Genomic DNA, 144179 nt, shown 5'->3' with positions numbered 1-144179 from the left:
ATTGCTCTTGGTAACTGTTCATAGAGCCAGAGGTTGCCTTTGGGATTAACATCAACATGTTTTAAAGATGTTTTTGCGGTGTGGAGGACAATCAAAGCATCTTCCGTGGAAAAACAGCTGCCTGTTCCTGCTGAAAACAGAGCTAATGAGATCGCTCAGCTCGAACCACTTAGTAAATGTGGCAGAAAACTATTTCTGGACTTGAAGATTAGAATTTAGGGCTGCAACAATTTCCACCTTAACAACATTTGGTTTGGCGTTAAAAACATAAATTAAAACTGAGAGTTGAAGTTGGATACTCGGAGCGTTCAGTTCAAGGCGACGAGACTGCTGAAATGAATTGCTGTCACAGCTGGATTCATCAAGAGCGTCCAGACAGCTGCTTATTCAGTGGTGAAATTTCATCTGTCACAAATGACAGAAGCTTAGATTCACTGAGCTTCACAGACGTGGCTGTTGGATTTTGAAAGGACTATAAACACAGAGATTCAGTCAGTTAATCATCAGAAAAGTTTATTAGATGTGCTTTGGTTTGTTGTTTAAGGAGTCTAATGAGAAAACTATTTAGAGATGCAACGATGTATCAGGCAAACATATCAGCTTTGATTGTTGTAGAAAATCCTGAGACCAGGCTTCAACTCGTACAGAAATACTAACTCAAGAGAGCCAGTTATCAAAGCAGAGACCAGAGTTCTGAGATTTATCTGGTTTTTTTAAATAAATAATATAATTTGTGTAATATAATGACATAAACTGGAGACACATGCAGCACCGCTCCAGCAGTAGATAGCATCAACAAGTTTGAACATAAAAGTCACCTGTTTCTTAGAAGAACAATATGCTTTAAAAAAAAAAAAGAAAGAAGAAGAAACAAAGAATTTCCAAATTAAAAGTTGGATCATTTCCACTCTTACTTATATACTATACTATTTATTGTATGTCATCAAGGTGCTCTAACGATGGGAGATTTTTCAAATAAAGGCCTTAACAGTTAACTGTTAAAAAAAAAAAAAAACAACAAAAACCCACCAGTGTCAGATATATCTCTGATATTCAAAATAAAAATCCCGAGTTTATAAGAATAATAAAGGAATTTAATTGACACTCACTTTTTTCAAAGATGAAACCCTCTAAATACTTATTGAAGATCAATATAATTTAACACTGAAATTTTCTAAATAAAACCCCATAGGTCATTTTAGAACATTAGCATGATGCTCAGAAATATCGCCATTTTGAGAATAAAAACCTATTTACCACCAAATTTTTAGCAGCAAGCCACAGACCAAAATCCTGTAACAACAACAGTCCCACAGCAATTTCTCCAGAAACTGCATAGCTTATTTTAATGCTGCAAGTGGATATGTGGCAACAGTCAACAAAGTTCTTGATTTGGAGAAACAACACATTCAGAAAGAAATTCTCTTTTAAAACCACCAGACAAAACTGACAAAAGCAGTCATTTTTACCTCACAGAAAACAGGACCAGCTCCTTGTTCATCCACTTTGTGTGTTTAAGTTCTGAATTAATGTATTATAACACTGAGAAGTGGTAGACAAACAACTCCTGTGTTTTAAGGGGTAAAATCACTGCTTTTATCAGTGGAGCTTGGTAGAGTGTAACTGCTTCACTTCCTCAGCAGGAAGAGCTGTCGGGCAACAGGTAAACCGGTAACAATGTTCCAAATATAGGGTGCACTTAAACTGATATTGATTTGTTATTGGTGGCCAAAAATCTGCTTTGCCACTGACTGTGCTCACAGACATAAACACAGGTCAAATGGCTTCCAGGTCATCCACAGAATCTATTTATCATACAGAAAAAGGGCCCTGCTGTGCATGATCTCTTGGGACTTCACCAAATAAGCAGAAGCCACATCTAAAAATTCCCCTCTTATTGATGACTGCCATTGGTTAGGAGGATGGCATTTTCCGATGGCAGTGTTTGATGTTTATCTTTTGTTTCCCATCAATTTTGTGCCAAATAAATGTTCAAAAACATTGTGATGGAAGGATAAAAGACTTTAAAACTGTTGATAATGAGAATGTATTTGTTTCTCTTGTTGAAAAGGAGGATAGATGACATCAAAGACAACAAAAACAAGAACACGCGCGCGCGCGCACACACACACACACACACACACACACACACACACACACACTTCAAGGTGCATCCCTAAAATTACAAATTAAGCTTTAGGGTGTACAAACAAGAAGTGATGCAGCACAAGATTAAAAACAATGTCGCCCAGCATCTTGACCTGAATATAAACTATATTTTACAATGTTTGGTTGCACAACATGAGTTTGTATTGATGGACTTTCAAGTGGGCTTGGAGTTTAAAAGGTTAAATTGATTACAGTTCTAAAAGCCTTTAATAAAATTTAGTCCAAACTGAGAAGGCATAAAAATAACTGAACTCAAGCATTAATGACCTCCAGGGGGACTTTATCTTAGACAAGGCTCCTCTCCTGCTGGCTGGATGCCTGCACTTTGCAGCTAATAACAGCACTAGGGCATGCAGCAGTGGTAACTAGTAGCAGTCACAGGTATAGACATGCTATCATCAATATGGAGCAGCTGAATTCTGATGACAGGAATTAAGGGATGAGAATGCTCCACCTCTTTATTTACAATAGCAATGATGAACGGCATTTTTTCCACAGATAAGAGACAACTTGAAATGATTGAGAAATAAAAAAAATAAAAAAAACTAAGACATGCCATTAGTATTCCAGCCAATGCATAAATGAGGCACAGTCACAGTCTCCTGCAGTTTTGTGAAAGACTGTAGTCAGCAGATTTAAGAGAATGTATTATTAAGACAAAAATAGGACAATGAATGCTTCACTTCAACGCACTAAAAGGTTATGAAAGTATATGTCCTATGTGTCTCCCTTATGGGCAGATCAAATGAACAAAGCTACAATAAGAAACGATACAGAATACACCAGGAATGAAGAGGCGATAACAGAGGGCCCATAAACAAAAGGAGGTTAAATATTATGTGTCAGGGACCTTGACCCCGTAAAGCCCAAAACTTGCCCTAAAGCAACCATGGGGAAGGAAAAGAGGCATAAAATGTTCTCATGTCTAAGCATTAGCCAAAAGCCTAAAGGTGCAGTTTTTTGGATTAAACGCAGATGGGGGATTGCCATGTGGCTGAGCCCTGAATAAAGTGAATTACAAAAACCCAGACGAGACCAGACAGAGCCTGGATGACTTTTTGAAGACCAGTGAAGGTTAGAAAGGACTCAATCTGAGCTATAATCCATGGTTGCTGGAGGGAACATAACAGTGACCTTTCAACTACAGATAACCACCATTTTAAAAAGCAGCTTACAGATACCTGGCACTTTTGGTCGCTACTTTTCTTTAGCTCGTCGACTTTAACAGAGAACTTTCTACCCTTTGAGTGCAAAAGATCCATGTGCTGAAACCATGGTTCTCAACGTGTGGCCCACGGGCCAAAGACAGCACATGGCAATGTAGAAAGAGTGAACACATTTCATTCATCCGCATTTTATGTCATAGGATACCAAGTGAACATTTCTCATTATCTTTAATTGCCATTGTAACTAACTAAATCTTGTTAACTAATACTTCCAACCTGTGTCAGAAAAATAAATCTTATGGACACTAAAAGTGTTTGACGAGCTCCCTTTTCCATGTGCCGGCTCCATAAACCGATATTCTAAACTCTGACAAGAGGTTTCTCTGAAATGAAATCTCTTTTCCATGAGACACCAGACCAACAACACATAATGATTACGACACACCAGCAAAATGCCCCAGTACTGAACTCCACAGCCTACCTGACTATTATTGCTGACCATGTCCATCCCTTTATGACCACAGTGTACCCATTTTCTGATGGCTGTTTCCATCAGGACAATGCACCATGTCACAAAGCTCAAATCAGCTCAAACTGGGAACATTACAATAACTTTACTGTACTCAAATGGCCTCCACAGTCACAGATCCCAACCCAACAGGGCACCTTTGGAAAGTGGTGGAATGGGAGATTAGCATGGAGGGTGTGCAGCTGATAAATCTGCAGCAACTGTTTAATGCTATCCATGTCAATATGGAACCACATCTCTGAGGAGGGTTCTTAGTTCTAAAGGAAAAAGAAGGTCCAATTTGGTACAAGCATACTAAAAATAGCTGGTGAGTGTATATTTACATATTCAGTGTAATTATGCATTAAGAAAGTGAGTTTCTGAATCTCTTAACAACATAAAACAATTAAAGTGAGATGCAACTTTACAACCCTGCTAAAACTGACTTGCGCTTTTGAACTGTGATTGCTTGAGCTGTGAGTACAACCTTGGTGTCAATGAGTGCAATCACAACAAAAATCCCTATGGGGGTAAGAACTGAGCCAAAGGGGAAAAGTCAGGATGAAGAGGTAAAAGAGTTAAGAGGACTCTTCAGCACCATGGACAGTTCACAAGGCTCATAAAACCAAGTCCTCAATAGAATTCCTCCTAAATCAATCTGCCCTGCACACTTATTCGCACATGCTCTTTTATCACCTCATTTACTAATAGGTGTCCTTTGCGCTCAATGTCATTAACAGTAGTGCTCGGGGATAAAGTCATCTTTATTCTAAGTTATAGCGTTAAATTAATGACCTCATTACACACACACACACACACACACACACACACACACACACACACACACACACACACACACACACACACACACACACACACACACACTTCTATGATTACCAGCTGCTTTGAAGGTGTCTGGTTACATACGAGCTTCCTAGAAGTAATAGTTTAAAGCTGACACTCCAGTGTTGCTACAGCACATGCGTAGTGATATTACAAAGCTGCTTTCAGTGGACAAAATTAATTCCCCTGAACACATCGGAGCTTGTTAGTGCCAAGAGGTCAATTTCAGACACAGAGGCCAAACACGTAATTAATACGAGACGGGGGATAATCATACACGGGATAGCGAGGTCTAGAGCAGAAGTAGTTCCCAGGAGTTCGTGCCAGTTCAATGTTGCTGGGATCTAACATATATTAACAACACATCTATTGTTTATTATAAAGAGAATTTTGCTTCGGCTGTGTAAGAAAAATAAGAAAAATGCAACGCTTACCTTCACTGCTTCAGCATGGGTGACTTTATCGAAGACTTTGTCGTTGACTTTCATGATCTGGTCACCGACCCGGAGACCCTCTTTCTCCGCCAAGCTCCCGGGCTCCACCAGGGACACGTAGATCCCGACTCCGTGCTCCGAACCGCCGCGAATACTGAAGCCCAGGCCCTCGTTGCTCTTGTGCCGCTTCATGGTGACCTGGCGCAGCTCACCGGGCGGCTCGTGGATAAAGTTCCTCCCGAGAAGAGGTACCAGGGGAGCTGTCCCGTCGCTACTGGTGCTGAAGCTGTCCGGAGAGCCCCGCAGCGCCACTTGAAACTCGGGGGGGTTGTTTGGAGAGAAATGCCCCGGGGGCGTCGGGCTAGCGCTGAGGAATTCGCCCGGGGACGGCTCGGCGTGTCCGTTGCTTGCAACTAAATCCGACTTTAAGTAAAGGCCCTCCGAGGTGTACTGCTCGAAAAGGAGCTGATCGGAGCGGGGGATCACCAGCCGAAGCATGGGCAGAAGTTGCCGTTTGCTGGGAGCGTTGAGGATGACATTGAGGGTCTGCACCAGGTCGTACACGTTGCGTTTGGAGTGGTAGACATTCAGGCAGTGGATGAACTGCTCCCTTTCGAAATCGTTGAGCAGGAGATTGAGCGCGTTGTGCAGCTTCCTCACGTTAGCTGACAGCGTCCGTGCGCTGGACGCCACAGAGTTTGCCGAAGAGCTGAGCGACATGCGCTCCAGGTCGGTGCTGCTCATCCTGGCGGTGTGACCGGGACACGGCACCACACTTCTGCGGGGTTAGAGAGCGCACATAACGGGATGGACGCGCGGGATCAGACCGGCGCTTGGCATCACGACCACTGGAGCACTTGCAGCGCGGTTATACCCATGGTCTCCGGTACCGACAGATGAACCACTTCAGGCTGTTATTCTCGCAGACACGAAAGAAGTTCAGAGAATTATGCCCAACTCAATGTCAGCGTTCACCCAAATTATCTCGCTAATATTGATTAGATATCGCTAACAGTATTCCGCAAACTTCACGCGCAAACGGTGCGTCACGGCTGGGAATGCAACAGCCGCGTGGAAAACTCGTCCCACTCCGTCAGTGAGCTTACTAATGTGCCACGTAAAGCTCTCAGCCTGCGTGTCATCAGCTGCCGTCTTATTTTCCAGGAGGTCAGGTGGCTACCGAGCTGCCGCTTCTCTGGTGTCCGCCTCGCCGTCAACAGCCCCACTCCAGTTCAGAATAAACACCGGAACTGAAAATTACACGCATTCAGTCCAACAAATTCGGCAAAAAGGAATAACAATTCCTTCGATGAAGAAAACAGAAAAGGATGAAAACTTATTTTTGGGCTCCTGCCCCGCGTCTCGAGGAGTTCAATATCCCGCTGTGGTCACCGTTTTACTTCCAAACGACTTCAAGCTCGCAAAAAATATCTATCTATGCACATCCGCACGGAACAAGAGAGCTTTGTTGGTTTTTGCTTTTATTATCCGTTTGCTTGAAGTGCGACGGTGACCTGCAGCTCAGAGTCCGCTTCCCAAACGTTACTACAGCGACTGAGCAAAGACTGGCGGATCTCTCGCTTCTGACCGTCCCCTGTCAGGAAATGACGCAACCTCATGCAGCCAATTAGTAGGTGGGAATTAGCAACAAGCACTCGTGTCACAACTGACGCCAATAAGTTAGTAAATGGATCTTTAATTAGACACAACAATAAACTGCTCTTTACTCAGGGTCGTTTGAAGGATTTTATAAATGGGGTGGCACAAGAGGAACCAAGAACAAAGTGCCGACAAACACGTGAATGTCTGATTGGAAATATATATATATATATATATATATATATATATATATATATATATATATATATATATATATATATATATATTTGTTTATTTATTTTTTTAACGTGGAAAACTGGTTTAGAAAAAAATTGGTTTTATTTATTTGTGCAGCTCTGTGCCCTGATGCATATGGTATTATATGAAAAGTGGCTCTATACAAGAGTCTGATCTTTTACATGTATCTGTCTTGCATAATGGTGAAACCTTGGGCTGTGAAAAATAAATAAATAAAGACAGAAACAGCTAGAAATTACCACATATGATTAAAACAGCGCAGTGCAAAGTTATCAGCTCACACCAGTTTGTTTGGTTAGCAAGCTGCTGTACAGGTGAAGCACACACACGACTACACATGATCTGGCGTGGAGCTTCATATCTGCTTGAAATAATAAATGTATTACTATTACTATTATTTTGCCGAGTGCAAAAACAGTCTTTATAACTACCGTACTATAAGATATTTTTTGTGTGTAATTTACCATTTTAAGGCTTTAGGGCTGAGACAAACTAGGGCAGGGGTAGGGAAGGTTAGTCCTCGAGAGGTTCCTGCAGGTTTTAGATCTCACCCTGGGTCACCACACCTCAGTCTAATCATTCAACGAAGGATTTCAAACACATGACCACTAAACACATAAATGTATGTGTGATCTTTGATGTGTGATAATGTGGGGTTAAATGAATAAGGCCCCACTCACACGGGCCACTTTCAAAGTCAAAATACACAACTTTTACTTACTTACTTTTATTTCTGATTTTTCAAGTTTTACTACTGCTGGGTTAGTAGTTAGAGAATATTTGCAGAAAAATATGAAAAACTACAGGAAACCGTGGAAATCTGCTAGCAACAAAAGCAATGCCTACGAGGTTTTTGTTGCAATACTTCAACCAGTGACAGATTCAGCAGTTCTTCTTGTAACCACAGGGACTGCCCCCTATTGGCCAATAAATACAAGCACTTCTACAGTGGCTTGACTTTTCAGACTTGGGATCTATTAATACAGTCTGATCAGGGCCTGTGTTGGTATTACTAGGTCTGGGTAATCAAAGCCACTTAGTGCAATGCTTTGTTATCAAATCACCATTTATTATGATGTTTATTCAGTGATTTCAGGAACCAGATTAACATATGAAATAATTTGTGGGTCTCAGAGTCATCTTATGACATGACAAAGGAGAGAAAATATATTTTTGTCACAATAAAAAGTTTCAGTTGCAACTTTTTATTACTGGTCTTGTCAGCTCTAACCTAAAAGTTTCACTGTACTGACATAAAACACTTTAAAGGTCTTTTTTTGTATCTTAAATCTCACTTTGCAAAAGGAAAACACCACACAGCATCAACTCAGTGTATCTGTCTCTGATTTTTTTTCCCCTGTAATCCACCTTTTCTGAATAGGAATTGATCTTTGTCTGCAGGTCTCTCTCTGGAGTTTAACTAGCAATCCTTGATCCATGAAGCCTCAAGCTATAGCCAAAAGGAGTAAAGTGGACTTGAGCTCGGCTCCCAGAGTGATCGATCACAAGAGCAAAACTGTGACGATATCAACTGCAAAATGAAACCCTGTGTTCCAAGGCCATTGTGTTGACAAATGGCGGTGTGCAGTTTTGGCAGAGCTTCAGAGCTGAGTCTTCCTTTAAAACTGAAGCCAGTGCAGATATTCATTCCACTTTATTAACCAGTAACTGAAGCGGTGGTAAGGCTGACTGCTCTCAGAAAAAGAACCATTGTGACATTTTAATTTGAAATTATGATCCTGGGTGTGCTGGGTGACAAAATTACTAATGTCAAAGTAATTAGTGAGGTTTAAAATGGACCAACAGACTTGGAAAATGAAACTAACTCGGAAACTAAAAATGGTCTTTGGAAATGAATCAATAAGACAGAGAATGCACTGACCATTAAAGGAGCAAATGAGGTTAAGGCAGAGCCGATTGAAATCACAGATGCAGCAGAACTGTCAGCAGGCGGCAACCCAGGGAGCTGAGATAAAAACAAAAGCATTTCAGACGATGCGCATAGTTTCACAGGAGGAGGTTTATCATTTAATGACTCGCTTCCCAGAGTCAATCTTCTTCCTCCAAATAAGCTTGTTGGAATATTAATGGTTTGTTTCCATGGAAAAATTACTTCATATTGTGTCTACAACTGTCTCCCTATTAGAGATTAATCAGAAAATTATTTCTAACAGCAATTTTACAAAGTAATCGTCCTTAATTGTTTTTTCTTTAGACAGCAGCTTAAAAACAACAACAACAACAACAACAACAACAACAACGACAACAAAAGTTGATAGAAAACAGAAAAAGGCAACAATCAAATATGTGAGAAAGTCAAACCAGAGAGTATTTCACAGTTTTTGACAGATTAAACAAGTTACTAATAATCAAAACAGTCACAGTAATACTGGTAACAGGGATAAACTGTTCTGGCACTTGTCACAGACTCATTTAGTAAATACTGTTAAATCTTGTTGTTCCAGATCACCACAGGAATGTGCGGGCTTGCATCTCTGCCCATAAAACTTAAAAACTCATGCCTGTTCTGCCCTTTATGTGTGGTGGCCCGGGCAACGTGCAGGTTTTTGTGTTTTACTTTACTTTCTTTCTCTCTCTGGTCTCAGGTGGAGTTATGGGATGGCTGTTCCAGCTGGGCCCACCTGCTCTGTTTCCCAGGGTTCAGCCGTCACTTCTGTCTCTCATCATCTCATCAGTGAGAAGCATTTAAAGACTGGCTTGTGCCTTCATTCTCCAGATTGTTGTCATTTCGATGGTGGTAATTGGCTCCCTCATGCTCAGAGCTCATTTTTACTTCAACCTGTGATCACAAGCTGGCTACCAGCTACCTAAGGAATACTTACCTGTAACGTACGTCTCTGCCCCCCTCCTCCCTGGACTCTTCCAGCCAGTCAGTGTCTGCTGACCAAGACAACTGGCTCCACTTCATTCTGAAATGAATATTGACTTTGAAACACTTACCTCTCACTGAGTCTAAGTCCTGCTTTTGTTTTGTTTATTTCTGGCAGTGATTTCCTGCCATGTTCCTGTTATCAGACTCTTACCTGCACAATTTCCTGCTGCTATTTCCAGCATCGTTAAATTCCAAACACCTGTAAATAAAGCGTTTTGAATGGTTGCTTTCGGAGTCAACTTGTCCATTTGCACCTCTCAACTGCTCCAAATATTCCTGCTACTGTACCTTTGGATTGCTCACTACCGTCACTTGTCCAATTAGTCTGAAATATCCATCATCCATTGCATTTAATTGGGGGGGGGCAGAAGTGGCACGGAGTATGACCAGTAAAGTGTTTGGTAAAGATTGGGTTGGTGTGGCCCCACTTTTCAGTGGGTGCTACTGGTAGAGGCAGACTATTTCTACAGGGCTGGCCAGGGTAAGCTGCTGGTGTGGTATACAACTCATGTCTTCATTTATTTTTGGGTTGGACACCCAACCCACCCATCCATCCATTCTCTTCTGCTTATCCTTGTCAGGGTCATTTGGAGGGGCCTCTAGCCCCAGCTACCATGGGGCTAGAGGTTTATGTTGTCTTAATGATTTAATATTTAACATTTCTGAAAGTATTTTTTATTTGTTGCCAGTTTTTTATTGTTAAGCTTCACAAGGCAGTTACTATATAAATGGTTGTTCATGCTGTTAAAATGGATGTTAACAGCAGTCATAAGTAAATAACTCTGAAGGTACTCCGTGTCTTCGCGCTCACTGCCCTCTTATTCTTGCACTCCTGCTGGAAAATCCACAGAGGCAGCCGTTAACATACACCTAAATAGCGACAGACTAACACTCACTGAATTTGCTGAGAACACTGACGGGTAGTCACACAACGATCCACCGTCGAAGAGAGCTCAGCCGCACTGCTAAGTAGCTCCCCGGAGAGGCTGATCAGCTACAGGTGTGTGTCATCGTTGGGTGTGGCCAGCCACCTGGCCTGTGTTAGATTATAATATTATTTTATGCCATGTTATACCCCTAACTAAAGATTGTGAATTATTATGTAGTTTTAGTTTGCATTATTCTCCTGAATTAGAAGAAGCTGATAACTATTGCATTCGTTAAGCTGATTTGCATTACATTAGACTGCTGATTTATTGTGGATGAATGATATTGTTTTATGATGTTATAAGAAATACTGTTTGCAGAAAGTCATCGTCTTATTTGTCTGATTAGAAGAGAACAGAACATACTGGAGTTTTCTGCCCCAACTCAGCAGGAGCAGATAAACAGGGAGCCAAGGTCGTAGCTTAGGCGCCGTGTGAGAGAAAAGCATGTGAATGTTTAGGCTTTTATGATAAGGTGGGGGCACCAGAGGCTATAAGAGTTTGAGCAATGCTCCACCATTTTGAGATCTGAGGTTGTCTGCATACGGTGTCCATCTCCCACGTGTGTGATCATTAAAATCATCGTTTGACTTGACCCGGCCGGACCAGTGTTGTTATTGTGGTTTTTCCTCTTGTCTCCATCCCCAATATTTTGAACCTTAACACCTGGCAGGGCACACTCACCAGGCCTGATGGTGGTGCCTGTAAACCAGCCTACCAGATACACCCGCACGCACACACACACACACACGCAGGAAAACAGGGACAGCAGCACAATACACACACACACACACATGCCATCAAAAATATAAACAAGTCCAAAGACTTCTCGTGAACCCTGGGTCCCTCAGACCCAGGTCTTTGACACCATCCAGCTTTTGGATTGACCAAATGCTTCTGCAAACCTGGCCCAATCACCCAACATCAAGGGCAAAACTTAGTAATCCAAAAAACAGCAGCTACTAGTGGTTTGGTCCTGTTTTGGATGTTGTTTGTTTTACCAAGAAACTAGGCAAGTGGCTTTCTGGAGTGAAAAAATGCAGACTAGATACAAAGGAATAAAGAGCAGTTTCATAACTGAAAAATCTAGAGTGTAATCTGGTGTATTCTGTAGAAAGTGTAAGAAAATTGCACGAGTCTTGGATTTATTAAAAATTAAATCCATGTCTAACTCATCACAATCTAAGAAATGGTTTTCCCAAGTGCTTCGTGTAAGACAGGGGCTGGTTGTAGAAGTCAGCCCGGTCAGACATAAATCACCAGCACGGCTGCAAAATGTCTTTGGACAATAATCCTGCCTCGTTGAGATGACATGTTGTGGCCTACAATAACGAAAATGTTTCCAATTACAGCTTTCAATGTGACAAACAATAAAAGGTGAGTGCGCAGTTGGTTTCACAGTAAAATTAGAATGAGAGTGAACACTTGCAAAGTAGTGATTTTAGGGTTTGAGGAAAAATCGTGACTGTTTATCTATATTATCCAAATTTGGACAAATGTTCTTTTTTAAGACCGCTGGAAATGACACAATGACATTTCATTACTTCAAATTTTGCAGTTTCTATAGTTGGCCATTACTATTGACCAAAAATGGGTGGTAAGATTATATTGTGATGACGTGAAAGGAGTTGCTCATTGTAATGAGCTTTGGGCTCCGCAGTGAGTCTGTGGCCAGCAGCAGTGGAGTTGGGCAAACTATGTCAAGCAAAATAGATTACGTTTGTCCAGCAAATAGTAGATTTTAAATACACCCCATTATGCACAATTTAAAAAGAGTCTTCACATTGGATTCATATGACAAAATAGAGTTTGGTGTGGGTTTGCAAATTTGACTTTCAGTGATTATGAAACAAGTAAATTGAGCCAAAATCATAGTTTTTAGCTATTTTGTTTTACAGCGATATTCTTATCTGGTCTTTCAGTGCACACTTTGTTCTGCAAGCAGCCTTAAAACTATGGCATGTTTAGTTCAGTTTGCACGTATTTCAGGTTGTTAGAACTTTTCCAGAACTTCACAGTAAGAAGGCTGGGGGGGGGGGGATATATATATATATATATTCCTTCTTTAGGCTGGCCATGCTTAGCTCAGGGGAGCTCAGACTTGCAGAGAGAGCTCGGAGCTGCTTTTTCTTCATGTTGAAAGGGGCCAGTTGGGGCATAAAATGAGGATCTCTTCAAGGCGTGCCCAAACTAAGAGGGAACCAGGGGTCGATCCAGAATTTGCTGAAAGATTATATGTGTCACCTGGCCTGGAAATGCCTCTTTCAAGGCCAAAGTCTGGTGGGGAAAAGGTTAATTTGGGTTATTTACAGAAGTTTTTGTACAGGAATAAATGAAAACCACAGGAGGCTTGTTGCAGAGATCTGATAGATGAGCTTGAAGGAGGTGCACTGGCTTGTCCTCGTGAAAGGAGTCCATTAAGAGTAGCAGAGTGGGCTGGAACGTGAGGCTAGATGGTGAGCCTCCAAACAGAATCCTTAATGGGGAGTATACATTTCAGGTAGGTTTTAAGGTCTCTTTCTTTGGCAGTTACATGGGAACACAGATATAGGACCACAAGTAAGTAATGATAAGTGTAACTCAGAGTGAGCCAATTCACTGTCTCAGTGAGTTACACTGGCTCACTCTGATGACTTGGTGTTGAGCTGCTCCTTAAATATCAGATGCTGATGAGCTCAGTGAACCATAGGTGCTAGGGAGAAGAACATCTGTAATACCCTGCTTAGTCTGCTGCTAATGGATGGATGCAGCACAGTGGTTCATGGCCAGAGGGTTCTGGGATGGAAAGTAATGGCCCGGATTGGGCCCTTCTGAGTGGCTTTTCACTGTAAAGCCAAAACACTGCAAAGCCAAACCGCAATTTAATGGAAGAACACCCACAGCACAACAAACAGAGCAGATACAGAGCTCAGTGTGTGACACAGACACTGAATGACAGAGAGAGAGAGGAGGACAGACAGAAAGACAAAAGAAGAGCCAATGAACACAATGAGCTGTAGAGGACACCCACAGACCTAATGATTTTGGCTCTTATCACAGTTTTCAATTTTCACTGCATAAACTCTTAGCTAAACGCCCAGCAATGCAATCCCAGTGATAGATAAAGACAGATTCTCTCATAGCAGCAGAACAATTAATGTGCTAATGAAGAGATGTCTGTCAAGTAATGTCGGACAAAAAATAAAGGCTGCATGTTGTTCACTGTAGCTGATCAGTAGGAACAGGGTATGGGAATTTCCCAAAATAAAAAAGGCTACCTATTCCCAATTAAATTTCATGGTTAAGTGTAATCATTCTGAAGGCTCAACAAGGCTTAAATACTTTGCTTAATAGGCTTAACTACTTATGATTAAAAGCTTAACAGAGTCATCAGTTTTCATGAAATGGGAGATAAATGGGCTTTTTAAAAAGTGTGTTTTAAACAAAAGGGTGTTATGATTAAAACTGAAGAAATCAATATCATTATATAGGAACAGGTCAAAGGACTGTGAGTGATTTGAAAGGACGCACTTAGTGATGAAGCCATAAAGAATTATAAGCTACCTCTGCAGTTCTTTTGGCACAATGTTTGCACTTAAAGGGCCTAAAATGAGGGTTTGTTCTTAACCAGACAAAACAGATACGGGTTCTTAATCAAGAGTAGGTGAAGGTTGCCTCACAGCCTTCAACAAAAATTACATTAAATTCAGTTTTACTTATTTTGCCCCAAATCACAACAACAGTTGCCTCCAGGTGCTTTAAATTGTACGGTAAAGACACTTCAGTAATACAGTGAAAACCCAAACAATAACAAGAGCGCCTATAAGCAAGCACTTGGCGACAGTGGGAAGGGAAAACTCCCTTTTAATGGGAAGAAACCATTGACAGAACCAGGCTCAGGTCAGGGTAGCCATCTGCCAAGTCCAGTTTAGGATGAGGGGAGGGAGGCAGGATAAAAGACCACATCCATGTCTTTTACTGCTGTGTATTCCCTCCGTTCATCCTCTTTCTCAACCAAGCTGTTTTAGCTTCCTTCTGACTGGCTCCCCCTCATAAGCAGGATTCTTTCACAGCAGGTGGTGGTGTTTATATGTGTACAGCCAGAGCTGTGTGCCTTAAATGACCACAGTAGGGATATCCACCGTCTTTAACATCATGTAGACCCAAGTGTGTAAAATATCCAGGCTGGCTTATACAGGGAGTGCAGAATTATTAGGCAAGTTGTATTTTTGAGGGATAATTTTATTATTGAACAACAACCATGTTCTCAATGAACCCAAAAAACTCATTAATATCAAAGCTGAATGTTTTTGGAAGTAGTTTTTAGTTTGATTTTAGTTTTAGCTATTTTAGGGGGATATCTGTGTGTGCAGGTGACTATTACTGTGCATAATTATTAGGCAACTTAACAAAAAACAAATATATACCCATTTCAATTATTTATTTTTACCAGTGAAACCAATATAACATCTCCACATTCACAAATATACATTTCTGACCTTTCTTTGCAAGGACACTCAAAAGCCTGCCATCCATGGATTCTGTCAGTGTTTTGATCTGTTCACCATCAACATTGCGTGCAGCAGCAACCACAGCCTCCCAGACACTGTTCAGAGAGGTGTACTGTTTTCCCTCCTTGGAAATCTCACATTTGATGATGGACCACAGGTTCTCAATGGGGTTCAGATCAGGTGAACAAGGAGGCCATGTCATTAGTTTTTCTTCTTTTATACCCTTTCTTGCCAGCCACGCTGTGGAGTACTTGGACGCGTGTGATGGAGCATTGTCCTGCATGAAAATCATGTTTTTCTTGAAGGATGCAGACTTCTTCCTGTACCACTGCTTGAAGAAGGTGTCTTCCAGAAACTGGCAGTAGGACTGGGAGCTGAGCTTGACTCCATCCTCAACCCGAAAAGGCCCACAAGCACATCTTTGATGATACCAGTCCAAACCAGTACTCCACCTCCACCTTGCTGGCGTCTGAGTCGGACTGGAGCTCTCTGCCCTTTACCAATCCAGCCACGGGCCCATCCATCTGGCCCATCAAGACTCACTCTCATTTCATCAGTCCATAAAACCTTAGAAAAACCAGTCTTGAGATATTTCTTGGCCCAGTCTTGACGTTTCAGCTTGTGTGTCTTGTTCAGTGGTGGTCGTCTTTCAGCCTTTCTTACCTTGGCCATGTCTCTGAGTATTGCACACCTTGTGCTTTTGGGCACTCCAGTGATGTTGCAGCTCTGAAATATGGCCAAACTGGTGGCAAGTGGCATCTTGGCAGCTGCACGCTTGACTTTTCTCAGTTCATGGGCAGTTATTTTGCGCCTTGGTTTTTCCACACGCTTCTTGCGACCCTGTTGACTATTTTGAATGAAACGCTTGATTGTTCGATGATCACGCTTCAGAAGCTTTGCAATTTTGAGACTGCTGCATCCCTCTGCAAGATATCTCACTATTTTTGACTTTTCTGAGCCTGTCAAGTCCTTCTTTTGACCCATTTTGCCAAAGGAAAGGACGTTGCCTAATAATTATGCACACCTGATATAGGGTGTTGATGTCATTAGGCCACACCCCTTCTCATTACAGAGATGCACATCACCTAATATGCTTAATTGGTAGTAGGCTTTCGAGCCTATACAGCTTGGAGTAAGACAACATGCATGAAGAGGATGATGTGGACAAAATACTCATTTGCCTAATAATTCTGCACTCCCTGTAGATTCAAACCTGAGACTTTCTTATTGTAAGGCAGCAGTGCAAAATATATATATATATATATCTACATGCAAACATTTCTGTAGGGCTTTACTTTAGTCTAGTATGGCAGGCTGTGAGTGATGTCTTTGTAAATTAGCAGCTCTGGCAACCTCTCTCATGATGTGACTCTAACTGTATCCAGCACAGTGCTTTCTGGTACAAAGTACATTAAACAGCAGCTTGCAACTCTCAGCAATTTTCACACTTTCCAAAGTGGGCTTGATTTGACCATCTGCAAGGCTGGTTGTTCAATTGAAATAATGTCATTGCACTCATGTTACTACAAAACACCTAATGGGACACTTAATCCTGAGAAAAAAAATCTCGATCAGCATCGTGCACCTTCTCTAAACGTACAAATCGAATACACAAGAAATTCAAGTAGAAAAGTGCGACCTGTATGCGTAAGACAACAGCTTAACAGTGTGTAGGAGGAAACCGACTGCAGGTAAGATGAACTGAGAGTGCGGAAACATTAATACTCTCAGACTGGAGTCATTAATGAGTCATGCAACATTGATCTTGTCCCAACGATTAACTTTCAAATACAGCTGTGACTGTTCAGCTGAGAGGAGGTTTAATTTGGTTTTAAGTAGAAGACTCACTGCAACCTTACAGGATTTAACTGGAAGAAGGCGCAAATGAAAAGAAGGTGCTCCGTATGATGTATACAAATTAAAGGGACACTACAGGAAGAAAGTAAAACTTTGAATTAATCAATGTTGCCATGAAGATTTCTTCTTATATAAAATACTAATATTTGAACTACTTGAAATACAATTACCAATGTAAATCTGCACTGAGTTGCTTTATGGAGCAGAGATCTGAACTTTGGATAGACTGTGAAACACACAATCTGTAACATGATGCAAATATATTGCTACAATAGTCCCAACAGAACTGTGTTCTCTGTGTTTAACAGATAATATCTTTGCCATAATAAGCACCTTTGTCATGTTAGCATGATAATTGTTGCTATGGACAACACATAACAAAAATCAGGCTGTTTAGTAGAGAAATGTCATGGTTGGTTTTAAGTTTGTGGGAGATTTGGGGTTTCTTTTAAAAGTTTTGCTAATGTATTATTATCATTATTATTATTATTATTAGACTCATATACATTTATTGCTGTAAACATCCTGTAAAGCACAACTCCAATGAATCAATTCTTGAACTTTTTCATGTATTTCTTGTTTTCAAAAGAAGGAAGCACGGTCTTACTGTGTGAGGATGTTAATGACCATCCTCCCGAGTATGCTGAAATAAAACAACCTTCTTGACCTGAAAAGAGACATCTAAATGACACACACACCGCACATCTCACTGCTTAAACGGGGCGTAAATCAAATAAAATCAGTGCAGCACTTTTGTGAATTTGCATTCTAGTTTATCCAATTTTCTACATGAGTAGCTCCCTGTGGTGAAGCTTTCATGGTGTTTAAAAGGGAGTCTCAACAGGGTGTGACAAGAACCAAAGACAGTCAACATGCGCTAAGAAATTGGGTTTCTATTCAGTCTTTTCTGTTTTTTGATGAAGGTGGCTCACAGTATGAAATTGATCTGTAACCCACCTACAAAGCAATTTTTTTAAACAGAAAAACATACAATCCAAAGATAAGTTAATAAAGAGAGAGTGCATTAAAATATATCTGGTATTGAGCAACTGTTTCTATCATTATATATTATTTAATCAAATTGTTTTCTTATTTACTGCCAGATTAAACAGATTTGGGACAACATCAAAGATACCAAAGCTTTACAAAAGCATTTGTGTTAATCAGCCATTATGTGTTCTGAGGCCAAACTATTATGATTACAAGCAGAAATGATTTGCAATCACAGAGGACATCTGGCTAAAGCAATTAATTTCTGCTGAGGTTAACATAATAATAAACACTCCAGATTGTGGCAATTTTACAGGTCTGTTCACTCACTTCAGCACACAGCATTGATCCAAACCTAAAAATACCCATGCTGCGTTAGTTGTGATTGATTATTTTATCAGGGGCCGCTGCTGCGGGAATGTCAGCAGAGGATGGACAGCTGACACAGTTTCAGACAATTTATAGGAACAAACAGGCCCACACACACTGCACACAGACACACACACACACAGGCAGCATGCAGGCCTGTGATTTAGCTCGCTGCTAGTGTCTAGTCAGATAATCTGCAGAGATAAGCTTGACATCAATCAAGAACCAGCATGTGCCTTAGATCTGCACATTCAGATCACCGCTGGTCTCCCTGCACACCGTGGAGCAGATAGAGCCAATCTGCTTAGTCTGGCTCTGTAAACACAAAGCTGGCAGCCAGAGCTCTGCGGCACCAGCAAGAACCCGAAGTCTGCATTTCAAAGCAAGAGTCAGAGGTTCAGGTTTAATCACAGATTCTGATTAAAGCTTGACAATTCATCGTCCCATACGAGTCCACTGATAAATATGTAAAACGAAACAGACGTTTTAAGCTACAGCTTGAAAGGACGTGAAAGGACTCTTCAAACACTGGCATATGTAGCTGTACAGTAAGATGGAAAAAGGATATTGCATTTGAAGAAAAATAGATTTAAGTGGGTATAAAACCAGAAAAGAATGCTGTACAGTTTGTGAGCTGATGCTGGGGGAGCAGACTCCAGACAGCTGTGTTGAAGGAAGTATTGAGAGAAAACCTACTGATGCACAGGGAGAACATGCAAACTCAACACAGAACGGTCCCAGCCTTTCCAGGAAGAAAAAGTCAATCTTATTGTGCGTTCAGTGATCACCGTTGTCCTTATATTTATGCAGACTGTACAGGATGGGAGTGTTCAGAGAATCCTGGTCTGAGCCTTGATTCTCTGAGGTATAAGGTTCCTTTTGGCAATCTTTGTGGAACTTACAGTAACTAAGATATTTTTGGCATGCAGCCACTCGAACTGCGTTCATCTCTTGCTCCGTTCCTTCCTTTTAATTTCTCATCTGAGAGAACATTGTGGTTGACATTTTGCTGATAGATGACAGCTCCCAGCAGAGCCTGGTGCCAAGGGCTCGGGCTGCTCAGATGAGTTCACCTCTCAGTGATGAGAGGAGTTGTACTGCTGCGTGAGTCTGCACCACCCATGGATCATCTTACACTGAGGTGGAGACATGGGGAGACCTGAAGGAGTGAAGCTAGAGAGGAAAGATAATCAACTTTTTGGACAGTCTTAAGATTATTGTCATTAAATCTACTGCCTCATTTGTATCTCAAAGTAAACGCACAATAATAATAACAACACTGATTCAGTGTGTCTCATCAAATGCCTTTGTCTGTTTCCTGGAAGTCTGACCTTGCAAAGAGGTTTATTTTATTTTTTTATTTTAAAGTATGCGGTGTTTGCATCCATGTCCAGTCTTTTTCTTTATTGTCATTGCAGCTGCATTTCTATATTTACTCGCACAAATTTGGAATAAATGAAATAATGTGAAACACTATACAACCGCATGTTTTAAGACATTTTGTTTAAGGCTTCAAGTTTTTTCTGCTGCTGATTAAACCCAGGAAATCGTACTGCAACAAGGTTAAACAACCGAGGGACATAAAAATAAAAAAACTAAAAAACTAAATCACGAGTCGTTTCTTTTACACTTGGGAAGGATCTAAAGACACTGATGTTTAGAACTCAGCTGTAATACACTCAGGATGAGAATTACTGTTCCAGTCTGGGACTTTTTGCACAGATCTCCTTCACCACTGACTCCAGTACTTCAGGTGATGCTGAGTTGTTCAAAAGCCAACAGAGAGACGTTAACTGTCTCACGTATGCTAGCATTGTTAATGTTGAGCATGCCTAAACCACTTGCAAGGCACCTTAGATATTTCTTACCCACCTCTACTGGGTGCGTTAGAGATACTCATTTTGCACAATCCCAAAACCTCCAACTTTCCAGGAGCATTCCAGAGGAGTTGTGGCTATAGTAAGATATCGTCTCACATTCTTAGGCCTTTATGTTGGATTTCAGATCACTGGTTAACCCTGTACTTTGGGGTCAAAGTCATCATAGGTGGTAACCCTAACCTAACCTCAACCCACTTCACCCATGGTGTCAGTCAATTTGGTGGACAGTAATCAGCCCCATAGCAAGCCAGTAGCGGGAGTTCATGTTTTGATGTTTCAGTCTTTTCTGAACAGTCAGTCTTATGTTTGACCTGTATGATGCAGAGGCGTATTCTTAATGTGATCAATTTAAGGTACACAACTTTGCCTGTGACCATCTTCCTGCTGTTTAAACCTTATGTTTACATGTGATGGCCATTAAGAGGTACGCTGACTCAAAAACAAAACAAAGTGAGCCATAATACTTTGTTTTAGATAGAGGGTTTTTTTTTTGTTAAATTGTTAATCATGAAAAGTCAGCAGGACAGTCAAATAATAAAAATGTCTTTTATTGACAATCACCTAAATCGCAGTCATCAAACGCAGAATCGCCCACATTTGTTGTATAAAGGATGTTTTTATCTGAAAATATGTACTATTAATATTAAGACAGAGGAAGTCGGATGCTTTATACACATACAGTAAACAGTGTGTAAAAAGCTAAATTGCTAAGTTAATGTTCACTATAACTGTTTGAATACCTTGCAGGAAAAGTGAAGCAATTATACGTTTTTTTGAAGCCTATTAGTTGGCAAGAAGCTTAATGTTCTAGGTGAAAAACCTTCTAAATCCTCCCTCTGGCAACAATTATTTTCATAAAATGTATTCAGTTAAGGGAAGAGATGCAGCTTTAAGCCTCAGGATAACTTTCGGAGCCAAACCACAGACTAATACAGTAATTCTGCAAAGTATCCGTCAAGTCAGCAACAGCAGACCTGAGAAACACCCAAATCTAATTATGCATACAAGTTAAAGATGCTGGATTACACTTGGCTTCTAAAACATCTGTCTGTAGCATTAAACCCCACGCTAGTTACTGCAAAAAATAAATAAATAAATAAAATAAACTGTAGAGGGATCAGTTTGAAATCATTCCATGTGGGTGTGCAGTTGCTAAGATTCAGGGGGTGTATTGACAAGTATGTTGGTAGGTGTAATTTTCATCTGCCAGTGGATTTTACTACTCGCATTATTTCTTAAGATAAAAATAGCCACATCAATATTTATCAAAAGCATAACTGTCCCCCCCAAATATACAAACCACAAGATACAAGATTTAATATTTCTCCTCCAGCACTGGAAGTATTATCGAAGCCGATGTATCAGATTAAGTTCCTGTTGTCTCTTTTAAATGTCATACAGTGCTTGCCAAAATGTGACACCTACAGTATTCTGCACCCAGAATCACCATTCATGTCTTTATATTTTACTATATAGACAAAATTGGAACAGCAATTTATTGAAATTTTGAAATGTACATGAAAAACGATCCAAACAGGCTTGAAAGTCAGTATTTGGCATGGCCATTTCAATTCTTCAACACAGCCTGAACTCTCTTAGGCAGGCTTTCTTGTAATTGCTTTAAGCAGTCTTCACGGATAGTTCTCCAGGCTTCTTCTTTGTTATTTTTTAGTTACATTACACTTCTTCTGTTCCCTTCTCTGCCAAGATCCTCAATAATGTTGAGGTCCGGGCTCTGGGGAAGCTTCTTCTTTTGTCTTACACTTGCCCAGTTTCCTCATTTATTTATTTATTTCATGCTGAGACATCCCAAGTGGGAGAACCAGATGACTCATTAATTATTGAAAAGAGAACTCACTGTAATGGAGCCATTACACAACTTTGGCTAATAGCTTCTTTGGGAATCATCTTGTTGGTTCAAAAATACACCAAATATCAGTGTCAGTATCCTTCTTGCAAACCCTGTATGGGTCATGTGCCACTAAATAATACGGCATACTAGACTTGCATGGAGTGTTTGATTATTTTTTTTTCTTTAGTTCACCTTTTGTGAGTGACAGAAAAAGTTCCGCCTGATTAAAAAAAAGATATTGGGATCATTTAATGTGATATAAAACTTTTGACATCTTCAGATAAGAACTGTCATTTTTATTTTTTATGTGACTGAAATGAAAATTGGGGGAAAAACATTTGTGTCAGTATTATTAAGAATTACGTCTCTGTACTGTATCTGACAATTTAGAGATTACACCTGTGCTTCCTTGTGTAAACTACAAAGGAGAGAACAGACTGCAATCATTTACACTTCATTCAATACTTTTTTTTTAAACAGAGCAAAGACAATACATGGAAAATAACAATGAACATACAAGTGATTATACTAATTAGCAACACGACTGCTTTTTGGAATAGCATTCCACAGATCATGAGCCTTTCCAATGTGAAGATGGAGATGGATTCATCACTCATTCAGACTAAAAGATTAATTATAATGCTTTTCAATGTAAAATGACCAATGATTCTGACATTTATTCACCCAGCAAGCATGCTCAAGTGGGCAGATGTGGGTAAGTTGTGGGGCTCTGTGGCAGGGCATACCCACATTTATCTGATGTGGGCCGCACGTGGGTGTACCCACACAGAGCTCACAGCAGTTTTCTATGGGAAAGCCCACAGTTGGCTTGGCCACAGAAAACCAATGCAGGACCCAGAACAGTTTTGCTCTTCTGGCCCCCCAGTCCTCCTGAGCTGCCTGTTCCCGGATTTGTTTTTCTCCCTGTCTCTCTCTCATCTGTGTATGTGTGCCTGTCTATGGTCAGGACCCACTGTGGGTTCCTGCCTCTGGCTGAACACACCTCCAGTTATCAACCACCTGCACCGCCAGATCATCTCATCAGGAGGCCACTACATAAGCTGACGTGTGAGACTCATTTTTATAGATTGTTAAACTATGCAATTTTCGTTGCAACTAACCTCATCATCCTTCTTTTCATGTATAGACCTTCCCTGGAGTATTTGGAGAGACTGCCTGAGCTGAGTGAGTGAAGAGTTTTGGATTGTCTGGGTTCCCCTTTTCGCCTGGATTCCTGGAGCCCCTGTTTCAACACCGTTACCTATATATATCACTCTGATGTTTTCTTGTCACTGTAAACAAACACACTAAACCTAAACTCTGCCCAGTGTTCTTGACATGTGTACAGACACCCAACAGTAAGCTTGATCACAGAGAACCCATGCGGGTCACACAACAGTTTTGGGAATTCTGTGGGCAGCCCCCTGTGGGCCACTCTGTGCTTAATGTGGGCAGCCCACAGTCAGCACATGCCATGTGCTGCCCAACTGAGGCCCAGATGTGCCCAACATTTCAGGCCAATACTGGACTCCACAGCGGGAGCACTGTGAGCTATGTTGGTAAATGGACTGTTTCATATATAGCACCCTATGTGAGCACTCGAAGCACTTTGTACAACTTACCTCATTCACCCATTCACACTTTTTCCTTTGCTTTTTGTACTGAAGTGCTTTCTATCTAACATTCAGACACATGCATGCTCTGATGGATGCATTGGATAACAACTTGGGGTTAGTATCTTGCCCAAGGATACCTTATATGCAGCCAGGGATGAAACCTCCAACCTTCTTATTAGTGGATGACCTGCTCTACCCCCTGAGCTACAGCCACCCAATGTAGGGGCATGTTTGCTCGACATCCACATTTCCTGTGAGTTTTAGTAGACCTTTGGGCCCAAGCTCATTTAAGGCAGAAACAGGCAAAGTGGATCCAATTAAAATCTTAGATATGCATAAAACCTCATAAAAACCTGGACAAGAGTCCTTGAATCTGTGACAGTGTAGGGAGACATCATCATGTTATCGGTAAAATGCACATTTGGGCAATCTGTACACTGTATGCTGGTTCTGCTGAATTACATGGCTCTATGTGGGCAGCATTTTTTGCAGTGCAATGTAAATTACATAGGACTTCTAGTCACAGAAAATTTGGAGTCATTGGCCCTGCTTAGGCTTTTAAGACACAGCTGGCCTGCCTACAGTCCAGACCTGTGGCCCAGTAATAACATTGCCTGCATTACTGAACAACAAATATAACACACTAGGTCCCAAACTTTCTTTGAAATTCAAAATTTATCAAATTATTAATAAAGCTTTAACACTGGGTACTGTATGTTGTCTCTATACTATTTCAATCTAAGCATTCCTGTTCACATTTTGCAATGTGTTCCAACTTTTGTGGATGCAGGGCTCCAGAAGTGTCACACATGCTGCACGTTGCTGTAGCAGCTGTCATGAGAATGAGCAATAAAGGTGTCAGGAGGTTGAAAATTACCCGTGTGTTATTTTAGACTGCGCAAGTGGGATCCGGGGAGAAACACTGTCACACACATCACCACCAGCCTTGACCATTATTGTGGCTGCCTGTGTTATTATCTGGATTTCTGTGTCAGTTTTTATTTTCATTTCACTTCGCCACCACCTTTGCAGGGAGCTAAACAAATGGTAAGTGAATCTTTTATATACAAATCTTCACTTATTTATTGCCCGAGTTAATGATTAAAAACACCATATGAAAGCCGCTCTTTCTGAAGGTTTGTGAGTCAGACAGGAGTCTTCGAGGTTGAAACATCATGAATTGAGTGTTGTTTGTTGTCCTTACACACACAGAAAACAGAATAGGAAGCGTGTAAAGAAATATAAAAAGGAGACAAAATGAGGCAGCATGGAGTCTTCTCCTTTTGTAATTTATCACACTTCTTTTTTACCTTCTACAGTGACTATGTGAGCAAGCATGATGTCTTCTGTTGCCTGTTTTAAGATGAAAAACATTTCCTGGTAGAACACAGCTTTAATAGAAAACTGTAAGCTTTTGCATTCATTAGGGTAATTAGGAAGTGCTTCTAGTCTAGGCAGAGATGGATGGTTTCTTCTGCCCCCTGGTGTTTTAATTAGACAACGGCAGCTGGAGTTGGATGTTTAGAATGTGAACACTTAACATGCCATTCCAAAACCATGGGCATTAATTTGCAACTATTAGCATCTGCTCTTCTAGGAAAACTCTCCAGTAGACTTTCTGACAATTTCTGTGACTTTCCAGAGTAATTACAGCTACTGTGTGCAGATGTGATCCAGCCACAGCCTCTTCCTGCCTCCATACCATTGTATGCAAGCAGGTAGAAATTTTGTGTGTATATGAATCAGTGAAACATTATACAATACTATACTAATTTACTAAAATGTGCAAACACATATAGGAATATGGTATGTAAGGCAAAATTAGTTTATACAATGCTAGAGGCTTGAAAGTCAATATTTGTATCACCACCTTTAATCAGCACAGCCTGAAATCTCTCAGGAAGCTTTATTTTTTCAGGACGTTTTCTAGGCTTCTTTTGAATAACATGGATAGCATGTTAACTGCTTTAGTTCTGTTGGTTGTCAAGATGATTCCAACATACAGGAGTGTTGCAGTGTTGTTAAACACATGGCTCTAGACAGTGATTGTTGTGCATCTCTCATGACTGCCTCTGCATACTGAATATGGTTGAACTAAAAATTTCACACGTTTCATTTCACCATAACACTTTTTGCTATTGATTTTCAGTGCAGCTCTTGTAGCATACATCAACCTTTTCCCCCAGTTTCCCTTCGTTAAAAATGCCTTTCTAAAAGCGACCCTCATATCTAACGAGGCTTCAGTGAACAGGAAATGGATCAACTGAACGGCCAAATGCATCTCTCTAGTTATGTGTCAGGCCTTTGCCTCGTTTTTAAGGACATGACTTTCAGACATTGTTTAAAAAAAAAAAAAAATCTCGTTAAAGGTCTGGTACAAAGACTGGACTTAAAAAAAAGGGGGGGGGGGGGGGGCAATAGGCAAAGACAAACTTCGAAAGATCTTCAGAAAGCATGGACAACTACTGCTTAAATCTGCTTTTCAGAATTACAAGAACGTCTGGTTCCTTCCATTCTCTTCCTCTTATCCTTTTCAAAAGTTTCCAGCTATCATAGTCGTGATAGGCGGGGTGCAGGTCACCAGTCTGCAGCAGGGCATGTCTGGTTCTTTGGAAACAAAATATTAAGACTGGCTCAAGACTTGCATAATGCGGCAAATGGTCATGACAAGGCGGCATGCACCAGCACCCAGCCATTCATATCTGCAAAGACATCCATAGAGTTCAATAGGGAGAGACGGGAAGGGAAAAGATATCTATAACACAGAAAACCAGCTTTTCTAAAGTTTGAATTATTGGATGCAGAACGAGAAAACGTTGCACTGAAAAGCTTTATTGGAAAATTCAGTGGGCATGAAAAAAGTCTGACTTCAGCGAACATTTCAATAAGCCACAATTTGAGTTACAAAGTGCTAAATCAGTCACCTGTGGAGATTTGAGAAAAAGAAAAATGCTCTAGGAAAAGCAAAGAACAAACCAAGAAAGTGTCAAAACATTATAAGCTTTGAAAAATAATCATTTCTGTAAGACATGCAGATGAGTTATCGACTTGTGGGCTCTGTCACAGTGAAGTAAAGTGACGGCCATGTGAAGCTGTGTGTTGTTTTTTTTCCTCAAGTGGCTCAATCAGTCGACTGAAGCAGCATAAACAAAATTGATCCACGTCTTAGGTCCCCGACAAGGTGACAGTCGGAGCAGGAGCCTGTGCAGGCAGGAACCGACAGACAGTGCTCACGTTTTATTGCCCAGATTTCATGAAAAATATAGCAGACATAATCACAAGTGGTATATTCTGCCAATCAGCAATTAAAATAGTTTTTACAAATACTGTACATTAAATTGTACAATCGCTTCTCAAAAAGAAAAAAAAAAGACAAGATTTTGAAATATAACATTTGTCGAATCCATTTCACTTCATGTACACGTTTATTTAAGAAAGAAAAAACACTTTACCAAAGACTTTTTGTACAATTGGGGACAAAAAATAATTACAATATGATAAAGCTGTGTTACACCATCCATACACTGTATGAAAGATGAATGAATTACCAGTCATTAGCCATTGAGCATTTCATGGAGTATCATCTTTTCTGAATTTTAGAATGACCAAAACGTGCAAAACAGACTTAACGTTTAACTCTGCATCATTCCAATTGAGTGACTGAGAATAAACTCATAAGAGTTTGTGTCCGTTTTCACCATAGACTTCAACAGGAAGAGAGCTCTTTATCCAATCACACATTTTGCCCTCTAGTGTCCATTAAAAATAATGGAGGCATAAACCAACTCCATTTGGGGTTCACTTTCTGACACACAAGCCGTGTTTGACTTTTACACTGTCATGGTGCCACCATAATAAGTGCAGTTGAAGCGTGGCACAATTAACACGCAAGGTTAAATACATATCTTAAGACACGTTAACACGGCTCATCTTTCATTTCTTATACAGCAGGAATTAAAAATTGAATTATAAACCATAGAAAACTGTAAATGAGACGGTGTAGAACAGATGCTAGGAGATTTAATTATCCCCTTGCTACTGTGCAGTGAGGGAGGAAAGAAAAACTCAGTCAACAGACATCAGTCTCAGTAAATGTTAAACTTCCCTTAAAGCCAGCTGCTTACAGGATTCAGCTTCTGCAAAACTCTTTGTAAATTATATGTGGGAAAAATAGAGATTATACAGGAGACAAAAGAGAGAGAGGCTATGGCAATGTTTGTCTGCCAGTCGGTCAAACAGTTTGGTTCATACTGAATCTCTCAACTCTTTGACGAGCTGGTGTGACAATGGTTATGCCTTGAAAAACAACAACAAAAACAACAAAAACGGGAAAAAAGCCAACATAGCAAAACAAAAATAGCATCTTTCAATTACATTTTTTCAACATGACGTTACACAATATTAAGACGAGAAAAGGCTCAGAAAACAGGACACAGATTTAATTCTGTAGGAAACAATTTACATTAAAAATATTTACACCACTTTTTGTCATCCACCCACCCTGATTAAAAATACAAGCCCGACTTTTAATTTTTCTGTGCTCAAACTTCCACTCCAGCAGCAGTAATTACACAAAAGAGGAAACAAAACCACCAAAGCACAATATACATCCAAACAGGCACAGCAGAACAGTGGCAACAGTAGTGTACATTCAAATATGTGGGTCAGTATGGCTCTCTGGTGGATGAAGCTTATTAACATGATGTTTGAGCGGACCCATTATGCTAATTTCTAGCTCCATATCTTTACTCTTGGACTCTACTGGAGTCCCTTTGTTGTTCACAGTTAAAAATAATGTTCATTTATCTTTTGCTTCGCACTCTAAAACAACTTGTTTTGATTCCTTTCCTTCTCCTTTTAAATAACCTTCCTTGATTGTTTTATTTGCATGTAACAACCAAAGTCTGAAAGGCAGGTATGCAGGGCTTCTGTGGTCATAACGATAGATGGAGATAATTAGCCTCAGCCTAAGCGCATTATTTGAAAATTTGGCCATATTTAATGTGATTAAAGACATTAAATTGATTTTCCTAACACTTGTTGCGCATAGTTTTGTTTTTTGTTTTTTTAAATCCTTACCAAAGTCCTTTAGTCCTTACTAAGATAATTTAGTCCTGTATGTGCTGAAGAAGGTTGCCCAGGGAGAGGGAGGTCCAGGCTTTTCTGCTTAGGCTGCTGACCAGGTGACCCCGATTTGGGTAAGAGGCAGAAAATGGATGGATTTTAAAAATAATTTTGTTTTGCCGTCAGATGTGGAATACTCATTTCTGCTCTGCCCAGATCAACTTTGCAAAACCCATAACATTGCTGAAGGGTGTTTCTTCCAACTCTGCTTTTAAATTTTCATTTGTGGCCATTTTAAATGTCAAAATCAACATATCGATAAATGGCTAATATTGGCCATCAGTCAAGACTGATGATTTCGTTGGGACCGATATATATTGATCAAAGTCTAACTGTAACAGTATATGTCAAAACATAAAGAAAAGCAACATAGGACCACTTTACAAGTGGGCCTTGACATTTCATCTAGTTCAAAAACAGATACAAATCAGAAGTAGTCTGTGATCAACTATCTTTAAAGCAGTGCTTACAGTGCACTGGATCAGTCTATGAAATAGATTTTTTCCTATCATTACCATAAGGAAAACAGGCATCCCATATGGCCCAATATAGGCATATGATAGATCTGACATCTCATGATCAATAAACAAAAACTGAATCAATCATCATAAATTAGAATAAATCACATATTTAAAAAAAACTGTTAAACAAAAATCACAAATCATAATTTATTTTAATGTTCAGAGTACAGAATAAAAACTACATTGCACAAACTTTTGAGAAATTAAAAGGTCAAGGAAACTGGCAAACAATCATACCCAGGACAAATTAATATACTTTCACTAAAATCTGACCAATACTCTAGAAGGAGTAGTGATTCGTGTAAAAATTTAAAAGTGGTCATTAAATGACCAATATGCCCTCAGTCTGGTTTCATGGTGTGCAAGTTTCACTAAAATATGACCAATATTCTTGGAGTAGTGATTCTTGTGAATTGTGGACAGATGGACGGAAGACACGTTGCCATCAGTACCTTGGATAGACGAGTTTTAAAAAATACAAATCTTAAACATGTCATTAGAACATTAGAATGGCCAGCTATTTGTTGTATTAGCCCAGTAAAAGGAAACCATAATGACCGATCACATTTACCACATATTTTTAACATTTGTTTTTGACGAATAGGCCATTTTACACTCCTGTTGGCAAAGAGTCCCTGAGCCATGTCAAACCCACGTGTATATGGACTATCCCTCATAGCTTCAGTCTCTTCACTGTCAAGCATTAAACAGATTTTTTTTTCCTGCAAGCTTTTTGTCAGACTAGTATCTCCGTCTATTTCCACCATAAAACTTGAGTATTTGACAGAGTCCCAGGGAAGATGTCAGGAGATAGTAGGAAGTCATTTGCATTCATAAAGAATGTATTTCGGTGGCAATGCAGCATGGGCTTCAGAAACTCTTAAAGACTTTCTATAAATACATCATTGCTAATTTACATGGGTCTTGCAAGAATCTCCACGACTGCTGTGGTACCAAAACGGAACAAATTTAAAGTGACCATGAAAGCAGATTGATTTGAGTCAGTTTCAGCCAGTTTTGCCTCTGACGGAAGTCTGCAAAATCTGGCTGTGACATTTGGCTTTGTGAACAAATATCCTGAATGAAAGACTTTTGAATCCTCTCCACAGTCAGAGTTGAGGGAGATACGCTGTCGCCTATTGAACCCAGCACAAATTTGTTAATTAAACTCTCAAACCCATAAGCCACAATTTCAGCCTACACAGTACTAAACTAGGGGAAGGTGGTCCAAATACAAGTAGAGTAATGCCTTTGTTTTCTGGCCCACATGAAGCTCAGAATGGCACTGAAAAATACAGATTTACAAAATGTTTAGTCAAGGGAAATAAAGCATATCTGATGGAGTGGCTTTTACTTTAGCTGATAACAGAACAGAACTAAAAAGGAACACATTTCTAGATAAAAACAACCAAACAATGAGCTCCTGATCATCTGATACAGAGCTGTTTGCAGAGGTTGCAGGTGAGCGCCACCGCTGTAATGAAGAGAATACCTGCTTCCTCTTATAACGAGAATTTGTCGCATTAGAAACTCACCAGCCAAAACACTGCAGTACAAGAATGTGTTGTACTGGTACTCCATACAGAAACAGTATGATGTTTTATTGAATCCAAGTGCTCTAGCCCTTGAATATAACATGACCTCCTTGTTTCCAAATCTAATTTACAGAGAAAAATGATATCAGGGCCAAATACTGGATACTGGAATGATAATGTTAGTAGGTTTGTTTGCATCTAAACTTAAAGTGACTACCAGCTTAAAACTGTATGGCAACCATAGAAATTTCCCTTTATGGAATATATTGTGCTTAACAAGTCTATTAAACAATCACTGAGTGTTTATTCCACAGCTTCCCTAAATTACCCACATTGGTAATTAGTCATTTTTATGCCTTTTAACCAATATGTTTTTAATGCTGCAAATGCAAATATATACGTATATATTTATATATATTAATTTAAGAAGCCAAATTCCATTTATTTGCATTACTGAACACAAAAAATAGATTATGTGATTGAACATTATGCTTAAATTCTGACTTCCTTCAAGTCCAGTTTGCCAGCTCAGATTTGGGTATAAAAATAAGAATTTTGTTCAAGCTTTTCAACGATTTCTTAAATATTTGTGTTTTCTTCTTTTTGTGACAGGCTAATAAATTTGTTAAGCACTGCAAGTGCAAATATATTCAATATCACAATAATATATCTATAATAATAATAATAATAAATGACTGCATCTCCCTAAGCCCGCTTGTGTCCATCTCCCCTTCTCAAAAAAAGTGAGTTCTTCCTTCCCCCTGTGGCCAAGGGCTTACTAATAGGGGTTCTCTATCAAACAGTTTAGCATCTTCACTTTGAAACATAAAGTGCCTAAATATACAGTAAGCATTAAACTTCCTGCCAAATACTGGCTGATCTGCTAACATAGCTTCAAGGGGGGGCAATTGACACTTTGTGTATTTATTTATTAATGGGGGGGGGGGGGGGGGGGGGGTTATATTCCAGGCCATGACTCCATGATCTAATTGCAGGTCATTGATGACACCTTTTTTTTGTAAAGTACACAAGAAGCTCAAATGAGTGGTGGTTACAGTATTGCATTTTAGTAAGTGCATTCAACCAAAGTTTGATCAAACACGTACTCTGAAAGAACAAAGACTGCAAAGCTTCTTGTGCCAAGATTATTATTCAAGACTTATTACATCGTTATTACATCTGTAGAGCCAGTTTACTGGCACACAGGTAACACCTAAAGAACCACGACTGCTTTAATGCTACACAAAAAAGGTAAAGATCGTAAACAACAGCCACATTTTTCTTTACAAACACAGATATGGCTGTTCAGGAATTTAATTCATTTAACTCTTTATTTTGCAGAATCATGTAAATCACAGCTAAAAAGTGTAAAAGTGATATAGAAGAAGACAAAAAACAAAAAAGAGCAATGAAAAGTAACAGAGGTCAACAGCTGGAAGCTGCACAGCATGAGGGTGTAAAAATCGGTATTTGTCCTATTATTTTACTTGAAGACTTTTTTTTTAAATCAAAGACATAAATGTTCAGTATTAGGAAAGCTCTGATTTCCTCTGCAGCTAGGCACTGACTTGTGACCTGGAACTGATCCCCTGTGTGCTGCAGTAGCCCATAGCTCCCACACACAGGGGTATAGGGCCACACGGAGTAACAAAATCCTGAGGGGTTTTTGACTTGTGTCATTTTTATATGTGAATAAGTGCCAGTGTAAAGATAACTATGCGTCACACCACACTCACACACTAGAGCCAAACGTTTAAATATAAAATTCAGCTGAACGTGCTCAAAACATTTCAATCACTGCCCTTCAAGCATGAGAGTCAACAGACACCTAAACAGCCAGGACTCCTCAACATGTAGGACTAATGAGAGTTTTTGAACTCACATAGCAAAAATGAACAAACAAGAAGATTCTCAGTCACCCAAGTACTAAATAAAAGTGTTCCCGGTAGCTTGATCTGAGTTTTAAAAAGTTGTTGTTGTTTTTTTTACATTAGAGACCAGCTCTGTCACTAACCTTTTCCTTAGGAAAAATTAACAAAACCCCCCAAAACAAATTAAACTCCTTTACATATCAGGCAGACAGCACAGATCTGCTTTCACACAGCAGTTCAGCTTGGACGGAGACTTAGAGATGCACCTGACTCCACGGGCCTGATTTTCACTGATGTCTCCAGTGTATTCACTTAGGTGGAGAGGGCCATATGGGGAGAGGATGAGCTTCTGTGTTAAAGACATACTTGTCTAGACTGAGAAGCTCCATGTCATCAGAGAAGAGCAGATAGAAGTACTTCAATGTCTCTCCCAAGAAGAAACTCTCCATCTTGTCCCGGGGCCCGGTGCTAAGTGGGTCGCGGACGTTGTTAATGGATGTGTAGCCACCACCAGAGACCTGCAACAATAGAGGCACCTAATCAGAAAGTTAATTTCCCCATTGGGAAGCAGAAAATATATCATAATGCAAATTAAACTTTTCCAATGCTGCCCAAAGTTTTACACATGAAAAACAATCAGCTTTCCGTGCATGCACTGTGAAGCCACAAGAGAGGGAGACATTGAACTGTGGTCTTTTCTTTTCTCCATCAGTAATCAGTCTGCACTGCTTTACTTTTTATTTTTGTAAGTTGAAATAAGTGTGTGAACCTAATCATTTTCTTTTATGATCAAAAACTTAAGAAAACTGCAACTGGACTGGACTTTTAAATGATTAAAGCCAATGTTCAAAGTACAAATTTACCCCCCCCAAAAAATCAGATTCATTTACTGGCTAGTAATGAAAACGCATAATATGATCCATATTCAGCTGTCTGTACCTTTGTGTACTTATTGAAACTCTGCAGCATGTCCCATCCCCAGTCTCTGTACTTGGCATCTTTGGTGAATCTGTACATGTAGAAGAGACTTTCCACAGTTTCTGGTCTCAGCAGGTTGTGTCTGTCTGCAGGCTGAAGTGTACAGGAGAAGTTGTCAGAACATTGTACAATAAAAACAACAACAAAAAAGATGACATAAAGATCAGTGTTTCAGCTTGACCCTTAATACAACCAGTCAGTCCCACAGAAAATGAAAAATACCATTTTGATGACATCTTATAAGAGCAGCAAGGCTACAGTTAAGATTAAATACAAGCTAAGAGCAGGGAGGATCAAAACTCAGTGACTGCACAACAGACATCTGGACAGCAATGAAGTCCGACTCTGTAAACCCCAAGCTTCTCTGTATTATTATACTACTTTCTACCTTATAGTACCTACACAAAATACCTAGACTGAGCGTGTTTAATGTCAAAATCATGTCTAAAAGCAACTTGTGTCCAGAAACGTCAGGTGCACACTCACAAGTGGCAGAGCAGAGAACAGTAACCATATAAACCTACAAGCTGTTAATGAAAAATGAAATGAGCTTTGAGGAGGGTTAAGGAGGGTACAGTCATGACTTTGACAACAAACATAAACTCACTGATTAAAATTTCCCTCAAAAGGGTCAAGAACTCTCAGTGGGTGTGCTTTACTCTCGGTTATTGCAGCTCGTTAAATATTGTGCTTTTAATACAAAGAAATAACAAAGACTGTTTCGCAATGCAGATCTATAAATTCAAATAAATAAAGACGTTTAAATCAGCGGTCCCCAACCTTTTTTGCGCCACCGACCGGTTTATGCCCGACAATATTTTCACGGACCGGCCTTCAAGGTGTTGCAGATAAATACAACAAAATAAAACTAGTACGTGTACCGAAAAAAGATTTATTCATAACACACGTGAAAAGACTCAGGAAAACCGAGTTAACGATAAAAACGATAACAAAATAACGCTGAAAACCGATAAAACCCCTGAAAACCATACATTTCACACCTGAGCCTCAACTCTCACGGCCCGGTACCAAATGACTCACGGACCGGTACGAGGCCCGGGGGTTGGGGGCCGCTGGTTTAAATCATATGTGGTTGTAGAGAGTTCTAAAATGTTCACCAAGCAAAACCTTTGTGCTGGTCAACATCACTTTTTCCCAGCTGCACGATCACAGGGGGTGAAGGGGAGGTCAAAATCTACACTCACTAGCAGCCGCTTCTTAGCTGCTTGTGTCTGTGCTGGACTACAAGAGAGTAAATACAGCTGTTCTCTGAGTATCCAGCCTACATAAACTACAAGATTAACATGAAAAATAATGCTTGGAGGAAGTGTTTGATTGCTTTTGGTCTACTAGGTAAACATCAGTCAGCGAGATCCAGCAACCAGATATCATAGCATAGTGCCCTACATCTCCATACCACATTTAAGCATTCCCACTCTGGTGGGACACACCTCCATACAGTAACAGTAAGTAATAATTACATACAAGCCACACTGAAAATTAGGGAATACAAAAACCAAAAGACACTTCTACATGTGATTAATGTAATAATACATTTAACAATAATAGTAAAATAAGACATAAGATGATCAATAAGAAGGGAGAAGGGAGCCGGAGATCGACAGACGGATTGGGGCTGCAGCTGCAGTGATGCGGACGCTGCACCGGTCCGTCGTGGTGAAGAGGGAGCTGAGTGTAAAAGCGAAGCTCTCAATTTACCGGTCGATCTACGTCCCTCCCTCACCTATGGCCACGAGCTGTGGGTAGTGACCGAAAGAACGAGATCGCGGATACAAGCGGCAGAAATGAGCTTCCTCCGAAGGGTGGCTGGCCTCTCCCTTAGAGATAGGGTGAGAAGTTCAGCCATCCGGGAGGGGCTCAGAGTAGAGCCGCTGCTGCTCCACATCGAAAGGAGCCAGCTGAGGTGGTTCGGGCATCTGACAAGGATGCCCCCTGGGCGCCTCCTGGGTGAGGTGTTCCAGGCATGTCCCACTGGGAGGAGGCCCTGGGGCAGACCCAGGACACGCTGGAGAGATTATATCTCTCGGCTGGCCTGGGAACGCCTTGTTGTTCCCCCGGATAAGCTGGAGGAGGTGGCTGGGGAGAGGGAGGTCTGGGCCTCTTTACTTAGGCTGCTGCCCCCGCGACCCGGCCTCGGATAAAGCGGATGAAGATGGATGGATGGATGGATGATCAATAAGTTGAGCCTCACCTTCACAATAACATCACTCCCATCACTGGCCTGCAGGCTGAAGTGTGCGATCTCTGGGCTCAGTCCAGTCTCCATCTGCTTGTACATCTGGTGACAGGTCTCCATCAGCTGCACAGCCAGATCCATATGATCCCCTGGGAGGCCGTTGTGGGCCCCAAGAGCAAGAGTCCCTGGCAGGAAACATACCAGGTGATCCTGCAGAGTGAGAGATACAGTCCACAAAGAAGAGGCTGAGAAACAATGATAGATTAATGATAGCCAAAAAGCGACCAGCTAATCAGTGTCATGGGACTTTTTATTGATACAGATTTAGCTCAAGCACAACGGGTGATTGATTTAACAAGGCAGTTTGTCTATGGTTGACTGACGATGGCATTATAAAAAATAACCCCGAACAAACAAGCGCATTGGATTCAAGACCACCTTATCTTGTCAATGACTCTGAATAAGTATCTCTACCATCTTAGGATTGAAGCGGTTGTGGGACAACTCTCCGACAAAGGTCAACTTGCTGGGTCCCGTCTGTCTCACCAGGTGTTTTTTCACTCCCTCTATGGCCTCAAGGTAGTCCTCCAACAGACTGAACAAAGCATACACATAAAGAGGAAAATTAGCAACATACATAACTAGAGATGGACCGATCCGATATTACGTATCGGTCCGATATTGACGTAAATTACTGGATCGGATATCGGAGAGAAATAAAAAAAAAATGTAATCCGATACATTAAATATATAAAAAAAAAAAAAAGCACCTCACAAAACTTGCGACACGGCGTAACTCTGCTCATAACCGTAGCACGTCGGAGCAGTGTGCTCACGTGATAGAGCGGCTGTGTGTTTTTGAAGCCTGCTACCAAACCAGCATTTCATCTCTGAGAAAGTTATCCCAGAGAGAAGTAAAGCAAGTGTGTAAGTTCATCTCTGAATGTTTGTAAAGCATTCCCGCGTTAAGCTTAACAACCAATACCTGGAGCGACTGCCTCTTCTTGCTGCTACTTCAATCTGAAACTGGTTAATGATCAGCTGATCGGCTTTTCTGTCGCGACTCGCGAGTCCGTCTCTCTTGTTTGTTTATTGCCCACTTTGCGCCAGAAAGAGGAAACCAGCGGCTGAACAACAGCAGCACGTTTAAGCTTGATAAGCTGTTGTTAGAATTTATTTAGTATTACTTTCTACACCAGGATCCTTTTCTATGCAGCTGACGGCTGGTAACTGTGCAGGGGCGGATCTAGCAAAGTTTAGCCAGGGGGGCCGATAGGGCATGAACGGGGAAAAGGGGGCACAAAGAAATACTTTTCTTTCTTATTCTCATTTAAAATGTCTAGCTTTTAATCAATAATTATCTGAATCTTACAACCAAAGTCCATTACTGTATATAGTAACTGTTAAGTCTAATATGCCCTAGTAAGCTATAGTACTTTTTCCTTTGGGAAGGTACCATCTGTGCAGTCTGCAGTTCTGTTGAAGGAAGATGTTGAATCTATTTAATTATTTAAAAAAATATTTTATTTCTGTGCATTTTTTTCCCACACTGCATCAAATTAAATGGCCTGTATTTGTATAGCGCTTTACTAGTCCCTAAGGACCCCAAAGCGCTTTACACTACAATCAGTCATTCACACATTCACACACTGGTGAAGGCAAGCTACATTGTAGCCACAGCTGCCCTGGGGCGCACTGACAGAGGCAAGGCTGCCGGACACTTGCGCCACCGGGCCCTCTGACCACCACCAGTAGGCAAACATGGGGTATCTTGCCCAAGGATATTTGGCATGCAGCCAGGAGGCATCCTGGGATCGAACCACCGACCTTCTGATTAGTGGCTGACCTGCTCTGCCACCTGAGCTACAGGTGGCAGAGCAGTTGATTACAAAGTTGATTACGTCGATTAAGCATCATGAGGTGGAGGTTGGGGGTGGTTCCCTTTTTTTTTTTTTTTTGCTGGGAGTTGGAACCCTATTAGTTAGGTTGCTTAAGATTTCTGCTAAGTACTCTTTAAAATACCAGAATAGGAAGGATGGAGTAGGTTTAAGTTTATTAGATTGATCAGTATTGCTGAACTATGAAATATTTTGGGTGCAGTGTATTTTTTACATACAGGTATAACAGAATAGCTTTAGTGTTGTTGTTTATTTAAATTTGAGTATGAACTTATACAAAATGCAGCAAGATATTAAAAAAACATTTTATTGATTAAAAAAACCCACTATATTGGATTCATATCGGTATCAGCACATATCCAAATTTATGATATCGTATCGGTCATAACAAAGTGGTATCGTGCCATCTCTATACATAACAGACATTATCATATGATTAGTCAGTCTGCAGTAATGTGGTTTGGGACACTGTAATACTCACTTGATAAAGTGCACTAACTTTTGTTGCCAACATAAAACACAGTTCAAAAATCTCAACTGATCATGACAAAACCAAAATATAAAGCCAGAGTCACAAAGGCGAGAAGAACAAGAAGTTCAGCAACAGACTGTCTGCTGCCACCCAAGAGCTTTGATCTTGACATCACAAATCTATTCAGAGCATGTGGTATCCATTCACAAATGAGTTAAAGTCAAACTGTACTTTAAAAGCTCAGCAAGATTTCTGCATGTGTTCAAAATATTTTGCTCTTCAAAACATGTTGTGGAAATTTGTGTTTCTTGATGTTTTTGTTTTTTGATGGGTTTTTTTAGGAATCTTGTATATCCTAGCTATGAGTCTGACTGAAAACGAGGACAATCAACATCTTTCTAAGATTAGTTAGCAAACTGCTTGTAAATCTCAAGTTTATTACATTGCAACACTTCCTGTTCATCTGTTAGACACACCCTTTTGATCTTTAAGGCCCTTATACCTTTTAAATACTACACGGAAAACAAAAGGATCGAGTACAGTTCATCTTAGGTGAGACACACATAGACTGATGAAGGTTTATTACATTTTTTAGTTCTGCAGTTGAAGCTTTAGCAGTCTGGCACTTTCCCACAGAATCATGGAAAAACAATGGCAAACTGAAAAGCTGTACTCACTTGTCTTCTGTTTTGCCTCCCTGAATCCACTGTTTGAGCAGGTATTCATAGTAGCTGTCTGCCCGGGCACCAAGTGTGAAGACTCCTTTGTGGGTGAACTGGCCGTTGTTGGTATTGATGAACATGGGCACCAGTCCGTCATGTTTGCCGGGCAGTTTGTGGACCAGCGTCATTACCTCATTCACAGCCTCCTGGAGAGACAAAAGCGAGGAATGGGACTAATGAGATGACATGAAACCAACAGCCTCTGTTCACTTACTGCTCATGTTTTGGTTCATGTTTCATTTTTTGCACTTTAAGGCTCATCAAAAGCTGGCACACATGTCTGTCTCTGGATGTGACAGAAACTATTTAAGTTCATGTCAGACCGGGCTGAACTTCTTTAGGCATAAATTTATGCTTGTCACTTCAATCCCCAGAGAACGAGTGATGGGTACACAACGTCAGATTTTAACTGAACTGAAACACATCACATTAATTGTTTATTTGTCACTCCATCTCAAAAATACAGATTACAATACATTTTACTGTAGTGCAGAGCTTTGTGGTGTCCTAACCTGATACTGTGGGTCCTGAGTGAGGCGGCTCAGCTCTCTGAATTCCAGCTGAATGCTTGTGACTTCAGCGAGCGTACTGTCTGATGTCCATCTGGGAGGATGTGCTGTTCCCTTTCCAATGTTGACATCTGAGAAGGGAATCTTTGAAGGTGTTTTGAAGGCAGGCATCAATCTGGAGCCAATGTCTTTCTTTAAGTGTAGAGAAGAGACTGAATTAAAGAGGAAGTCACCACATACGTGTTCTAAGATTAAAGCATTATTGAATTTATTTGAAAAAAATGAAGCTGATGAATTCTAAGTACAGCAAACCATTGTGATGATCAATTTTACTAGATAAACATAAATTATAAATATAGAAAAAAATAAGATTAACCTTATAAACACTATACTCTAGTTTATAGAAATGGTACATGCATGTTCTAATGGGTTCAATTTATTTCACAGCCCTAATTCACGTAACAAGCGAGACGATTTTTGTTATAGGACAACTTACAGCTTTTTCCAAGAAAAGCTGGTCTCCTGTTAGATGGTAAGTGCTCAGCAGCCCCCCCAGGATACGTATGGTTGTTTCAAATAAATTCACATCCACATTCTTGTTAAAGGACAGATCTTTCTCCACCCAGGTCTTTGCTTCTGCAAATTCTGTGCCAAGAAAGGTAAATTACAACAGTGTGATAAAGAGATACAGGACACAAAAAAAAAAAAGTCTGTACATCTGTATGGCCGAGTTTTACTTCAAGTAACACAATCGAGTGGTGTAGTTACAGAGCACACCCAACCCTGTCAGACGAGACTTAGCTGGTCTGACAGGGTGAAGATTACTCCGTGAAAAAAGTCAGTTTTCAAAATTTGTTTTATTGTTATTATTATTATTATTATTATTATAGATCATACTCCTCCTGCCACATTACTATTCATGGACCATGGATGGGTGATGCAAGCAACAAGTAATGTCTCTAATTATGCTTGAAGGCTAGCAGCTGCTACAACGATGGACCTCTACATCTCCTTGGTGGATTTTTTTTCTTGCATAGAGAAATTTTTGGTTAGTCAAAGTAAAATCAGCAGCACTATAACACAATTATTTTATTTCAAACTAGTCTTGTTAATTGGGGGGGGGGGGGGGGGGGGGTGTCATATGTTCAAGTATAAGCACAATTTCATGGTTTTAGCATAAATAACAAATAACAATAATTTTGTGCAATATCCTACACGGATATCGCGTTTGGTATCAGTTTAGAGACAATTTCAATGATGTCAAGCCCCCCCAAAAACGTCAAACCCAAAAGCCAAAACAAACAAACAAAAAAAAAAAAACCTAAAACAAGTAATAATATAAATAATACCTTCTTTTAGGCCCATAATCCACATGGTGTCCAAAGCATCAATCAGCGTCAGACCCAGTCCAAACCATTCACCAAAAGATTTGGAGATGGGCTTGAGTTCATCGTGACCCCAGGCGTAGTCCTTGTAGCCTTTCCAAGCATGTCTGAAGGCATCGCACACTGCCTCCAGTCGCACTCTAGTTTCAGGTGAAACTACAAGCAAAGGAATAACAATGAATAATTAAAGTGTAAACTTACATCTGTGTCTCCTGCTGGAAGCTCTTTGAACAGCATACTTCTTATTCTTATTATTTGGAGTAGAAAGAGTAGAAATGAAGTAGAAATTCTGTGTCATGTGTTGATGCTTTGAGCACAGCAGGTCTTCATGGTGTGAGTTGGAAACATTCAACTTTAAGTCAAAAAGAAATGCTGAGCTATAAAGAGCATATAATAGTAGAACTGGCCAAAGCTATGTTAAAGAATCTGTTTGAGGGGAAATTTTTAAACCTTCTCAGTGCACCCTGAAAGCAAGAAAGGTTTGCTTAGAATTACAGCAAGCAGTGCTGACCTTCTAGTGGGACAGTGCCAGCTGGGTTGGCAGGTGCTGGGGGCACTGCTGCCTCTTTCTCATTGGCTGAGGGTGGAGGTTCTGTAGCCTGGTCAGCTTCAATCATTGCTCCTCTCCAGCTGTGTATTAAAAGTAAACATCTTATACCTGAATTATTTATATCGGTCTCTCTGATATATCTACTGAAGCATGTGTCACTGCCTCCATCCAGCAAAAAAAAAATGTTTGACTACAATCTTTTATCACCTGACAATCTTCTTTTGTTTTTCCTCCTCTTCACCTTCGTCCTCTTGAACCACCTGCTCTTGCTTCTCCCTGCCGACCGTGTCTGAAACATTTGCATCTCTCTGTAGGCTTGGTGGACCTCTTTTGTTTGCAAATATCTTTTTCTGTGAAAACACACATTGCTAGAGCTAAAAACACAAAGGAAAATATAAAAATATCATGGAAAAGGTCTGATGTGGGTCACAGGTTGTACAGGTCCTTCTCAAAAAAATTAGCATATTGTGATAAAGTTCATTATTTTCTGTAATGTACTGATAAACATTAGACTTTCGTATATTTTAGATTCATTACACACAACTGAAGTAGTTCAAGCCTTTTATTGTTTTAATATTGATGATTTTGGTATACAGCTCATGAAAACCCAAAATTCCCATCTCAAAAAATTAGCATATTTCATCCAACCAATAAAAGAAAAGTGTTTTTAATACAAAAAAAGTCAACCTTCAAATAATTATGTTCAGTTATGCACTCACTACTTGGTATTGAGTGCATAACTGTGCATATATCTGTGCACTGTGCATATATCGGTACTTGGGAATCCTTTTGCAGAAAATGACTGTTTCAATGCGGCGTGGCATGGAGGCAATCAGCCTGTGGCACTGCTGAGGTGTTATGGAGGCCCAGGATGCTTCGATAGCGGCCTTAAGCTCATCCAGAGTATTGGGTCTTGCGTCTCTTAACTTTCTCTTCACAATATTCCACAGATTCTCAATGGGGTTCAGGTCAGGAGAGTGGGCAGGCCAATTGAGCACAGTAATACCATGGTCAGTAAACCATTTACCAGTGGTTTTGGCACTGTGAGCAGGTGCCAGGTCGTGCTGAAAAATGAAATCTTCATCTCCATAAAGCTTTTCAGCAGATGGAAGCATGAAGTGCTCCAAAATCTCCTGATAGCTAGCTGCATTGACCCTGCCCTTGATAAAACACAGTGACCAACACCAGCAGCTGACATGGCACCCCAGACCATCACTGACTGTGGGTACTTGACACTGGACTTCAGGCATTTTGGCATTTCCCTCTCCCCAATCTTCCTCCACACTCTGGCACCTTGATTTCCGAATGACATGCAGAAGTTGCTTTCATCTGAAAAAAGTACTTTGGACGACTGAGCAACAGTCCAGTGCTGCTTCTCTGTAGCCCAGGTCACGTGCTTTTGCTGCTGTTTCTGGTTCAAAAGTGGCTTGACCTGGGGAATGCGGCCCCTGTAGCCCATTTCCCAGGTCACGCCTGTACACGGTGGCTCTGGATGTTTCTACTCCAGACTCAGTCCACTGCTTCCGCAGGTCCCCCAAGGTCTGGAATCGGTCCTTCTCCACAATCTTCCTCAGGGTCTGGTCACCTCTTCTAGTTGTGCAGCGTTTTCTGCCACACTTTTTCCTTCCCACAGACTTCCCACTGAGGTGCCTTGATACAGCACTCTGGGAACAGCCTATTCGTTCAGAAATTTCTTTCTGTGTCTTACCCTCTTGCTTGAGGGTGTCAATGATGGCCTTCTGGGCAGCAGTCAGGTAGGCAGTCTTACCCATGATTGCGGTTTTGAGTAATGAATAGGGATGGGTATCGTTTAGGTTTTATCCGATACCGGTGCCAAATCGGTACTTTTGAAACGGTGCCGATGCTTAAACGGTGCTCAAACCGGTGCTTAAAGAATGGAGAACACAAAATTGGTCCAAAAACCTCTCATGTTCAGCTGTTTTTTGTAAAAAGATAACAATGTTAGCCTTTTCTGCAGCTATGGGGCATATATGGTATCACTCTTGGCTGGAAGCAGTGCTTAAACAATGGAAAAAACACAAACTTTGTCCTAAACCTCTCATGTTTAACTGTTTTCCACTTTTTCTTTGGTCATTTTAGCCTTTTTAGCCAGGGTGAAGGGAGTATCTGCCATCAAACAAGAAGACAGCCGCATGTAGCTATGATGATGTTTGCTAGTTCACCTTACTTGCCTTAATGTAATAACGTGGTTAGCTTACTCAACGTAAATTACACATGAACAACATTAAGCTTCACACGCAGAGAAGAACAGCTGCTGCTGCCATCATCACCCGTCATCATTTCTGCTACACTGGCAGGGCTAGGGGCCAGGACTCTCCTCGTCGTGTTTTTGGGGGATGTTGCATAACAGGCAACTCACCCGCAGTAGATGTGCTTGGTGTGAGGTCTCGCAACAAGCTATCAAATACGGCGCATTTCTGGGCTTTTAAAAGAAACGCTATACATCGCCAGGTGTTTCATCGGATTTGAGGTGTTACCTCCTTTGACAGTATCACAGTATCAGCTTAAAGCACTTGTTGCAGGCTGCTGAGTTTGCATATTTTGCTATGAAGTACAGCCAGACTTTGACCGCTTCGCCTTGGACATTTTTAATCTGTAGCTCTGCTCTAAAAGAACGTACGTACCTGGACCCGCCTACTATCCTCGGAAACGTAAAATGATTGGCTAGAAGTGTATCACAGCTCAGGAAAAAAACAGCACCGAAATAAAGCACCGAAATGTGCGCTGCTTTTCGGTCTGGTTACTACCGTTTATGTCAGAACCGGTGCCATCATGGCACCGGACACCGGTACCCATCCCTAGTAATGAACCAGGCTGGGAGTTTTTAAAAGCCTCGGGAATCTTTTGCAGGTGTTTATTCGTTGATTCAGATGATTAGGTTAATAGCTTGTTTAGAGAACTTTTTCATGATATGCTAATTTTTTGAGATAGGAATTTTGGGTTTTCATGAGCAAGGCTTGAACTACTTCAGTTGTGTGTAATGAATCTAAAATATATGAAAGTCTAATGTTTATCAGTACATTACAGAAAATAATGAACTTTATCACAATATGCAAATTTTTTGAGAAGGACCTGTATAATACACAACAGATGTATATAGCCAAACCCTAATTTTGAAGAGGAGCATTTTGGTGTTTTGATACGGAATGAGAAAAGGATCTGAGAAACTAAGCACATTGCATGCTCATAGAATAGCAACAAGAACACCCTGCTTTATAGTCCATTTAACTATAAAAAAAGCACCACAATTTTCAAATTAAACATCACATTGCATTAAATATTTACTGAAACAGAAAATTGGGATTATGAAATCAGCGAGAAAGGGCTTATAGAGGTCATAAATGAGTAAGCACAATAAACAATAATTACACAGAAAAAAAATAATTCTACAAAGAAAAAAAAAAATATTACAAGTGTTAAAGCTGGGTAAGGTTCAAACGCCAAGTTTCAAAAGCTGAAAGCCAGCACTGAATACCTCAGGCATGAAGACCTGTTTTGTTTTTTTTAATTTCCCCATATTCTTTTCAGGTTTTTTTTGTTGTTTTGTTTGTTTGTTTTATTTATTTATTTATTTTTACCTACCGCAGTTTTAACTGATGCTTCCAAAATAAAGAAGTACAAATACAACTCTAACCTTAACTGGAGGCTTAACCAATATGGGGATATTTGGTCCTCTGGCTTCTCCTGCAGCATCTGGAACAACAGTTAGCTGCAAATGAGGTCCCCCCACCGGATCTGGAGCTTTACCTGCAGCCTGACCCAACACTGGCTTCACACCTGGAGGAATGGCCTTTAATTCTCTGTCATTCAACTCCAGCCAGTCCTCCTGGTCAGACAAACCTACACAAGCACATGCACACATAAGAAAAGAAGGCCGTCATGATGGTAGCCCAGTAAACTACATTGTAGAGCTATTGCTAAATATTTTAATTATAAACTATGATCACTGTGTCCTGGAGTTGTAATTTTTTAAATCACTGTAAACATGGCAAACACCCAATCCAAATAACCATTTAGCTACATAAAAAGTAAGACCATTAAAATTAATAACAGACTTTTGTCTCTGTGTATGTGATGTTAGCTTAGCATGGAGAGGGAAGTGTTTACCTCTCCAATGTTCTGTGATGCTGCTGTAGGAGAGCAGTCCCAATATGAGCAGCAGAGCCAGCAGGAACAGGATGAGGCTTCGCTGGAGCCGAGACAGCTGCTTCCATTTCTGTGGGCAGATAAACAGTGCTAGCTAAACTGGAACACGTCTAACAGCTCTGAATTTCAATCACAGATGTCTCAAAGGAGGTTGTAATTTCTCCCCAACAAATCTGTTTAGGCTCCTTTTCCAAAAAAAAAAAAAAAAAAAAAAAAGTAGGAGCGTAAAAGAAGGAGGCATGATAGTCTTCTTACCCTGTATAAACTCCACATCTCTTTCCGCTTGGTGCAAGTACATTTTCAAATTTCTCATCTAACCAGCTAAACCCTGCAAAGCAGAGGGAGTGAGAAAACCAGCGTCTCTGAGGAGAGAAGGCAACAGGCACCCTGGCACCACTCTGCTCTAATTAACACCTGTGCAACATCATGAAAGCATTGAACCATTGTATGAGCCATGGCCTCAGGAGGCATTTTCATTTCAACATAATGAGGACATTCTGTTCAGCCTAACAGTCCAAAAATTGTGCACTGAAAGCAGTGTTTGAAATCACCAGGAGACTCATGATTCAGTTTTATACTTTTTGGCCAAACTGTGACGTTCAGATCTGCAGTCAGAGAACAGACCGTACATAAAATATGGCTGATACTTCCATGACATCACAAATTGGTTACTTAAGTTTAGTTGTGAAGCCTCAAGTTGAACATTTCTGATGGCAACATGTTGTTGTGTTGAAACTCGATGTGATAAGCAAGGGTAGGGGAAAACTGAGAAACCAAGGCTCACTGCTACTTGTCGATAACATGGTAAATCCCTGTGCATCCTCCCCCTTTGAACTGTAATGGAAACCAAAATTTACAAAAACACCATGTTGCATTAACCTACAACTAGCGACTAAGGCCATAAACTCACCCAGAAAGTGTTTACTAAGCTCACAGACAAGAGCCTTCAACTGTTACTGTCATTTTCCTTTTAATTTCCATCCAACTAGAGATCTTTTTGAAAAGAGACGCCCCCTACTGGTCATCAGGAAGAATGCAGATTCAAGGCACTTCACTTTTCAAACACAGAATAAGTTGCACTTCTATAGTGCTGGAGTCAAATGCTCCAAACCTATGGGATAAAAACATTCATAGAAATGGAATCCTATTGTGGCAACACTGGAAGAGAGGCAGGATTCATCCTGAGCAGATCAATCGTTCATCATATGGAGACAGACAACCATTATGCTCATTTACACACCTATAGTGCCATGACTTGTTCCCTACCAGATTTCTTAGTCTCTTACATATTTGTCACACACAACCAGTTCTCAAAGGAGACCTATCATTTTCCCTTATTTTCTCTTACCATGACAAACTGTCATCTTAAATACAGCCAGAGTTTCACATAAGGTCTACAGCACAGACCCACGTGCCATTTAAAACTTCTATTTACGAGGGGCAACCAATCAGAAGAAAACTGGCTAAAAGGAAGGGAGCTAAAACGGCTCTTTTCAATTAGAGGATGAACCAGTTTAACATACATTAAAAAAGAAAGCATTATTAAGCATGAATTAACACCTTTACATAACATAGCTTAAATGGATGGATTGACCAATTCCAAATTCATGTACAACTATAAAATCAGCGCAAAATCCGTTCCTGACAGTCTGCAATGAGATACCCCTCCAGCAAACCGGGGAATAAATTTAAGACCTCTGTAAATGCAATTTATGGCTTTTTGTACCCTCTTAAGCTTTTTTCTCCTCTAATAGCAGGAGATTGATGTTAAACTACCCTACCCTTCTCAAAGTTCATATAACACAATGAACAAAAGCCAGTCATTCAATGACCTCATCTGCAGAGAGAGAGGAGGAAAAGTATGAAATTCACTGCTTCCCACCTGTTACGTGTGCTTTTAGAAATGTAGGAAAAACACCCACTATGATTGAAACAAGGGCAGAGCACTTATTGAAGTCCCTTGTGCAGTGTGAGAAGCAAGCATTGAGCTCCTCAGAGGAACATGATTTGCAGAGAACGGTTTTCTCAGGAACCATAAACTGTCATTAAATTTGACGATCCACAGGTACAAGTCGACAGTCCCTGCTTCTTTAAGAACAGGTTTTATAGAAGAAATGTCAGATGACATACTGCTGAACTAAAACATTACAGATTAGTCGATAAGAGCAGTCATTTGCCTTTCCAGTTCAGAGGACAAAATTAATTCCATTTACAAGAGCCAACCGTGCAGTTAAAAAGTGAAGGAAAGTAATCACACAGCGTTTATTACAGAAGCATTTTTGCTTATGATCTGGGCATCTGTAGAATTTCTTTTACCAGATTATCACAATCCTTTTTATAGCATTCAATAACAGCAACTAAGGCTGTTAAAAACTGAATGCAAAATTGATTCTGTGCATTATGGCAAAATAAAAGCGGACATTGATTGGAGAACTGAATGTTGAGGCCAAGTCGAACACTGTTTAAAATGAAGCAGATATGTTGGGAAAAATCATTTGCATTTGCAGATTCCTATAAGTGTATATGGATCTCAAGGGTTCAATTTGTCAGCAGTCATCTTGAAATGCTTCTGGATAGTTATTTTGAAGTCTTATTTAAATTAAAAATTTTCTTCCAGAGCTATTTTACTTTTAATTCTGTGAAGCTGTTTTTGTATTATTTTTGTATTATATCCAGTTTTGTTTTTGTTGCAATTTTAATAGAGAGTGTGTGTGTGTGTGTGTGTGTGTGTGTGTGTGTTCCTTTCTTTTGCATAGTTTTTAAATGACTGAGATATATTTGGGGGGTTTTTCATATTGAAATTATATACAGCAAAAAATTGAAGGAACACTTTAAACACATCAGATCTTCTTCAGGTTCCAGGTTTCGCCTCATGTGACACAAAACCTAGCTAAATGGAAAACTAGTGGGAAAACACACAAAACAAACAAAAAAACAGGAGGAAACAGTGTCAATGGCTGTGTCAGGGACAATTTTTCAGTAATGCATTTTATTGAGTCATTCTATTTTATTTCATTAATTTTCCTTTATTTATCCAGGTAAAAGTCTAATTGAGTTTAAAATCTCTTTTCAAAGAGCGACCAGGCCAAAGTGCAGCAGAAGTTACAACAAATAACAATATAAAAATATTATATTTATTTATATATTTATACAGTTTGGCTACTGTAACAGTAATTTCCAACTTTTAAGACAAATGAAGCATAGCTTATCTTATAGCTTATTTTATATCGAATCAATGGTGACAATTTGATTATTATTCATTTCTTTATTTATTTTGAAGTGTGACACATTTGTTGGCATTGCCCCCAAATTTTGTTTTAAAATACAGTTTCTTGATTTCCTCTGGAAGTGATACTTCTACCACCATCTTTGGTGTTTTGGTGTAAATTTGACAATTTAAATTAGGACTTGTCTCTGTGCCTCAGGAGAGCAACAGTGCAGAGTGCGAGGGAAATGGGTTAGAAACCTTCTGTTGCTTTTAACTCTGTCTTTGAGCGAGTGTTTTATATGCAAATGCAGCACCGATTATGCCACAACCATTGTGTTTAAAAGTGATTTGATGGTAATTATGCCCCGATTATGTCAAGAGGAGAAGCTCCAACTGTAGGCAACAGCTACACTTATGTGCTGTTAGAGTAATCAGAAAATTCACATGAACACAACCTTCAAGTCAAAACAACAACTCAAACAGTCAGAGAAAATTTTGGCATTCTTGTTAGCAAACCATGAAACCACGTCATTTGAATGTAAATATTTTGCTGACGGCAAGAAATTTAATTACAGCCATTTTTCTGCAGAGATTTAAACAGTGAAATATCTTGAATTCAAGTTGAAATCCTGCACTTCAGCTGTTTGAATTAAAATAAACTGCGATGTGTCATTGTCTAAAAACTTATGGACCCAACTACAAAGCAGCTACATACTGAAAACCGTTATCATTGTTTATCTGCACAATTCAGCCTCTCTCGACTGGCGTGTACTGTTGCTTCCACCTTACAACTTAAAAGAACATGAAGACACTGAAGCTGGAAGAACAAATTTGCTACTTGGGAAATGGAGCCATCTGAGGAGCATGAGGACTACAATTTCTTAGCAGCAAATGACTTTACCTCTTTAAAAAGAAAAAGCACCACTTTCCACCCAGGACACCATGTCCTAGCTACTGTTCTGGTCTCCTGTTCTGCCTGCATGGTTTGTTTGTCCTATGAGTGTGAGATAAAATACATCACAAACAGGATGTGATATTCCTGAGCTTGTATCAACCTGCAGAGGAAACAAAGTAGTGCTTAACGAACAACATCTGATTCACAGCTTTTCTATTTAAAGCTGAGAAATGGATGTCATCCATTAATTCACTAAGAACCAAGGCAGTCTCATTGTGAGAAGGTTGTAGGACAAGTTGTACAAGGATGAAAGAAACCTTTTAGCAAAGCAGCACTGTGACTGTCAACCCCCCTGAGGAAGAGCAAAGAAGAGTATTGAGACACTGAATATGCACAGCATAATATCCTTGCGAGTACTAAACTTGACAAAGAAGATGAGGACCCTCACAGATTAAACGCACAAGGATGAGAGCAAAAGTAAAGAAAACAAGATTAAAGAAATTGAATGTAAAGAAAACAAGATTAAAGAAAATGTTCTGGGAGACAAAAGAGACAAAGTGATGGGACCAATATCTATTTGATCTCGCTGGAGTGATCGGACACATTATGTGCTCAGGGGATGCTTTTATCTGAAGAGGTTTAAAGTTCAGGCTGCTCCACAACAAAGGAGGCGTAAGAAAGGAAAACTGAAGCCCTGGGAATCGATTTGTTACAAAAACAGGTCATAAAAACAGAGATAATCAATCCAGTCAGACTTGTAACCAAATAGTCTAATGCTTACAGCTGAAGAACAGAGCAACTCATTACCACCTCTGGTTGTATTATATATATCACAGCATCACAGAAAATGCTCCAAGTGAATGAACACAACTGCTTTATGTCAATATTTGATACAAGTTTGTTAATGGTGTTTCGCTCACTCAGTTTATCAAACACGTTCCCACCCAGTAACAGGAACACAAATAACAAAACACATATCTACATCCGTTCAACTTCAAATTTAAAAGCTGTTTACCAGAGTAAGTGCGGTGTAGCATTCAAGTTAATTTGGATGAGCATTTCTCATACTTTGGTTCAAAGCTGATGTCAGCTACCAGTGTTTTCCCTCCACTGGCTGCTGCTTGCTCCACTAGTGGGACTGTGTATTTGTTGTCTTTTAATCGCCGTTTGTATTTTACTAACATTCATTCTTGTGTTTCCACGTTCATATTTTCCCAGTATTCCAATTGTTTCCTTGTTGTCATCTCCCTCTGGTTTGCCTAAATGTTAGTTCCCTGTCCTTCCTTGTTTCTAACGCCCCTTTTATTTTAATAACTGGGCTTTGTGTATTGCCTGCGACTTTTTGTCTTCATCTTTTCTCCTTATTCCACCCGTGTCTCATTTCCTAGCTTTGTGATTATCTGCGTGCAATAGGCTCAGCATTTGTGGTTCCTACAAAGCAAGATTAACGACTTGGCAATCTATCTGGATCTTAAAGTCTGAGTTTTATGCATCACACAAGTGGTTCTCTTTCTTTTTACCAGGCTAAATTATTGGGGCAACTTATGATGAACATAACCTGGTCGGAGCAAGTTATGTTCAGAATTTTGGTTTAAGAATTATCTGGCCGCCTTTTAGCCAAATCATTTATTTACATGTTTTAAGTGCAGTAGGTTTACAGATTATCTGCAGGGCAAATACATTTTGTGTTTGCCAATCTGTTAAGCCATCTACCTTGCTAATATGATGAATGAACCTGCAAAGTTGCAGCGGTGTAAACTGTGCATCAGATTCCCACACTGGAAGCGATTCACTCACTGCACATTGTTTTGAAGTTCACTCCAAATGTCCAAATGTTCCAGGTGCCGGTTGCCTCGGTAACCCCCTAAAGTTTTTACTACTACCATACATCAACCAGCTTAATCCTGCATGCACACTGGTAGTTCAGTGATTCACCAGAAACTAATCTCATGCCCTGCCCACTTCATATAGCTAGTGGTTATTTGCCTGTAGTCACCAAATGCCATTCACTAGAACATAGAACGCACGCTATGAATATCTGTTCAGTCAGTAAAGTCAGTTTCACTTTGATCTGCCAACAAGCTAAACCACGTCTCCTTTATTAAGCTATGAGACAGTAACCTTTAAACCGTTAAAGTCTGAGAACTTACAGCCATCAACTTGTAAGTAAGCAGCAGTGCCAAGAGCATATTCAGAAATAAAACCATTAACTTGAATTAAAATGTTTTTTTAATTGCTGTCAAATCACAAGAAGCTCCAGAAAATACTATTAATCTAAGTTTATTGTTTACTGTTATGTTCTCTGTAGATTGTGATGCATTTTATCATCATCATTCGTTAACGTCTGTGATTGGAGGAGGCGGCATTTGCAGGGATCTTTTTGTGCGTCAGAAGTGTCACATGATGTATGACAGATTGACTTTTATGTGTGCACACACAGACCCTGAAGCTGAAAACCCAAATTAACGGAGCAAATTATCGAATGGGGTTTTAGGTTTTGTTAAATCAGTTAAAGCAAGGAAAGCCCAGATCTGTTAAACTTCCTTTGTAGTACACCCCACAGGCCAAGAAAACACATCAATACTTTTGGTTTATGTTTCTATTTATATTCTTTATTTAAATTATTTTTTAGGTTACCATTATTATTTTCTTTATCTTGAGTCTGTAGTTTTCTGGGAGATCATTACTTATGTTGTTTAGATAAGTGATTCTGCACAATATCACACATACACAAAACAGCACACAGCCATCAAGTATCATTACATCTGCCCTCTTTACAAAATGACTGCCTGCGTTTGATGCATTTAGGAGAAAATTGAGGCTACAAAAAACAACATGGCCTGAACTCAACTCTACCTGAAAGGGCACTGCACTAGTTCACATAAAAGGTTTACTTGTTTGGAGTTTTGATGATGATGACGGTGTGTACTGCTGTCTAACACACTAGTCCTAAAACTCTAAAGTGCTTTGAACTATTAAAAGCTGGTATTGTAACTCTAGTCACAAAACATGATTCACAAACACTTAAAAGGATTACTGAACACTTTGGTTATCAAAGCACAAATAAATTATTTCCATATACTGATATTTCTTTTAAGCGTGTGGCCTGACGTGTTGTTGCCAGCACAACCAACTAACCTGTGTAGCTTCTTTAACTCGATGTATATTTAACAATTTCCAATCTGTTCCTGATTGACAAATCACTGTACATGTCTCAGCTTCATCATTTTAGTTTGAAAGTCAAGTCATCTTTATTTATATAGCACATTTAAAAGACATCAAGTGTCGGCCAAAGTGCTGAACAGAGGGATAATATAATAAAAGAATTTAAATAGAAAGAAAACATTTTAAAAAGAATTGTAAGACATGTAAGAGTATATAGCATATAATGTACATGCAAATATGCACATACATCTACAAAACTGTACACATTCACACAAGCACACATATGTGAACATAACGTATATACACATACAACATCATCCAATAAGATAAGAGACCAAATAGACAGAATAAAAAAAAAAGATATCAAAGAGATCCGAAAGCCTTGGAAAATAAGTAGGTCTTGAGATTCGATTTAAAGACTTCAAGGATGAAGAGGATTTTATGAAGAGGGGAAGACTATTCCAGAGTCTCGGGGCAGCAATGGAGAAAGCCCTGTCACCTCTAGATTTGAGCTGGGAGCGTGGAACTGATAAAACCATCTGACTGGAGGAGCGCAGAGATCGAGTGGGTAAGTGCAGGCTAAGAAGATCTGAAATTGTTCACTTCCTGCCACCATCGACTCACTTCAGTTTGCTTACCGGACTAATCGTTCCACAGACGATGCCATATCTCACCTGCTCCACACATCCCTGAGTCACCTGGACACTGGCAGAGGGAATTATGTTAGGATGCTGTTCGTGGACTACAGTTCAGCATTCAACACAATAATTCCCTCTAAGCTTTTCACCAAGTTGACGGATCTAGGACTCAGCTCATCACTGTGTCAGTGGATCCTCAACTTCCTCACAGACAGACCCCAATCAGTGAGGGTGGGAAAACAAGTCTCCCCCTCCATCTCACTCAGCACTGGAGTGCCTCAGGGCTGTGTTTTAAGCCCCCTGCTGTACTCACTGTACACTTATGACTGTGTAGCCACATCCGACACCACCTCCATTGTCAAGTTTGCTGACGACACTGCTGTTGTGGGCCTGATCTCCGACAACATCGAGACGGCCTACCTGGAGGAGATTAGGAACCTGGAGACCTGGTGCCAGGAGAATAACCTCCTCCTAAACATCAGCAAGACTAAGGAGCTGATCGTGGACTTCACTACAAAGCAGGCGAGGAATTACAAACCCCTCATCATCAGTGGCACGCCAGTGGAGAGAGTGGACAGTTTCCGATACCTGGGTGTCCACATCACTCAGGACCTGTTATGGTCCTGTCACATCAACACCCTGGTTAAGAAAGCCCGTCAGTGTCTCTTCTTCCTCAGAAGACTTAGAGACTTCCATCTGCTACTGAAGGTGCTCAAGAACTTCTACTCCTCACCATCGAGAGCGTCCTGACGGCAAACATCTGCATCTGGTTTGGGAACAGCACCAAGCAGGACAGACAAGATCTGCAAAGAGTGGTGCGCTCAGCCGAACGCAGAGCTCCCTGACCTGCTGTCCATCTACACCAAGCGGTGCAAGTCCAAAGCTAGGAAGATTATGATGGACCTCTCCCATCCCAACAATGGACTCTTCTCACTGTTGAGGTCTGGGAAGCGCTTCCGCTCCCTTAAGGCCAAAACAGAGAGAATGAAGAGGAGCTTCTTCCCCCAGGCTATTCGGGGCCTGAACCAGGTGTAGCACTGGACTCTCCCACACACATCACTATAAGACTGGACACACATCACATCACCACACGCACCACCACACATTTCCTATTATTTATAATCTTTATAATCTCTTTCTGCTATTTGCACATTTTTTACTGTAAATTTCTAAGTTAACTTCATTTAATGGTCGGGCATTGCACAGCTACAAGCATTTCACCCCCATGTCATACTGTGTATGGTTGTGTGTGTGTGACAAATAAAATTTGAATTTGAAATGTAACCTGGAGCCAAAACATGGAGAGCTTTAAAAACAAATAGTAAAACCTTAAAATCGATTCTATGTTTAACTGGTAGTCAACGTAGAGATGCGAGTACTGGGGTAATATTCTCTCTCTTTCTAGTACCCGTCAGGAGCCTTGTGGCTGCATTTTGAACAAGTTGCAGGCTTGAGTGACAAATGCCTAAATAGAGAGAGTTACAATAGTCAAGACGTGACGATATGAAAGCATGGATAACAGTTTCCAGGTCTTTAGATGACAGGATATTTTTGAGTTTAGAAATGCTCCTGAGTTGGAAAAAACTGCCACAAACAACTGAATTCATTTGCTTGTCCAGCTTGAGAGTGGAATCAAAAATGAAACCAAGATTTTTTACATGGGGATGTACATTAGCTGATAATGGGCCCAAATTGTTTCTTATGAGACTAATAGAGTCCTGCTTACCGAAGATTAATTAATGTCGGTTTTGTCATGATTTAGTTTGAGAAAGTTCAGAGACATCCAGCAATGTATGTCGCTAAGACAGTCTGAGACTTTCTGCAGTGTACTATCAGCACCTGGTTCTCCTTTTCCCTTTGGATATGTGTGTGCGTGTGTGTGTGTGTGTTTTTAAGCCTAGTTCAACCACTTTGACATTTTTAGCTATTTGCCTTTACTATCTTTTCTAACCCTCTCATTCCAGTTTTTAGTGCCGACTCCAGCCTCCAAGTCACTCCTAGTCCTATGCCCTAAAAATCCTCTTTAGGTGGCACCGTTTTAGATAATTATACGTGCATTCCTGTTTCATGTTTCTAAAATCTTTAAGAAACTTCACGTTCATTCGTCAGCTGAGCTCTGTATATCAAATTACAGGACTACTCACTCTCCAGCAGGACTGCCTTCGGTGTTTGCCATTGTTGTAGTTCTGACTGTGTGGGTCACTGAGTGTCAGAGAGATGAAGTCCTTTCTGGAAGGCGGGTACATCCTCTGATCGGGGTTGATGGTCGTATGTCATAGAACCTGCCCTAAGAAATGAAGAACACACGAAGTTAGGACTATTCCCTGAAATAAAGTGGAATGTAAATGTAAAATCCATCAATTTCAGCATTTTTTCCCTTACACATTCTTTCACATTGCAATTGTAAGAACTGTAAGCATGCTGGCTTACATTAGATTAGTCAGCTTCATGACAGCTTTTGTACACCTGACATGCAAGCCTTTTACTATGCTGCTTCTTCTGATGGACTCATAAACAATAAAATAAGTTCTATTTGTGCTGACAGTGTCAGCACAAATACACCCCCACATAAGAGATGTAGTGTGTGCATGCTCCTTGGTGATGTTTTGGGAAGCAGTATAAAAACTCTGGATTTTAAAAACCCAAACTTTAACATGCTCTGTAATTCTTTTAAGGACAATCATCAAGATGCAAGTAAGCGTGTGTACGGCAGTACGAGTCATCTTTTTCCTTTTAACACCATGCTAGCTAAAGCGTAAAAGACTCGACGTTAATTCAGTTTTTCTCACATCGCTGTCACGCTGTGCAAATAACACCACAGAGTCCAAGTCAGAAGTCAAACACTCAGCTGCTTCCCTCTCACCTTTGTGCCTGGTTGGCTGCCTCACAGCGACGCTATTATCCCCAAAACTGAACAGCTGCTAGCGTGCTACCAGAGGCTAGCTGTGGCTCTTCGGGTCGTTTCTGAATGGAGCGAAATTTTATTCAAGACGCAGGTTAACAAACATGCAGCGCAGTCCTGTGTTCGAGCAACACACAATAAGACCCGCTGCCACATGAAATGTCAAGCAAAATAAACTGGAGGAAATACGGTTGAAGTTAAGAGATAGGAAAGCAGAGGGAGATACGGAAAAGACCTGACAAGCTCTGACGAGGTAGGTCATGTGATGTGCGCACGTGATCTGAGAGTGTTTGAATTAACCCGTAACAACCCGGTGTCTTAACGAATTTGGCTTTATGCTTCAGGTCATCATTTAACTTTATTTTAGCTTTTTTTTTTCCATTGAACACATTCTGTAGTATTTTTAGTAACATCGTTTTAGAAATGTATTTAGTTTAAACAGTACAACCCTGAAGTTTGTTTATTTAGTAATTCAGTGGCGGAAACAAACTTCCGTTTTAGTTACGTTTGATTTACATTCGAAAAATGTCAGCGTCATAATTAGATCTTCTAAAAAATGACTCCAAATCTAATCATTTATTAAGAAATAAATAAAGCAGGGGAACTTCAGTACCACATTATATGAACGCATCCACTATATACATTCTAAAATAATAAAAAGAAATTATTTCACATGCCACTGCTCATCTGTTACTGTCAGTTTTATGAGCAGTTTTCATGATAGAGACCTTGATTTTGAGATATTTATAATATCTTTTTCTTTATTTTTTGTGAACTTGTTTTGTATATTTAATTTTCTGTGACTTAAAGTGCAATGCCTTATCCAGTATGATCTTTCTCTGAATTTTTCAATTTATTAACTTGAAATTTCAAGTTATTGTCTCACTTTGGAGTTTGAGTTACAAGGCCATAACTTGAAATTTTAACCCTTTAAGGTCCACACTAAGAAAAGAGCAATGGAACAATTTTTTTTGTTTACATTTCTTATTGACTTGGGTGAGTAATAACCACAATCAAATTTTTTTTCAATAGACCCTATAGTTTTTAAAGTATTCATTCCATCAAAGGAAAGTATTATATCAAACAACAAAATACATTTTTTATTTTAAATCTGCAACTGTGAAAAATGTGCAGCAGCACAAAATACTCACATTCAGGCTACTTCTGATTGAATGCTACTGTGCAAAATAATTTTTGTTTTTAAAAAACAAAACAAAAACTGTGCAAATCAAGAACATCTACTGGTTTTGGTCGTTGGGGTCTTAGGGTGTAGCATTTATTCTGTGGTCATGGAGAGCTGAATCATGGTTGTCCAACTGTAGATGCTGGCTTGTTAACTTGGTTCAGACACAGCCAGGCACAAACCTTTTGAGAGCCATCGGTTTCTGGTCCACTAGGGCACAGTCCCTCTTGTAGACCAGGAATTCAAGTCAAGGATGTATCCGAACAGTGGCATATGCCATCTCCTTAACTTGTGACTTATAACTTGTCTTATACAGGTGTTATAGCATATCAGAAAGCTCAGTTCCTCCCATATGCTAATTATATACAGGGATGAGTGATGGGCATCAAATGGTGAGCTTTGCATTGGACTCTTTGCTCCACCGTTTGACCAATGAAAGAGGCATTTTACTGCAATCAGACCTTCATCAGACCTGTAATCACAGGCTCCATGGCCCTTCTTCATCAGGTCTTTGTCTGCCATCAGGGGAGCTCCACCGGTGCAGTTTGGTCATACAGTACCAATGCACCTGACACCCAAGGACATGTGCAAGTTCTGGACCAAGCTGAAACTTGTGAAGACCTCAGTTTCTTTTATGGGTTTGCATAGTGATTTCTACAACTTTGGCCCCTTAGAGGTAGCTTCTGTTCCTTTTCACTGAGGGGAGCATTGAAGAATGTAGATCCCCCTTGATACAGCAGCAAGTCGTGGATGATGCCAGATGAACTTGCTTGGCAGAACAATTTAAAGCCCCACTCATCTAGTTTGTTAGCAATATACTGGTGGAGAGTGCCAGCCCCGTTGGCTTCATATGAAACCATGACCTCAAACACACTGTGGTTGAAGGTGGATGATATCATGAGACTCCGCTCACAAATCTGCCACAGGAGCATGTGACTTTTAACTGCTTAGCGTCCATATAGTACTAGTTAAACATGAAATTATAATTTTGACAGCTTAATAATATTAATTTACCAGCTACTATAATTTGGTCAAACGGTAATTAGTTGTGATATTTTTGATTTCCACATGTTACTCTTGATTTTTACCATATTTACTAATATTAACTCGGAAAGTTACAAAAATTACTTACTGAGGAAATTATTTCAGCATATTCTTGCTGTGCTAACATGTAATTTATCAACAGCAATGGATAAATAAAATGGGTCCAGTGGGCTGATTTTATGGCAAATAATCAATTTTAATAACATTTAGGTTATGTTAGGATTAGCACCACAAAGTGACAAATCAACTGTTTGGTTGAGCACAAAAATTATTAAACATTTAATTTCACTTTTTTAATGCTGTCAAGTCAGATACGTTTGTTTAGTAAGTCCTCTAACACTCTCATATATCAAAGAATTATAGCTTCCTACCTTAGTTTCATCAAAAACACTCAAAATATGTTGGATGGTTTTCACTGACCAAATAATTCCAAAACTTACAATAATAAAATTGAACTGAGACAATATTTGGTTATGTATATGTATTTTTTTAATTCAGCTGACACACTTTGAACAAGTTGATGGAGGGATCACACAAGTTAGATGCCCAGCATTTTGTTTCATATTTTTAAGAGTGATAATTTTACAAAACAAGCAAAGTAAGAATGATCAGTCTCAGCCAGCTAAGGCAATCATATAAAATGCTATTATAAAATCTAAATACAAAAAAGAAAATATTACATATTTAACACAAAGCCAGAATGAAACAAATGTGACTGAGATGTTTAATTGTAATTCATCTGGTTGACTTCTGGCTCTCTGGTTCCCGGCAGACTTTGGTTTGAGAATGATGTTTTTTTTTAGTTCTCCAGTTGGACTGATGTTGTTTGGGCTCTCACCACCAACTCCCTGACATCTTACTCTCCGTGCACACTTTGCAGCACACTGCTCATCACTCACAGCTGACCGACTCTGGGACACAAGCACAAATTCTGTAGAGTAGCTATGAGATTTTCCTCCTGCCACTGGACCCAAGCACTTTTCAGACTGAATAAGGAATAAATTCAGGTAAACAGAAATTTCTCAAAGCTAAGTGGGTAATTTTGTTTAACAGTGAGTCAAAGAATCTTAGCAGGGTCAGGGTACTACTCTACTACTGGTTATATGTGTTTAGTCTCACTTTTTGGTTTGCATAACACTTCTCACATTGTTGAATGTCACATTTCCCATGTTAAAAGGGTAAAAACTCTGATGTAGGACTACATGTGTGGGGGAGAAGGCTATGAAACATTTATTTAAAATGTGACAGATTGTCAGATTCCAGCAGTTTTTTGTCCAAGACATTAAAGAAAATGGAGGAAAACAGTGTTGTGATATTTTGATACCATGGTAGCATTTACAGGATATTGTTTTATAGTGATATTATACAGGAAAACTGTTACTCAATAAGGCCCATTTACTAGTTGTTTTTCTCTTTGTCTGTGACCCAAGAATTAATGTGTAAGAATCACAGGCTGGTACCTCAAGGTCGAAAATACCACAGAGATCACTTCCTTACTCCCATCCTCCCTTCTTTATCTCTTAGAAAAAGGCTTGTTAAAGGCCAGGTGGTTTGTTTCAGAATTCACTAATGAAAGAACTCTGTATTCTATGTCTAGGAGTGTATTTTGCTGGGATAATCATAAATTGTAGCTGAACTGATAAACTATACAAAGGATACTTCTTTGCTCAGAGGGCAGGAAGACGCTTCCTTATTTGGTCTGTACCGGTTTGAACTGAGAATCTGCTGACACACGAACCTTTTTTTCCTCTATATAAACTGTTGTATGATGAATAAACCTTTGAGTTGGTTTGGGAAGGCAACCTGAAGCAGTCTGTGTTTCCTTGTTCTCCCAAGCTACTCCCGACGTCGTAACTAACCTGCTGAACGGCATACCTGAGTGTTACTTTGAATAATTTTGAATCTTATAGGGTAAAGACAAAACTCTGCTTATAGGTGCCCACGCCTCGGAGGAAAACCCGATCCACGGATGACCCGGGACGGAGATTTCTTTCAAACAGTAAGTTAGATAATCAGGATATTTCTAGACCTAGTGTGGATTAAATTTTTTTAAATTAAATGGTAATTTCTTAAAAAAAAAAAAGGAAAAAAGGTCTACGTGTTAGAGAGAGCTGTAAATGCTTAGATTACGTTTTGTTTTGTTTTTCTTTTACTTATACTGGATCTGTGATGTCAAAGACAGAATAAATATTAATATGGTCATTTTTGAGTCAAAGCTCTGGATGTGAGCACTGAAGACCCACCCACTTGCTGTCAGAACATTCTGTTTGCAAGGGACAGCCAATCACAACAAAGCTGGCTTAAAGGGAAAGGAATCAAAACAGTCTGTTTGAGGCTGCACAAAGGATCAGTGTCAGGTAAATAAGGATTTTTTTCCAACTGTGAATCATGCAAAGCTGCTGTCGTAAAGCACATGAATTACAAATATGGAGCTGGAAACCAGTATTAACTTTAATACGGCTGGTAATCTCTATATGAATATATAGAATGTACCAAGGGATTGGTACTGAAAGCTCTGGTTTCCACTTGTAGTTGCATTGACCAGTCATATCTTTGCAGGCTTTCATTGCATGCAGTCTATGTGATGGTAAACTGTATTGGATTATTACCCACTTTTGTCTGACAATTTAGTTTTTTTTTTTCCTGTATGGTTTCCAAGGTGTAACCCAATTCAAAATGTACTACTAATTTGTTTATTTACTTAATTATCTACTTAGTTATTGGATGCGGAAACATCTTCTCAAAATTTAATGGTCGTGGTAGTGAAACCTATGATGCATGGTTTGGAGATGGTGGCACTGACAGAAAGACAGATGACAGAAGGCAGATTTCAGGATTTGAGGATGTTAAGATTTTTGCCGGGATGGACGTGATTAGAAATGAGTACATCAGAAAGATAGCTCAGGTTGAGCGGTTTGGAGACAAAGTTAGAGAGGTGAGGCTGAGATGATTTGGACATGTGAAAAGGAGGGACACTGGACAAAGGATGTTGAAGATGCTCCTGAAGGCAGGAGGAAAATAAGTTGACCTCAGTGGAGGTTCATGGATATAGTGGAGGAGGACATGCAGAGGGTTGCTGTGACAGGAGAGCTAGAGATGGAGGAAGATGATCCACTGGGGTGACACCTAAGCAGCCAAAAGAAGAACTGTCATTACACCAATCATGCTTTTCTCTAAACTGAAGTGGAATTCTGTTAGAAAAAAAACTTTGAGGAATTACCTGAGACATACGGGCGCTACAATTTTTATGCCACCATGATACTATGCACAACCACAAATGAATCTGGAGTTAATAATTACTTTTTTTCCAGCTATTTTCAGCTGTGGAGAAATACACATTTGTCCAAGATTTTTAAGGTTTTGGTTTCCTAAAATTTAAAAACTTCTATATTAGCGTCCAAAAACATTTATCTATCTTTATTTTCTATTTGAAATTGTATCCGTTCTGTAAATTATTCTACTTCAGTAATGATGCAAATAGATTAACAGTCACTTGTAGCGACTGCCAATGGATCACAAGCCACACAGCGTTGCCGCCACAAGTCAGAAAAGCCACCAGCATCGCTAAAGGGCCACATTTGAGATGAGATGAGATGAGATAGCCTTTATTTGTCAGTTGCAGGTCTTTTGCCCACAACAGAGATGACATTTCACTGGCTGGCTGGCCAACTCACCCCATACGGCTGTGCTGAGTGAGGATTTCCCCCTTGTAGCCGAGAGCTTTGCTGGATGAGCATGTGGACCAAAACTGTGTGTTGCTTATATGCAAAGTTATGCATATTAAACTCTTGAATAAAATGCATTTCACAGATATTGTTTTGAGAGATATTTGCAGGCAGTGATCATAAACATGGGAAATATTAGAAAGTCTGGTTGTTTCTTGGCTGTTTCTGTGCACAGCCATGATACTTGGTCTTTTCTCGTGCTGCATCACATTTAGTTCTCTGGTGAGTATCTCTAGCTACAAGATGAGGGGTGGACAATCACATATTATGTTTTCATTTACCATTAGCAAATCACTGTTGGATTATGTGTATTTATCCAATGTTTGAAATCAAGATTTTCTAGGTTTGGTTTAAAGGCCAAACTACAAAACTGGACAACAGAGTGGCAACATCGGATTCAGTGCCAACATGTGTAGTCATACCTGAGACAAATTTAAAGAAAGGAAACAAAAAAAAACATAGCAACATTAAACATTGAAAACAATAAACAATAATTTGTATTTCAAGAGATGAAGACAGTTGGTCTTGTTGACAACAGACAGGTAAAATCAAGTAACATAACTGTCCCTTTCTATTGGTTTTTGTATTAAATAAATGGTGGTCTTTTGAATAAAATTAGCACCTTGAGAAAAATGACACCTAGGTTCACTTACAGTACTAGAACAGTGGATTTACAGTGAGAGCTTTACAGGCCTATGGGACACCAGAAGCCGTGTCCCTATAAAGAACACATTGTTATAGACATCAGTGAGGACAGTCTGACGTTTTATATATACAGTGAGCAAGCTGTAACACTATCCCTGCACAACTGCATAACAAAAAACAAAACACTGTATAAAGGATGCTTGTAAAAAAAAAACTAAAAAAAAAACATACACTTAAATTATTTAATGTCTCTGTAAACGAAATTGCCTTCTCCGTGAAAAAAAGCCTGGGGGCACTATTGGCCTCAAAGATTCAGTCATACAAAGTCACTGAACTTGAGGGATAAAATCCTCCAACACTAGAGGATAAAGAAGCAAAAACTTCACAGACTGGAAGGTTCCACTTGTCCATGATTTAAAGAGAGTTTGTGTCCTGGACCTGAGAGTCTTCCGGGATGGTACAGTTTTCTCCCACCTCTAGCTGAAACACACAGGTCCAACAGTGAGGCCAAACTGGTATGTCGCGTTTCCTCCTCCCATTAGTGCCACGTCTCTCAGAGGAAGGAGATGGAGGTCCTCAAACTCCAGCACAGACTCCCGAGGACCAGACTCCATCTCCTCTCCAGGCTGATGAACCAAAAATAGATTACATTTGAACATTTACAGTAGTAAACCCTAAGTAGAGATCAGCTTTAGATAAGTTTCTCTTTCTCTTGAATTGAATATACATAAATGGTATACATACATACATAAACTCTCTCTGTTAAGATCAAAGAAACAAGCATAACTGCGAGAGTGCAACCCCCCACCCACACAGCTCAGTCTCGGACCAATATTTACTTTTAAGGGAATAGTATTGAAATGCACTTTTATTGCATTAAAAAGTGCAGCCTTTTCTTATCTTCCCAGTTGAAACCCATTACCTGATATCATTTTGAATATAAATATTTTTTTTACTATTTTTATTTATGTGAATATATTATATTTGTAGCATTCTTTTAATTGTTTAGTAAAATTCATTTAAATGTTTAGTCATAAATATTAAGTGAAAAAAAGGTTTTGATCAGGAAGTTTACTTTGTTTTAAAAAAAAAAAAACCCAAAGTAAATCTTATTCAGGGTCATTGTACATGTATTCAAACTGTTGTGTTTTTAAATGATTATAACCTGTAATTGTAATGTACAGAACAAAGTCATGATAAAATATTGCGATATTTAGAATCCTCATATATCATTCTCTATACGCCTACATGTTGACAATATAAACAATGACTGTAAGAAACAGTTTTAAAATACTTGATATAGCGTTATTATCACTTTGGCCTTATGCCTGGTGTATTATTGGTTAGTTATGTCACCCGCCTGTTAGTATATTTTATTTGTATTTGTATTTATTATTGCTCTAACTCGTTCTGTGAAGCACTTTGGCATACCTGTGGTTTTTTAAATGTGCTATATAAATGAAATTGTATTGTAAGCCAATTTTGAACGGATGACCCCACTGTACACTTGAATAAAGTTGTATCAGAATTTATTTAAAACTTTTAAAGGTATTGTGTTTACACACAGAGTGACAGAATGACATGTACGCATAAACAGGACCAAAAAATACAGCTTCAGTACGACTGCAGTAACCAAACTCCTATTTGTGAAGGTTTTTTGGAATTTCTGTCTCAAATCTGTGATGCTTTGGCTGTACTTTAAATCTAATTAACTAATACGCAGATCGATACAGATTTTTTGCCAATTCATCACAGTTAATCACTGTGTTCTCACAAACAGATTGCATTTAATTGCCAACTTGACCCCATTCAGTCACAAACTGATAGCAGACTGACACATTTATGCCATTTTACATGAAACTACTTTTCTTCTTTTTTCTTTGTTTAATAAGCAAGTCCTGATTTTTGAAAACTGTATGTATTTTTTGCACATTGAGCTCCACAAACCACATGCCATTTACTTACATATAAAACATTCAGGATCTTCAGTACAGTACACAGTATTTTATTTTTTGTTTTAATAAATTTTTTTTATTTTGGGCCTTTGGGAATTCCTTCCAAACTATCTTGGATTAACAGAGCTTTATGTCCTTCTACACCCTGCCCATGTTGAGTTAATCTGTCCAACCTTTTGCAAATCTGGCAAAAAGGAGGTGAAAAAAAGTCAAATAGGAAGATATTTTTCAGTAGTTCTGTTACATACCACACAATCTTGAACTGCTCCGAGGTAACTTTGTGTCCTTGAGTCAGTGAGGAATTTGACATCTCGGTAGGCCGGGCCCAGTCTGTGTCCTGGGTGGCAGGAGTAGGTAACCTTCTGTACAGCTGTGCCACTGTGCAATCTCAGAAAGCGCATCTGGACCACATTAGCACCTTGATAATAAAACTATAAAAACATATTAGAGTTATCAGAAATGCTTTATTATAAATCAGGCCAAAGACACTAAATAGAAGGAAAACTGAAAAAAAAATACATTAATTATATGTGTGGTAATATAAATGCATTATTATTATTGTTATCATCTCCTGTTTTCTTTGTGTAATGTGAGGTGTTTCCAGCTGTTTAGCCTATTTTAGATCATTATTTTGGTTTCCAACCATATTTACAAGCTCAAGTGGAACCTGCAGTCCCAGCTCCAGGAGGCGACTGTTTCAGCAAATCAAGTTCGATGAACTCAATGTATATGTGTCCAGTAACAACTGAATATCAGTGTTTTAGAGGGTGTTTTATTTACTCAAGCATAAAATACATTTTTATTTAAAAAAGAAAGGCATCAAATGATCTTTGATGGCAACAAATGTCTTCAGAAGGCTGACTCTGGCCCCAGGGCCTTATTTTTGATATCCATGCTTTAGACTTTAGCTCTTCTCCCAGTGTTTCATCCTCTTGTGTCTTTTCCCTTGTATTTAGTCCAGTCATGTCTGTGTTTTCCCCATTTAGTTATCTCACTTCCTGTTTGTTGTTGGGAGGTTGTGGTTCCTTGTTTGTTGTCTAGAGTTTTGTTTCTTTTATCTCGTCTGCTTTGATTCTGTTTAGCTGTGTCTCGTTTTCCTCTATTTTCTATTTCCAGTCCCCCGGTCACCCTTTTAGAAATATGTAGTTGCCGTCTATATATACAGCAGAGTATCAGTTGATGTTTTTTGCCTTGTGTTTCCCAGCTTCAGTGGCATTTTCCCTAGCGTTTATTCCCAGTTTAGGTTTCTGTAAGTAGCCTTTTTTTAGTTCCCTTTTGTATTTTTGTGTTTCATCTTTTGTATTTTGGTCAACAGTCCAAATAAATGGCTCATTTTTTGTTTAACTCTGTCAGTCTGTGAGTGTGCATTTGGGTCCTCATCTCCACTACATATACATGACACCATGTCATTAGCAGTGTCTCTTTTCCCTGTTCTGATGCTTGGTTTGAACTTTAGCAGGTCGTCTTGACCATGTCTACATGCATTAAGCTGCTGCCACATGATTGGCTAATTAGATATTTGTGTTAACAAGCAGTTGAACATGTTTACCTAATAATGTGAGAGTACATTTTCCCCACTTTAGAAACTTTTGCCTATTTTGTTCATCTAGCCAACTTTATAAATGTAACACCAAGAACTTCTTGCCTAGCAGAACCCAGGCCCTAGAATTAATGTTTAATTTTGGCAGTGACACCCAGAGGTATTCACTCACCTGAAATCCCTGATTCAGCTTGCTGAGCCACTGAAAAGATCCTTCCTCGGAAAAGTCCTCCATCCACGCTTTCGTTGGCAGCTGTAGGCAGATGAAAAGAAGGCACAATTTCGTTTTCAGACTGTTGCTAATGAAATCCTGAATTACCATGCTGCTCAGACATGACTAAAGCAGTATTCGACTCATGCTAACCGAAACCAATTCACATTTCTCTTTGGTTGAGTGAGTCAATTATTTATGTAGGCTGGACTATATTAGAGTAGATAGGGTGAAAGGTGAGTGTGTTTTGTGGTTTTAAACAGACTGAACCAACCATGAAACCAGGAAAACACAATACAATGAGAATAATAATAGTTTCTGTCCTTTACATGACCTGATACCCTTCAGATGAATATAAAGTAATTTAGCCATGCATTGCTTCATTCCTTCCTGCAACCAGACAACTTAGTTTTCTTCATGCATACCTCTGACTGATGCAAACAGATTAAATTTGAAACATTTAATAAATGAGGGGTGACATGCAAATTCAGTTAAATACATTTTATCTAATATATTTGATGTAGCTCATTGAATTTAGTTTTATATAAGAGACAAGAAATTTTGGAATTGTCAAATCTGATCATTTCTAGGGTACAGAAGATCTCAGCATTGAAATTAGCAAATCAAACATTTTTAAGTGCTTATTACTACGTTATTCCCACTCATAGCTTCATAACTGTTCACACTTAAGTTGAAAAAAGGAGAAAAAGTGTAAAAGTGCAAAAGAAATTTCCTGTTTAGAGACAAAGATACAGATTCAAGTTAAAGTCACTACTGCAGAAGCATGAGGTGAATGATGATTCACCTACAATACAAATACATTAAATGATAGTGGCCATGTCCTTGATTCAGAGGTACAATTTCCTGCAGACTTTCTCTGCTGATGTCTTTATACCTGAGAGTCTTGAGGATGAAGGCAGGTCTGTTTTGATGTGGAAGAGAAGCTGCAGTAAGCCAGCAGGGCATCGGCAGGACTGCCCTGGTTGGGGTCAATGTAATACATTCCTGTACAGAAAGGTTAGCAGGAAATGAATGAGAAACCCAGGGATCAAAGTATTACAGTATGCTCCATGCTGACAGTAAAAGCAGTGAAATACAGGGAGCACAAGAACTTCAACATGCTGGCCTGTAAAAGGAAAGCATTAAAGAGGCTGGAGTGTAAAAATATGTCTTCTGTGAACTATTAATATCCCCGTGGCAACAAGCAACAGGATTGCTGACGATCTGCAAATTTGGATCTTTGATAGTCAAATAGAATTACCCATATTCATTATCATTTATATACAAATATACCTTAATATATGTACCAACATATACAGTGGGGCAAAAAAGTATTTAGTCAGCCACCGATTGTGCAAGTTCCCCCACTTAAAATGATGACAGAGGTCAGTAATTTGCACCAGAGGTACACTTCAACTGTGAGAGACAGAATGTGAAAACAAAATCCATGAATTCACATGGTAGGATTTGTAAAGAATTTATTCGTAAATCAGGGTGGAAAATAAGTATTTGGTCACCTCAAACAAGGAAAATCTCTGGCTCTCACAGACCTGTAACGTCTTCTGTAAGAAGCTTTTCTGTCCCCCACTCGTTACCTGTATGAATGGCACCTGTTTGAACTCATCATCTGTATAAAAGACACCTGTCCACAGCCTCAAACAGTCAGACTCCAAACTCCGCCATGGCCAAGACCAAAGAGCTTTCGAAGGACACCAGGAAAAGTATTGTAGACCTGCACCAGACTGGGAAGAGTGAATCTACAATAGGCAAGCAGCTTGGTGTGAACAAATCAACTGTGGGAGCAATCATCAGAAAATGGAAGACATACAAGACCACTGATAATCTCCCTCGATCTGGGGCTCCACGCAAGATCTCATCCCGTGGGGTCAAAATGATCATGAGAACGGTGAGCAAAGATCCCAGAACCACACGGGGGGACCTGGTGAATGACCTGCAGAGAGCTGGGACCAAAGTAACAAAGGTCACCATCAGTAACACACTACAACGGCAGGGAATCAAATCCCGCAGTGCCAGACGTGTTCCGCTGCTGAAGCCAGTGCATGTCCAGGTCCGTCTGAAGTTTGCCAGAGAGCACATGGATGATACAGCAGAGGATTGGGAGAATGTCATGTGGTCAGATGAAACCAAAGTAGAACTTTTTGGTATAAACTCAACTCGTCGTGTTTGGAGGAAGAAGAATACGGAGTTGCATCCCAAGAACACCATACCTACTGTGAAGCATGGGGGTGGAAACATCATGCTATGGGGCTGTTTTTCTGCCAAGGGGACAGGACGACTGATCCGTGTTAAGGACAGAATGAATGGGGCCATGTATCGTGAGATTTTGAGCCAAAACCTCCTTCCATCAGTGAGAACTTTGAAGATGAAACGAGGCTGGGTCTTCCAACATGACAATGATCCAAAACACACCGCCCGGGCAACAAAGGAGTGGCTCCGTAAGAAGCATTTGAAAGTCCTGGAGTGGCCTAGCCAGTCTCCAGACCTCAACCCCATAGAAAATCTGTGGCGGGAGTTGAAAGTCCGTGTTGCTCGGCGACAGCCCCAAAGCATCACTGCTCTCGAGAAGATCTGCATGTAGGAATGGGCCAAAATACCAGCTACTGTGTGTGCAAACCTGGTAAAGACCTATAGTAAACGTTTGACCTCTGTTATTGCCAACAAAGGTTATGTTACAAAGTATTGAGTTGTATTTTTGTTATTGACCAAATACTTATTTTCCACCCTGATTTACGAATAAATTCTTTACAAATCCTACCATGTGGATTCATGGATTTTTTTTTCACATTCTGTCTCTCACAGTTGAAGTGTACCTCTGGTGCAAATTACTGACCTCTGTCATCATTTTAGGTGGGGGAACTTGCACAATCGGTGGCTGACTAAATACTTTTTTGCACCACTGTACAGTATGTATGTATTTGTCAATATATTATATGCTGATAAAATAGATAAAATAAAGTTAATAATCTCTTCAAAGGGAAAAAAGTCATAAATGGAAAATAACATTTATTTTAAAACAAAGCATTTTTCTATATACACAATGCTGCTGGGAAAAGAATTCATGCATTTTACTGGGTGATGTTATTTGAAACAAACTGATTTTGAAACTTGATATCAGCACTTAGGGACTCTTAGCAAAGTGGCAGTAAAGCATAAACAGCAAGACAAGAATTTAAATCTACCATCTGTGTTAAATGAGCCTAAATAAATGCAAACATTTCACAAGGCTACTTACCCTCCATGCTTCGGAGGTAGGTGAAGTACAGGGGTAATGTTAAAAACCAAAGCACTTCAACTGGTTTTGCTCTAATAACAATATGTATGTATAAATAGTATAAATAGGTTTAATCCATAATCTTAAGCAGCTTATCCAACTATGAGCACAGGGAGCCTATCAGAGCTGACCTTGGGAAAGAGGTGGAGGTGAACCTAATAGATTCTGCTTGTTGATTATATGACTCAAATTATTTTAGAAGTACTGAAACAGATGGACGCTTTGTTGTAAGGTGAAGTTCTGGTTTAGATGGCCTAAACCACACGCTGAACCACACTACACAGAGAATATACAGGTCAATCATCTACAAAGCCTCACTTTAGCTTTTACTCAAAACCAAATAAGAGAAAAATAAATTAATCTTTTTTCATTTCTCCTCTGAAATGTATTCTATTCTGTAAATCTATTCTATTATAGCACAAAGCTGTAATGGAGCAGGAGACACTCATTTAACCCTTTTTTTACTCCATCTAGCTTGGGGATCGTTCACAATCGTTCAGTGTTGCTTTAGTGTTTACTTTAAAGTTTCAGTAACTGACCACTGCTGTATTCAGGGTGACAGAGCCAGAGCTCCAGACAGGTAGTAGCTGGATGCTCTTTGCTGCCATCAGGAGGATCCAAAAGCAGCCGAAGCTCCTCCTGAAGAGTATCCAGCAACGTCTGGATCAGAAGGTAGTTGGGCTTATCTGACATGTACATGAGGTCCTGGATATGGGAAGACAATGAGGAGAATATGATTCGGCCAAGTTTAATGTTTAGAGCCCATGTAAATTTAATGAAAAATAATGATTTTGATATGAAGGGGTTTTTAAAAAATTCTTATTTCTTTATATCTCTATATCTTTAATTTCTGTCTTTCTTTTTTAAACACATACTGTTTCCAGTTGTTGGAAAGAAATGTTTTTTAATGTGCAATTTTAATCGAATATTTCGTAACAGAAAACAACAATTCCAACATATAATTGGCAATACAGTTTAGAAACTACTTGCCTTGAGCTGAGACAAGGTCATGTTCAGTGACTTTCCGGGAAGTCCGGGAATGCCAGGTGGACCCTAAAACACAAGATTAATCTTCAAATGACTAAACCGAAACTATTATAAACTAGCCAAAATAGATAAAAAGTATTATATCAATCATTTGACATAACTGGGAATAATTCTGTTATAATATCTTAGTATAATGTAATTCAGGGTAATTAGAATTAAACTGTACACCCTTGTTTGGGTTTTGTTTCAAGCTTTCCAAACAAGCTTTGCTAACCCATGAGAGCAAATTTGGGGCAAACACAGTTTCTACTCCACCCAGATCAGATGAAGTAGGAAAGATGGGAACGCCCTGCACCCAGGTATTGCAACAGACAGAAAACTGTTTGCATTGTTAGAGCAAACATGATAACCTAGTGTTTTTTACCCATCTGTTGTAGACTTACCGGCAGCCCCTTCCTGCCAGATGGACCAGGCAGACCTTGGTAGCCTTTCAATCCCTGCAGGGAGAATTATATATAATAGCAACAATATAACAATACAATTCCGTACTCTTCCACATGGCAATATCAAACTGTTAATTATCACATACACCGATAAGGAAATAAAGACTGCTGCATGATCACATTAGACTGCCAACTTCCAAGTGTGACATCTTTATGATTATGTGAGTCACTTAAAAAAGGGGGAACAGGCCATTTTCTTCACAGAGTGGTGAGTAAGAGCTGAAGAGTGTTTGATATAGAAGAACAAGAGAGCTGGAGGTGATGGTTTCATACCTTTAATCCAAACAAACCCTGCAAGAACAGAGGACAGGGGAAGAAAAGGGCATTAGTGTGATTTTTCAGTATGAAGTGCATTTATCGACTTCCGACTGCTTTTATCAGCTGCATTAAGAGCCTGTCACCTGTACCCTTGCTGATTTTATAATCTTAGTCAATGGACATTTTTTTTTCTTAAGACACAGTGGGTTGAACAGTTATAAAGTGCTTCTGAATGATGATTGATTTCACAGGCTGGTAGCTGAAGAACAGGGTAGGCTAACAGACAGCAGTCTGCCTTTGTGCAGAAATTGCAGCGGTTATTATAAAACAATAACATTTGTCTTCATTTTTCAGACATACCCTGGCAAAAAGTGTCTGAGCAAAACATGTGAAATTCTTGAATTGAAAACATAAAATATTGAAAAAGTCCAAGATATATCTTCCTGACTAAACTTTGCATATCAGAGGGGGGAAAATGACAAACAGAAAAAGAAAAATACAACAGTTAAAGAGGGCTGAAAAATGTATCATGAATAAAAGATGTTGCATAAGCTTGCCATACTCAAAAGTATATTAAAGATTTAGAGAGAGATAATACTTACAGGCAATCCTGGCATCCCTGACATGCCCCTGGGCCCTGGCAGACCAATGTTTCCCTAAGACAACATCAGTATAGTGAGAAACATAAACATCTGTCAGTCTTTAACATCATTTAAACACAGTTACACATGGGAAAATTCAAGGCTTTAAACCCGAGAGCTAACAATGCTGCAGTCTTTTTTTGTGTACCTGTTCCCCTTTTGGACCCTCTGGACCAGGCAATCCAACAGGACCACGGATACCCTAAAAAAAGGAAAATCCCAAAGCAGCAGTGATGTAATGTTTCTAGTGTTTTTAATGGCCCCAGTAAATAAAAACCAGAACCACCTGGATGAGCGTTCTTTGATCAGAATGAACCACTATGTGAATCCCATTTGGCATTTGTCTTCCTTTTGTTATTTTCCAAATTATCTTGATATATCCAAACATATTAAACAGTCATTTACATCCCACAAAAGACTACAACTTAAATGATCCTGTTTGTTTTGTTTACGACTGTTTAAATCTGTTAACTGCTCCTACCTTCATGCCATCAACTCCAGGTAGTCCAGGCAGTCCCATGTCTCCTTTGTCACCCTAAGAAGATATGAAACATATGTTAACAGACAGGATGAAAGACACTTTGAAAGACCTTTAGAAAGCCTGAATAAGTAGTTGGAAGCAAAACATAAAGAACTAAGGGATGACCCAAGACTTTTGAACAGTACTGTAGTCGGTCTTAGTTATCTTTTTACTTGTTTACCTTTTCACCCCTTTGACCTTGATCACCTGACTCTCCACGTAAGCCGGGGATTCCCTTGGTAAAGAACACAAAAACACATCACATAAAAATAAACGCATTCTATTTGTTAAAATCATCCATTTGTCTCCAACTCACTGAATGTGGTAGACCAATGAAGAAGCAATTTCAACAATGATGTATGGATGGGTAGGTGCACAAATTCACTTACAATGAGTCCTGACCATCCAGGGAGCCCCACCGGTCCTGTGTCTCCCTTTTCACCCTAAACAATAAAGCACAGTCTACTGTTAGGTCATATCTCATATTTAAACCAACTGTAGGGGTTACACAAAGCATATAGTTGTGTTCCCACCTTTGGTCCTCTCTCTCCCCTGGGCCCTCTGACTTCAGCCTTTCCCCTTTTTCCCTGAGGATGAATACGCCATGATAAAAAAAGAAAAGTAATAATATTGATAATATAGAGATCATCTTAGCTTCATCACAACTGTGGACTCACTGTTACATCCTTAAAGCTAGTTCCAGTCACTTTGTATACAGTGGATACTCTTCTCAACATAACTCCCAGAGAATTTGTTCCTCCTCCCACAGTCACACGGGGAATATTTTGCTTGTTAGCATGTAAATGACTAAACTATGGCGCTACATCCTTACATTACATAAACCTTTCGTTGACCTTACCCTCCTTCCAACATGACCCCTCTTCCCTGGTGAACCAGTCTTGCCTTCTTCTCCCTGTGGAGCAAAACACAAAGTGGGAAAGTTATTTGAAAAGTAAAAGCCAAGAATTCACATTTTGGACAGAGAGGACAGATGGTTTGAAAGAGGAGTGAAAGAAGCCATCTATGTCCACTGTGAGCGACCATCTTTGAGCAGAGGCGGTGGCTTACGACACCAACTGTCTACCATCTATAATCCAGTTTTGAGATCCCTTCCCAGATGCCTTAACGCCCACTCACACCCTGGGCCATCTGACCTCAGTAAATCACATGATAAGGTGGGGCCAGGTTTCACAATGAGCTCACCCGAAACCCTGGCTGATTGTGACCCACACCTGTTTTCACACCTTGGCTCATGTGATTAGGTAGAGGATCATCAGGGGTCCTTTGTCCCTTTTTGGGGGGAAACTCCCACTGGGTTTAAATCTGGGACTCTCCACCATTTGACCTTAGAACTGAAGAAGCTTCTCGGATGAGAGGTGAAACGTCTTCAAGCAACTTAAAGAAGTCCAGACGCTTTTTTCTTTCCAAGCTCCTTAGACTACGATGACCTGGATGACTGAGAACCTTCACAGACACAAAAGCCAAGAATGTATATACACTCAAATATATGGCACCCAAAGGTGACAGTAAAGAAGATATAGGCATTTTGTCCATTTTTATGAGGAATCATAAGAATAGGCAAATGTCTCATGAAACTTGTTGCGCATTACTTTAAAGCTGAAAGGTGATTATAGGCATTCCAGGTTACTACCCTGTCATGTGACTCTTGCTGGAATCATCATTTTTTTGCCCATAGTTGCTTAAGTTATCAAATGTCATTCATCTTCTGTGTTCTGTGGTCACCATATTGCTGCAAAATGCTTCCCGTGTGGGTGCAGCTGAATATTGCATTTTGTGCAACACATTAGTAGGGCCTCTTTAGTGTTTTGTGCACTTGTTGCTAGCTGAGATAGATTAGATAGATAAGATAGATGATAATTGTACCTTCTCCCCCTTCATGCCCTGTTTGCCTTCAGGTCCCGGTCTTCCTTGAACTCCCTGCAAGGACAATTTTTTTTTTCTCATTAGCGGCTTTCTTTCAGGCACACAAACACATCGTGTGTACACTCTGTAACCAGGAACAGTAATTTTAAACAAGCTGGCATGTTTTCATCATCTATAGTGACTTTATGCTTTAAACTGCACTCACAGGAACACCTATAGGACCTGGGAGGCCCTGGGGTCCCACCTCTCCAGGAGGCCCCTAAAGAAAAGAGAAGATAGAAAGAGAAGTTACAAAGTCAGGGCTGTTAAGCAGGAAAAGTGCAGTCTTTACAATTCAAAATAGTGGTTTGGTTTTCACCTCTAACCCCGGCAGAGCCTCAGGACCCTGAATTCCTGGAAGACCATCATCGCCCTGCACAAGTGATCAATATTAATATGAGGATGTTTTTAAGAGGTCATATATTATAGACAGATGCAGTTTTTAGATTTAATGTTATTATTAAGATGGCAACGCACAATTATATTTTAATAAATGTTATACAGTGGAGTATACATATAAGACCTAAATCAAACTAACCGGCTCCCCTGGTGGGCCTGGAGGTCCTGGCTCTCCCTTGAGTCCCAGTTCCCCAGGCTCTCCTTTACTTCCCTCGTGTCCCTTTGGTCCTGCATGTCCTACTGGACCCTGCAGGAGTCACAAATGTGGTACAAGTCTTGTGACATATTAGTAACATCTTTGATTTTTCCTTGCCCTTCAAATCTGATTACATTTAACATAAGATAACATAAGAGAATGTGATTTTGAAGTAGAATGCTTCTGTATAATCCTGTATACAATTAGATGCCAGGTAAAGTAAAGAACTGTGCTGAGTACACCTCTTGTACACAGTACATCTTGTACACCTGCAGGTACTTCAGTGGTCAAAGGCGTTTATTAAATTACTTTGGCGATTATTTATTTTAAAGATCGTAATAAAAATTTTGACTGTTGTAGTATTCTGCTCGACCTTTCTTTAAATTACTTGAAAATAAAGTTCTGACTCAAACACTTAACTGACTGATGTTTGCTGGGATAGAACAGAAAGTAGCACAATGCTGAAATATTAGTTTGAAACTTTGAAACAACTTTCTGATACTAGCAGGCACTTACAGGTGGTCCGAGCCTCCCAGGATCTCCTCTGACACCACGTGACCCCATTATCCCCTAGAAACATGAGAAAGAGAAAGTAAATTTAATTTTACATATATATATGTTCTACACACTAAGTTAAAAAAAATATTAAAAGGAATAAAAAGTTTACCTGAGGGCCTGCTGAACCCGGCGGTCCAGTAATTCCTACGGGCCCATGCTCGCCCTAGAGAGACATGGATGAAGACCTTTTCAAATCACTGCTTAAGTATTTCTTTAAACAGAGCTCTGCAGGTTCTGGGCCCTATACCAGAAATACGTTCAGCATACCCAGGGTAGCTTTCTGTTATCTGGATTCACTTCACTGATCAGGATACAGGATCACATTTAGCTGGTTATCAATGTGCTAATTTAACTCGGGGTTTCCCCAGTTCACATGAAAGGGGTGGTGTTGGCAGCATACGGCCAATCTAAACAGGACTTTCAGAGATCATGTGACTGTTCTTCCATAGAAAATGATCCCTATGAGTGTCACCTACTCATCAAATGGTGATTATTAAAAATCTATAAAGAATGGTAAATGGCCTGCATTTGTATAGTGCTTTACTTAGTCTCTAAGGACCCCAAAGCGCTTTGCACTACATTCAGTCAGTATGTGCCGGACACTGGCGCCACCGGGCCCTCTGACCACCACCAGTAGGCAAAAACATAAACGGTATAGCAGTAAAAGCCACCACTGTTGTAAAAAAAAAAAAAAAAAAAAAGACGAGATGAATTTTGCAGCAAATCATTTATTTGGATTAAACTGGATTGATTTAAACATAAATCCTTCGTAGGGTGGTCATAGAAGGAACTAAATATTATAGTGCCCTATAAAAGGTTAAATGGTGTCCGCAGCCTGATGAAGGAGACTTATAAAAGAGATGTAGGAAAAAAATAAGGACTAAAGTTGCATTTAAGAATCTATATTTATTACTGATGCTCATCAGCTAAAATCCTCATAGTAAAGGCCTCTGTACTGTAAATAAAGAATATGTTGATTAAAAAAAACAGGTCAGTTTTTTCCTTGTAAGGAAAAGGTCCTCTCAGCCAACCATGTACGAAGCAGAAATTATCATTCATTCATTAAACTATGACTGTCAGCCTAAAAAAAAAAAAGGAAGAGCCAAAGCACATTAAAGCTGAGGATTCTACTGACTTTAAGGTTACTTGTGGAAAAACAGGGGTGGCCCTATAGATGTATTTATTATTTAACAGCAATTTTCAGTTGTGCTGCTCAGAGGCAGCTGATGTTGAAAAAATCTTCAACGTCTGTACTCAGGCACTAGATGTGTGCTGTGGGAGTGTCCACATGAACAGCGCACAAGCCCACCCCTTGGCACGGTACGCTTAACCATTCCAAAACTCAACATTACTCAAATAAACTGAATTTTGGGGTGAAATGTACTGAGGCAGTGTATAGATAGCATGTTGTGAGTAAACCTACCCTGCCCTGTTTGGGCTGAAAATAACATGAGCTGTAAATTCAGAAAGAACATATTGTGTAAATTGTGACTGACTCATTGATGCAGCATGTATATATGTTCCTCTAGTGCCAGGTCTCTTTCCCCTTGTTGTCCTTAGTCTCTTTCCATGTTTGTGTGTCCAGGTACGAGGCCTCATTCCCTCCAGCAGACTACTGATCATTCACACCTGCCCTTCAGTAACTCTACTGAGCAGCTATGCATCTAAGCTGGCTTTTCCTACCAAAGTGATAACGGCGTTCATCAAGCTGCTAGACTATTGGGTTTGAGCCTCAGATTATCCCTGACTGATGAAACGAGTCTGCCTACAGCTATTGCCTAACTCCTGCCTGCCAGTGCAGACCATCTTCTTTATTACGACTCGTCCATTAACCCCGCATCACAGTAAAAATAAACCAATTGAAGTGTCTTTCTGAGTCTGAGCCTCCTTTTAGGCTTGACTTCATTGTGCATAATGAAAAGCACTTCAAAAGTTTGCTGAAACGTCGTGAAAAAACATTCTTAGAGGGCACGCTTAAAATTCTTATTTGGAATTATGTACTATATAAATCTTAACAGCACTGTGACTCTTATGAGAAACCGTTTTGTTACCTTCTCTCCCTGAGGTCCATCGGGACCTGGACGTCCTGGAGGACCTATCATTCCCTGAAATGAGAAAAGAATCACAGCACAATAAAGCTGCACATTAACATCAGTTTGCAATCTGCAGAGTTGTGAGGGAAAAAGCCAACTGTGTGTCATTAAATATCAGTCACAGCTATAAACTATTCAATACAGGTTAATTCAAAAAGCACTCTAAGCAGCATATCAAAAGCATCAATACTCTACATTCTGGTATTCAACTCACCAGTAACCCAGGCAGGCCCACAGGGCCTAGTTCACCCATCAGTCCTGGTTCACCCTGTTCAAGAGGAAGACATCAGTTTCCAATGATTTTAATAAATCTGAATGAAGTTCTTTGTTTAATTTACAGTGATAGATCTTAGATAATCTATACTTTGTGTCACCCTTTTGCATTTCAGTGCTCTTAAAAATTGCTCTAATAAATCTCACTGTTGGTGTTTTGAAATTGAACAAGCTTGAAGGAAATGTGGGTAGTGTTACTAAAATGTAACATCCAACTTCCACCGAACTGTTGAGTACACATATTCTCACCATCAGTCCCAAGTGGCCCTTCTCCCCCTTTGGACCTCTGTCACCATTTTCTCCGAGGGGTCCCCAGGGACCCTCTCGACCAGACAAACCAAGAGGTCCCAGCTCACCCTGCACACATTAACAACAACATGACCGGTAGTGCAAACATCACCCAGAGAGAACTCGCCTGCTTGTTCAATATATTGTATTTTTAACTAAACTGAAGCTTACCTTCTCCCCCTTGGGCCCAGGATCTCCAACTTCACCGGGAAGTCCAACATCCCCCTGAAGAAGATGAGGGAACAGAAGTTACTTAATGGTTCAGTCATCAAGGAAGCCTACAGTGAGGTAAAACCAACATATTTTCCTTCTTCATAAGGCAATGTTTTACATGTAATAAAGAATCAGATCTGTCAGAAAACTCATGTTTGAGAAGATTATACGGTTAGTTTGGCCTACAGCTTTCAAGCACGACTTCTCGCAAATAGTTATGAGGACATGAGGAGGTATAGGGAAATATCCCCCGAGCCCAACAGCCGGGTTGGTGGAAGGGTTAAAACATGAGGATAGGAGATTTTTCTCTGCTTAAATAGACCATCAAACTGGAAGGAGAGTGAGGTTTGAGTGGGAAACAGTTCGAGCTGGCTGAACTAGATATCAGGCTTCACTTTGTTAAAAAACAATAACGCTGTTGTATTGCAGACAACAAAAAGATTATTAAAAGATACTTATCTTGCCACATCCTGTTTTGTTTGTGGTGCTTTCAGGGTTAATGTAGATTTAAAAAGATGTCATTGTTGACATGATTACAAAAACTACAAGCCACACGGTCTCTCTCTGCTCTTTCATAAAATCAAGACTTCAAAACCTTAAAAATGTGAAATAGGTACTGTCATTACCACAGTATCAGGAAAATGGAATTCCACATTTTATGTACCACAAATGGGGGTTTAATGCTTTTCAAACCAATTTTATACTTTAAAAAAACAAAAAAACAAAACAAAGGACCTCAAATACCTTCAGATTTTCAGCTGAGAGTAATTTAATTCTACCAATAATTAAAAGCACATCTGTTGCACAACAATACACTCTGGACAGGATGCTTGTAGGATTCAATAAAGGAAACGGGGTTCTGGAAAAAAAGAATCACCACCGGTACAACAACTCTGTTATTTAAGAGACAGCAGCTGGACATGTGTTTCAACACCTGAAATAATTTAAGTAAACAAAAGATAATTGTACTTACCTCTTTACCGACTGGTCCAGATGGTCCTTGTAGGCCTTTTCCCCCCTGAGGTCCCCTCTCTCCTGGTGGCCCTTTAGAACCAGGTTTCCCACAAGGTCCTAAATCCCCCTGTCAAACAGTAAAGTGTAGGAAAGTCAGATATCAGGCTTTTGGAGGCTAAAAAGTTGTTAGTTATCAAACGTTTGTACCCTTGCAGACTGTTCTAAATCACTAAACAAAGTCTCCTTGGCTTCATGAGGTCCAAAAGAAAAAGTAGTTTAATGACTTCCACATTTAAGGTTCCTGTACCCAGACCAGACTGTTCCATTTTCTTAAAGTTGCTCAGCATGGAGCATTTAATGAACAGGCGCTGAGTATTGCTGCAGCTACAGAGGTGTCACATTTATTGTGAATTTAATTTCTGTTGCAATAAAAGAATTAAAGAAAATGTTCATCTGTGCCACTGATTAATACAAGGCACAGTGGTCCCTCGTTTATGGTGGGAGTTACGTTCCAAAAATAACACGCAATAGGTGAAATCTGCGAAGTAGCCAACTTAATTTTTTACAATTATTACAGATGTTTTAAGGCTGTAAAACTCCTCACTACACACTTTATACACTTTTCTCAGACAGACATGAACATTTTCACACTTTTCTCTCTTGCTTAAACACTCTCAAAGTTCAAACCTTCATAGAAAAATAAGTGCAGTATTATAGAATGGAAAAAAAAGGCACCCGCAGGTGATGGCGTTTCATCGACATTTTTGTGTTTGTCGGGGAGAAAACAAACATACAGTGCAGCACTTCAGAGTCACACTGCTACCAATCGAAGATTTATGTAAATTTGACAAGCTGAACGCATTCTGTACTGTACAGGAGACAAGGCACGAAATTGATTGACAATGGTCTACAGCCAATCAGGACGCAGAACACAATGCGCTGTAAAGAAAAAAAAAAAACATTGAAAACTGCACACACACACAGCGAGGCTGCGAAACGTGAACCACGTTAAAGCGAGGGACCACTGTAACTTACAATTCTGATTGGACAGAAGTGTTTTTCAAATCTGACTCTGACATTGTTATGAGAATAAAGACATTTTATTTCAAGTGTTTCCTCAATAATGGAGTCCAAGGTTTATAATTTCGGGTATACAACTTTGGTCCTGTTACCACTGACCTGGTCTCCTTTCCTTCCAAGTGGGCCCTCGATTCCTGTGTGGCCAGGAGGACCCTGATGAAAAATGTGAAAACTGCTTTATAGAACAGCAAAACTTTAAATTCTAATAGAAAAAACTAATTGGTGGCAAAAAAAAAGGGAGCAATTAAAAAAGCCAATTAAAAATAATATTTTCTTTATGAACATTAAACAGGGCCTTAATCACACCATAGTTTATGTTCAAAGTATGGAACAATTACAATAAGGGTTGTATTGTAGGCTCTGTCATTATGGCTACTCAAGCATGAACCATGAATGTGACTTAGTGTTTAATTAATCAGTGTACATTTTATATAATAATATATAATATAAAAGCTAGTTCTCTTTCATGGAGCTTGCCATGGTGCACTGCCAAGTTATTCCAACAAAATGGACCAACAAAACAACGGCAGCTTAAAGTTGTGACGTTGCAAGAGAAATTTGAGAACGCTAATTTTACTGTACTTATTACAAGCACAAAGCAAAAACAAAATCGTTGCTGGTGACCGCACAAAACATTGTAACCTTTTCTGGACTGAAAATCTCTCTGCTAATCAAAAATACATTTTCTTTTTAACAAAACAGAATATCTGTCTCAAGTTATCTCATCAATGGATATTATGGTGACTCAACACAGTCACAGGCAAAGAAAATTGAGCTCAAATCTTACTACCAGGTGTCAATAATTCCTACACACTTTCTTTAAATCTAATATACAGAATAAGGAAAAAGTTCATAAGATTAGATAAAAGTGCCTTAAGTATTGATCAGCTGGCTTCAGAGGCCCAGCAGTTAGGAGAGGTAAGTGAAGAAATCAGATCTAAGAAGTTTTAATTGCTTCACAACAAAATCCACCAACCTGCTGTCCTTGTCGTCCCATGGGGCCTGCTTCTCCAGGTGATCCAGGTAAACCCTGGAAGTTTCAGTGTTTGAACATTAATGAAGGCAGAAATAAGAGATTGTCATTATAAAACATTTACATTACATAATTGTTGAAGTTTACTGTAATTTACCTTAGGTCCTCTTTCCCCCGGTTCCCCTGATAATCCATCAGCACCCTGCGGACCCTGATCAGATCCAACAGACATGCACGTCAGCTTTTATGCACTCTTGTGATGATTCAGTAGATTTTACATTTATTGAAAAACAAATAACATGGACATTTATCTCTCCATGCAACATGAGGTAACAGCAGTCGATGGTAGGTACCCACTCACTGGGATTCCTGCCTGCCCCTGTGGTCCCTGAGGTCCTGGAGGCCCTTTGCTTCCCATTGGTCCTGGTTTTCCAATTGCCCCATCAGGACCTGGTAGACCTGGAGGACCCTTAAAAATGACAGAAAAAAGAATACAAATTGAAACTTTTTCAATTAGGTTATTTTTTTAAAGTCTAATATAAAAACAATCACTATTTTGCTCACTGATTATTTTTTTCATTAATTTGGAGTAAACACTTCCTGAAGCACATCCTGTGATTTAATCACAACACATTTTTTCTCTTTAATGTGTACAATTCATCAATAATATACAATCAATTTTAATTTAAAGAGATTTTAAACCAATATATTTGCCCGTTTGCCTATATACATGTCTAACAAATGCAAACGATTGCAAATGAACACTTCTTCTGTTTTTATGCACCGCTGGAGCACGTCGATGATGAAATGACTGGTAACTTACTCATTTTGTGATGATTGTTTCATGGATTGTGAGTAATATAATACAAGAACGGGTTGCAGGGAAATCAGCAACAATGAATCAATTAAAACCCATTTATGTGATGTAAATACAGCATACTCAGTTTTATGGAAAGACAGCTCCCTCCCTGCAGTAACAGCTTACAACAGCTGCATCTCATTCAGTGGAGCTTTAGATGATCTTTAAATGATTAGTTTTATTTTGTCTTATTGTGGGAGTCACAGCAAGCCTGACCAAAAATAGCTTCATCAACAAGTCTGACGGGACAATCAGCAAAAACATAGAATTGAATAGTAAGTACTGCAGACTGGTTTTGTTTTCTAGGCAGACCTTCAACAGCATGCAGAACTACATATTCTTCAACACCTAATCTAAACATGCCACGTTAAATAAAGGAAAAAGCAGTGAGTGAGATTGGGCAAACACAATCTGCCCAAATGAAAATGCAGAGTGCAATCTTCTTTATTTAACTCAAACTTACTTGTGGACCCTGTATCCCTTTGAGGCCGTCATCTCCTAGACGACCCTGTTAGAAACAACAACAGTTCAACTTGTTGAAACACAGAATTGAAAGTCATGCTGTGATGGCTCTGAAAAGAATTTTAGCATAATGTTAAATTGCCTTTAAAACTGTCAGTTTGCGACCTTATTTAATATATTTCCTCACTTTATCTCTCTGACAGTTTTTTCGTTTGCTCTGGTAAATATGCTATTAGCAAAATATCTGTAAATCGAATCTTGTTGGGCATGCTTTGTTCAGCTTATCACACTGATCATCCCAATTTAGCAGCAGGCTATTTTAATGATTAATGATGCTAGTGCTCATGCTGAATTGCCTTTAAATATTTACTGCAATTCTGTGAGGCTCTTTGGAATGTTTTTCTTCTTTTTAGCTTTCAGTTTATTCTAATTTAGGCATACAACGTATTGTTTGATGAATCACAATGCTGTTGCTAAACTAAACTAAATTGCCTGTAAGCCTGTGATGCCGTTTGGTATTTTTTAACATTTTATTTCTCTGACAAAGTTGTCCTTCTGCTCAGCAGGGGTTGAGCCAATGGATGATGGTGTCAGGGATTGACGATGGTTAAAGTGACTGGCGATAGTTCACCAACAAGGTGAACACATTGTACAACAAAAGCATGTACACCTCCAGTACTTGGTAAAATGTTCCTTAGTAACTTGTACCTCAACCTTTGGATAGCCATCAACAAGTTTCTGGTAAAAAAGGGAAAACCCCCCCCAAAAAAACAGTTTCTGGTATAACTCTGGCTGGATATTTGACAACTCTTCTTGGCAGAATTGGTAGAGTTCATTTAAATTGGTTGGTCTCCTGACATGGATGCCTCTTTTAGCATTGTTCATAAATTTTCAATAGGGTTGAGGTTGGGGCGTTGGGAAAGCTATTCCAGAAGCTTAATGTTATTCTGCTTTCCAAACTGAGTTTTGATATGAATTTTGGATCATTCTTCTGTTGGAACAGCTAACTGTGTCCAAGTTTCAGCATGATACTATCATCACCATACTTGACAGTTGATACAAAGCACTTAGCTTTGAAACCCTCACCTTCCCTCTTGTCATTGAGCCTAATAGCTCAATCTTTGTTTCTCTGACCATGAAACTTTTCTCCAGAAGGCAAATGGATTTTCCATGGTGGCAGCTGCTCAATTTAAGCTGAGCATGAATGAGTTCATTTTGGAGCAGCGGCTTGTTTCTTGGTCAGCACCATCTCAGTAAAATAAAACTCTGGCTGTGTACAGTGATGCTGGTGTTTCAGCACTTTCCAGTTGGTTGTTCCTGGGTTTTCTTGAAAATCATAAACAATTTTCTTTATATCTGAGGGTGATATATGGTTTTTCTTCTGGACCTTAGCAAAATGGCGACAAATCCAAATGTCTTGTACCTGTGTACAATTGTTTGAATGAATGAGCTTGGAATCTGCAGCTGTTTAAAAATGGTTCCAAGACAGCATCCTAACTTGTGTAAATCTATAATTCTCCTACTTAGATCTTAATCTTCCTTGGACTTTCCTATAACTCTGACTATTGGTCAGTCCAATTTGAGCAAATCCATTTTATGCTGGCAAAGACAAACTACCAAACTAGCTGTAGTCATAATCATAATCACTAATGAAAAGTTAATAGGCCTTTGCCTTATGAAGTTAAAAGACGTCATGTTTGCCTACTGGTGGTGGTCAGAGGGCCCGGTGGCGCCAGTGTCCAGCAGCCTCGCCTCTGTCAGTGCGCCCCAGATCAGCTGTGGCTACAATGTAGCTTGCCATCACCAGTGTGTGAATGAATGGGTGGATGACTGATTGTAGTGTAAAGCGCTTTGGGATCCTTAGGGACTAAGTAAAGCGCTATACAAATACAGGCCATTTACCATCATCATAATTATCATCATCAAATGCAAAAGGATATTTCTGACTGTTGGGCTGATTTTTAAATCAGGGTTTAATTGCATTTGCAGAAATACTTATTCATCTTGTGTCCTTTTTTATTTTCAGTTTATTATTATTATAAATTATGATGTTTAATGTGATGGTTTCTCAAAGTGATATTTCACAGAGACACCAGAAACTTAACACTTACAACCAAATTATAAGATAAACCACCTTGTGAGGATTTGTCTCACCTGTGGTCCCCGGGGTCCCTTCTCTCCAGGAGGACCTTGCAAACCCTAAAAAAATGAAACAGAGTTAGATCATGCTCCTTATATCTGCATGTTTAAAAAACACTCACATCACATTGGTTGCTTTCTGTGGTTGATCAGCTATGGGATAAGTGGGTAAAATATGTTAAACCTACAAAACTGGATATTGCTGATGTCTTAGGTGATCAACAGTGTGATCTTATTTATGTATTTATATTTAATTATTGTTATTTTATCTTATTTATTTATTCATTTTTATGTGGGCACTCCTCCAAAATTGTAGAAAGTTCACACAAGCTGTAAAATCTTATGATTTACTGACATTGTACTAGTTCTATTACTTGATTTGTAAAGATGAATTGTTATCTGCAGATGAAGATTTTTTTTTAAACTGTAATTTTAGTGATCTCTGGCTGTAAAGATGTGTTTTAGGTTACTCAGTTTCAACCTGTCCTGAATCTTTAACCATAGCTAAGCTAGTGTAACACCAATACAAACTAAACACACTTAAAAGATATTAAGTTCTTTAAGTATCTTTAATGATTTTATGACCTGTAATTGACCTAAAAGCACATGTTTAAAAATTTAAGTTAACTTTTTTTAACTTATCTAAAAACACAATATCTTCTGTCTGACACATCCCCTTGGTTTGTTTACTTGTATTTTGTTATTCTCAGTGAGAATAAAACACTAACATTTGTATGCCTGATAATCTTTGGAACCTTAACCTGGGTTTTTCTCTACCATGATGAGTGCAGCTTTAAATGCCTTCAGTGATGTGGAACAATGACGAGTTTAAGACATTATTTAGCTTTCAAACTGAGCTCAAACTGCCTTATTTCTATGACACATTGATTTCACTGCAGTGTTGGGCAGCCATCTGTGTAAGTAAAAAGTGGCTCCAATGACACTGCATAGAGTGCTGGCAGCTTCAAAAAACAGTCTCACTTTCACTACTTAAAACTAACTCTTTCCATGCACAAGGGACCTTCTTATTCCTAAATCTACCAACAAAAAGACCGACAGTGATTTATAGGGTAAACAAACTTTGGCAAGAACAGCACAGATTTTGTTTTTCTCCCACAACTTAACCAAAACTGAAAAAAAAAACATATGAGTCAAGTTGAGGTAATTATTTTGTACCATTACAGAAAAAAACAATAAACAGGGAAGATCAGTGGAGTACCTATCTGAAGAATTAAGCTGGCATTTGATGTGTACAGTTGTGGCCAGACGCGAAGACAGTGATTGGAACAATTTATTTGTCCTCTTTCAGCTGAGCCTGCCACATCACTTACTTCGCCATTAGATTTTCCTCCAGAGCTCTCAGTAAAATCAATCACTCTGACTTGTTTGCCTCCATATACTGGCAGTCCCTGTAGACCAGCTGCACATTTCATCGGTCTATTTTATTTACCAGCCCCTTCTTGGTGTGACCCCACCATCTCTTCTGCTTTAATCTAATCTGCTTTACAATACTCAGTCTACCCCTCATATACCCCAAATAGCTCCCAGGGGTTAAAGGTTAGGAAATAAAAAAGCAAAAATAAACTGCAGACACTTACTGGAGGTCCAGGCTTCCCAACAGGACCGGGTAATCCTCGTAAACCTGGCTCCCCCTGGTGCAGAAAAAAGAAAAATAATTTTATTGTGATTGTTTCTGATAATTGAAGCTGTAAAGTTACTTCCAATCAAAAGATTTTAACAGCTTTAACAGAACATTTCTGTACTCACCTAAATGTCAAAAATATTCTAGTCAAAAATCTTTCGCTTGCCCTTTTCATAGCTGAGTCCCTCACTTTTAACACAATTTACCGACTCATGTACGTACAACAACATCTTTCGTCCAGTTCCTATATGAAAAAGGACAAGGTGAGATAGATGTCAGGAGGATGATCTTACCCTCGGTCCTGTGAAACCTGTTGGCCCACGCATTCCCACAGTTCCTGGGATACCCTAATGACAGAGGGAGACACAAGACATTATTACTACTATCATTTCAGCAAATATGGAGCTGAAGGCTCTTGTAGGCTTTTAGCGCCATACCATAATTATTTAAAGATTAATTATTTTATTTCAGGATATACTACAATGTTCACGCGCATATTTGAAATCATTCAAAACTAATAAAAGCTGTTAGACACAACAGCTGTGACTTTCTTCCCAAAACATCTGTGTATTGTGTTCAAGTGATATGAGCTGAAGTCCAACTAGGGCCGAGCTGTATTCTCATGTAATACCAATTTTAACCACTATATCAAACAAAAGGCCTGGGGACCAGAATTGGACCAGCAAAGGTTACAATCTGGCTAATTGTATGGCTTCGTAAAATGTGAAAGAGAACAGAAATTTCGGATTTTTAATTGTATGTTCATAGGTTTTACAGCTTTTCCTACTGATAAAACCTCAACCATGGCTATTCATGCTACACCAAAGCGGTCAAATTATGGTTTTCTGTAATTTTACACATTTACTTTTAAAAATGTAAGGTCAAAGAGTCGTGGCGACAGATTTCTTTCTTTCTTTCTGGAAAAGCTATAAAATACACTAAAAAGACTTGTTACAGAGTATAGCATGGTGGAAAAGGATGGAGAGAATCCCCCACTAAGCTTTTGGGTTGGCATTACTTTAGATTTTGTTTTGTATTAATTGCATGCTTTGGTGTTTCTTTGTGTTTGATGTGAGGTGTGGGCCACACCCATGTGGGAGTGGAGATTCTACTCTAGTCCAGCTGCCAGCTATTTGGAGTTGAATACAGGGAGCAGCTGATTGGGGAGGATTGGAGCCCTTTTCTATAAAGGGGAGAGGAAACAGGAAGTAGGTGTTGTCGTTGTTTTTTTTTTTAGTAGGACACTGGTGTAGCAGGGAAGCCTCGAAGATCCAGAATGAAGTGTGCACATTTTAACGGAAAAGATTTTTAACCTGGCCTGGTTTTGCTTTTAAAATAATCTGAGGATGTTGGAGGGAGGACTCATTCTTATTGGGATGTGAGTGGATGTGCTGGGAGGCAGGAAAACAAACACTGGACTGGAGACTCTCTGTGCCCCTGACAAGGAAACTGGACCAGTTTTGGGGAAGTTCCAGCTCCCAGGATGTGATGTGGAGACCCAGCCTTGATGAAGTCAGGCCTGAAAAGGTGGATGGCTCCTTTGACCACCTTTCCCCTGTCCTGACCGCGGTGGCTTTGGGCCTTGTATTCCTGGCCAGAGTTGTGTCTTCAGCCAGTAGTTTTTCCCGGAGAAAGAACAAATAAATCTTGTGTAACCCATTACAGTGTGCGTGTGGTGGTTCGTTACTGGTCAATATTAGAGCTACTACTTTCTTGTACGGAGGCCATTTTGGGCCTTACGTAACAGACTGAATATACTTCAGAGCCAAGCCAGTCACCTTCAGATCGGCAATACCGCTGTCAGGGTCTCTATTCTTGTTTTGTGTTGTATTACCTATTCTGCTGCTGTTTGTGGATGAGATTACAGCTACCTACGTTTATGATCGAAATACCTTATTTCGGATCAAATCAGCAATGGAGTTGACGGATAAAAATGAGAAACACTTTGGAGGCTTCCCTCCACCACTTGGGTGATAAGCTGATGCCCATAACCTCCCATGGTTGCTTGTGTCAGGCAGAAACCGGAGCTGCCATTCCTCGACAAAAAGTTGCCGGAGGAAGCGAGGAAGGAGAGCGGGCATCCAAGTGAGATTATGGAAATATAGGAATACCGCTGATTTAGCATCCTGCTCGAGGCTCCCAACATTGGATGTTTTAGCTAAAACGGACTTCCAGCTGAATGCACGGCTTCTCCGCACGAGTTTCATAAGGACCGTCTTACTGTACCGCGGCTTACGATAAAAGGTAAGAAGTCCCGGGGATCGTGCAGGGCAAACCTGCGCCAAGCCTCTCAGGATCTAACCACAGATGTTTCAGCCTCGCTGATTAAGATGACCCTATTAAATTGTCGTTTAATCTCAAACAAGGCATTTGTCCTTTGTTTTATTAGGAATAACCTGGAATAACCTGGATTTTTTATTCCTATCGGAAACTTGGCAGCGAAATATGGAATTTCCTCATTTCAATGAACTGGGCCCTGCAGATTTGTCTGTATTTGTCTGACCACACCATTGATTTCAGGATGTGGAGGTGGGCTGGTTGTTATTGCTAGAAACTCCTTTTTCTGTCATCTGGTGAAGACCTCTTCTTTTAATTCTGTTGAGATTCAGATGATGAAGATAAACAGGAATAATCCCTTCCATGTGATCATAGCTGGACTGGCCATCGGGCGTACCGGGCATTTGCCCGGTACGCCCGATGGATTTTTTTTTTTTTAGGAAGGGTATATATAATGAAAGGTGTTGGATTGGCCAATTGGTCATGATCGACTCTGGGCTGGACCAATTACAGCCGAGGAGGCCGGATGCACCCCCCCCCCCCCCCCCTTGTTTAGCGATCACGTGACTTTCGCGCATTGCATGCCGGGAACTTGTGGCAAAACAATCCAAGTACCGCATCAAACGCAAGCATTTGCAGCACCGCAAAACGTTCATTCTCCGGTTCCAATACCTTCTTGTTTTTCTTTGCCGCACAAAAAAGGAATGTACAAAACAAAAGGAGAACAATGCCGGTCCGTACAAAGACAGACTCGACGAAAAGACAAAGAAAAGATACGAGGAAAAATCAAAGGAGTGAAAGGGTCAGACCCTTATGAGTGGAGAAAAGACGTCAGCGTGCTGCCGAACTTTCACCACGCGCAGATTTATAATTACACGGTTCTTGGAGTGAGTGCATACACTCATGAAGTTTAGTAACTTCAGGTCACTGCAACAAGCCCAGGTACAGTTTACCGACGGATGGGTACAGGACCTTGAAATGCACCGTGTAGAACGAAAGACCATCGTACGAACAAAGGTAAGTTTACCAGTCTCACAAATCGTCGTCATAAATACACATTCGTTAACCGTTTATTAATAGGACCTTTGAGCTCAACGGTAATTAATTAGCAGTGGAAATAATTTCTGGTTCATTACAGAAATGTAGCAGTGACAATAATATTGTATGCTGTAATCGCACTGGACAATTAGTGATACAAAACAACTGTTTTATCTTGTGAATAAAAGTATATGTTTTTGTCAGTGTACCATGGTAATAACAGAAGCGAAACGCAATATTGTGTCAGGACAATTTACTATTTATGCACAATAAATAAAGGAGCATAGCACGACAATTTCTGTTCAGCGCCAGACTTGCTTGTAACCTATATCACCAATTATGTTAAGAAACATGACGTATTAACTACTACAAAACTCTGACCTTTGTGGGAATGCCTGGAGCAGACTAACATGTGAGCTGCAGTGTTCTGAGACGTTATATTTGGTATATCCAGACCATCCGTCGGCTCTTACTTCGGAAACATGGCTTAAAAAATTTCTCTTCAACGACGTAATCCGATAAAAATAAAAAAACGATCTCTTTACCCGTCGGCTTCCTGTGGCTGTCATGCGACCGGCTATTGCAGTTAATAATAATACAACAGCTTCTTGGCATTTTTTGGGTTTCTTTTTATTGCTGTGTAACTGAGTTCAATTGAAAGCCTGCGTGCGCTAGTACCGCTTGCCACAAGTTCCCAGAATCCTTTGCGTTTTACCCCTGAATGACGTCACATTTATCCTGGTGGGCCGGTCTCTAGTCAAAATGCCCGGGCCGATTTTTTGTCCCAGTCCAGCCTTGCATGTGATCTCAATCTATAGACCACTGGCACTAGCGAGGAGTTTCTTAGTTGACTTTCTATCCTCCACCATCAAGCTGAATAAAATCTTTCTGCTGGGGGATATTAATGTCCATGTTGATGACAAATCATGCCACACTGCTTCTGAATTTCTTAGTCCTTTAGACTCCTTTAACTTTACCCAACACGTAACTGGGCCAACACACAGCGGTGGCCACACCTTAGATTTGATTCTATCACTGGGTCTGGATATCGGTCCAGTTTGTCGTGAGGACATTTTTATTAGTGATCATAAATATCTTTTATTTGATCTCTCCTTTATTTCTGACACACTGCCCTCTGTTCATGTGAAGCATTCACGATTAATTACTGACCCTTTAATTCGCAATGTCAAAATATTCTAGATAAAGTTGCTCCTCTTAAAATCAGGAAAAGCGGCACTACCAAATCCCTGCCCTGGTTCACAGAAGCTATTTGCAGCTTTAGGCGAATTTGCCGTAAAACTGAGTGCCTGTGGAAAGCCACAAAACTTGAGGTTCATAAGCTCCACCTAAAAGAACTATTATCTACCTTCAACTACATGGTGAAAGATGCAAGAGCCACTTATTTCACTAAACGACTTGCAGTAGGAAAAAGAAATCCTAAGGTTCACAGTACAGTAAGTAACATAGTCTCTCCCAAACTCCGTGTACACCTGTCATTTCAGATAAGGACTGCAATGACTTTCTAAGATTTTTCCAAGACAAAATCAGTAACCTAAGAGGAAACTCAGCTCCCTCAGATAGTCCCTTCAACCACGATCTTCCACACCCTGTAATTATGGAATCCCTTCACCCAGTTTCTTTAGAAGATCTAAAAGAAATACTGATCCAAATGAAACCCTCAATGTCCTACCTACTTCTTTATTTTGCAAAGTTTTTGACACCATTGGGCCCTCTGTGGTCACACGGATAAACTGTTCCCTACTGTCTGGCTCTGTCCCCAGGTGCTTTAAACAGAGTGTTATTCAACCTCTGCTGAAAAAGCCGAACCTGGATCCGACTCTTCAGTCAAGCTACAGACCCATCTCAAAACTTCCTTTCATTTCTAAAATATTAGAAAAGGTCGTTTGGTCCCAAGTAAAGAAGGCACTGGAGAAACATAACATTCTTGATGACCTTCAGTCGGGATTCAGAAAGTCACAGTCCACAGAAACTGCTCTCCTCAAAGTCACAAATGACCTTTTGATGGCCGCGGACAGAGGCGATTGCTCAATCCTTGTCCTATTGGACCTTAGCTCGGCCTTCAATACCGTTGATCATCAGATCTTAATTCACCGCTTAAATCATATGGTGGGGATATCTGGATCTGTTTTGCCTCATTTCTGGCAGATAGAACATTCATAGTTTCGGTGGGAAACCTTTGCTCAGTTGTAGCTAAATTGTCATGGGGAGTTCTGCAAGGTTCGGTTCTAAGCCCCCTATTGTTTTCATTATATATCCTTCATTAAGGCCGTATCATTAGTAGCTTCAAAATTATTTCCTACCACCTGTATGCAAATGATATCCAATTATACATCTCCTTTAAACCCTGGGAATTAGACAAATTATTCCCTCTAATGGACTGTCTTAAAGAGATTAATGGTTGGATGACAAACAATTTCTTGCAGATGAATGCAGACAAGACTGAGTGATTGATCATTGCCCCAGAGAGCCAGAGGTGTGGACTCGAGTCATTAATTTTATGACTTTAGACTTGACTTGAAAAAATGTTCTAAGACTTGTGACTTGACTTGGACTTTTACACCAATGACTTGGGACTTGAATTGGACTTGAACCGGTTTACTTGAAAAGACTTGATATTTTACCCCAAATACAAAATTTAACATGCATATTATATAGAGATTGAAAATGTGACGTCATTCACGGGTAGAACCGCAAAGGATTCTGGGAACTCGTGGCAAGCGGTACTAGCGCACGCAGGCTTTCAATTAAAATCAGTTATACAGCGATAAAAAGAAACACAAGAAGCCGTTGTATTATTAACTGCAATAGCCGGTCGCATGACAGCCATGGGAAGCCGACGGGTAAAGAGATCGGTTGTTATCGGATTACGTCGTTGAAGAGAAATTGTTCGAGCCATGTTTCCGAAGTAACAAAGAGGCGACGGGTGGCCTGGATTGCAGCCATTCAAAGGTCAAATATAACGTCCCAGAACCCTCCAGCTCACAGGTTAGTCTGCTCCAAGCATTTCCACAAAGGTCAGTGTTTTTTAGTAGTTAATACGTCACTTTCATAACATAACTGGTGATATAGGTTACAAGCAAGTCTGGCGCTGAACAGAAATTGTCGTGCTATGCTCCTTTATTTATTGTGCATAAATAGTGAATTGTCCTGACACAATATTGCGTTTCGCCTCTGTTATTATGGTACATTGACAAAAACATATACTTTTATTCACAGGATAAAACAGGTTTTTTGTATCACTAATTGCCCAGTACGATTACAGCATACAGTATTATTGTCACTGCTACATTTCTGTGATGCTACCAGAAATTATTTCCACTACTAATTAATTACCGTTGAGCTCAAAGGTCCTATTAATAAACGGTTAAGGAATGTGTATTTATGACGACAATTTGTGAGACTGGTAAACTTATGATACGTACGATGGTCTTTCGTTCTACACGGTGCATTTCAAGGTCCTGCACCCATCCGTCGGTAAACTGTACCTGGGCTTGTTGCAGTGACCTGAAGTTACTAAACTTCATGAGTGTATGCACTCACTCCAAGAACCGTATGATTATAAATATGCATATAAATATGCTACGATGAGATAGTTGACTTCATCTAACTAGCAAATGTTTTCCAGGCTACGTTGGTGATGCAGTTTTTTTTTAATGTGTATGATATTTTTGTCATGCGATTTTAAAGCCGGTCCTACAACCGCATCCAAGAATGACATGCAGCTTATCTCAGAACTGTCGGTGAAAATTATTCTTGGAGCTAGGTTTAATTGAGCTGCATTTTAAAGAGGTGCAATTTCACAATTTGTGTATATTTTCTAAGTTCACTATTTTGTCATGTGTTGAGAAAAACACAGATTTTAAAATTACATGGTCTAACATTTACATTTAGCATAACTGCAACATTATTTTTTCGTTGTTTTTTTTTTTTAAAGACTCGAAAGGACTTGAAATTCAAAGTTTCAGACTTGTGACTTGACTCGGACTTTTACACCAGTGACTTGAGACTCGACTCTGACTTGCCTGACATTACTTGAGACTTGACTTGAGACTTGAGGATAAAGACTTGAGACTTACTTGAGACTTGCAAAACAATGACTTGGTCCCACCTCTGCAGAGAGCATCAAGCCCCAAATTAGTCAATGTCTGTGTCCTTTTCATCCTCAATAAAAGCTACTGCTCAGAACCTCTGTCTTTTGACGCTCATATCAAGTCTGTGACCCGCTCCTGCTTTTTTCATTTAAGAAACATTGCCAAACTCAGGACTATTGTATCCAAAGGCAAACTGGAGATACTTGTCCATGCCTTCATCTCCTCTTGTTTAGATTACTAACGTAACGTACTCTTTTCTTGTCTGCCTAAGGTTTCCCTAAATCACCTCCAAGCAGACCAAAATGCCGCAGCAGGGCTCCCACAGTCATAAATTCTCCCATATCACCCCTGTGTTAAAATCCTTGCACTGGCTTCCGGTTGGGTATAGATATCAGTTTTACTCTTACATTCATGTCCCTACAAGGTGAGGCCCCCACCTATATCACTGAGCTTCTCCAACCCTACTCTCCAAACCGGATCTTTAGATCCACTGATAGTGGTCTTCTAACCATTCCACGGGCCCGTTTGAAAACAAAGGGGGATTACGCTTTTCAACCCCTGGCTCCAATACTGTGGAACAGCTCAAAACACATCTGCTTAGACAGGCATTTAGGTAATATTCATGTGTAGTATACTCTTTTATTGGATATGTTACTATACCCTCTTTATACTGTTTTATTGTTTCGATTGATATGCTTTTATTCCCAAGTGAAGCACTTTGAAATAACTTCCTGTTTTAAAAAGTACTATATAAATAAATTTTACTGACTACTTTTACTAGTTGTTATGCTAAACTTGTGCTGCTTATATACTGTATGTACATACATTTTGTTTTGAAATGTAATGCAGGCGGATTCCTTGCAGCAGAAGAATCACTTACATACATGCCTACAGGGCCCTGAGGTCCCTCAAACCCTGGCTTCCCTGTGAAGCCCTGAAGAAACACATTAAAAACACAAAAAAACATTAAAACAAAACTTCTCTGTAGACAGATATCACAGAGGTCATGACTACTATTTGCAGCCTCACCCTTTCTCCTGGGGGTCCTGGTGAGCCTGGAGGCCCCGTCTTCCCCGTTGGCCCCTGATATGTCAACAACAAGGAATCTATCAAAACTAAGACGTGGTAGAAAATGTTTATCTTATCAGCCAGTCAGATTTACATGTCATGACCTTCATTACAACAGTAACATTAAAAACAAGGATGCTGCTGATCTTGCAGGGTAAAATTTAGGACATTTTTGCAAACACAGTTATTTCCTGTTTCTCAGGAAATTATACCAGCTACTCAATATCACTGCAATATATTAAGCTTAGTTTGAATATCATCCCAATAATTATGCAAAGCAGCTATAGTAGAGTCTAAGAATAAAAAAATGGACCTGAAATGAGCACAATAGGTGCACTTTACATGAAAAACCAAGGGATTAGATAATACCTTCATACAGTTTTTGAGCTATATCCTTTCAATGACAAAGTCTTTCCAGGCTATCAAGCCTCTACACCAGGGGTCCCCAATCTCAGTCCACAAGGGCCGGTGTCCCTGCAGGTTTTAGATCTCACCCTGGGTCAACACACCTGAATCACATGATTAGTTCATTACCAGGCCTCTGGAGAACTTCAGGACATGTCGAGAAGGTAATTTATCCATTCAAATCAGCTGTGATGGATCAAGGGCACATCTAAAACCTGCAGGGACACCGGCCCTCGTGGACTGGGATTGGGGACCCTTGCTCTACACGCTACACAGGTACAGTGCTCTGTCTCTCAAAATGAAATAAAAACAAAGGCATACCACAGAACCTGGTGCACCATCAGTTCCTCTCACTCCGGGAATTCCTTGAAACCCCTAAATAGGAAGGAGAAGACGTAATGAAGAATGGGCAAAGAACCAAGGAGAACTGCACTGATGACCTATAAAAGTGCAAACACAAAATAATGTGCAGTGAGCTGTTATACTATTAGTCTAAATTGGCTGATTCAGCATTTTGCTAATGATTGCTGAATACAGGATTTAATTGTTTCTTGGCAGTTGCATTAAAAGGGATTCATGAGATGATTCATGTTTTCTCAGCTGATTGGCAGCTTTCTTGTGCTCGGAAAATCGTATCTTAAAGTACATTTAAGATAAGTACAGTATAAACATTTTAGAAAATTCTAATTTTGTAGGAAAGGTTTGGGGAAAATTCTTCCCCAAACTTGCTTTTCTCTCCTTTTCAGGGTCGTGGGGGGTGCTGGAGCCTATCCCAGCTGTCTTAGGGCAAGAGACAGGGTACACCCTGGACAGGTCGCCAGTCTGTCGCAGGACTAACACATATACACAGACAACCATTCACACTCACATTTACAACTATGGGCAATTTAGAGTTTCTAATTACCTATCCCCACTAACTGCATGTCTTTGGACAGTGGGAGGAAGCCAGAGTACCTGGGGAGAACCCAAGCAAACACGAGGAGAACATGCAAACTCCACAGAAAAGACCCCTCCCTGATGGTGGAACTGAACTCAGGACCTTCTTGCTGTGAGGCAACAGTGTTAAGGCAACAACTGCCCGATTTGCAAATAATCATCCTCTAATTTATAAATGTAGACAGACTGCCAACACCAGTTTCCGGTGTATGCACTGCTTTGCAATAGGGGATGAATTAACTGGTTGCCAACTGGTTGTATTCTCTTTATAGTCCTTCATAAAAGTAAGGTTGTAGAGTGTATGTGCACATGTGCAACTTTGCTGTTAAATCGCCATCCCACAGCATCCTTCTGTTTGTGTATGCAGATGACAATATCTTTTTTTTGGCCTTTTTATCTTATACAGATTGCATGTAATTGCTAAGTTGACCCCATTCATTCACATACTGATAGCAAATTGACAGCAGACTGGCTCCATCTCACTGCTGATTTATCATCATGTGCACCACCAAGCTCATTTCAAAGAAGACAACTGACAATGAGTGGTTAAAGACCTGGTACCTGTCTTTGAAACAACCATTTCAGAGGCAACAAAAATGCAAGTTCATTGGACACTCTCACAATAATTTTGTTAGGCATGAACAAAAATTTAGGTTTTCCCCAAGGCAAATGTAATATGAGGGGAATTATGCTTCATAATTTTTCACGACGTTCTGCCTTGACGAAAACTTAAAACCAGTGACTGAGACTGGGCTTTCACAATATTAAATTACATTCTCACCTCATGATTATTGTTGCACTATGTATAAAAAATACCATCAGCTAAATGTATTTATAACTTCATTTTATAGTGTTTATTTTAATTAAATAATAAAAACAGAAGTGCAAGAAAACATCATGAGTGTTCAAAAGCAAAAAAGCAGTTGTGTGAATTACAGACACAAAAAATTATCGTTTAATTTTAAGATATTGTTATTGCCTATGCACAGCCCTAACTGAGACTATAAACTCAGGAAGGAAACTGATTAATGAGGTCATAAAGTGAGCAGCATATACTTTTATATTATCTGCCCCTTTTTTTTCCAGCCAGATTTGCCTCCTGTTGACCATTAGAAAGAATGCATGTTGAAGGCTCTTCCACATCGACTTTTCAGAGTTGATGTCTGTTTACATACAGTTTATACTTGAGGTGTTTTTGAGACTAAATGGAATACAGACTGAATGTTTTCTATTTCTATTGACTGACACACTAGAAGCAACTTGGTCATCACAAATTGCTTTAAAGCTTTAAGGTTACCCAATAACATACAGTGGGGCAAAAAAGTATTTAGTCAGCCACCGATTGTGCAAGTTCCCCCACTTAAAATGATGACAGAGGTCAGTAATTTGCACCAGAGGTACACTTCAACTGTGAGAGACAGAATGTGAAAAAAAAAAAAATCCATGAATCCACATGGTAGGATTTGTAAAGAATTTATTCGTAAATCAGGGTGGAAAATAAGTATTTGGTCACCTCAAACAAGGAAAATCTCTGGCTCTCACAGACCTGTAACGTCTTCTGTAAGAAGCTTTTCTGTCCCCCACTCGTTACCTGTATGAATGGCACCTGTTTGAACTCATCATCTGTATAAAAGACACCTGTCCACAGCCTCAAACAGTCAGACTCCAAACTCCGCCATGGCCAAGACCAAAGAGCTTTCGAAGGACACCAGGAAAAGTATTGTAGACCTGCACCAGACTGGGAAGAGTGAATCTACAATAGGCAAGCAGCTTGGTGTGAAAAAAATCAACTGTGGGAGCAATCATCAGAAAATGGAAGACATACAAGACCACTGATAATCTCCCTCGATCTGGGGCTCCACGCAAGATCTCATCCCGTGGGGTCAAAATGATCATGAGAACGGTGAGCAAAGATCCCAGAACCACACGGGGGGACCTGGTGAATGACCTGCAGAGAGCTGGGACCAAAGTAACAAAGGTCACCATCAGTAACACACTACGACGGCAGGGAATCAAATCCCGCAGTGCCAGACGTGTTCCGCTGCTGAAGCCAGTGCATGTCCAGGCCCGTCTGAAGTTTGCCAGAGAGCACATGGATGATACAGCAGAGGATTGGGAGAATGTCATGTGGTCAGATGAAACCAAAGTAGAACTTTTTGGTATAAACTCAACTCGTCGTGTTTGGAGGAAGAAGAATACTGAGTTGCATCCCAAGAACACCATACCTACTGTGAAGCATGGGGGTGGAAACATCATGCTATGGGGCTGTTTTTCTGCCAAGGGGACAGGACGACTGATCCGTGTTAAGGACAGAACGAATGGGGCCATGTATCGTGAGATTTTGAGCCAAAACCTCCTTCCATCAGTGAGAACTTTGAAGATGAAACGAGGCTGGGTCTTCCAACATGACAATGATCCAAAACACACCGCCCGGGCAACAAAGGAGTGGCTCCGTAAGAAGCATTTGAAAGTCCTGGAGTGGCCTAGCCAGTCTCCAGACCTCAACCCCATAGAAAATCTGTGGCGGGAGTTGAAAGTCCGTGTTGCTCGGCGACAGCCCCAAAACATCACTGCTCTCGAGAAGATCTGCATGGAGGAATGGGCCAAAATAGCAGCTACTGTGTGTGCAAACCTGGTAAAGACCTATAGTAAACGTTTGACCTCTGTTATTGCCAACAAAGGTTATGTTACAAAGTATTGAGTTGTATTTTTGTTATTGACCAAATACTTATTTTCCACCCTGATTTACGAATAAATTCTTTACAAATCCTACCATGTGGATTCATGGATTTTTTTTTTCACATTCTGTCTCTCACAGTTGAAGTGTACCTCTGGTGTAAATTACTGACCTCTGTCATCATTTTAGGTGGGGGAACTTGCACAATCAGTGGCTGACTAAATACTTTTTTGCCCCACTGTATTTACCAGATCACATGACAATCAAAGGTATCCTGTGCTCCAAGTCACGCTGAAAAGTTAATCTCGGGTCTATCCCACTTTACATAAGATAAGCTTTTGTTATGTCCATGGCTTTGGAAAATGTCCAACAACCACCTATTGGTTCAGTGAGTCCAGAAACATTTGCAAAAGAGTGAGTATTTATTACATTAACTATGTGTAATTATCCATGTGATACATACACGAATATACTTACTCAGACCAGCCAATGCAGCGCTGAAAACTTTAAGTCAACACAGCTGATATGTTTAACGGGCCGGTAGCGAGCGCTGTTCTGTCTTGTTAAAACTTCACTTTTTTAAGTGTTTGTTGCCTTCTCATGAATTTATAGAACCATCTGTAATTTTATCCTGAGCTGCCTTGTAAAAATGGTAATAATGTGTTTTTATTCTGCTGAACCCTGGAGGATGTGGCAAAAAGCCAACAATGCAAGGTTTAAGGAATGATGTCATGTACTGCTGAGGTCATCCTGCGGCTAACGGCCTTACCATCGGCCCTTTAGTACCAGCAACACCAGCTGCACCTGAGGGACCCTGAAACAGAGACAGAAAATACCAACAATGCAAATTTTCCCGGCAGCAGAGGTCATTAAAAGTACAAGTGTTCAGTCTCTTAATTATACGCATCGTTAATCATGAACTCCTACACATTTTCTGAAAAAAATAAGCCGTTACACTAAATACAGAAATTAAAATACTGATTATAATGAGCCAAATGTGTTGCTGTGTAGCTCTTGTGTACATTACAATCAAATACATGTTTTACATGGGATCAGTTGGAGAGATTAGCAAACAAGACAGGGAGTTATTTCCTTCAGTACTACCGTGCTGTACAAAGACTGCCTCCTGCTGTTTAAACCAACAATTATTAGACACCTTCCCCTCAGCTTGGGAGTCAGTTTTGACAGTTTGAGGGCAAATCCATCATCACTACTTAAAATCTGTATTCAGCAGTCACACAGTTGTAAAGTGCACGATGTGCATTGTTGTGTCTCTTCCCTATAAAAGACAACACTGGGTCTAAACCCAAGTGATAAAATGTTTGTGAAATGAGTTCATATATTTAAGTATTTCACTGAATAATACAGTACATGCTGTTGCAATACAGAACGAGACAGGAGTACATGAAATGCAGACACACACAAACACACACGCAGCATTTTCAGGTGATGGGATTGAAATATGATAGAGAATGGGAACCTGTGTACCAGGCTTTCCTTCTGCTCCCTCTGTTCCAGGTGGCCCCGGCAAACCCTGAAAGGAGATGGAGAGAAACACATAACTGTAGCTCAGCCGGATATTACTGAACAGTACAAAAGAATATGTGTTTACTGTATAAGTATATTTGACTAATTAAATTCAGTAATCCTCTAATGCTAAAACATTTTTAAAATAATGTAAATCAATTCTTGTATGGAGGACTGTAATGAAATTTAGATACAGATTATATGATAAATATACAGTTTATAAACATATCAACTGCAACTATGTATCTACTGAGGGCTTATACTTGTAATAAATATACAAGTTATTTATTTTTGCAATTTGAACATTTAACCAGGGGTTAAAGTGAACCAGAATGACCTGGAACTGCATTCTGGCATTTGCAGTTTTGAATCATCAAATCTGACAAGCAGTTTAATACATAATACTGTCAAGAGAATTAATGTTTTGATTGCTGCAGCTTGGAGGTGCCTCCAGCTGACGGCATACTTGGTCAGTACTCAGAAAATGATCCCATCCTAGCCGAGTTCTCTAATAAACGATTCGAATATTTGAAAAAATATCTGTCCAGTTTGCACCACAATGAGTGTGCAAGCTAAACGTAGAGAAGCTCGTGTCAAAAGGACTGCGCAGGTTTTAATAAACCTAAATTTAAAGCTTCTTAATCATGCTAGATTTTCTTTTAATAAGATAGCAACACATCACATATAAATCCACTAAAGATTTTTTTTTTTTTAATTTATGAAATGACTTGGAAACAAATTGAAGTTTGTTCAGGTTTGTCATTGTGGTGGGGCGTGGACTGCGGTGCTGTGCAGACACACCTGCACGGCATCTGCAATCACACCCGCCCTGTTAAACACGGGGAATCAGAGTTTGGGGAGAGAGTTGTAAAAGTTGTGAACGTGGTGTGATGTGTGTGGCTGCCAGCTGCAGTCGAGTAAAATAAAGATGGCTCTGAACACCAATCTATGGATTGGCCGTGTCTCAATCACACCACAGTCATATTTAACATCATATTTATTTATTTAAAGGTTAAAGGTAACTCCACAACACCTGTAAACCTCACAGCAAAATAGCAGCAGCACATGTCAGCTGTAGGGTCTTTACCTTACAATATAAAGCGCCTTGTTCACTGTTGTTGTGATTTGGTGCTATAAAATAAAACTGAAATTGAAATGAAATAAATCTAAATTTTTACATGCCTTACTTCCAAGTGATTTTTTTCCCTACCCTGAAATGCTACACCAGATCTTAGTGTCCCCCCAGCTGCCAAATCTTACTCTAACCATAGCTACAATATAAGTTTACCAGTGGGCCTGGTTGGCCAGGATGACCTCTTTGTCCGGTCAAACCCTGGGGAAAACAAAAGGAGCAGATTAATATGAATGAATTAATATTGACATATATATGAACTTGGTAACAAAAAAAGTGTGTATTCAAACATCTTTTGGAGTTCAATACCTTGTTCCCCCTGGGTCCTGGTTTGCCATCACGTCCATCTGGTCCTCTGTTTCCCTTTAAAGATATTAGTGACTACAATGACTCAATCATCTCAATCAGCTGTCCACAACGTCAGCATTGTGGCAATTGTATCTAAATCATATTAAAATCACAGATTATATTTTTATTACACAAAAAGACAAGAACAGAAATAAGTCATATTTCTGTTTTTCGTTAGCTATGCTGTTATATGGTGGTGAAACTACATTAGTGACTGATTGTGTGGAATGAAGGATGTGAGCATGTGACACCAAATTTACATTCAGGAGGTCACTGGAAGTTCTGTTACGTAGTTAAATTGGACATTTGGAACAACATATGAAGTCATCTGACATTTTGTGGTGTTCAGACACATAAATCATCACTGACCTTTAACCCACGGCTGCCCTGTTTTCCCTGGAGGCCAGTTTCGCCATCGATGCCCTGAGTGGAAAATATATAAAGTCAGTGAAGCGCATCTCATTTTTTCATTCTCAAAAGGCATGCTTCCAGATAAAAGAGCATGTTATACAATATTAAGCTGTGGCAAACACCATACCACATAGTTTATTGTGTTTATTATGAGTCTTTTGAACTGTATCATGAAAAAGTTTATTTTTCTGGAGGTTAACTCGAGATTGTTGAAACTCAGGACTGACTTTTCTGCCAGAGCTGAATTTGCACACAGCTTCTGTATCACACTGGGATCTCCATGAATAGGTTTAACCACAGTGCTACACACTGTACCTCAGTGCCTTTAGGGCCGGGCTGGCCTTTGGCTCCTGGGAAACCAGGGAATCCAACGAGGCCCCTCTCGCCCTGAGGACCGCTAATGCCTGTTGCCCCCTGAATACCCTGAAAAAAAAAAGTTCAGTTTGTTATTAAATCTAGATCTTTTTTCTTACTCACACACTGACTTTACAGCAAATGAGATGTTATAGGAGACCTTTGACATTTTTGGAAGCACACTGGCTGAGTGTGACGGGTTCTTTCCTGCTACCACAAATTAATTTGACATAAATTAGAAGCAAAATGATAAAAGCATCAATTTCTTTGAGTGAATGTCATCTATCCCTAGGAAGTACACATATGTGAGGTCTCACCGCTAACATGACAAACGTCCCAAAAGTTCTCATATTATTAGGGTTCCCGGTGAAAAAAAAATGCAATAAACAGCTGCTGGCAATGAATTTTTAATCACGGCTAATATGAGAAGTGATAATGTGACAGTCACAGTGCTATTAGATGGGATCAGTGTAATAGAGGGTGGCACCGGGCACAGACGAGCATACGGCAGCTGTCTGAGTGAGACAACTTACATCTGCTGAAATCTATAAGCCGACGTGACAAAACATCAAAAGACTAGAGAAACAATGTAAATGGTCAGAATAGTAACTCTGTGGAGGGGACCAGAAAGGGCCGCAGAGTTTTGCCTTTTATAGGTGTAACTTTTTCATTTGCACTGTATCTGCCGTACAGTTCAAACTAATTTCAAACAATGATCATTAGTTAAAAACAAACTTTACAGACAAGGAAGGCACATCATTACAGGCTTTATCAGTCTGTCAGTGTCAACAAACAAGGTTCAGGTTCATACTCTGTCGCCTTTAGCTCCTGGATCACCCTTTTCCCCGTCTGGTCCTCTGTTACCCTGTGAGGGAAAAAATGTTTAAAGGAAAGGCTCAGTCGAGCATGTTGTGCTGTAAATATGTTCGTCAAGAGCACCTACCGTTCTTCCAGGAAAACCCACATCACCCTTTCTCCCTGGTGCACCCTGTCAATTTAAAAAAAAAAGGAAAAGAAACTTTTATTGTTTTAATGTGGGGAATGTAAAATTATACCACACAAATCACATTAGTCAATGATTCAGAAGCAGATTACTGCTAAGAACATAGTTTTATACAATCAGAAGATGGCGACGTCTAAATGAAAAGAACGTGAAGAGCTAATAAGCAGGATCCAGTAATGAGCCATCACAGCCAGTAGATGGCACTGTGAGGCTGCAGCGTTGTTTCCCCTCTGTGTAGCACTTTTAGACAACCCGTGAAAAACACTTTTTATAAGCTGCAAGTGTAAACTGAAGTAGAGCTGCTATGATGACAAAAGTTACAGGAAAAAAGAAAACAAAAGCACCACAAACAACTGAGAGTGAACTCAGTGATCTCTTTGTAACATTCTGTCTGCTCAGTATTTATACATGCAGGTTTATAACTGTAATGTAATGATGTAATGGCTGTTACAGTGTTTGCTCACCATAGGTCCCTCTGAGCCGGGATCCCCCCGGGCCCCCACAGGCCCCACAGGCCCCTGACATAAAAAGGAAACAAGAAACATTAAAATTCAGTTTGGGTTTTTTTCCTGTGATTGTTTGTACACTATTGTAAACTTATTATCATGCACATTAAGCATACATAGAAACTATAATATGCATGCTGTTTTAATATGATATCAACTAAAAAACATATTTAAAACACTTGAAATTAAAATGCAAAACAGTTGGAGACTCCCACCAAACGTAAGACTTAACAGATAAAAATGAAGTAGTTGGTTTGTTTCTCACGATGAAAAGCTGGAAACAAAATGAAAAGCACCAGGTGTCTACTGCTAACTTATCTTTCCTAGAGACCTCTCTCCTCCCATCACCTGGAAATCATTCGCTCTTCCCTACCGTGAAGGATCTTCATGACACACCTCAAGGGGAGCGCTCCAAAAAGAGACTCACAAAACAGACTTCTAAAAATATAAAAATCTTTCCTGATCAAAATTTGGCTCATCTCACATTCAAGGTCATCTCTTAGGGCATGTCCAGTCAGCTTTCAGCGTGACAATCTTTCAGATTATTCCCTGGGTGTTCTTTCCTAATCCGGCCATGGGGGTGGGGTCGCAAGGCAATGTATGCCTAGTGCCAGTCCCAAGCCCGGATAAATAAGAAGGGCATCCAGTGTAAAAATATTTGCCAAATCAAACACGCGGATCATTTCTTTGGATGTTCTTTTCTGACAACTTGGATTTCGTGCTCTGTGATTTCAACATGGGCCTCAAACTTGAACAGAGAAAACGTCAAATTCTGTTTCACACTGACAGAATTTCATGTAAGGATCTTTGTAGGTTATGGGAACCTCCAGCTACAACCAAGCAGTTTTTACATGAAGAGTCAACACTACTTTCCAACTCAAAGGCAGAGTGTTAGGTGAGAGGCGAGACAAGGAGCATGTTCATAACTTTTTTCAGCATCTATCTGATTGTGCACCAGGAATTCTTCCCACAGAGTCATGCTGTCAGCATTCTATCTACTGCAATGACTTGAGGCATTTGATGGGATACCAGTGCATTCCAGCTTGCCATCTCTCACCGGCTCAGAGCACATTAAAAAAAAACGTTGAAGCTTTTTGTCCACACAAACACAGTCTTTGTTCACCACCACTCCCCACGTTTGGCTCTCTGTAATCTGCTACATCATACACCCTGGAGGAGGTTTAGCCCCTTACGGGGCCTTGCTGGAGCTCTACTGAGAGATCTAAAAATGAGAGCTGTGCTAAATGAACATCCAGATGTGCATGAGAAGATGACCATGAACGTGAAATTGGACAAATTAAAATCAGATAGGTTTTTGATCTTTATGGAGCTGGTCTGGTTATGGAGCAGAATGTTTTAATCACACCTTGTAGAAGAACTAAGATCAAAGAAAACAAAAATGTATCCTGTGCAGAACTGGGATGTGCACACGAGGTTCACCGCCACACTTTCTTGTGTTGTGCATAGACATTATATAGACATCTAGGAGTAATATAATCAACTGCATTGTCATTGTGAGATAAAATTAATGCATTATCCCTTTAAACAGCCTAATATGTTATAAAAAAAAGAGCTACTGGCTATATATGAATTAAAGCTAATAATGATGTCATGAAACCAAATAGTTTTCAGCTTTGGCCTCTCCATTCTTTCATCTCTTCCTCCCATGTTTCTCTCTCACACAATTACACTAAGAAGAGACACATATGAAAAAACATTGACCCTGTTTTATCAACCCTTATGGCATTACTAAGGGTTAAGAATAAAGGAAAGACAATCAACTAAAACAATGAAATACCCCTTTAATACGCTGCTACTTAACTTTTTTTTTTCAGCTAAACTATTAAATGAAAATACCAAACCAGAAAAAGTGAACAAACTTACAGGATCTCCTTTGGGGCCAGGAGAACCCGTCAATCCTAGATGCCCCTGTTAAAATGGACAGACTGGCATTAACCTCTTGTACTTCATTTCACTGACAGCTGAGTGAAAGGAGCAGCAACTCAACTGAACTTAAAAGCTTCCATCAACAGTCTTGCCTTGAACTCTACTCACTTGCGGTCCTCGGAGTCCCGGAGGTCCAATCTGTCCCTCGAGACCTGGAGGCCCCTACACAAAAGCAAAGGCAGGTGAAACATTTTCTGTCAAACACAGTGTCTAAACATTTCCAAACAGCTGATTATCTGCAGCATATACATAACCAAGCAAAGCTTATACCTGTGGGCCTTTAAGGCCATCACTGCCAGCAGGTCCAATGTCCCCCTGAAATAAATAAAGAGTTCACACACAGGCGGGATGCAACCTGTTAACTAAGTCTGGGCTTAGACTGACGTCACACATAAAGCATCAGACCAGTACATTTACATTTCCTTTATTACAGAGGAACATTTCACTCCAAATTATTGTTACATATTTGGATACTGTGCTCTAATTATCTCCATCTAAACTGTTTTAGTGTCACAACCCACATTTTTGGGGTTGGCTGTAGAGATGTCTCCCTTCTGTTGAAAACATCCATTATGTATACAGCAGTTGCCATGTGGTACTCAAAGTGACATCCCTTTATAACTAACTCCTTCAAGCACCCAGCCCTAGCAAAATAACCTAAAAAAATGGGTGAAAATCAGCAGAAATGTCAGTTCTCTTTCTGCAGTTTACGTCCAATAATCCAAAACACTGCATCATCAAGTGAGGGGAGTACCATCAGTGTTTACAGCCTGTCATGCTGACACAAACATGAGGCTCTAGCCATGATGTTCTTTTACACAGAGGAAACAGTTGCTGGGTGTGGTTCAGTGGAAAGGAAAATGTCCCTACATGAAACTGCTCACAACAAACTATGGAGATATTTTTGAGAACTAGGTCATGATTTCTGCAAAGAGAGATTGCTGGAGAATTTTTTCTTTTTCCTTTTGGGAGGGGGGGGGCAAGCACAAGACAACTGGTATTAATTTCCAGTATACTGTGTAGGGGGGAGATTTCTCTAATAGCTCAGTCACACTAGAATAAAAATAGGACATTCGGTGATCGACAGCAGCTGCAGCAACCAATTTGTTCCCAACAAACTGTGCAACACCCTCAACCTCTAGATGACCACTGTTGATCACACGGCAATCGTACAGGTCGCCTGGTTTGAGGTAACCTGTCTTCAAGCAACTGTGATCACATACTGACAGCAGACTGACTGCATATTATTGCTTTTTATCACCATGAATCAAAGGTATTTGGAAGATGGCAACTCACTGTAAGTGGCTGCAGACCTGGTTCTTGTCTTCAGAGCAACAAGGTTCATTCTGCATGGTCACAATATTTGTTTTTTTCATGCTGCATTCTCCAACCACTGCTTTCCCCAGTGTGACACAAATGATACCTAACTTTGTTATCTTTGCAAAATATTAACTTAACTTCTTTTAAATAAAACATTTATTGAAAATTGTTTGTACTGTAAATTTGAGAAGTGATTAAATCCTTAAAAAATCCAGTTTAGGGAATGTTTTTTGTAATTTCATTACAAATTGAGTATTGTATATATGTGTTTCTAAATTCATGCAGACAGAGAGAAATATATATTTTTCAAAGTGGTTATTAGTTTCAGCCTCATGAGGAAATCATCTTTAAGTTGCAGTCCAACTGAGCCAAAATAAAGACTTGAGGTGTGGCTGTACCCTTGAGCCATTAACTCCTTGTGCGCCAACTCGTCCTGTGGCACCTGGTGCACCCTGTGACACACAGAGACACACACATACATGATTGCAGGTACATCTGGAATTTGCACAGACAGACTAATAATTAATCACTGAATATCCGCCTGCTTACCGGTGGCCCTGGCAGACCTGGGAGGCCATCCAGTCCACTCTCCCCCTGGTAATAAGCACAAAACAGCATGAATAACAGACAAAGAATAAAACCTTTTAATACATTTAAGAATAGAGAAAAAAACAGGCATCAACACTTGCCCCTGATTTGGCTTTAAGTAATATGAAACCTTTAATTATAGAAAAACATAAACAAAAGAAAATCTGTTTTAGTACAAATTCCATCTGTTTTGCTTGGCATAACTACTGTGCACTTGTAGTTTGGCACTTGTAGTTTAATCCTTTCAATGAACAGATCACCACAATAAATAGCAGCAATAAGTCGCAAAAATAGGATAACCCCAAAAAAGACAAAAAAAATAATGCAGGTATTGGTATCTTCATTTATGACAGTGCAATGCTCAAACTAAAAACAGGACTATTTGCTTTTAAGGCTCTAAGAACTAGAGTCAGACAGCGGCTCACTCACATCAGGCCCAGGGGGTCCCTCTGGCCCAGCGCCACCTCGGATTCCCTGAGGCCCCTGCAGAAAAGATTAAAGATGTCAGCTTAATAGCAGTATACCATTAAAGTACATGGGGAAGAGTGTATACAAAGAGAGGATTAATGATACTAAAGCTTAGTCAGAGACTCCATTTTCTCGCCAGGCAGAATCAAAGTAAAATCACTGATAGACCAACGAGTAAAGCGAGTAAAGTGAATGCCTCATTGTTTGAAACTGAAAGTTCAAAGGGGGCCTGAATTAGAGATTAAGATTACAGAGCGCATGTCCAATTTTAACAAAGTTTTTTGATCATTTTATTTTTCACTAGTTGGGTGTAATAAGAAATCTATTGGATAAGAACTGTCATACTTTTACATTTTTAATTTTGAATGTATGCGCTGGCATCTTGTCCAGTTGACTACAGAGTATGAGCTGCTTTGTAAAAGAGATAAAGGGAAAACTGCTCCTGGCTCATGATCCACCCTTTTTTCTTTAAAGGAGTTATAAATATCATGTAAAAAAAACAACAACTGAAATTTCTAGTTTTTTGCACATATAAAGCAAACCATAAAAGACACTCACGCGGGGTCCAACAGGGCCTTGTGGACCAGGTAAACCAGTTCCACCCTACACAAGGAGAGAAATTTGAAAACAGATATCTTTATATCCACATAACCCACAAAGCATTATGACCACTGTCTAATATACTTGGTCCAAACAAAATGGCTTCAACTAAACAAAAAACATGGACTCTGCAAGACCTCTAGGTGGTATCTAGCACAGGAAAACCCAACATCCTGCCACTGGATTATTGTCTACCCCTCCTCTGACCACTATTGACAGCACTGTTGATCCAGAGCAATCCATAAACCCAGTGTGCAATCTTTACAAAAAGTAATTCTAATTATATATTTAAGATTAATCAAAAAATAAATACAATTAATCAAAGAGTACCTTCTTGCCAGGTTCACCAATTTCACCTCTTGGACCTCTGGGGCCAGTAAGACCCTGGAGACATTAGCAAAGAACACATCCATCATTTCAATATTTTTTTCTATATGCATGAACATCAATTAATTTCACATAGTTGACATGTTTCAAAATAAATGTTTTCCCCTTTGAGCAGAAGGTGCTTAAAAAAACTCATTAAATGTGGATTAAAAGTATAAGAATTGAGAATTTGAGCTTCTTCTGTTAACACTTAAAAACACTGACCTGTGAAAACATTTCTAAAAAAGAAGCCATCACTGCCACTGACACGGAAACATAATAAGCTTCAATTATCTGAACTACAGCGACAGCAAATCTTAACTAAAGCTAAAAGGTGACAGTAAGACTGCACAGAGTCTAAACATGTTCCTGCCAATACATACACATCATTTCACAGCAGTAAATCAAATGTTTAAACAACACACAGATTGTGCTCCATCAAAAATGTCTGTGCTGTTTTATTACTCACCTCATCACCTTTTTCCCCTTTAGGTCCTCGCTCCCCCCTGTATCCCCACGGGCCCTGAAGGTTTCAACAGAAAACACTCAACATACACTAGTTTACCATCTGTGTCACACTCACCCATACTCTGCGTGTTGTTTAACAGTTAACATAAATAGAATATGCCCACCTGTGATCCAGGAACACCAGGTGACCCCGGCTGACCATCTTCCCCATTGTCCCCATCTCGCCCTGCAGTCCCAGATCGTCCTGGAGGGCCACGAGGACCACGATCCCCCTGTCAGACAGCATAAATCAGACACTTAATGCTCATACAGCAGCTTGCTGGTGGACAGTTTTGATATTTTACTTCTGATATGGTTGTCTTGTTACTTCAAGACAACTATCAAACCTGACAATGTAAAAGATACAAATACGTAATCAAATAAACTGGAACTGCAGCGAGTAAAATCCATGGAGCGCAGAGATTCACAGTGGGAAAGATATTATAAATTATCAGTGTGGACTGTGAAGACACTGGCTCTCCAACTAAGAGCAGCAATTCATCACAAAGACAAGGTATCGCCTATATGGCAACACACTGTCTAGAAGATTGTGCTGTGCAAGAACTCAGGTGGGAAACGATTCACAGTGAATGGCTAAACCACCTGTGCTGGCACTGAATAACACTGCATCTGGGATGAAGAATTCTTTTACCAGGTAGGTTTTGTAATGATTTAAATGACAACTGGGTTTTACGAGAGTTGAATTAATTATTGTTTTATACTGTGACCTGCTATTATGCGTTTCCACCAGAGCCAATTTAGCTGTTATGAGCAAGAAGGTCTTAGTTCACTGAAAGTTTCTGTGCTACTTACAAATGCACTATATAAACTTTGCCTGCAGAGGGTCAAAGAGCTGTTAAGTAACCTTAATTAACTGATTTATTCTACAAAAGATCATAAAATACTGTAAAATGACCACAACTACATTTCCCAGAGCCCAGGCTGATGTTTACAACTGCTGTCTGTGTGCTGTTCGCTGTCTGTTTAACGGTCCAAAACCTCAAATATATTCAGTTTACAACAAAAAGCCACAAATTTACAAATGACCTAAGCTGGTATCGTCAAAAAGAAACAAATACGTTCAATCCAGCCCACCAGACGGGTTTGCGAACGGAGGCCTTTCTTTTGGAGTTTCCACTCAAATATAAACCAGGAAACTGCATTCCTGTATATGCTGGTTATGAATCATCTTAAGAAAAAGTAATCATTTAACCTTATCCAGGGATCTCAGTTATCTGTGTTTTCCCCCCTCTTACTCAAAAAAGTAATTAACCAATTAATGTACAACAATCACATGGGGTGGTTAAGCTAAGGAGTCGTGCTGAGTCTATATGTCAGCTGAAATACAGCAAAAGGCAACTTTGACAGGTTGCCAGTTCATCACAGAGCTAACACAGAGGACACACAACACACAACCACACTCTCTCACATCTGCATCTATGGCTACTTTGGAATCGCCAATTAACTTAACATACATGTTTTGATTGTGGGTGGAAACCTGAGTAACAGCAGGACACCCACACAGCCACAGGGAGAACATGCAAACTCTGCACAGCAAACTTTGGCTGTGAGGCAATGCTAACCACTGCAATAGTGTGCCACACTAGTCAAGTCAGCGTAATAATGGATAAACATCCAGAATCTCAGCCTACAGATTCAACATGGTCATACTTACAAAAACATACAATGTGTGAATGGCTCCAAAGACAAAACCTACATTTTTATTCAGCTTTACAGGGTTAGACTGATGGACATGCTGCTCTCTCATGAAGAGAGAGGTATTTTATATTGCTGGTTTATGCAAGACACTTAGGCATGTGACTATTTTTATTTTGTATTACAGTTAATTTTTGTTACACATTCACTGGATTGAAAAAAAAAAAGCCAACATTCAGGAGGGGAGAGAGTGTGGGAGGAGAAATGCATGAGGCCACATGCTCAACCAGTGAGCTATACTGGGACGCCTGAACCAGATAACTTTAAATCCCATGTCCAACTTTTGACTTGAAAACTTGACTTCATGAGCATTACCGACTCCCTGTTTAGTTTAGTACAGCTTTCCTTTTGTTTAGGTTTAAAACACTGGGAGGCGATTCTATCTTGAGTCACCTCATAGCCAGTGATTTTAGAGACACAGTCTTTTATATAAGTTCGACCTTTATTACATTCAGAGTTCATTCAGAACAAATGGACCCAAAGTGTGTCAACAAAGGATCCCCCACATCATTACACCATGACCAGCCTCTTGAACAGTACTAATATAGTATTGTTTAGGTACTATGTTAATAGTACCTGAACTAATATAGTAATAATACTATTTGAAAAAGATTATTATGCAAAACAGGGACTTTTAATCCATTTACATTTCATCAGTTACTCTGTGTTCTTTTGCTCTAATAGGATTTTACAAAGAGCCTTTATTTGTGATTTTTTCTAATGTCAATAACACATTTGAATTTTCCATGATTGATGCTGACACACCCCAGCATTGCTTACAGTGCTGATGTATGATTATTTTTGCACAAACAGCAAGGTGCTTTGTCAGCGTAGGCTACACAGTCACTCAGACACAAACAAACACAAACAGTAGATCAATATTCTCTGCCACATGGGTCCAAACATTTCAGCCAGCGAAGGTGACTGAGTGTTTCCAACAATCCCAAACCACACTGTTTCTCATCACCCAGCTGAGACCTCACACAATAGATGGCCCTGGCTTTCAGTTTCCATACAGTCAGAGCCCACTTCCAGGACTCATGTTTATGTATTTTGAGACGGTTTTTGAGATGGATGTAAGATTTGCCTCTACCTTAAAAAGCCATTCACACAAACAAAGTCAGAGTTTTTTAGATTTAATAAAACCAGGCAATAAGCGACAAATAACGAGGTCCCACTGAGATAATGTGAAACTTATGACATAACACAATAGAAAACTTGATTAACTATGGTTCAGCGTAATCAAATTTACTCACAGAAAATATGCAATGTCTTAATTTTGCAGTTAAAAAAAGTTTTTTCTCTAAATATGAGAATGGTTACATCATAGGGAGTTTCATGCACACGGGGTTTCCAAACACCCACTCCCTTTAACCGCACTCACTCTGCTCAACCAGCTATGTGACGCTTAATTCAAATTAGCACTTAATCGTCCACAGTGGACTTGCTCAATACCCAACATTGGCTGGTTCGCTTTGATGAACCACCCAATGTTTACAGCGACACCAAATGTGTCAGCTTTTACTAAAAATGGGTGTGTAACTTTTGTGATTTAATGATGGCAAAGTGGACACAAATTAGAGATATTCATCACATTCATGACTAAAACCAAATAATAAGATTAAACATGTAAAGAGGATGTTTCAGGACAGGCTTCATGTATTAATATGTGTCAGCTCATTGCATTTGGTATTACATTTACTGCTGGAATTCCATCCATCCATCTATCTCAAGTTATTTTCTACACGTTGACTTTGGCATACTAAATCAAATTTGTGGCCTTACAGCAGATTTTTTTATTGATACCAAACTTGCTGAAATTTCTGGAGCAGGAAATGCTGGGTTGTTTGCTTACCATCTCTCCTGGCATCCCTGGTCTTCCTCGCTCCCCAGGTTCACCAGGTGGCCCCTGTGAAAGAAAATCATTAAATCACATGGGAACATGTTTGTAACATGCACTAATATACTGCTAAAAAGAACTCATCTCTAACCTGTCTGCCAGGCCTGCCCATTTCTCCAGGTGGTCCTGCGGGGCCTTCTCTACTCTGCAAGCTCACAGAGAAGAAACCCGCCTCAGATTCACAGAAACAAATGAAACACAGAACAGCTTTTAGAAGAGCGTACTTACAGGCCAACCTGCAGCAAGCAACTGGTAGAAACTGGTTTGCTGCAAGAAAAATGGAAACACACATTAAGTAACAAATAGTGACCACAGCAGGTTGTCCACATATAGTAGTTCAAAGCACACACAGTAACAAATCGCCTTCACAAACCACTAACAGACTTTTATTTCTGTCATCTTTTTTCAATAACTGACTTGAAGCTCCCCATCATGCTGGCATACTATATGCGTGTGTGTATAAGTACGTGCCTTATACAACACACAGCTGCGTCCAATGGAAACAGATTAAACAGATGAGGACAGATCATCAACTTGCATGCATGATAACCGAAGGGTTAAAGATTTCACATATAGTCTGGAAATCTGGGTTTAAGTAACATCGAAGATCATTTCAAGTCCTATGTGTCCTTTAGGTGACTCACAATAAATTATATGAGGGCAAAGGAGAGAGGAACATATAAAAACAACTTCTTTGAGGTGTTCTGTACTTGGTGCCTTGATGTTTAATGGAAGGCCAAGAAAGCAGTTGATAAACCAACAACAGGTTTCCTCTTGGGGGTCTTTCTGTGTGGAGTTTGCACTTTCTTCCAGTAGGTACTCTGGTTTGCACCCATGGTCTGAATGCATGCATGTCAGAGTAACCTATGATTCTAAACTTGCTATAAGTGTGAATCTAAGAGTCTGTAGATGTCTGTGTTAGCCCTGTGGTGTCCTGGTAATCTGCTCAGGATGTACCCTGCCACTGGCCCTGCACTTTGCAATATCGGTGGAGCAGGCTAAGCTTAAGTATTATATAGCAGAACATTTTACCTGGAATGCAGCCCATTCCTCAGCAGTGTTCCTCCACAGGTAGAGGGTTGGTAAACCTGGCGGTCCAGGAGGTCCCCTCTCCCCCTTTTTTCCTTGTCTTCCTTCAGGGCCTGTCTTACCCTGTTTGTGAAAGATAAATCAATTTATGTGGTAAATAATATATTAGTTCTTGTTTTATTTAAAAGAGTACTGAACTTTGGCATAATGGGAGTTAGCAGAAGTCCACTGTGGACGATTAAGTAAAACATGTCTTGGATTGAAACTGAGGTTTAAATATTAGATACCATCTGAGATATTATTTCAGAAGCAGCTTTAACCTAACATATCATCATGACTTACTAGGTTATAAACAAGCTTCGGTTACCTTATCACCTTTAAACCCAGGGAGGCCCGGCTCACCAGGACAACCCTGTGGAAACATTAACTCTCAATAAATGAAAAAGACAAAAGCAATGAGGATAAATCAGCTGTCACGACACAAAACAGTATTTATCACCAACTTTAACAAGCCACAGATACGTGACAGTTTATCCCTGACATTTAAGACTTTTCTACTACTTTGTAGAAGCAAAAAAGTTGACCTGATAATACTCGATCCTTGTAAAACCTCACAGCTTGTGGCACATTGAGGACCAAAAGGTATTTATTTTACAAGAGCTCCCTCCCTACACCTACAACAATAAAACACTTTAAGATAGGCGTATCAGGTTATACTGTTCAGTAACGCTGTTGTAAATTGATAGGAACTGTGTGTGGCTTCTTTGGTGCTTCCTGTAGGATCTGGAAAAATTCAAAAATTTGGTAAATCTTGATGAATCTTTCAGGATTACTCTGCCTATGTTATGGATTCTGACCAAGTCTGAACACTAATTTACAGAAAGTTTGTTTAAGTCTGTCCTGAATCTTACTATAATGCTCGCTGTGTAGCTCTGTTACCTAACGCCTCCTTGACACATTAATTAATCTAGATGAAACTCACTATACAAACTGCCTAGGGTCCAGGATTATCAACAACCACATAGATTTTGGGCATTAGTTTTACAACACTGAAATCCCTACAAATCCTCAAATGTGAGTCCAGACTTTTTGACAACATAAAGCTTGCAATGCAAATTGATGGAAGGAAGACGGTGTAATCACTTTTGAAAAGTTTGAATATAATAAGTTAACTCATCTTTAGATTGACATTAGTGAGAGCTACCGTATGTGGTTATCAGGCAATTGATGTGAGTCAAGAAAAATTATCATCAGAGGTTTACATAGGTGTTGGTTAGATTTTGGATTTGACAGCCTTTTGAGTCATTTTGATAAATCATGTAAATACCTTTATCAATTAATTTTTGCAGCCAGGTACTTTCCTGAAACATGCTTTTTTCTACTTTGAGATAGGATTCAAGATGATCAAGAAGAACCTGTTGTGCCGCGTATGTGGACAGAAAAGCCAACAGGACATTTTCCCTCATGTTCGGCTGGGTCTAATCACATTAATCGTGCTGAGTTATTCTGTGGATTTTATGGCAGCGTGACTCCAGACGTAACCAGATGTGATGTCTGCTTTTGGTTCTGTCTACCCTGCAGTCACAGTTAAGACCCACTTCTTAAACCAGGTAAGTGTTCCAACTAGACAGTATGACCTGACTTTACTCCTCCCGACCAATCAGATTGGAAGCCAAAGGGTAATCCTGTCATATTGGGTAATGCTATGACAAACGGCTGAGACTCCCTAAGCGCGAGCGCTCCCATCACAGCAACAAAGACATGTGGATCAGCGCATGTTTGAAGAGTGTAACCACCCCTAATCAGATTCATATGGCAGCTGATGGAGAACAGCGCTTGTAAGCTGTAAAAGCAAACAGTCGTTATACTCTTTTCATTCACAAAGATTTTTTTTTCATCTCATCCAACAATGGACCGATATTATACATCCAATTTACTTTTAAACAAACAGGAAGGCCTTTGCTTTGATAAGCAAAATGAACAAGTTGAATAAACTCTGCCAAAAATTCTCACTGAGATATGGACATGAGAGAGAGCAAACTACAACAGACCATACAATAGAATTAAAACGGGTTTTAAAGAGCAATGAGAAGACCAAAAGGCCACTTACTTCCAGCCCAGGCGGACCCATTCGGCCAGGTGGGCCTCTCTGAAGCCGGTACATTTTGCCATCTGAGCCCAAAACCAGGTTTCCATCTCTAGACACAATGGCTACAGTTGCAGGGCGGCCTTTTTCTGGTAGTCTGCCTTTGTGCTCACGTCTACGATCAAACTGTATGGAAGTCTGCGTGGTGCGGGAGCTCCCCTTAACATCAGGTAAAGGTGAAATAGTCGTGGTCTCTTTGCTAGAATCTGTGGCGGATCTGGGATCTGAAGGAATCTTAGGAGGTGCAGGAAAACCTAGCGAGGGTTTCTTAGGAGAACCTCCAATGTCCAGGTCTATTATATCATCTGAAGGCTTTCCAGGAAACAGCGATGAAGTCCTCCCATTAGAATCTTTCTTCTTCTCTGTGGTAATGTTTTCCTCCATGTTTTTAGATGATAGTTCAGGTTTCCCTTTCTGGCTTCCCTTAGGTCCATTTCTGGAAGGTTTTAACCGTGGGTTCACTTGTCTGCCATTTTGGAAGATCGTATCCAACAAGTCAGTGTCCTCATCCACCAAAAGGACACCCCCACGACCTACTGAACCTTTCCGATTGGGTCTAGAAGGGACCGTCCCATCGCCTCGTGAACTTTCTCGACGCAGGAACGCATTCTGTCAAGAAAGAAAACAAGAATTGGGGCTCACATTCCTTCTTTTAGACATCAAAGCAGGGTTTTTTTGGTTTGTAGCACTGTTTGATGTCAGCACTTGTATGAATCTTTCATTGTTTGGTTCTGCATTATTGTGGTGGAATGTCTGATGAGCTTTAAAAATACTAAGATAAAAATCAGCCTGGTGCAGTTTGAAATGTCCTTACTACCATTACCATCAGTCAATAGAAACGAGAACAATAGCACACTGACAGTAGAGACCCTGTTGATGAGAGAAACCAATGTCATGACAAGTGGACAAAAGCAAAACACACCATATAATCATTGTCAAATCAAAAGCTCTTTCTGAAAGCTGTCTGAAAAAAACAACAACACACTTTTTAAATGAACAAAAATTTATTATGTAATAAAGAAATGTTGGTGTTGGGATGGTTTTAAATCTAAATGACAAAAACCCACATTTCCCCCTACTACAGGCCTCTACCCACAGAAAAAAACACTTTACTGACATCTGGCATTATTTCATTTTATCTGCCTTCAAGTTAGTTAGTTACTTTTAACCCATCTGGCAAATAAAAATGCACACCACCACAACTGATAATGGCATTTATTTTCTAAATAGTTAAATACGCTGTCTCTAATTAACATTTCAGCGGGTTACACTGAGATCCTAATTGAACCCAAAACTATTAAGAACTTCTCTTTTCGGCACTTAACCTTTCCAAAGTGCCCCAGTCTCTGCTCTTTGACCGTTACTGTAGGTCAGCCATCACATTTCTTACAGCATGGTTGGGATACCATTGCTGTTGTAAATAATGACAATAAAGATCTCCTCACCTAAACTATAAAAAGGAACATTTCTGCTCAAATTCCACGGCTTTACCTACTGCGACTTCTGCTATCCTCCAGCTGATACTCAGGTTAAAGCACGTCTATCTCTAGTTGGATCTTCGTCTTAGGTTTAACATCAATCTTGACAAGACTGAGTAGTGCCTTTATATTTACAGCAGCTGTCTTTGCAGACTGTACTGTAAGAAATTTTACTTCAGTACAGACTCTAGACTGGAGCAACATAGGCTCCCTCTGTGTCAAACTCTGTTTTACACCTCCCCACAACAGTTTATACAGTTTAGAGCTTTAATCGACTGCTCTTTATTCTGTAATCGTTCATACTGTAAATCAGCTTTGCCAGCTGTCAAAATGTGAACTTATACATAGGCACGCACGCACACACACAACAAAACAGAGCAAAATGCTGGGCCCTAGGGAATGGAGAATAGTGAGAGAGGCCTTTCAGGGGAAAGGGACCACAGGGCTATAAATTTTGTTTGATGACCGTAATGGGCTGAAATGGAGAGCACAAAAGCGGAGCTAAGAGGCATATGGGAAGCAGAAGGACAGGAAGAGCAAAAGGAGGCGGGGGTTTACACATTGTGCAAAGGTCTAACACAAGATACAATTCAATAATCTCTCAGAATAGACGGCTTTCTACGCCAGGTCTATGTAACCGAATCGTTTATAGGAACTGGTCATCTGGAGATACGCAGACGTCTTGATCCTGGTACACGCACAATGTCACAAATCATGCTAAATAAACATTTTAACCAGTGAAGTCACATTGTAATTTTTTTAGTAACAATTCCAGTATCTTTTGGCACATAAGTGAAACTAGGTTTTGTGTTTGGACCATTAACCTGTGCCTTTTTTCAGCAGAAAAGGCACAGTGAGCAGAGAAGGCAACAGTTCATAACCCTTCCACGATATCTGAGAACTAAATAAAAGTTTCCATGGGACGTAAACAGAGCTATAGGAAAATGAGAGCAACAAATATTAGGAATACAAATGCACTGGAAAGATTGCAGATATGAGTATATAGATAGGCTCTGTTTTCTTGTTGGTTATAGTTGTTTATCAAGGAAAAAATCAATTCAGCATGCTCAATGACATGCCCAAACATCCAGAAACATGTCAAATAAGTTAAACATGGCTTTCATTCATCTGAAACAACAGGCCAACAATTAGCCTTGTGCAATGGGGCCAGTCAGCCGGGCCAGCAAAGGCCCGAGATAGGCAAGAGCCAAAGCCAGTGCCCCGAATGGAAACAAAAGCTCTTTCTCTTTTTCTCTTATCCCCGGCCACATTCAGTCAAACAGGCCCAGCTGATAACGTGACACTGGATCTCCTCTGGTCAACATCGTCTCCTCCACTTACCTCCCTTTCAGTCAGAGAGACTTCCTTATGAGCCAGCGCAGGTCATACTTAGTTGGAATACCATTATACATCTGCCAGTCAGCCAGGTGCTGATAGTTGTCAGTGACTACAAGCCTTTAGGATATATTGAATGTTATATGTTGTATTTTATATATTCCAATCTGTTACACATGTACACAAAATAAACTCAAAAATAAAAATCTACTGCTACAGGCAGCACGGTGGCACGGTGGTTAGCACTGTTGCCGCACAGCAAGAAGGTCCTGAGTTCAATTCCACCATCAGGCCGGGGTCTTTCTGTGTGGAGTTTGCATGTTCTCCCCGTGTTTGCGTGGGTTCCCTCCGGGTACTCCGGCTTCCTCCCACCGTCCAAAGACATGCAGCTTGTGGGGATAGGTTAATTGATTAATCCAAATTGCCACTAGGTGTCAATGTGAGTGCGAATGGTTGTCTGTCCCTGTGTGTTGGCCCTGCGACAGACTGGCGACCTGTCCAGGGTGTACCCCGCCTCTCGCCCTATGACAGCTGGGATTGGCTCCAGCGCCCCCCGCGACCCTGAAAAGGATAAGCGGTAGCGAATGGATGGATGGATAAAAATATACTGTCATTGTGCAAAAAAGAAAAATAAATTCCAAAACATCTTATTTCTCTAAACTGAACACACATATGAAGCATGGGTATATCCTCCAGGTCTAAAAAATAAAGCCAACTAATGTCTTAAAATAAAATATTATAAAATAAATCTAATGGCTACCAAGGAGCAACTTTTAGCTGGAAAAAAGTCCACATGTACAGTACAAAGACGTATTGCTTAATTTATTACTTCAGTAAACACTTTTCTGATGTTTTTATTAACTCAGTTGCAAGTTTCCAATCTAATTTTATATAAAATGACATTCATTTTGTAAATGATTTTCCCCTTTAGAGTAAAATAGAAAATAAAACAGGCATGCTTCACAGCACTGACAAGTACAGTCATATCTGGTCTTAAAAAAGGACACACACGGCCAAGATGCTGAAGCTCAAGGCTTCAGAACTGATCTTCACAAACAAACAGGTGACGTCATGGTGGCTACATCAATCGCTTAGATACGGTCTATGAATCAAACAAAATATTTCTGCTGGAGATAATATCCAGAGTAGCAAATATGAACATGCAATCCTGTCTAAAAGAAAGTTTTCAAGGACACTTGACTAGCTGATTATCAGCCGATGAGACCGCCTCTGTGGAAGTAGATGTTTTGGCACTTTTGCTCCTGATCTGGAGCATTCAGGTGTTTCTTAAGACATTGCCACAGTCTTCTCAGGGGCAGCAGTCTCAGCAAATTCACCCCAAATTCAGGCTGTGCAATGCTTGGAGAAACTGCAAAAAAAATCTCACAAAAACTCTACAGGCCTCAGTTAGCATGTTAATTGTTAATGAAAGTACCTTTTGAAAAAGACTAAACAAGTAGGGCTTTTTTTGGAAGGGTTGCAAACACAAAGCTTCATCTTTCTAACAAGAAAGTGGAGCCAAGCTTAGGTTTGCAAAGTTGCATCTCAATAAATCCCAAGACTTCTGGAAAAATGCCTTTTACAATGATGAGACAAAACAAGATGTCTTACCATTTTTGGCAAAAACAAACCACCCATACCAAATGTCAAGCACGGTGGTGGAGGAGTGATGCTTGGGAATGCTCTGCAACCAAAGAATGGGACAAGCTGTCCCATTCTTTGGGTCACCGAGTCAATCGGGAACTTCTTTCTATACCAAAGTATTATAGGGTCAAATGTGAGGTCTGTCTCATAACTACAGCTTGGTCCAAACTGAGTCATGCGACAGGACAATGATCCCAAACACACCCGAAAATCTAAAACAGAATAGGCCCAGCAAAGTCCAAACCCCATCCTTATTGAAAAACTGTGGTGGGACCTTAAGAGGGCTGTGCATAAATGAATGCCCTCAATAAACTGAAACCAGAATTCCTTGTGACTATATCTATCCATCCGAAGAATCCTCAAGAGGTACTACTCAGTCCTGTTTGAGCAGCATTTGCTAAGAACCAAAGTGCACAGCTGTTTTTCTTAAACTGAAATCATATTTTTGCAGCCAGTGTATTAAGGATTTATGTATTCAGAGGAAACCTTTGAACTTGGAGATGAGTGCTACAAAGAGGATAACGAAGTCAAAGTGATAATGTACTGAAACACTGTCGGTTTGTCTAATTCTAAGGAATGTTTTGACAATAACAAAATATATCATGAAGTATGTTGCAGTCACACTGTTTATGGTTTAACAGTGGTGCTCACCACATTATACCATGTTTTTTTTAAATCATATTTAGAGAGCAAAAAGTTGAGTAACTGTGGGTCAGGGGCCCACACTTGTACTTCTCTAACCTACACATCAGTATTGGACCTGTGTGAATGTTAGACACGGAGAATGAAGCTAATGGATTGTGTTTATCAACAGGTCTTCTCTACACTCTGTAACGGTCCTAGAGTATCATCAGGATAATGTTAAATGTGTTAAATGTGAAAAACAACTGAAATTCAAGTTTAAACTCTTCTCAGTCTAAGGTCACACCAAGGCTTCCATGAGTCATCTTTAAAACAGCAGTTTTAAAGATGATCTACAGAGCAGACGTTGCATAGCATGTGTCTGTGTAGTTATCCTGTCAAACAAAACTCTAATAATCCCAGCAAGTAACTCTATGAGCCTTTAAATCATGAGCCAAGATGATGTTTACACTCGATATCTCTCTAAAGGTTCTGTAGTAGCAGGCTCGAGCAAGCAAGCATGTTCAAAGTGTGTGTGTTTATGCGTGTGTGTGTGTTTGCTTTTTAATCCTAACAAGACTTCTCGAGTTGAAGGAACGGTGCAGCAACGGCACAGCCTGAGACTTGGCTGACTTTAAGTGACTGGGGAAATCCATGATTTTGTTTTATTATTATAATCCATATAATTTGTTGTTTTGGGGCTAATAATAGCAAATATTTTGAATAAAGATGAAAATTTTAGAAAACTAGTTTATCTTCTTTAATCTAAGTATGCCTGTTTAGACTGGACTCACACATTTGCACTGCAAACACAATGAAAATTGTAAGTAAAGGTACATGGACTGACTTATTAGTTACAATGAAACGTCATCTAGCAACACTTTGCTGCAGGGAGGAATCATGGCAAAGTTAAGTTTGGAAATGATGTCAAGAAATTTCAAAAGACTTGGTCAAGAGAACAAAGCTTTTGTCACATATATGAGGTTTTATTAAGACTGCAAAGAGACAGTACCATGCAAAAAGCATGATGGATTCAGCCAGTATTGGTTTTAAAAAGATGAGCCAATTAACTGACAAGAAGTGCACCAAATGTCTTAAAGGCAATATCATTTGCATTCATACAAACACTTGACTAATAGATCCAGGTATTAAGGGCATAACTATGCTTCTCCATTTGCTTTTCCAACCTTCAAGGCTGGAAGGCAACTACTGGCCAGACTTGCAGGGACTTGAATCTAACCTAATCCATCATATTGTCTTACTATCATCTTAGTTAAAATACCATTGCATGGTAATGCTGTTGGAATGACTTCCAGAATGACATCAGTTCCATTAAAACAAAGCAGGAGAATTTTTCATCCACTAAAATTTCATCCACTTAAAAAAAATAAAATAAAAATCTCAATTTAACTTATGTGTCACTCTTACACACAGTAAATAAAAGTTATGGCAGGTGTTCACAGGGCATAATTAATGGCTATCTACACAAAGCTCAAGTCTCAGGAGGCATAAGGAGCTGACAGTAATAAGAAATCTATGGGGGCCTCACAGCCTGACAAAGATGCTGCAGGCTAGAGTGCTATTATCAACACACATGTGCACGCACACACAGACAATGAAGACTTGCTCCTACAAAGACTAATCAAATGGCAAGGTCCATAAATCTCGCTAAGACACAGGTATGCAGACAAGACATAAGGCGAGGCAGGCACTACAGTGTGTGTGTGTGTGTGTGTGTGTGTGTGTGTGTGTGTGTGTGTGTGTGTGTGTGTGTGTGTGTGTGTGTGTGTGTGTCATGTGCACACAAGTCAGAGTGTGACTTCACTGCAGCTCAGCAGGTCAAGTGCGTGGCATTAACGGTGTCACGTTCAGGGATTTTAGAACCAGCGGGACCACCCATGTTAGAAATGGTACATTTAGTTGTGATCAAAGCATCCACCAGTTCAACAGTGGTGGTCTGGGAATGTACAATAAGATCATAAAGAATTATGGAGAAGAGGAGAAATACCTAAACTTTTCTTGCACAATAAAACTGCTCTCCAGCCTACTAAGTACTGGTAGCTGGATTTGCCAGATGACCAGAAATGCTCTCTCATGGAGGCCAACACAGACACTAGCCCTTGTGAATAACTCTCACATCCACAACAATATAAAAACAGATAATAAAATAATAAAATAACCAACAGAACATTTCTAAATGGGCAATGACTGTCACTAATGTTCCCATGAATCATAGTTTTCACAAAAAATGGTGCATTGATGTTCAAATTTTCCTTTGTTTTTAAGTAGTTTGAACCCTCCACAGAGAGTTAGCCAGGCAAACCATAAACCATGCAGGGGTACATCTGTCTAATGCAATGTTCTGAATCCAAGAAAGTGACCAAGGGGTCTATCTTTTCTACTAAATGTTCTCATCATTAATGCAAATTGTTTCCGTTACATATGAAAGATCCCTGATTTGAGACCAGGAGAAGAGGCTGAAGGGTCACCGGAAAGTGTATTCCACGTGCTGTTCACAAGCCTGGATAAATGTGAGAAATGAGAATCTCACTATACTGTTTAGTGTTACTAAAAAAAAATTCAAGCGTGTTTAAGCATAAGACAAATAATTAAAGAGTTAAGGTTTTAGAAGGTTGCTTTTATGAGCATCTTTAGGGTATTTATAAGTTGAAAATCACATCAGTTGCAACCTTGAATTAATTAGAACCAAAAGCATCCTCAGCCAAATTAAAAGCACCTCCACACTGAGTGCACTTCACTCCTGTCCAGAGTCTTTGCATCAGAACAGAAAACTCCAAAGAAAAGGTTAAAATCAGTACATGTATGAGCCGTAGTAGGGAGTACCTTTCCATCCCGTCGTCTTTGACCTTGTACATGCAACCCCAATAAATCCAGCAATAGGCATCCCAGGAGCAAGTACCAGCCAACATGGTAGAGCATGACTGCAGGACACTGCGGGTCTGTCTCCACTTGAGCTCAGCTCCAATTGTACACAAAGGCAGACCTCTGCACAGAAGGCTGATCCAGCTCCCAGGAGACACACCCACACACCTACTGGGTACACACTCACCACCCAACCATACAGGTTATATAAATAATACATCTAATCTGGCTCATGAAGAGACTAGCACAGCCAATTAACCCTCAGGGTGGCCTGGGTAACTAGTAGTGACCGTAACAACTGCAATATAGGTCCAATTTGAATGTTGAACTCTTGTGAATAATAAATATGTTCTATTCTCTCACCCACAAAATTTCAGAGCAGGCGACGGCTGTTCTAAACTTATTAAATCCACAACATCCAAATTGCCAGCTCTTAACTAACCAAGACTGAGGTTGTGAGTGAACTTCTGATCGCAGCAAGCTATTGGCACTAAACTCAAACCGCAACATCATGGGCAACTAAAAATCTGCTTGAATGAATGCAGTGACTGCTTGTTCCAACCGAGCAGAGCGCGATGAAGGAAAACAGGGATAAGGAAGATGTGAGGGAATCCCCACTGCTTTTGCACATGGTTAGAGGCATGCACAATAAAAAAATAAAAAATAAAAAAAAAACCTGTGGTGGAATTAGGGGAGGGGAAGCCACAGTTCCCAGATTCAGTGAAATAACCACAGCTGAGAGAACTTGTGAGGGGAAATATTCATTGTGGATTCTCTGAGGTTGGCTTGATTTACATTTATTGTGTCGATGCAGAGAGGAGACCCCGTCTGCATTAAAGTCAAAAAAAGCAGGGCACCTCAGTGTCACCGGAAGCATTACTTCATGTCTATTAGGACCAAAAGGCGAGGTGGTCTAGGACAAACAGCGATATAAATAAACAAGAGCAGGGGGAGGTTGATTCAGGGTGAACAGAACCTCTGTGGATGCTTTTGAACTGCGCGGCAGATGTGCAGGCTAGGGGGTAAATCAGTGATCTCTTTTTAATTTTAAACTACTTCCCGGCACATCTTCTTCCTCACCACATAATGGCTTCCAGAGGTCTCTTGTGTCTGCACTGAAAACGCAATTTTTATTGAACTTTAACAGCTGGGACTTGAATCACAGGTATTTCTGCCCTCATGAAAGCTAATGCGCTGATGTAGCACTCGTATAACAAGTTTTCATCACCTAGCATGTAACCATTTATCATCACAGCCTAGATGCCCTGTTCTAAATTACAGATGCGGAGTGGAAAATTATCAGTACGAGCATGTCGGGGCTTCTCGTGTGGAGAAAACGGTTCTGCGCTGCTTAGCGACACAGGGAAAGAAGTGGCTACGGAAACATTTCTTCAATCCTCTGTTTCCATCTCCTCCCTCACTTTCATCCAAGCATCTCTGCTTCCTTTTGTTCTTCACGGTTTGACTTGTCTGTAATTATTTTATATTGGAAACAGTTATAAACCACGCTACGCAGATGAAAAATTATTGCTGGATGTATGCTGACGTGCATAACAGAAAAGCTTGACAGCATGCAGGGCCATCGAGCTGACATAAAAACAAAGAAATATCAATCAGATACACAAAGCATGCTCCCTCATCCTCGCTCTCTAATTAGGCAATATTTGAAAATAGCAAATGTTGCATGCCCTTCACTGAGCCTTTGATGTATCAACAGAAAACAACAGAAAAGCATGCCTTTAGCGCCAAAATCGATCCCACCAGATGATTGTTTTAATATGAATCTAATATGAATATTATGTTGTCTTGAGGAAAATAACTTTTTATCTGTTCCAACATATTTGAACTGCAGTGTATCAACAGTTTGGTTGAAGAGACCTCAGTCTTGGAGAGCTTGGAAAGATCTCAAAGTGTTTTGTGAAACAGATTTTATTGACCTTTTGAAGATATGGCTCCAAGTAAATCCTAATGAAGCGATAACTTAACACAAGGGTGAAAAAAAGAGGGAAGCTACCATGTGAACAGTATTGGTTGAAACCTCCGAGGAGTTTCTCAGAGTGTCTCAGATGGCTGCTTGTAACTGGCCACACATTCACACACATTCACAGTGTGTGAATGTGTGTGAATGGGTGGATGACTGGATATGTAAAGCGCTTTGGGGTCCTTAGGGACTAGTAAGGTGCTATATAAATACAGGCCATTTAAATGTGAATTCCATAAACTCCTTGGTTAAAATGCCTACCTATCATTTCAAAAGAAGATTTAAATTAATGCATTATTAGGAGCTTGGCTACTTTACATGACACATACATGCCAAAAGCAACAGCAGACTAGCAGACTGCCAGTTTTGCATCTGCTATTTTTAATGAATAAACTGGAGCTCCTAACCATCCTCCTGCTCTAAGGGCCAATTATATCCTCATTAATGTAATTATCTGACAAACATCACAGCTAGTTTTGTGGTTAATTGTGCTAACAGCCTGTGAAAAAGAAGTTTTGCTGAGTAGATTTCTAGTATTTTTTTAACATGTTACTTAGCACTTATTAACAGGTATCTGCCTCATGCGGGATGCATCTGCTGGTTTGCATATTCAGTTTTCTATGCAACCTTGCTAATGCTAACTGGTAACTTAAAACATGTTTTATTTTTGCTGTTTTCATGATTGTGATTGGTGGCATATGCCAAAACTGATTCCACCCTTTGTAGCGCAGCTTACTTTGTCATGTTTCTCGGGATTTTTGCAACCTGATGCGCAGCCAGCGTGGGCAGGTTGAAGATACAAGCCTATGAGTGCAGGTATTACTGTAACATCTGTCAAGATTTCCTTTCTATTTCAGCTTGTTTTACTCCCAAGTGGCAACATGTATCACTCAGCAGGAGATTGCAATAGGTTGAGGGCACCCCAGCCACCAGTGCAAATGGTGACCGGCTGTGGCGAGGTCACAGTTGACATGTGACACAACTAATATCTAGAACCATTTTAAGTGCATCTATTAGGGTGAAGATGATAAAGGAACGTGAAGTATTCTGGCATGAGAAGATGTTGACTTTCACAATAATGCGATATGAGAGGAATGCTTTGCAAACAGGATTTTTTCTTTGTTTGTTAACCCACTAAGCCAGTAGCCTATTGAACACATGGTTAAACATACAGACTTTTTAATTATACACATTTCACATGTGAAACTGCACTCCCAATTTAGTCAGTCACTGCTCCAAACGTGATCAAATAATGTTGGACTATCTCTTACTCCTTATTAACATCCTTACCAATCAAGAAATTTAAAAAGGAAAAAAAAAACCTGTGAAAATTGAAATTTTACGCATTTTAAGCATGAGAACCAGTGGTTCTCAGGTGTTTTCTGCAAGGAAACACTTCCAGAGAGGTGAAAAAAGTTAATGCAACTGCATGACAGAATCAGCAACAGAATCGCTTTCAAATTCCAAAAATATAAATTCAGTTTAGTTATACTGTATTGTATTTTCCCTTCTGACTGAAGCCTGACTGGCAGCAGCTTTACACCCCACCAGCCGCTAAAGAGGCCTCTAGGATGGAAGAGATCAATGATAATTTCCAAACTTTCTGTCCATACAAGTGCACAAACACACACTACAATAGCAATAACCTCCTTAATCACTGAATAAGTATCTCATGTCCTTATAGGGTTGAATCCAGGCTAACCTGACCATCTTACAGTCTCTTCAGACCAGCTGGATGACCTGGTCTTAGCATTTGTCTTCAGCCAAAGGTCAGGTATTAAATGAGGGGAAAAGGGAGTTAAGTTGCTACATATGTAAATAAGACAGCAAATCCATGTTAACACATCTGTTCCATCAAAAATATATTTTCATTTATCAACCTAAAATGGGTAATTCATTAACAGGCACACTCCTCAATGCTAAGGCTACGTCATGACATCAAAAATGACACCTCACGTAAAGCAAGCCATTCTCGCCAGTTTAAGCAAGTCATGGAAAAGTGTCAGAATGATGGATCATTTTTCCCAAACCTCTTTGCTTTTGTCTCAGTGGGACAGTTAAAAGCCATTGTTTGACAAGATTTATGAAAGGGGACTTCTCTAGAGACCCTAACGGAAACACTTGGAAGGGACAAGACATGGAACAGGGAACATTAACTCCATAGGCGCGTGTGTGTTTCCCTGCCTGTCTCTGACACTGTTAGGAATCGTGTGTAAGCAGTGCTGTAACTACAAAACCCCTTCAACAAACTGGTTTCAGTTGCCTGGTAACCTTCAACATAGAGAAACAATCAAATGCAAGCTTCGTCATGCTCTCCAGCACTACCTCCTTCTTTCCCCCCTCTTTCTGAAAAATATGCATTTTGCACATGGAAAGAAATCTGAACACATGCCTTCTAGTAGACTATAACGTTGGGAAGCTAATATGTTGATTACTCCAACAATTGATCAGTTGTTTAACCGTGTGGTTCTCTAACTTTTTGCGGGCAGGGAACCCCCACATGCTGAAACATTTTCAGGGACTTCTGTGTAATCCTAACATCAATACAGCAACATTTGGGTTCTTCTGGACTGAAATATTTATCCATGTTCATGAGCTAGCTGACTCACGAGTCAGGTGACACAGCAGCAGGAACAGTTTGAGAAGTTAGTTACATATGCTGCAAGTTTCCATTGGCCCAAAGATGAAGTGGGAGAAAATAAAGAAAGGGAAAAAGATTCACAACTTTCTCATTTTATTATCTGTACATGCACTAATAGCACAGCTTGAACCCATTTTGATGACTACTTCTTTATCCCAATAAAAGTCTGCCCAACAATATAAAACAGCCCTTAAAAACGTGCCACAGTACATATCGATGACTTAACATTAAATGTCTTGTACAAGGAAAACTCTGACCTGAGTGATTATGTAAAATAGGTGAAAAACAACATGTGTTCACAATTTGAGAAGCTGTAAATGACAAAGAGAATTTGCAAAACAAAGTAACTCTGACTAATACGGGACAAGTTAATTATAAATTCAAAGCGGTCAGATTACGCTCAGGTTAGCGCTGACTTTGTGATTACATGTTTAGCTAAGGCCCATGACCTCCAGTGCCATTTAAAATCTTTGTGCACATTTGAGGTGCTGTACATTGACTGGTTGAAAGCCATGTCTCTAAAGAGAGTACCTGTCAAGGGGGGCCCAGAAGGGACATTCATCAAATCAGGAAACCCCAACAAAGAGGCCCAGCAGTCAGAAATGTTAGGTTTCAAAGACGACTGCAGCAGACCTCAACAAAAGAGAAATAGGTCTTGTTAATGTGTTGCTATATTTACTTTCTTTAGAAATGTATTTTTTTTAAAGAAGGGAAGAGGGACCAGAAGAGAGCCAGAGGCAGCTTTACCACCGCAAGCATGGTTTGCATGGCTATAATGAGAGACAGACAGCAGAAAAAACAATTATATCCTTTATTCTCTGATTTATTGTTACCTACATGATAAGCCGTGATCATCACTCACTTTCACTTGTAGCTAAGTACAGCTATTTAGTTGCACAACAATGCCATGCAAAAATTTCATCAGCAAAAACAAAACAAAAACAAAAAAACAAAAAACTCAAGGATGCAAAGACTTAAACAGATAGAAGAGGACAGAGACATGGAAAACGGAAAGATGGAATCAGACGCAGTAAAAGACAGAAAATAGAAACAGATGAACAGACAGAGAGATAATTACGTGAGAAAATGTGATGCAGCCATATGAAGAAGATTTCAGTGACTATTAAGACTGATCTGGGGCAGCTTGTTCCTGGAAAAAACCCAAAAAGTCCCGACAACACAAAACAGCAGGAGAGGTCTTGGTCATGTACATCATCAAAAAAGAATCCCAATGCCATCCTGATGTAGAAGCTTCTGCCTGGCGGGGCTAGCATGGCACGGCATGGCCCGTTTGTTTTTGTTTTTTCTTAAACATTCAAGGTTGCAGTAGCTTCTCTGGCTATAAACTGCTGCATTTTTTAAAGACAAACAGACCCTCACTGATTATTTAAGGTATGTTTTGTATACACAAAAATGTAAATTCAAACCAGCTTTGTTTTTCCTTTGTTTCGAAACATATGTAGCCCTCTTTGTTTTCCTCATATGGTGATTCCAGAAACACAAGCGCCAGTACAGCATTTCAAGAAGTGTTTGGTTCATGTGCGTGAACAATAGTATGTGTATGCACATTTTGGCATCCTAAGGCTGATGTGGGATGTGCTGATGAGATTAAACATTCATCATCACTGACATGATTTTAAACACTGAGCGATCTTAAGTAGAAACAAATGAATCGGCTGGTACAGAGAGTAAGGCGGTTTTATTTGATAAGCAATCAATATTGCAATTAATGTTAACAGTACATTTTCACGTCTAATTACCTTTTAATCACTGCATGGCCAAAAACATATGATGTCTGTGTCTGGCCGTGAACTGATCATTACATGTGTGCTCGCACTCATCACCAACAGTGATTCAACATTCAGTCTACCTGGCCTGTCCTCAAAATTGTCACCAAAGATGAGGAAAATGAAGTTCCTCAAATGGCCACTTGAGGCTGATTCTAAAAGTAAGTTTATCTCCAATATTTACATGTTGTAATGCCCAACTTTACAGCAGAAATAAACAACTCTACAGCCTGGTACTAGACCAGGCTAATTTTACACTTCCTAGGCTGATTTAAGTAATAGATGAGTGCTAACTAGCAAACTATCTGTGAGCTAGGCTTCGCCTTTTGGAGTATTTTTTAATGCAATGATTTGACAGAAAGGTTTGGACTGCTGTGCACTTAACACGTCTTAACTCTTTACTTAGCACGAATTAGCAGCTATCCATCTCTGTCCATACATTTTGTAAATGCAGGTTACTAAACAAGTGGTACAATGTTCACTGCTACATGATTTCTCATTATTTCATCCAAATATGGTCACTTCTGGCTCAGAAAACTAAGGCAACAGCATACAGAGAGTATGAAATATAGACCTAGCTTCCAAGTTGGAAAAGTGAAGCAAACATGAGTAAAAAAAAAAAAGAAAAAAAAAAAAAAGGTCTTAAATCTGTATTTTCGTGCTGCTGCCAGCAGGAGGCGACTCCTCTAGTTATGAGAAAGCCAGCCTTTGGCTACCTTGATCCATGACATCATTAAGCATTTTCCTGGTGACTCTTCCCAGTTTCTGGAATACGTTGAATAAAACATTATGGCTATGTTCATTGGCTAACTTGTCAGTCACAAGTAGTTAGCTGGGGAAAGTCTGGTTTTCTCAGTTATTTCATTAGATCCAAACTTTGCTTGTCAGATGTGGTTTAAAAACACCAGGACTGCCTCAGTGAAAACCCCTCAAAGCTTCAAAACTCAAAGCTTCATAAAATGCGAATCCACAAACTGGTGAGGGATTTCTTGGTGCCCATATCAATATTTCACATACAACCTATAGTTTGAGCAGTAAGCAGTAAGGAAACAGAACAATATGAGAGATAGTGTTTAGATATTATTTATATAAACAGCAGAGAAAGTTTACAGAATACCAAAAATCCATCAGATCATCCAAAAGCTAATTTACTGGAAATAATCAGGTGACTACTTTAACAACAGGGGGAAATCACTTTTCACACTTCAAATTACTAGTCTGCCTCTTATCAGTGACCCCTAACCCCCTCACTATTCTGTCAAGCTTCTTCACCTCTGCACATAGAAGATGGATGGGGCTCCCTGGCTCCACCCACCTCGGCACGTGTAATGTTGTTCTGCACAAAAGTTGACAGTTTCAGTCCGGTCCTGATGCTCAGAAAACAATACTCTCATTTGAATCCAGATGAGCTGCTGATTACACATAGTATGGGAATCAGCTGTGCTGATTATTACTTCATTTGAAATATTCAAAATAAAACCACTAATCCAATCCCAAACTGCATTTGGTAAAGATCAAAAGAAATGAGCCATTGCTACAATTTATCAAAGCAGACTTTTAGCCTCAGTGAAGGAATGTGGCCTCTTGCAGGCCACAACAAAGGCCAGTGAGCAGACACACACAGTGTCTCACAGATCAAGCACTTAAACACACATATGCAGCGCACACAACCATGTGAAGTGGACCAGTCAGCCAAAGACAGAGGTGGGACTGCTGGATGAGGCTTCTGACGCCTGAGGCTCAGCACAGCATGGCTAATTAATGACAGACTGTTGCAGACTGACGGACTGTTGGTTTCACAGACACAGACACTAATGGCAAAAAAAGAACCTACGTAAACCAGACCAGTGGTCGGTGTATATATACACTGGTTATAAGCTGCCCATAGTCTGTCACTACAGCACTGGGCGACAGCTGTGAAACCAGGTAACTGCACTTTTTCACTGTTTCTAACATGCGAATTAAAAGTGAATTTCTGGTTAACAATTAACACTTAAGACACCCAATATCCTACTTACAGTTCGGTCAAAGCTCAAAAAAGACTTGTCCTTTGCATCCCCCAGCAGGTTCTCCAGGTCATTGGAGGACAACAGTATATTCTGTGTGGAAACAGAGGCAACAATTTCTAAATAAAAAACCCACAATCAAAGACTGTTCAAGCCTGCACTGATGAACAACCAAACACTCACGAGTTGTTAAATTCACCAGACTGGATCAAAACCACAGGAGTCAGTGCAGTTTTTATTTTAAATCCTCTGGTGATCTTTCATATTGCTTATATTAAATTATATAGCAGTGCGTGCTGTCAGTGAATTAACTGCAGGAGCCTGAGCGTTTGTGTTGTGGGCTTCAAAAGACATGGATGGCTTCACCTTAAATACCTCAGTGACATGTTTGAGGGCTGCTGTTTATACAAGTCAAAAGAAAATGTTCCTGATTTAATTTCTTTTGCCGTTTCTTTAAATCAGCGTTCCTCACCTGCAGCGGGTTGTTGGTGCGTGGTAAGCGGGGAGGCTTAGGAGCAGTGACACTGCAGAGGGGTGGGTGGTGGCTACAGTGCTGCTGGGCAGCATCTGGATCTCCCATCAGGAAGGCCAGCTGTCGAAGATGACCCTGCACAGAGAAATTAAAGAGCAACCAAACATGCAGTCTGAAAACACAACGTCAAAAAAGTAAATGTCTCTTCATGTCCTGCTTGTTATCCCTGTGAAATATCAGTTTGGATAGCCTGACATACTAGAAGTTTAACTTAATTTACCTATAACCGAAATGTGGTGATATTAAGTTGCAATATTTGAAACAACAAAATCAAAATATTTTAATATTCATTTTCAAAAAACTTTTCCTCATCTATGTTACATGTGATGAAGAAAGCTTTTAAGGAAATCTGAGAAGCCTAAAATTACCATGCCAAGTTCTAGCTCACTTCTACAGAGGAACATTATTAAGGATCCTAACTGGAAGCATTACAAACTGGAATGGGATGTCCATGACTAAATACCAGAAGGCACTGAAACTGCCCAGAAGATCACCAACACCCATCTACTGAGCATTAGTGATACTGGTGAGGTAAGACATCTGCAGAGAGCCTGAGGCACACTAACAATCAACAGTCACCCCTGATGCTATCCAGCAAAGCATACAGAAGCTTCTACTGCCAAACGGCCAGACATTAGAACATACTCCACCATATTTATGTATTCCTTTAAAATGTTGTCAAAAGAAACTTTACATCTGCAGTTTTAATTATACAATCTTGTATTGCAGAAATATTCAGCAGCACTTCAATAACTACACCTGAACATGTAGCAACAACCTGCTTTGTGATAAATTTTAGTCCGATGAAAGTGAGAAGTTCTACATCTCTGCTGCATTTTATAGTCTCAGAAGTGGAAGTATCACAGCATTTTAACAAGAGTTAGAGTTTTTTTTTAACAAAAAGTAACAAGTAATGTTAAGGACCCCAATACAGAATGTGAAGATAATGAAACCCAAATGAACAGACAAAAGCCGTCAGGTGAACACACACACACACACACACACACACACACACACACACACACACACACACACACACACACACACACACACTTTACTGCAGGTCATGCATTTCACTGCAGTTCCCAGGGTCCTTTTCCAGTGAATCTCCGTCAGGCCAAGCAAGAAAAACAAATCATGAGCAAACCTCTGTCCTCAGGCTATGTTAATAAGAGTGTGATGGTAGGTGAGAGCATGCCTCTGTGTTTGTGTGAGTGCAGCATGGCATAAGTTCCGTTGTTTAGGAGATAGATGCCCATGACTTTGAGACTTACTGAACCTAAAGTAAGTGAAACCATACATGAATGTTTACAATACATGTAGAAATTACATTGCTTATGCAAATTTCTCGTTGTTTATCCAAATGAAAGCAATGAAGTCCAGGTCCATTTTGGAAAAAGTAAAATGCATTTTAACAAGCTATTTGATCTCAGCTGCTTACAGAAGAAAAGTAAGAGACACACAGTCTGTAAGGACTTTAAGGAAAATCCATCTGAGAAATGTTATGTTTTATTTAACACAGACCTGTGTTACTGTATATAAAGAGATAGTTTTAGAGATGTTTCATGTCCTCTGAAGAAGAACCAAATCTCAAGTACCTCCGTTAGAAAAATCCCATGATGACCTTGAAATAGACAGGGGATCAAACAACATATGTCTGTTAAACAGATGCATCTGCAGTACATTTTCATGAAGGACAAATATTTCTATTAATGTAATTGGTGATTGAAATATACAACAGACTTTTCTTCAAAAACCAAATGCAGCTGTCACTCCTGGATCTTTACAATGTAGCCTAAAGTATGCAGCGTGTGCATAACTAAAGCAATCATGTACAAGTAATCAAATCCATTTTAAGAGCACACACTTTTGCACTTAGCAAATAACAGATCATTTTGTTTATTTACAGCACAAAGCAAAGCAAAGCACCCAGAAATTCCTGTTTCAACATGCCACACATTTTGCCTCCCTTTAAAATCTTTTTTTTATGAGAACCTAATCCAGAACAAACAAAATTATTCTGAGAAGCTCTACTCATGCTGCACTGGATGGCAGTAATAGTTGCATATAAGTGCAGAGTTCATTAATATATGGTTTCACTGTGTCGAACACAAAAGATTGTCCAGAGATAAGACTGTCAGCACCTCAGGGATCTGTCGTCGTGGGATAGATGGATGGAAAATCCATTTTAATTGTTGCTAAAAACAAATCCAGATGCTACCTCTATAACGCTCGTCCTCACCCCCACTGTGATGCAGTCCACTGCCTGCTCTAATCCTCAAGCTATATCCACAAAGCTTGTTATAGCAACTAATATCCACAATGCATTACGGGCCATCAAAATGCTCTTGAGATGCTCACATAAAAGTTTAAAGAACCATCAATGTCACATTTGATAACACAATTCTTAGGAGAAGCCCAGCAGGTGAATGAAAATAAGGAAGCACAGATTAGTGGGGAAAAGAAACAAAACGCAAAAAAGGTATCAAGAAAACAATTTTAAAAAAAAAGAGACATCAGCAAACCAAAGATCAAAGACTGAACAGAGGCACACATCCTAAATGAACACCAGGCAGAAGGATAATAAGACACAGGTTAACTAAATCAAGACAATTAAAAAAACAACAAAAAAAACCCCACGAAAAACATTAAAAACACAGAAGCCCACTTGAAAAAAATAACCTTCGAAATGGTTAACTGGTTGAAAGAGGTCAAAATCAGAGAGCACAGAGGAAGATGCAGAAAACAAAGAAAGCAGAAAAGGCTGAAGAACGTTTTAGCAAAACAAAAGCTAAAGTGAAAACAATCATAGAAGCTAACACCATAAAAACAACAGTGTGACGATGAACAGATCTCCTGAAGATTTGGTTTGGATATCTATCAAGCGAGCTTCCCGTCAATGACTAATACCACTGATTAATCACCAGAACAAGTCCACATGTTTCTGGATCAATTGCATACATCCACATGCTGAATCCATCCATTTTAGTCTGTTTTGGATGCATGAAACACAATAAAATAAATGCAAAAACAAAACATGAACAGTACATGCTTTAGTCAATATACAAGCATGTCTATAGAAAGTTTCTCTGTTTCCAAGCATCTTTGGGTCTGTGATGAAAAGATACATGGGTGGAATGTGTGCTCCTTTCTTTGCTGTTTACTTGTAGAAGGATGAACAGGAATGCATGACTTTTCAAAGTAAAAGAAAATCAACCTACATCACACATGGCCATCTATTTGGAAATAGCTGCTTTAATCTGTTCGTTGCATAGCAAAGTTGTTATTCATATGAAGTGCAACAAGAAACAAATAATAAAACAAATAAATAAAATGCTTTAAATCTAAACAGGACCAATCATACCGGATATTGTCAGGGTCTATGTACAATAAACAGAGGTGTCAGGGCTGGAGCCCCTTCTTTTTTTCATCAGTCAAAAGGTTGCAGAGCCACTTACTTCAAACGGAGTTTCAAAGCTCTCAATAATTCCTCCAACCATGAGCAGACCGTCGGTGCTGATCCCCATGCCGTAGTAAACCCAGTCCACACTCTCCAGCAGAGAGCAGTCCACATAGAGTGCGAGCCGCTTGGCAGCCACACTGATGGCCACATGGTGCCACTTTCCATCAGACAAACCACTAACCGGGAACCTGACAGACAGAGACATGCAGATCATTGGCTTTGTGTCTTAAAGTTCTTGTACGAATGTGACAAAGCAGTTGAGTTCAAAAAATGCTTTGGGCACTGTAATCATAGTAAGATAACTTTGTGTTGACATCTGGGTGCCGTCTAAATCTCAAGGACTCAAAATAAATAAATAAATAAATCTCAAGGACTCCACACATTCTGCATTCTTTCATCAGGCTCAGCCAAACAAACAAACAAACAAACAGAATGAGCTCTTGTTCTCTGAGAAGGTTTAATCATGTCTTTCAGTGTGGGCATGTGTGTAAGTCCTGTGACAGCACATAAAAAATCAATTACAATACCCAAATTAAATTTGGCTGATCTCCTCTTTAAGGTCAGCTCCTTGTATACTTAGTCTAGTTCCAGCTAGTACTTCATGAAAGTCAGATCCAACCACTTGTATGTCCACTCTGTGATTTAACCAAAGACCTCAAACATTCACAGAATCAAACAGGTCAATTTGATCTCTGGATCTAGCCAAACTCTAATAGTAGAAACCTGATAGACATGCAGCTTTCTGTTAAAAAAGCTGAAATAAAATCATTCATGTGCAAACAGTACAAGATAACTACAGTATCTGTGTATGTCTATCTTTTGGCCCATTTCTGTATGCTGTCTTACACTGATGTATTGCTTCAAGCTTTGTGGTTCTTTTAGAGGAGAAACCTGCCAAGAGTTACCTAATAAATCATTTCTCCAAAGAGACAGCCAAAAGCAGTTATCTTCAAATAGAAACACAGGCTGCAAACAAATATACCTCCACAGAGTTCTCCTTTGTCTAACCAACAAATTTGCATACAATTCTGCTACGAAGCAGGAACGGGCATGAGCTGTTCTCTAATACCTCAACATCTGGAGTTTGTCAGTGATGGGTACAGAAACCATGCACTCACTTGACGGTATCTTGCTGGCGGACTTTTAGCAATTTTACTTAATCACTTCTGAATAATTCCTTTTATCTGCCAAAGAGGTTTCACAGGACTTGACACAAAAATAATTTATACTCAGTTTTAGGGCTGCACAATAAATCATTGCACCATCGAAGATGCGATGTGCAAAACAGTCACGTCACAGGACGTGCAATGTCAAGTACAGCAAATTAGCTTGAACATATCAGACTACAGTTTGATTTTTTTCTCTTGGTGTGTGATACTAAAGGAAAACCTGCATGGTTCTTTCGCCATGACTCATCCAAAACAGGAGACTGTATGACTGTATCACGCCAACTACAGAGTTTTTGGATTGACATGAACTTTACTTATATAACAGTTTATTTAGTGAGTGAAACGCATGGCATGTGTGCACCTTTCAGTAGTGGTCTGTGCACTATTCTCCTCGCAGTGCCAAAGCACCTCAGATGTAATTCTGAGGACGTGAGCCATAATGGCAGACCCTCCGCTGCAAGCACAGAAAGGCTTCTTCTTCAGTGATTGCACTGCAGAAACCAATTTTGTAGTAATAAAATTCAACAAATGATTGTTGACACTCATTCCATAAGAATTAAAAGACACTTTTGGGTTGTTTTTTTTCTTCTTTTATTTTGAATTTCTATGCCCATTATGAATGGGTGCATTTATTCCAGATGGTGCCATTTAGAAACCACTAATGAAAATTATTTGATTTTATATTGCCGATATTGTACAGCCCTACTCACTTTCCAAATAATCTGGGTGGAGAAAAAAAAAAATCAAGAAGTGGACTCACTCATAGTGTCTCTGCTGCGTTCCTATGAAGATGATGGCATGAGCACTGATCCGCAGCTGCAGCATGACATGATTGTCGGCGCTGAGCATAGTGAAGACACTTCGTTCTTCCCTCTGAGGACTTCGCAACTGTACCAGCAAACTGAACTTATCTTCAAACCTAAACACAAACACATCACTTAGCCATATAATTGGTACTCAAAGGATAAATAATACAGCTAAGTCCTCTTTAATAAGTTGCATGTGTGGGCACAAACTGTACTATAAACACCAGTGGATAGAAACATGTTGCTAATTATAATGTCACACAATAAAAATAAACAGAAAACTCACAGGAGGACTGGAAAAAAAGACCATTATGAATTTTTTTCCCTAACTTTACCTTCAACAAGAGCAAGACAGAGCAGGAAAAAGTGAGAGACGAAGAAGACATTTTACCCATCGATGAAGATCTGTCTCAGAGGGAGGGCCAAGGTGGAGTACTGTCCCACCTGCAGGACCAGACACTTGCTCTCACCCACAGTCATGGAGGCATTACTGCTGTTTGTGATATGAAAAGAAAGCTCCTGCAGGATGTTCACTTCATCTGTTGGGAGAAAATAAAGAAAACGATCATAACCTAAAGTAATGATTCTCTAGGTGTTTTAATAATGCACCTCATTGGCAGGGAGGCAACTGTTTCATACCCGCTTCATTTTGATTTCTGTTGTTACTGATAAGAAGTAGGGCTGAACGATTATGGAAAATAATCTAATTGCGATTTTTTGCCCCAATATTGCGATTGCGATGCGATATGCGATTATTTTTTAAGGTCTTTGTCTTCTGTATTATTAAACAAAGACAAGCAATACATCATATAGTATGGCCAATACTATATTACATTAATTTTAAACTGTTCTTTCCTGGAAGACAGACCTCTGTTATGATGACATGAGGTGATGCATGAATTGATGACTGACATTTTTATTTAACTTCTTCAATCACAACAGTATATTTGAACATACACAATAGTTTATTTTTAGCTTACAAACATCTGAGCATAAAGTGCTGACAAGGAACCCTGGTGTAAACATTAAAATGAAAGTCAGTACAATGTGCAGATTGCAGAAATATACATAAACAAAATCAGTGGCTTTACCACACTCAGTTTTTCGACATCTGTGAACTACTAGACAGTCATTCAATTAAAAAATAATATTAAATAAATAAAACTAATAAATAAAAAATACACACATCTTACTGATCTCTGCAGTCAGTAACATTACACATAAAGTGCAAACATAATAGCAATTGTATAAACACACACACAAACACGCCTTTAAAATTTAAAGGCGTGAAATTGGACGGTCTAGTTCTGATTAGCGTCACCGCTGTCTCGGTGGAGTTTAATAAACTCGGCCGTCTGCTTCTTGCTATCTAAAATATAACCAGACACTGGTGTAAATTCTCGACTGTCTCATACTTCTGTTTAATAAGTTTTCTGTTTGACGTTTAGTCAGCTGTGTGAAAACCAAGGAGGAACCCACCCGGGGGATTAATAAAGTTTTATTTTATCTAATCTAATAACTTTAATCTCAGCCAAACCGATTTACTCACGAACAAACAAAACACTGAAAAAAGCCCAACAATAACATTTTTAGGTTGTCTAAGTGACTTATATATTACGTTTAACCCGAGCAGCGAAACTCCGCGGTGATCTGAAAATGATGTGCCGGGAGTTGTGCCGTTCTCGGCCGCATCAGTAATCCTCGAGCTCCCGGCTAGCTGTCGAGCTGGTGGGTAGCAGACGCCTCTGAAAACGTCGAAGCACTTTTGCAAATATGGGATATCTTGATAAACCGAGCAGATATTTGATGTTTACACAACTACTTTCTCGCCTGAAAATATGTTAAAAGTTTATTTTGTGACCCAGAAAGATTAGTATGAGTAATTTTAAAACTTAGTAGCGGCCGCCATTGCTGGAAACTGGAGTTTGGCTGGGCCGCGCTATGAATTCTGGGATATGGTAGTAATTTGGACAGCCTTCGGCGCGTCGCTGTGACGTAATCGGTCTACAAATGCGGCCTCAGGAGGATGCAGCCCATGAATTTGGACATGTCCAGAGTATAATCGCAGCCTTTGCGTTTAGAAAATTGCACTTGATCATGTCGCGATATTATCGCAAATGCGATATATCGTTCAGCCCTAATAAGAAGGCCCAAGTTTCAAGGTGTACTGCTGTATTTAACCAGAAATTCTGCCTGTACCACATCAGTCAAAACAAAACTGCAGTAATTTAGTTTTGTTGATGTGGCTCTGTTCTCACACCTCCCCAAAAGCAGCAAAAGAATCGCCTCACAACAGAGCAGGCATCAGTGAGAACAGCGATGGCACTGAATAAGTCAGAAATAGCTTGAATAACATGAAATGTTGGAACTAGAGCACTTGAGGGGAGGTGGGTTGTAAAACAGCTTGCAGAGGCAGCCGTAACTGTTGGAAGCTAACACATGTTATAGCCCACCCTAAAGGAAACTCGGCTGTGCATTCCTGCAGAATATAACACGTGACTTACTGAATTTACTTTTTAAAGCCAATCAACTATATTTCAAGTATTTTAACAATTACAAGTCTTGAATTGATTCCTTATATTTTGCTACTGAAATGGGAAAAAGGTGTAACAATTTCTTCAAACCTCTGCAACTGTATATGGAAGTTTGGTATATTAGGCAAAAACAGAGTCTTTATAATTCTAAAGAGTCAATATTTAGTATGACCACTTTAACACAGCCTATTCTCTTAGTACCGAGTAGTAGTCTTCACAAATAGTTCTCCAGGCTTCTTAAAGGTCATTCAAAGCTCTTCTTTGGACGTTGGCTGCCTTGTGTTCTGTTCTCTGTCAATATAATCCTACACTGCTACAGTAATGTTGATGTCCGTGCTCTAGGGAGACCAATCAATGACTGACAGTCTCACGTGGTGAGATAGATGCTGAAAACTGAAGTTGTTGACAATCAGACACTTTCCAGATAGATTTTGATCCAACATGGAATACTGGGTGCATTTCTTTGAATTCATAATTTCATACATTTTGATTTGGATCTCCAAAACTACTGGTGGAAATGCAGCCCCAAACCACAACTCATCACTCTATCAAACCTTTTGCCACATGATTTTCAGTCCAGATCTTGCATAATTTGGCATACCGCAGCCTCTTCTCCCTTTTCTTGAGTAGATGGATGGCTGTCAAGAAGCCATCCATCCACAGTGACCATTTCTGATGAAGCTACAGATCTTTGGGAATCACCTTGTTGGTGCAAAAAAAAACAAAAAAAAAAAACCCCAACATTTTTTGCCTGTTAAATTATATTGTCTTTGACATTTTTCAACTAATTACTACTGCTCAGTTCAACTTTAAAAAATATACAAGAAAGTCTGGCTACGTGGAAGCAAAACATTAAGAAATGAGGGTTTTTGCACAGTACTGTACTTTATCTATCTATGCCTAATCAACAAGGTGTGCTGCAGTAACTTCCTATTGTTTTCATCACACTAACGTGCACCTGTACCTGTAAACAAAAACATTTTTTACCTTCCTTAATAAGCCCATCTATACAAAACCAGGCCCATAACAAAATCCTCTTTTCAGCGTAATGTGGAAGAATTTGGCCTGCACAGGGCATTGAGCTCAACCCCATCCAACATCCGTGAGATGAAGGCTCAAGTGTCCACATACTTTTGGTCATGTAATATAAGCGTTTCAAGATTAATGCATCCAGGCGGCGACCATGTGTGTTGTAGGCGCACCAAATCATTCAGTCTGCTAGAACTTAAGAGAAACCTTAGCATGCTGTGAACACAGCACTCACTGTTGGCATTACTAAAAAGCGGAAACCACTTGCGGTGCTGTTGCCTTTTAACGCTGCAGAGGGCTGTTACATATTTTAACCTGTTTTTTTTTTTTTTCCTCTCTTTCTCTTTCTGCTGCCTTACAGTACTAAACAGTGTTTTACCCCTCCCCATTGGCTTATTTTCTGTCATTAGATAGACATTACCACATGTGAGCAGGTAAAGTGCCATTCGTCACGACTTGCCCACAGGTGGGCTCGTTCATTACTCTGTACTTGAAGAACTCCTTTCAGAGGATTATGAACGCAGCTTTTCATCACATTTGGAGAAACTGAGTCACCGTTCTTAAGAAGACTGGCATTGTTGTATGGTGGTCACACACTCACCTGGGAGCTCACTGAGATCCCTCTAAACCAAAATGCCAATGTCATTACATAAGGTGCAGGCCTAAGATTAATTATGCTAACAGAGTAGGAGTATTTGAGCATGATGTGAGAGATAAAAACCTAACTAAAGATCACTGTCTGAATG

General features: G+C 39.8%; 3 protein-coding genes across 5 annotated transcripts in view; all 3 read right to left on the bottom strand.

Annotated features, from left to right (window-relative positions):
* whrna (whirlin a) overlaps positions 1-6658 on the bottom strand; it is a 232799-nt gene extending 226141 nt beyond the window's left edge. For all 3 annotated transcript variants that reach the window (XR_014921375.1, XM_085463204.1, XM_085463205.1), the window contains exon 1: positions 5121-6658. Coding sequence is in view for 2 of the 3 variants with exons in the window: in XM_085463204.1 (XP_085319330.1) it covers positions 5121-5864 (744 nt within the window). In the remaining variant the exon portion in view is untranslated. The remainder of the gene's footprint in view (positions 1-5120) is intronic.
* Positions 6659-26666: 20008 nt separating this feature from the next.
* Positions 26667-56859, bottom strand: man1b1a (mannosidase, alpha, class 1B, member 1a). The gene is made up of 14 exons (XM_085463203.1): positions 56549-56859; positions 55830-55972; positions 45741-45849; positions 45268-45473; positions 41820-41962; positions 41574-41692; positions 41027-41218; positions 40174-40322; positions 39681-39869; positions 39124-39314; positions 36551-36671; positions 36092-36286; positions 33841-33972; positions 26667-33419 (listed from the first exon to the last, which is right to left on the bottom strand). The coding sequence occupies exons 2-14, from the start codon at positions 55929-55931 to the stop codon at positions 33210-33212; spliced, it is 2058 nt and encodes a 685-aa protein (XP_085319329.1). The 5' UTR covers positions 55932-55972; positions 56549-56859; the 3' UTR covers positions 26667-33209.
* Positions 56860-61031: 4172 nt separating this feature from the next.
* LOC146705518 (uncharacterized) lies at positions 61032-143061 on the bottom strand. The gene is made up of 68 exons (XM_085461008.1): positions 142959-143061; positions 140262-140409; positions 139825-139983; positions 137891-138083; positions 134373-134507; positions 133913-133993; positions 117489-118133; positions 115746-115790; positions 115382-115501; positions 114578-114616; positions 114441-114494; positions 114305-114358; positions 110859-110966; positions 110696-110749; positions 110191-110244; positions 109819-109863; positions 109222-109275; positions 108754-108798; positions 108603-108656; positions 107155-107199; positions 106993-107046; positions 106822-106866; positions 104896-104949; positions 104372-104416; positions 104240-104293; positions 103390-103497; positions 103033-103086; positions 102625-102678; positions 102472-102516; positions 101137-101190; positions 100426-100470; positions 96365-96418; positions 95600-95653; positions 95451-95504; positions 87437-87490; positions 87100-87153; positions 85517-85561; positions 83364-83408; positions 82403-82510; positions 82199-82252; positions 82045-82098; positions 81168-81221; positions 80008-80115; positions 78993-79046; positions 78783-78890; positions 78475-78528; positions 78219-78272; positions 76277-76330; positions 76126-76179; positions 75553-75660; positions 75334-75387; positions 75181-75234; positions 74976-75029; positions 73951-74004; positions 73625-73678; positions 73481-73534; positions 73273-73326; positions 73053-73106; positions 72720-72773; positions 72533-72586; positions 71946-71963; positions 71613-71666; positions 71173-71235; positions 70722-70887; positions 67786-67895; positions 66852-66932; positions 65388-65570; positions 61032-63810 (listed from the first exon to the last, which is right to left on the bottom strand). The coding sequence occupies exons 1-68, from the start codon at positions 143059-143061 to the stop codon at positions 63661-63663; spliced, it is 5436 nt and encodes a 1811-aa protein (XP_085317134.1). The 3' UTR covers positions 61032-63660.
* Between the last annotated feature and the right edge of the window lie 1118 nt (positions 143062-144179).

Source organism: Copadichromis virginalis, linkage group LG7, assembly GCF_057382275.1.
Source record: "Copadichromis virginalis isolate Kocher_CV1m ecotype Utaka linkage group LG7, C_Virginalis_male_GT1.1, whole genome shotgun sequence".
Taxonomy (NCBI): Eukaryota; Metazoa; Chordata; class Actinopteri; order Cichliformes; family Cichlidae; genus Copadichromis; species Copadichromis virginalis.
The sequence above is the reverse complement of the archived record's forward strand: the minus strand, read 5'-3'. Positions and strand labels throughout refer to the sequence as shown.

Excerpts from the sequence above, each read along its gene's own strand:
- man1b1a (XM_085463203.1), bottom strand. The coding sequence starts at position 55,931 with ATGTACCCGCCTTCCAGAAAGGACTTCATCTCTCTGACACTCAGTGAC. Across the intron at positions 45,850-55,829 it reads GAAGGCAGTCCTGCTGGAGA|AAATGGAAGCAGCTGTCTCG; the intron begins GTGAGTAGTCCT and ends ATCTGCCCACAG. Across the intron at positions 36,287-36,550 it reads ACCGCTTCAATCCTAAGATG|GATCACCTGGTATGTTTCCT; the intron begins GTAGAGATACTT and ends CTCACTCTGCAG.
- LOC146705518 (XM_085461008.1), bottom strand. The coding sequence starts at position 143,061 with ATGGATGGCTTCTTGACAGCCATCCATCTACTCAAGAAAAGGGAGAAG. Across the intron at positions 108,657-108,753 it reads CAGGTCTGCCAGGGCCACCG|GGTGCACCAGGTGCCACAGG; the intron begins GTAAGCAGGCGG and ends TGTGTGTCACAG. Across the intron at positions 83,409-85,516 it reads AGGGACCCCGGGGACCACAG|GGTCGTCTAGGAGATGACGG; the intron begins GTGAGACAAATC and ends TGTTTCTAACAG.